The sequence below is a fragment of the Cebidichthys violaceus genome, unplaced genomic scaffold (genome assembly GCF_023349555.1).
Source record: "Cebidichthys violaceus isolate CVI_PGR_0920_01 unplaced genomic scaffold, fCebVio1.0.p SCAF_13, whole genome shotgun sequence".
NCBI classification, from domain to species: domain Eukaryota; kingdom Metazoa; phylum Chordata; class Actinopteri; order Perciformes; family Stichaeidae; genus Cebidichthys; species Cebidichthys violaceus.
The window spans coordinates 329062-450957 of NW_027176296.1; the positions used below are offsets into that span (position 1 = coordinate 329062).

Here is a 121896-nt window from a genome sequence, read left to right on the forward strand (position 1 = left end):
ATTAAATTGGAAGTGTTTTGGTTTTAAAAAATCCGACGTTTTGCGAGTTTGGAGCCACTGTTGTTGCCACTGGTGGTAACACGAGCAACTTACGTCACCTCAGGAGAAAACGTGAGTTATTTTCATGTGTATAATAGATGCAATCTGAAATGTACACCGTGAAAACTGCAAACCTATCTACGTCATATTTTTATGTTTGTTAAATTATCAGTAGCTATAACTAAATGATATGCTTAGTATGCATATTCCAAACAAAAACACTTTAAAAACACTTTTTTTTTTGCTTTTTGGGGTATTTTGGTTAGACACCCAGCCCGAGATCCACCAGAGATTCCTTAGATGGTATGGAATGTCACGGCCCTCCAGACCACAGAGGTGTAGGCCGGTGTGCTACACCCCTGTGGGTAGAGGATACCCTGCATTCCATCTCGTTGGTACGCTGGTGCTGTTGCTAGCACAGTCACCTTGCAGGAAGGCCCTTCTTTGTGGAGTTTACATGTTCTCCCCGTGTCAGCGCGTCAGTGGGTTCTATCCAGGCGATGGGGATTCCCCCACAATGTCAAAACATGTTAGGTTGTGTGAATGTGAGTTGTGTAAATGTGAGTTGGGTGAATATGAGTTGGGTCCACCAGATTCCTTAGATGGAATGGAGTGCCATGGGGTATCCTCCAGACCACAGAAGTGTAGGCCGGTGTGCTACACCTCTGTGGGTAGAGAATACCCTGCATTCCATCTCGTTGGCACGCTGGTGCTGTGGCTAGCACAGTCACCTCGCAGGATGGCCCTCCTGTGTGGAGTTTACATGTTCTTCCCGTGTCAGCGTCAGTGGGTTCTATCCAGGCGATGGGGATTCCCCCACAATGTCAAAACATGTTAGGTTGTGTGAATGTGAGTTGTGTAAATGTGAGTTGGGTGAATATGAGTTGGGTCCACCAGATTCCTTAGATGGAATGGAGTGCCACGGGGTATCCTCCAGACCACAGAAGTGTAGGCCGGTGTGCTACACCTCTGTGGGTAGAGAATACCCTGCATTCCATCTCGTTGGCACGCTGGTGCTGTGGCCAGCACAGTCACCTCGCAGGATGGCCCTCCTGTGTGGAGTTTACATGTTCTTCCCGTGTCAGCGTCAGTGGGTTCTATCCAGGCGATGGGGATTCCCCCACAATGTCAAAACATGTTAGGTTGTGTGAATGTGAGTTGCGTAAATGTGAGTTGGGTGAATATGAGTTGGGTCCACCAGATTCCTTAGATAGAATGGAGTGCCACGGGGTATCCTCCAGACCACAGAAGTGTAGGCCGGTGTGCTACACCTCTGTGTGTAGAGAATACCCTGCATTCCATCTCGTTGGCACGCTGGTGCTGTGGCTAGCACAGTCACCTCGCAGGATGGCCCTCCTGTGTGGAGTTTACATGTTCTTCCCGTGTCAGCGTCAGTGGGTTCTATCCAGGCGATGGGGATTCCCCCACAATGTCAAGACATGTCAGGTTGTGTGAATGTGAGTGTGAATGTCTGTCTCAGTCCTGCCAGAATCTGGATCCCTGTCCAGGGTGAACCTTGCCTTCGGCTCCGGTCCCCACCCAACCCAGAATAGGATAAGAGGTTAAAGATGACGGATGGAAAAATACTACTAGTAGCAGTGGACTGGTGGAGCAACGGATCATAGAAGTCACGGTTCAGATAAGCACGAAAGAAACAAGGGAGCAAATATAACTTTTAGATTTATTTACAATCTGATGGTTAACGTTAAAACGTTCTTTACACTTGCTACATTATGGTTATAACTTTATAACACAACAATTAATAACCCACAAGTAATCCTCTTTAACAGGAAAACACCACAGCACACAACAATTTGTGACACTAATAATTGTACATTTATAAAATTTCAGCCCCAAACAGCATGCTTGGTACAGCTCTGTAGCTAGCCGTTAGCACAACAGTCTGCTAACAGCTGGGAGAGGCTCCGTCGCGTTACTTAAAGAACAGAAAAGAGCGATGCAGGAGGAACAAAGACAGTCCGGAGATGCACCAATATAGTCTGTGCACAAGAGAGGAGCTGTGTCTGCTGTTTGGAAGTGTTTTGGTTTGAAAAAATCGGACGTTTTGCGAGTTTGGAGCCACTGTTGTTGTCGGATTTTTTTAAACCAAAACACTTCCAAACAGCAGACACAGCTCCTCTCTTGTGCAACAATATAGCCTGTTTACCTTCTTCCACCTCACAGATGATGTCACCGTTTCCATAGTAACAGCTTTTTCCGTGACAATACAGATAGTGTTTCTTCACATCAAAGCCAATGTCCTTTGATGTCAAAGATCAGAAAACAGAGTTTATAGATAGGACTAAGATTCACTGATCCATTAAATTGGAAGTGTTTTGGTTTTAAAAAATCCGACGTTTTGCGAGTTTGGAGCCACTGTTGTTGCCACTGGTGGTAACACGAGCAACTTACGTCACCTCAGGAGAAAACGTGAGTTATTTAGTTATTTTCATGTGTATAATAGATGCAATCTGAAATGTACACCGTGAAAACTGCAAACCTATCTACGTCATATTTTTATGTTTGTTAAATTATCAGTAGCTATAACTAAATGATATGCTTAGTATGCATATTACAAACAAAAACACTTTAAAAACACTTTTTTTTTTGCTTTTTGGGGTATTTTGGTTAGACACCCAGCCCGAGATCCACCAGAGATTCCTTAGATGGTATGGAATGTCACGGCCCTCCAGACCACAGAGGTGTAGGCCGGTGTGCTACACCCCTGTGGGTAGAGGATACCCTGCATTCCATCTCGTTGGCACGCTGGTGCTGTTGCTAGCACAGTCACCTTGCAGGAAGGCCCTTCTTTGTGGAGTTTACATGTTCTCCCCGTGTCAGCGCGTCAGTGGGTTCTATCCAGGCGATGGGGATTCCCCCACAATGTCAAAACATGTTAGGTTGTGTGAATGTGAGTTGTGTAAATGTGAGTTGGGTGAATATGAGTTGGGTCCACCAGATTCCTTAGATGGAATGGAGTGCCACGGGGTATCCTCCAGACCACAGAAGTGTAGGCCGGTGTGCTACACCTATGTGGGTAGAGAATACCCTGCATTCCATCTCGTTGGCACGCTGGTGCTGTGGCTAGCACAGTCACCTCGCAGGATGGCCCTCCTGTGTGGAGTTTACATGTTCTTCCCGTGTCAGCGTCAGTGGGTTCTATCCAGGCGATGGGGATTCCCCCACAATGTCAAAACATGTTAGGTTGTGTGAATGTGAGTTGCGTAAATGTGAGTTCGGTGAATATGAGTTGGGTCCACCAGATTCCTTAGATGGAATGGAGTGCCACGGGGTATCCTCCAGACCACAGAAGTGTAGGCCGGTGTGCTACACCTATGTGGGTAGAGAATACCCTGCATTCCATCTCGTTGGCACGCTGGTGCTGTGGCTAGCACAGTCACCTCGCAGGATGGCCCTCCTGTGTGGAGTTTACATGTTCTTCCCGTGTCAGCGTCAGTGGGTTCTATCCAGGCGATGGGGATTCCCCCACAATGTCAAGACATGTCAGGTTGTGTGAATGTGAGTGTGAATGTCTGTCTCAGTCCTGCCAGAATCTGGATCCCTGTCCAGGGTGAACCTTGCCTTCGGCTCCGGTCCCCACCCAACCCAGAATAGGATAAGAGGTTAAAGATGACGGATGGAAAAATACTACTAGTAGCAGTGGACTGGTGGAGCAACGGATCATAGAAGTCACGGTTCAGATAAGCACGAAAGAAACAAGGGAGCAAATATAACTTTTAGATTTATTTACAATCTGATGGTTAACGTTACAACGTTCTATACACTTGCTACATTATGGTTATAACTTTATAACACAACAATTAATAACCCACAACTAATCCTCTTTAACAGGAAAACACCACAGCACACAACAATTTGTGACACTAATAATTGTACATTTATAAAATTTCAGCGCCAAACAGCATGCTTGGTACAGCTCTGTAGCTAGCCGTTAGCACAACAGTCTGCTAACAGCTGGGAGAGGCTCCGTCGCGTTACTTAAAGAACAGAAAAGAGCGATGCAGGAGGAACAAAGACAGTCCGGAGATGCACCAATATAGTCTGTGCACAAGAGAGGAGCTGTGTCTGCTGTTTGGAAGTGTTTTGGTTTGAAAAAATCGGACGTTTTGCGAGTTTGGAGCCACTGTTGTTGTCGGATTTTTTCAAACCAAAACACTTCCAAACAGCAGACACAGCTCCTCTCTTGTGCAACAATATAGCCTGTTTACCTTCTTCCACCTCACAGATGATGTCACCGTTTCCATAGTAACAGCTTTTTCCGTGACAATACAGATAGTGTTTCTTCACATCAAAGCCAATGTCCTTTGATGTCAAAGATCAGAAAACAGAGTTTATAGATAGGACTAAGATTCACTGATCCATTAAATTGGAAGTGTTTTGGTTTTAAAAAATCCGACGTTTTGCGAGTTTGGAGCCACTGTTGTTGCCGCTGGTGGTAACACGAGCAACTTACGTCACCTCAGGAGAAAACGTGAGTTATTTTCATGTGTATAATAGATGCAATCTGAAATGTACACCGTGAAAACTGCAAACCTATCTACGTCATATTTTTATGTTTGTTAAATTATCAGTAGCTATAACTAAATGATATGCTTAGTATGCATATTACAAACAAAAACACTTTAAAAACACTTTTTTTTTTGCTTTTTGGGGTATTTTGGTTAGACACCCAGCCCGAGATCCACCAGAGATTCCTTAGATGGTATGGAATGTCACGGCCCTCCAGACCACAGAGGTGTAGGCCGGTGTGCTACACCCCTGTGGGTAGAGGATACCCTGCATTCCATCTCGTTGGCACGCTGGTGCTGTTGCTAGCACAGTCACCTTGCAGGAAGGCCCTTCTTTGTGGAGTTTACATGTTCTCCCCGTGTCAGCGCGTCAGTGGGTTCTATCCAGGCGATGGGGATTCCCCCACAATGTCAAAACATGTTAGGTTGTGTGAATGTGAGTTGTGTAAATGTGAGTTGGGTGAATATGAGTTGGGTCCACCAGATTCCTTAGATGGAATGGAGTGCCACGGGGTATCCTCCAGAACACAGAAGTGTAGGCCGGTGTGCTACACCCCTGTGGGTAGAGAATACCCTGCATTCCATCTCGTTGGCACGCTGGTGCTGTGGCTAGCACAGTCACCTCGCAGGATGGCCCTCCTGTGTGGAGTTTACATGTTCTTCCCGTGTCAGCGTCAGTGGGTTCTATCCAGGCGATGGGGATTCCCCCACAATGTCAAAACATGTTAGGTTGTGTGAATGTGAGTTGCGTAAATGTGAGTTGGGTGAATATGAGTTGGGTCCACCAGATTCCTTAGATGGAATGGAGTGCCACGGGGTATCCTCCAGACCACAGAAGTGTAGGCCGGTGTGCTACACCTATGTGGGTAGAGAATACCCTGCATTCCATCTCGTTGGCACGCTGGTGCTGTGGCTAGCACAGTCACCTCGCAGGATGGCCCTCCTGTGTGGAGTTTACATGTTCTTTCCGCGTCATCTCAGTGGGTTCTATCCAGGCGATGGGGATTCCCCCACAATGTCAAGACATGTCAGGTTGTGTGAATGTGAGTGTGAATGTCTGTCTCAGTCCTGCCAGAATCTGGATCCCTGTCCAAGGTGAACCTTGCCTTCGGCTCCGGTCCCGACACAACCCAGAATAGGATAAGAGGTTAAAGATGACGGATGGAAAAATACTACTAGTAGCAGTGGACTGGTGGAGCAACGGATCATAGAAGTCACGGTTCAGATAAGCACGAAAGAAACAAGGGAGGAAATATAACTTTTAGATTTATTTACAATCTGATGGTTAACGTTAAAACGTTCTTTACACTTGCTACATTATGGTTATAACTTTATAACACAACAATTAATAACCCACAACTAATCCTCTTTAACAGGAAAACACCACAGCACACAACAATTTGTGACACTAATAATTGTACATTTATAAAATTTCAGCGCCAAACAGCATGCTTGGTACAGCTCTGTAGCTAGCCGTTAGCACAACAGTCTGCTAACAGCTGGGAGAGGCTCCGTCGCGTTACTTAAAGAACAGAAAAGAGCGATGCAGGAGGAACAAAGACAGTCTGGAGATGCACCAATATAGTCTGTGCACAAGAGAGGAGCTGTGTCTGCTGTTTGGAAGTGTTTTGGTTTGAAAAAATCGGACGTTTTGCGAGTTTGGAGCCACTGTTGTTGTCGGATTTTTTCAAACCAAAACACTTCCAAACAGCAGACACAGCTCCTCTCTTGTGCACCAATATAGCCTGTTTACCTTCTTCCACCTCACAGATGATGTCACCGTTTCCATAGTAACAGCTTTTTCCGTGACAATACAGATAGTGTTTCTTCACATCAAAGCCAATGTCCTTTGATGTCAAAGATCAGAAAACAGAGTTTATAGGTAGGACTAAGATTCACTGATCCATTAAATTGGAAGTGTTTTGGTTTTAAAAAATCCGACGTTTTGCGAGTTTGGAGCCACTGTTGTTGCCGCTGGTGGTAACACGAGCAACTTACGTCACCTCAGGAGAAAACGTGAGTTATTTTCATGTGTATAATAGATGCAATCTGAAATGTACACCGTGAAAACTGCAAACCTATCTACGTCATATTTTTATGTTTGTTAAATTATCAGTAGCTATAACTAAATGATATGCTTAGTATGCATATTACAAACAAAAACACTTTAAAAACACTTTTGTTTTTGCTTTTTGGGGTATTTTGGTTAGACACCCAGCCCGAGATCCACCAGAGATTCCTTAGATGGTATGGAATGTCACGGCCCTCCAGACCACAGAGGTGTAGGCCGGTGTGCTACACCCCTGTGGGTAGAGGATACCCTGCATTCCATCTCGTTGGCACGCTGGTGCTGTTGCTAGCACAGTCACCTTGCAGGAAGGCCCTTCTTTGTGGAGTTTACATGTTCTCCCCGTGTCAGCGCGTCAGTGGGTTCTATCCAGGCCATGGGGATTCCCCCACAATGTCAAAACATGTTAGGTTGTGTGAATGTGAGTTGTGTAAATGTGAGTTGGGTGAATATGAGTTGGGTCCACCAGATTCCTTAGATGGAATGGAGTGCCACGGGGTATCCTCCAGACCACAGAAGTGTAGGCCGGTGTGCTACACCTCTGTGGGTAGAGAATACCCTGCATTCCATCTCGTTGGCACGCTGGTGCTGTGGCTAGCACAGTCACCTCGCAGGATGGCCCTCCTGTGTGGAGTTTACATGTTCTTCCCGTGTCAGCGTCAGTGGGTTCTATCCAGGCGATGGGGATTCCCCCACAATGTCAAAACATGTTAGGTTGTGTGAATGTGAGTTGCGTAAATGTGAGTTGGGTGAATATGAGTTGGGTCCACCAGATTCCTTAGATGGAATGGAGTGCCACGGGGTATCCTTCAGACCACAGAAGTGTAGGCCGGTGTGCTACACCTCTGTGGGTAGAGAATACCCTGCATTCCATCTCGTTGGCACGCTGGTGCTGTGGCTAGCACAGTCACCTCGCAGGATGGCCCTCCTGTGTGGAGTTTACATGTTCTTCCCGTGTCAGCGTCAGTGGGTTCTATCCAGGCGATGGGGATTCCCCCACAATGTCAAGACATGTCAGGTTGTGTGAATGTGAGTGTGAATGTCTGTCTCAGTCCTGCCAGAATCTGGATCCCTGTCCAGGGTGAACCTTGCCTTCGGTTCCGGTCCCCACACAACCCAGAATAGGATAAGAGGTTAAAGATGACGGATGGAAAAATACTACTAGTAGCAGTGGACTGGTGGAGCAACGGATCATAGAAGTCACGGTTCAGATAAGCACGAAAGAAACAAGGGAGCAAATATAACTTTTAGATTTATTTACAATCTGATGGTTAACGTTAAAACGTTCTTTACACTTGCTACATTATGGTTATAACTTTATAACACAACAATTAATAACCCACAACTAATCCTCTTTAACAGGAAAACACCACAGCACACAACAATTTGTGACACTAATAATTGTACATTTATAAAATTTCAGCGCCAAACAGCATGCTTGGTACAGCTCTGTAGCTAGCCGTTAGCACAACAGTCTGCTAACAGCTGGGAGAGGCTCCGTCGCGTTACTTAAAGAACAGAAAAGAGCGATGCAGGAGGAACAAAGACAGTCCGGAGATGCACCAATATAGTCTGTGCACAAGAGAGGAGCTGTGTCTGCTGTTTGGAAGTGTTTTGGTTTGAAAAAATCGGACGTTTTGCGAGTTTGGAGCCACTGTTGTTGTCGGATTTTTTCAAACCAAAACACTTCCAAACAGCAGACACAGCTCCTCTCTTGTGCACCAATATAGCCTGTTTACCTTCTTCCACCTCACAGATGATGTCACCGTTTCCATAGTAACAGCTTTTTCCGTGACAATACAGATAGTGTTTCTTCACATCAAAGCCAATGTCCTTTGATGTCAAAGATCAGAAAACAGAGTTTATAGATAGGACTAAGATTCACTGATCCATTAAATTGGAAGTGTTTTGGTTTTAAAAAATCCGACGTTTTGCGAGTTTGGAGCCACTGTTGTTGCCGCTGGTGGTAACACGAGCAACTTACGTCACCTCAGGAGAAAACGTGAGTTATTTTCATGTGTATAATAGATGCAATCTGAAATGTACACCGTGAAAACTGCAAACCTATCTACGTCATATTTTTATGTTTGTTAAATTATCAGTAGCTATAACTAAATGATATGCTTAGTATGCATATTACAAACAAAAACACTTTAAAAACACTTTTTTTTTTGCTTTTTGGGGTATTTTGGTTAGACACCCAGCCCGAGATCCACCAGAGATTCCTTAGATGGTATGGAATGTCACGGCCCTCCAGACCACAGAGGTGTAGGCCGGTGTGCTACACCCCTGTGGGTAGAGGATACCCTGCATTCCATCTCGTTGGCACGCTGGTGCTGTTGCTAGCACAGTCACCTTGCAGGAAGGCCCTTCTTTGTGGAGTTTACATGTTCTCCCCGTGTCAGCGCGCAAGTGGGTTCTATCCAGGCGATGGGGATTCCCCCACAATGTCAAAACATGTTAGGTTGTGTGAATGTGAGTTGTGTAAATGTGAGTTGGGTGAATATGAGTTGGGTCCACCAGATTCCTTAGATGGAATGGAGTGCCACGGGGTATCCTCCAGACCACAGAAGTGTAGGCCGGTGTGCTACACCTCTGTGGGTAGAGAATACCCTGCATTCCATCTCGTTGGCACGCTGGTGCTGTGGCTAGCACAGTCACCTCGCAGGATGGCCCTCCTGTGTGGAGTTTACATGTTCTTCCCGTGTCAGCGTCAGTGGGTTCTATCCAGGCGATGGGGATTCCCCCACAATGTCAAAACATGTTAGGTTGTGTGAATGTGAGTTGCGTAAATGTGAGTTGGGTGAATATGAGTTGGGTCCACCAGATTCCTTAGATGGAATGGAGTGCCACGGGGTATCCTCCAGACCACAGAAGTGTAGGCCGGTGTGCTACACCTCTGTGGGTAGAGGATACCCTGCATTCCATCTCGTTGGCACGCTGGTGCTGTGGCTAGCACAGTCACCTCGCAGGATGGCCCTCCTGTGTGGAGTTTACATGTTCTTCCCGTGTCAGCGTCAGTGGGTTCTATCCAGGCGATGGGGATTCCCCCACAATGTCAAAACATGTTAGGTTGTGTGAATGTGAGTTGCGTAAATGTGAGTTGGGTGAATATGAGTTGGGTCCACCAGATTCCTTAGATGGAATGGAGTGCCACGGGGTATCCTCCAGACCACAGAAGTGTAGGCCGGTGTGCTACACCTCTGTGGGTAGAGAATACCCTGCATTCCATCTCGTTGGCACGCTGGTGCTGTGGCTAGCACAGTCACCTCGCAGGATGGCCCTCCTGTGTGGAGTTTACATGTTCTTCCCGTGTCAGGGTCAGTGGGTTCTATCCAGGCGATGGGGATTCCCCCACAATGTCAAGACATGTCAGGTTGTGTGAATGTGAGTGTGAATATCTGTCTCAGTCCTGCCGGAATCTGGATCCCTGTCCAGGGTGAACCTTGCCTTCGGCTCCTGGTCCCCACACAATCCAGAATAGGATAAGAGGTTAAAGATGACGAATGGAAAAATACTACTAGTAGCAGTGGACTGGTGGAGCAACGGATCATAGAAGTCACGGTTCAGATAAGCACGAAAGAAACAAGGGAGCAAATATAACTTTTAGATTTATTTACAATCTGATGGTTAACGTTAAAACGTTCTTTACACTTGCTACATTATGGTTATAACTTTATAACACAACAATTAATAACCCACAACTAATCCTCTTTAACAGGAAAACACCACAGCACACAACAATTTGTGACACTAATAATTGTACATTTATAAAATTTCAGCGCCAAACAGCATGCTTGGTACAGCTCTGTAGCTAGCCGTTAGCAGAACAGTCTGCTAACAGCTGGGAGAGGCTCCGTCGCGTTACTTAAAGAACAGAAAAGAGCGATGCAGGAGGAACAAAGACAGTCCGGAGATGCACCAATATAGTCTGTGCACAAGAGAGGAGCTGTGTCTGCTGTTTGGAAGTGTTTTGGTTTGAAAAAATCGGACGTTTTGCGAGTTTGGAGCCACTGTTGTTGTCGGATTTTTTCAAACCAAAACACTTCCAAACAGCAGACACAGCTCCTCTCTTGTGCACCAATATAGCCTGTTTACCTTCTTCCACCTCACAGATGATGTCACCGTTTCCATAGTAACAGCTTTTTCCGTGACAATACAGATAGTGTTTCTTCACATCAAAGCCAATGTCCTTTGATGTCAAAGATCAGAAAACAGAGTTTATAGATAGGACTAAGATTCACTGATCCATTAAATTGGAAGTGTTTTGGTTTTAAAAAATCCGACGTTTTGCGAGTTTGGAGCCACTGTTGTTGCCACTGGTGGTAACACGAGCAACTTACGTCACCTCAGGAGAAAACGTGAGTTATTTTCATGTGTATAATAGATGCAATCTGAAATGTACACCGTGAAAACTGCAAACCTATCTACGTCATATTTTTATGTTTGTTAAATTATCAGTAGCTATAACTAAATGATATGCTTAGTATGCATATTACAAACAAAAACACTTTAAAAACACTTTTTTTTTTGCTTTTTGGGGTATTTTGGTTAGACACCCAGCCCGAGATCCACTAGAGATTCCTTAGATGGTATGGAATGTCACGGCCCTCCAGACCACAGAGGTGTAGGCCGGTGTGCTACACCCCTGTGGGTAGAGGATACCCTGCATTCCATCTCGTTGGCACGCTGGTGCTGTTGCTAGCACAGTCACCTTGCAGGAAGGCCCTTCTTTGTGGAGTTTACATGTTCTTCCCGTGTCAGCGTCAGTGGGTTCTATCCAGGCGATGGGGATTCCCCCACAATGTCAAAACATGTTAGGTTGTGTGAATGTGAGTTGTGTAAATGTGAGTTGGGTGAATATGAGTTGGGTCCACCAGATTCCTTAGATGGAATGGAGTGCCACGGGGTATCCTCCAGACCACAGAAGTGTAGGCCGGTGTGCTACACCTCTGTGGGTAGAGAATACCCTGCATTCCATCTCGTTGGCACGCTGGTGCTGTGGCTAGCACACCTTGCAGGAAGGCCCTTCTTTGTGGAGTTTACATGTTCTTCCCGTGTCAGCGTCAGTGGGTTCTATCCAGGCGATGGGGATTCCCCCACAATGTCAAAACATGTTAGGTTGTGTGAATGTGAGTTGTGTAAATGTGAGTTGGGTGAATATGAGTTGGGTCCACCAGATTCCTTAGATGGAATGGAGTGCCACGGGGTATCCTCCAGACCACAGAAGTGTAGGCCGGTGTGCTACACCTCTGTGGGTAGAGGATACCCTGCATTCCATCTCGTTGGCACGCTGGTGCTGTGGCTAGCACAGTCACCTCGCAGGATGGCCCTCCTGTGTGGAGTTGACATGTTCTTCCCGTGTCAGCGTCAGTGGGTTCTATCCAGGCGATGGGGATTCCCCCACAATGTCAAAACATGTTAGGTTGTGTGAATGTGAGTTGCGTAAATGTGAGTTGAGTGAATATGAGTTGGGTCCACCAGATTCCTTATATGGAATGGAGTGCCACGGGGTATCCTCCAGACCACAGAAGTGTAGGCCGGTGTGCTACACCTCTGTGGGTAGAGAATACCCTGCATTCCATCTCGTTGGCACGCTGGTGCTGTGGCTAGCACAGTCACCTCGCAGGATGGCCCTCCTGTGTGGAGTTTACATGTTCTTCCCGTGTCAGGGTCAGTGGGTTCTATCCAGGCGATGGGGATTCCCCCACAATGTCAAAACATGTTAGGTTGTGTGAATGTGAGTTGCGTAAATGTGAGTTGGGTGAATATGAGTTGGGTCCACCAGATTCCTTAGATGGAATGGAGTGCCACGGGGTATCCTCCAGACCACAGAAGTGTATGCCGGTGTGCTACACCTCTGTGGGTAGAGAATACCCTGCATTCCATCTCGTTGGCACGCTGGTGCTGTGGCTAGCACAGTCACCTCGCAGGATGGCCCTCCTGTGTGGAGTTTACATGTTCTTTCCGTGTCATCTCAGTGGGTTCTATCCAGGCGATGGGGATTCCCCCACAATGTCAAGACATGTCAGGTTGTGTGAATGTGAGTGTGAATGTCTGTCTCAGTCCTGCCAGAATCTGGATCCCTGTCCAGGGTGAACCTTGCCTTCGGCTCCGGTCCCCACACAACCCAGAATAGGATAAGAGGTTAAAGATGACGGATGGAAAAATACTACTAGTAGCAGTGGACTGGTGGAGCAACGGATCATAGAAGTCACGGTTCAGATAAGCACGAAAGAAACAAGGGAGCAAATATAACTTTTAGATTTATTTACAATCTGATGGTTAACGTTAAAACGTTCTTTACACTTGCTACATTATGGTTATAACTTTATAACACAACAATTAATAACCCACAACTAATCCTCTTTAACAGGAAAACACCACAGCACACAACAATTTGTGACACTAATAATTGTACATTTATAAAATTTCAGCGCCAAACAGCATGCTTGGTACAGCTCTGTAGCTAGCCGTTAGCACAACAGTCTGCTAACAGCTGGGAGAGGCTCCGTCGCGTTACTTAAAGAACAGAAAAGAGCGATGCAGGAGGAACAAAGACAGTCCGGAGATGCACCAATATAGTCTGTGCACAAGAGAGGAGCTGTGTCTGCTGTTTGGAAGTGTTTTGGTTTGAAAAAATCGGACGTTTTGCGAGTTTGGAGCCACTGTTGTTGTCGGATTTTTTCAAACCAAAACACTTCCAAACAGCAGACACAGCTCCTCTCTTGTGCACCAATATAGCCTGTTTACCTTCTTCCACCTCACAGATGATGTCACCGTTTCCATAGTAACAGCTTTTTCCGTGACAATACAGATAGTGTTTCTTCACATCAAAGCCAATGTCCTTTGATGTCAAAGATCAGAAAACAGAGTTTATAGATAGGACTAAGATTCACTGATCCATTAAATTGGAAGTGTTTTGGTTTTAAAAAATCCGACGTTTTGCGAGTTTGGAGCCACTGTTGTTGCCACTGGTGGTAACACGAGCAACTTACGTCACCTCAGGAGAAAACGTGAGTTATTTTCATGTGTATAATAGATGCAATCTGAAATGTACACCGTGAAAACTGCAAACCTATCTACGTCATATTTTTATGTTTGTTAAATTATCAGTAGCTATAACTAAATGATATGCTTAGTATGCATATTACAAACAAAAACACTTTAAAAACACTTTTTTTTTTGCTTTTTGGGGTATTTTGGTTAGACACCCAGCCCGAGATCCACTAGAGATTCCTTAGATGGTATGGAATGTCACGGCCCTCCAGACCACAGAGGTGTAGGCCGGTGTGCTACACCCCTGTGGGTAGAGGATACCCTGCATTCCATCTCGTTGGCACGCTGGTGCTGTTGCTAGCACAGTCACCTTGCAGGAAGGCCCTTCTTTGTGGAGTTTACATGTTCTCCCCGTGTCAGCGCGTCAGTGGGTTCTATCCAGGCGATGGGGATTCCCCCACAATGTCAAAACATGTTAGGTTGTGTGAATGTGAGTTGTGTAAATGTGAGTTGGGTGAATATGAGTTGGGTCCACCACATTCCTTAGATGGAATGGAGTGCCACGGGGTATCCTCCAGACCACAGAAGTGTAGGCCGGTGTGCTACACCTATGTGGGTAGAGAATACCCTGCATTCCATCTCGTTGGCACGCTGGTGCTGTGGCTAGCACAGTCACCTCGCAGGATGGCCCTCCTGTGTGGAGTTTACATGTTCTTCCCGTGTCAGCGTCAGTGGGTTCTATCCAGGCGATGGGGATTCCCCCACAATGTCAAAACATGTTAGGTTGTGTGAATGTGAGTTGCGTAAATGTGAGTTGGGTGAATATGAGTTGGGCCCACCAGATTCTTTAGATGGAATGGAGTGCCACGGGGTATCCTCCAGATCACAGAAGTGTATGCCGGTGTGCTACACCTCTGTGGGTAGAGAATACCCTGCATTCCATCTCGTTGGCACGCTGGTGCTGTGGCTAGCACAGTCACCTCGCAGGATAGCCTTCCTGTGTGGAGTTTACATGTTCTTTCCGTGTCATCTCAGTGGGTTCTATCCAGGCGATGGGGATTCCCCCACAATGTCAAGACATGTCAGGTTGTGTGAATGTGAGTGTGAATGTCTGTCTCAGTCCTGCCAGAATCTGGATCCCTGTCCAGGGTGAACCTTGCCTTCGGCTCCGGTCCCCACACAACCCAGAATAGGATAAGAGGTTAAAGATGACGGATGGAAAAATACTACTAGTAGCAGTGGACTGGTGGAGCAACGGATCATAGAAGTCACGGTTCAGATAAGCACGAAAGAAACAAGGGAGCAAATATAACTTTTAGATTTATTTACAATCTGATGGTTAACATTAAAACGTTCTTTACACTTGCTACATTATGGTTATAACTTTATAACACAACAATTAATAACCCACAACTAATCCTCTTTAACAGGAAAACACCACAGCACACAACAATTTGTGACACTAATAATTGTACATTTATAAAATTTCAGCGCCAAACAGCATGCTTGGTACAGCTCTGTAGCTAGCCGTTAGCACAACAGTCTGCTAACAGCTGGGAGAGGCTCCGTCGTGTTACTTAAAGAACAGAAAAGAGCGATGCAGGAGGAAGAAAGACAGTCCGGAGATGCACCAATATAGTCTGTGCACAAGAGAGGAGCTGTGTCTGCTGTTTGGAAGTGTTTTGGTTTGAAAAAATCGGACGTTTTGCGAGTTTGGAGCCACTGTTGTTGTCGGATTTTTTCAAACCAAAACACTTCCAAACAGCAGACACAGCTCCTCTCTTGTGCACCAATATAGCCAGTTTACCTTCTTCCACCTCACAGATGATGTCACCGTTTCCATAGTAACAGCTTTTTCCGTGACAATACAGATAGTATTTCTTCACATCAAAGCCAATGTCCTTTGATGTCAAAGATCAGAAAACAGAGTTTATAGATAGGACTAAGATTCACTGATCCATTAAATTGGAAGTGTTTTGGTTTTAAAAAATCCGACGTTTTGCGAGTTTGGAGCCACTGTTGTTGCCACTGGTGGTAACACGAGCAACTTACGTCACCTCAGGAGAAAACGTGAGTTATTTTCATGTGTATAATAGATGCAATCTGAAATGTACACCGTGAAAACTGCAAACCTATCTACGTCATATTTTTATGTTTGTTAAATTATCAGTAGCTATAACTAAATGATATGCTTAGTATGCATATTCCAAACAAAAACACTTTAAAAACACTTTTTTTTTTGCTTTTTGGGGTATTTTGGTTAGACACCCAGCCCGAGATCCACTAGAGATTCCTTAGATGGTATGGACTGTCACGGCCCTCCAGACCACAGAGGTGTAGGCCGGTGTGCTACACCCCTGTGGGTAGAGGATACCCTGCATTCCATCTCGTTGGCACGCTGGTGCTGTTGCTAGCACAGTCACCTTGCAGGAAGGCCCTTCTTTGTGGAGTTTACATGTTCTCTCCGTGTCAGCGCGTCAGTGGGTTCTATCCAGGCGATGGGGATTCCCCCACAATGTCAAAACATGTTAGGTTGTGTGAATGTGAGTTGTGTAAATGTGAGTTGGGTGAATATGAGTTGGGTCCACCACATTCCTTAGATGGAATGGAGTGCCACGGGGTATCCTCCAGACCACAGAAGTGTAGGCCGGTGTGCTACACCTATGTGGGTAGAGAATACCCTGCATTCCATCTCGTTGGCACGCTGGTGCTGTGGCTAGCACAGTCACCTCGCAGGATGGCCCTCCTGTGTGGAGTTTACATGTTCTTCCCGTGTCAGCGTCAGTGGGTTCTATCCAGGCGATGGGGATTCCCCCACAATGTCAAAACATGTTAGGTTGTGTGAATGTGAGTTGCGTAAATGTGAGTTGGGTGAATATGAGTTGGGCCCACCAGATTCTTTAGATGGAATGGAGTGCCACGGGGTATCCTCCAGATCACAGAAGTGTATGCCGGTGTGCTACACCTCTGTGTGTAGAGAATACCCTGCATTCCATCTCGTTGGCACGCTGGTGCTGTGGCTAGCACAGTCACCTCGCAGGATAGCCTTCCTGTGTGGAGTTTACATGTTCTTTCCGTGTCATCTCAGTGGGTTCTATCCAGGCGATGGGGATTCCCCCACAATGTCAAGACATGTCAGGTTGTGTGAATGTGAGTGTGAATGTCTGTCTCAGTCCTGCCAGAATCTGGATCCCTGTCCAGGGTGAACCTTGCCTTCGGCTCCGGTCCCCACACAACCCAGAATAGGATAAGAGGTTAAAGATGACGGATGGAAAAATACTACTAGTAGCAGTGGACTGGTGGAGCAACGGATCATAGAAGTCACGGTTCAGATAAGCACGAAAGAAACAAGGGAGCAAATATAACTTTTAGATTTATTTACAATCTGATGGTTAACATTAAAACGTTCTTTACACTTGCTACATTATGGTTATAACTTTATAACACAACAATTAATAACCCACAACTAATCCTCTTTAACAGGAAAACACCACAGCACACAACAATTTGTGACACTAATAATTGTACATTTATAAAATTTCAGCGCCAAACAGCATGCTTGGTACAGCTCTGTAGCTAGCCGTTAGCACAACAGTCTGCTAACAGCTGGGAGAGGCTCCGTCGTGTTACTTAAAGAACAGAAAAGAGCAATGCAGGAGGAACAAAGACAGACCGGAGATGCACCAATATAGTCTGTGCACAAGAGAGGAGCTGTGTCTGCTGTTTGGAAGTGTTTTGGTTTGAAAAAATCGGACGTTTTGCGAGTTTGGAGCCACTGTTGTTGTCGGATTTTTTCAAACCAAAACACTTCCAAACAGCAGACACAGCTCCTCTCTTGTGCACCAATATAGCCTGTTTACCTTCTTCCACCTCACAGATGATGTCACCGTTTCCATAGTAACAGCTTTTTCCGTGACAATACAGATAGTGTTTCTTCACATCAAAGCCAATGTCCTTTGATGTCAAAGATCAGAAAACAGAGTTTATAGATAGGACTAAGATTCACTGATCCATTAAATTGGAAGTGTTTTGGTTTTAAAAAATCTGACGTTTTGCGAGTTTGGAGCCACTGTTGTTGCCACTGGTGGTAACACGAGCAACTTACGTCACCTCAGGAGAAAACGTGAGTTATTTTCATGTGTATAATAGATGCAATCTGAAATGTACACCGTGAAAACTGCAAACCTATCTACGTCATATTTTTATGTTTGTTAAATTATCAGTAGCTATAACTAAATGATATGCTTAGTATGCATATTACAAACAAAAACACTTTAAAAACACTTTTTTTTTGCTTTTTGGGGTATTTTGGTTAGACACCCAGCCCGAGATCCACTAGAGATTCCTTAGATGGTATGGAATGTCACGGCCCTCCAGACCACAGAGGTGTAGGCCGGTGTGCTACACCCCTGTGGGTAGAGGATACCCTGCATTCCATCTCGTTGGCACGCTGGTGCTGTTGCTAGCACAGTCACCTTGCAGGAAGGCCCTTCTTTGTGGAGTTTACATGTTCTCCCCGTGTCAGCGCGTCAGTGGGTTCTATCCAGGCGATGGGGATTCCCCCACAATGTCAAAACATGTTAGGTTGTGTGAATGTGAGTTGTGTAAATGTGAGTTGGGTGAATATGAGTTGGGTCCACCACATTCCTTAGATGGAATGGAGTGCCACGGGGTATCCTCCAGACCACAGAAGTGTAGGCCGGTGTGCTACACCTCTGTGGGTAGAGAATACCCTGCATTCCATCTCGTTGGCACGCTGGTGCTGTGGCTAGCACAGTCACCTCGCAGGATGGCCCTCCTGTGTGGAGTTTACATGTTCTTCCCGTGTCAGCGTCAGTGGGTTCTATCCAGGCGATGGGGATTCCCCCACAATGTCAAAACATGTTAGGTTGTGTGAATGTGAGTTGCGTAAATGTGAGTTGGGTGAATATGAGTTGGGCCCACCAGATTCTTTAGATGGAATGGAGTGCCACGGGGTATCCTCCAGATCACAGAAGTGTATGCCGGTGTGCTACACCTCTGTGGGTAGAGAATACCCTGCATTCCATCTCGTTGGCACGCTGGTGCTGTGGCTAGCACAGTCACCTCGCAGGATAGCCTTCCTGTGTGGAGTTTACATGTTCTTTCCGTGTCATCTCAGTGGGTTCTATCCAGGCGATGGGGATTCCCCCACAATGTCAAGACATGTCAGGTTGTGTGAATGTGAGTGTGAATGTCTGTCTCAGTCCTGCCAGAATCTGGATCCCTGTCCAGGGTGAACCTTGCCTTCGGCTCCGGTCCCCACACAACCCAGAATAGGATAAGAGGTTAAAGATGACGGATGGAAAAATACTACTAGTAGCAGTGGACTGGTGGAGCAACGGATCATAGAAGTCACGGTTCAGATAAGCACGAAAGAAACAAGGGAGCAAATATAACTTTTAGATTTATTTACAATCTGATGGTTAACATTAAAACGTTCTTTACACTTGCTACATTATGGTTATAACTTTATAACACAACAATTAATAACCCACAACTAATCCTCTTTAACAGGAAAACACCACAGCACACAACAATTTGTGACACTAATAATTGTACATTTATAAAATTTCAGCGCCAAACAGCATGCTTGGTACAGCTCTGTAGCTAGCCGTTAGCACAACAGTCTGCTAACAGCTGGGAGAGGCTCCGTCGTGTTACTTAAAGAACAGAAAAGAGCGATGCAGGAGGAAGAAAGACAGTCCGGAGATGCACCAATATAGTCTGTGCACAAGAGAGGAGCTGTGTCTGCTGTTTGGAAGTGTTTTGGTTTGAAAAAATCGGACGTTTTGCGAGTTTGGAGCCACTGTTGTTGTCGGATTTTTTCAAACCAAAACACTTCCAAACAGCAGACACAGCTCCTCTCTTGTGCACCAATATAGCCAGTTTACCTTCTTCCACCTCACAGATGATGTCACCGTTTCCATAGTAACAGCTTTTTCCGTGACAATACAGATAGTATTTCTTCACATCAAAGCCAATGTCCTTTGATGTCAAAGATCAGAAAACAGAGTTTATAGATAGGACTAAGATTCACTGATCCATTAAATTGGAAGTGTTTTGGTTTTAAAAAATCCGACGTTTTGCGAGTTTGGAGCCACTGTTGTTGCCACTGGTGGTAACACGAGCAACTTACGTCACCTCAGGAGAAAACGTGAGTTATTTTCATGTGTATAATAGATGCAATCTGAAATGTACACCGTGAAAACTGCAAACCTATCTACGTCATATTTTTATGTTTGTTAAATTATCAGTAGCTATAACTAAATGATATGCTTAGTATGCATATTCCAAACAAAAACACTTTAAAAACACTTTTTTTTTTGCTTTTTGGGGTATTTTGGTTAGACACCCAGCCCGAGATCCACTAGAGATTCCTTAGATGGTATGGACTGTCACGGCCCTCCAGACCACAGAGGTGTAGGCCGGTGTGCTACACCCCTGTGGGTAGAGGATACCCTGCATTCCATCTCGTTGGCACGCTGGTGCTGTTGCTAGCACAGTCACCTTGCAGGAAGGCCCTTCTTTGTGGAGTTTACATGTTCTCTCCGTGTCAGCGCGTCAGTGGGTTCTATCCAGGCGATGGGGATTCCCCCACAATGTCAAAACATGTTAGGTTGTGTGAATGTGAGTTGTGTAAATGTGAGTTGGGTGAATATGAGTTGGGTCCACCACATTCCTTAGATGGAATGGAGTGCCACGGGGTATCCTCCAGACCACAGAAGTGTAGGCCGGTGTGCTACACCTATGTGGGTAGAGAATACCCTGCATTCCATCTCGTTGGCACGCTGGTGCTGTGGCTAGCACAGTCACCTCGCAGGATGGCCCTCCTGTGTGGAGTTTACATGTTCTTCCTGTGTCAGCGTCAGTGGGTTCTATCCAGGCGATGGGGATTCCCCCACAATGTCAAAACATGTTAGGTTGTGTGAATGTGAGTTGCGTAAATGTGAGTTGGGTGAATATGAGTTGGGCCCACCAGATTCTTTAGATGGAATGGAGTGCCACGGGGTATCCTCCAGATCACAGAAGTGTATGCCGGTGTGCTACACCTCTGTGGGTAGAGAATACCCTGCATTCCATCTCGTTGGCACGCTGGTGCTGTGGCTAGCACAGTCACCTCGCAGGATAGCCTTCCTGTGTGGAGTTTACATGTTCTTTCCGTGTCATCTCAGTGGGTTCTATCCAGGCGATGGGGATTCCCCCACAATGTCAAGACATGTCAGGTTGTGTGAATGTGAGTGTGAATGTCTGTCTCAGTCCTGCCAGAATCTGGATCCCTGTCCAGGGTGAACCTTGCCTTCGGCTCCGGTCCCCACACAACCCAGAATAGGATAAGAGGTTAAAGATGACGGATGGAAAAATACTACTAGTAGCAGTGGACTGGTGGAGCAACGGATCATAGAAGTCACGGTTCAGATAAGCACGAAAGAAACAAGGGAGCAAATATAACTTTTAGATTTATTTACAATCTGATGGTTAACATTAAAACGTTCTTTACACTTGCTACATTATGGTTATAACTTTATAACACAACAATTAATAACCCACAACTAATCCTCTTTAACAGGAAAACACCACAGCACACAACAATTTGTGACACTAATAATTGTACATTTATAAAATTTCAGCGCCAAACAGCATGCTTGGTACAGCTCTGTAGCTAGCCGTTAGCACAACAGTCTGCTAACAGCTGGGAGAGGCTCCGTCGTGTTACTTAAAGAACAGAAAAGAGCGATGCAGGAGGAAGAAAGACAGTCCGGAGATGCACCAATATAGTCTGTGCACAAGAGAGGAGCTGTGTCTGCTGTTTGGAAGTGTTTTGGTTTGAAAAAATCGGACGTTTTGCGAGTTTGGAGCCACTGTTGTTGTCGGATTTTTTCAAACCAAAACACTTCCAAACAGCAGACACAGCTCCTCTCTTGTGCACCAATATAGCCTGTTTACCTTCTTCCACCTCACAGATGATGTCACCGTTTCCATAGTAACAGCTTTTTCCGTGACAATACAGATAGTGTTTCTTCACATCAAAGCCAATGTCCTTTGATGTCAAAGATCAGAAAACAGAGTTTATAGATAGGACTAAGATTCACTGATCCATTAAATTGGAAGTGTTTTGGTTTTAAAAAATCCGACATTTTGTGAGTTTGGAGCCACTGTTGTTGCCACTGGTGGTAACACGAGCAACTTACGTCACCTCAGGAGAAAACGTGAGTTATTTTCATGTGTATAATAGATGCAATCTGAAATGTACACCGTGAAAACTGCAAACCTATCTACGTCATATTTTTATGTTTGTTAAATTATCAGTAGCTATAACTAAATGATATGCTTAGTATGCATATTACAAACAAAAACACTTTAAAAACACTTTTTTTTTTGCTTTTTGGGGTATTTTGGTTAGACACCCAGCCCGAGATCCACTAGAGATTCCTTAGATGGTATGGAATGTCACGGCCCTCCAGACCACAGAGGTGTAGGCCGGTGTGCTACACCCCTGTGGGTAGAGGATACCCTGCATTCCATCTCGTTGGCACGCTGGTGCTGTTGCTAGCACAGTCACCTTGCAGGAAGGCCCTTCTTTGTGGAGTTTACATGTTCTCCCCGTCTCAGCGCGTCAGTGGGTTCTATCCAGGCGATGGGGATTCCCCCACAATGTCAAAACATGTTAGGTTGTGTGAATGTGAGTTGTGTAAATGTGAGTTGGGTGAATATGAGTTGGGTCCACCAGATTCCTTAGATGGAATGGAGTGCCATGGGGTATCCTCCAGACCACAGAAGTGTAGGCCGGTGTGCTACACCTCTGTGGGTAGAGAATACCCTGCATTCCATCTCGTTGGCACGCTGGTGCTGTGGCTAGCACAGTCACCTCGCAGGATGGCCCTCCTGTGTGGAGTTTACATGTTCTTCCCGTGTCAGCGTCAGTCGGTTCTATCCAGGCGATGGGGATTCCCCCACAATGTCAAAACATGTTAGGTTGTGTGAATGTGAGTTGTGTAAATGTGAGTTGGGTGAATATGAGTTGGGTCCACCAGATTCCTTAGATGGAATGGAGTGCCACGGGGTATCCTCCAGACCACAGAAGTGTAGGCCGGTGTGCTACACCTCTGTGGGTAGAGAATACCCTGCATTCCATCTCGTTGGCACGCTGGTGCTGTGGCCAGCACAGTCACCTCGCAGGATGGCCCTCCTGTGTGGAGTTTACATGTTCTTCCCGTGTCAGCGTCAGTGGGTTCTATCCAGGCGATGGGGATTCCCCCACAATGTCAAAACATGTTAGGTTGTGTGAATGTGAGTTGCGTAAATGTGAGTTGGGTGAATATGAGTTGGGTCCACCAGATTCCTTAGATAGAATGGAGTGCCACGGGGTATCCTCCAGACCACAGAAGTGTAGGCCGGTGTGCTACACCTCTGTGTGTAGAGAATACCCTGCATTCCATCTCGTTGGCACGCTGGTGCTGTGGCTAGCACAGTCACCTCGCAGGATGGCCCTCCTGTGTGGAGTTTACATGTTCTTCCCGTGTCAGCGTCAGTGGGTTCTATCCAGGCGATGGGGATTCCCCCACAATGTCAAGACATGTCAGGTTGTGTGAATGTGAGTGTGAATGTCTGTCTCAGTCCTGCCAGAATCTGGATCCCTGTCCAGGGTGAACCTTGCCTTCGGCTCCGGTCCCCACCCAACCCAGAATAGGATAAGAGGTTAAAGATGACGGATGGAAAAATACTACTAGTAGCAGTGGACTGGTGGAGCAACGGATCATAGAAGTCACGGTTCAGATAAGCACGAAAGAAACAAGGGAGCAAATATAACTTTTAGATTTATTTACAATCTGATGGTTAACGTTAAAACGTTCTTTACACTTGCTACATTATGGTTATAACTTTATAACACAACAATTAATAACCCACAACTAATCCTCTTTAACAGGAAAACACCACAGCACACAACAATTTGTGACACTAATAATTGTACATTTATAAAATTTCAGCCCCAAACAGCATGCTTGGTACAGCTCTGTAGCTAGCCGTTAGCACAACAGTCTGCTAACAGCTGGGAGAGGCTCCGTCGCGTTACTTAAAGAACAGAAAAGAGCGATGCAGGAGGAACAAAGACAGTCCGGAGATGCACCAATATAGTCTGTGCACAAGAGAGGAGCTGTGTCTGCTGTTTGGAAGTGTTTTGGTTTGAAAAAATCGGACGTTTTGCGAGTTTGGAGCCACTGTTGTTGTCGGATTTTTTCAAACCAAAACACTTCCAAACAGCAGACACAGCTCCTCTCTTGTGCACCAATATAGCCTGTTTACCTTCTTCCACCTCACAGATGATGTCACCGTTTCCATAGTAACAGCTTTTTCCGTGACAATACAGATAGTGTTTCTTCACATCAAAGCCAATGTCCTTTGATGTCAAAGATCAGAAAACAGAGTTTATAGATAGGACTAAGATTCACTGATCCATTAAATTGGAAGTGTTTTGGTTTTAAAAAATCCGACGTTTTGCGAGTTTGGAGCCACTGTTGTTGCCACTGGTGGTAACACGAGCAACTTACGTCACCTCAGGAGAAAACGTGAGTTATTTAGTTATTTTCATGTGTATAATAGATGCAATCTGAAATGTACACCGTGAAAACTGCAAACCTATCTACGTCATATTTTTATGTTTGTTAAATTATCAGTAGCTATAACTAAATGATATGCTTAGTATGCATATTACAAACAAAAACACTTTAATAACACTTATTTTTTTGCTTTTTGGGGTATTTTGGTTAGACACCCAGCCCGAGATCCACCAGAGATTCCTTAGATGGTATGGAATGTCACGGCCCTCCAGACCACAGAGGTGTAGGCCGGTGTGCTACACCTATGTGGGTAGAGGATACCCTGCATTCCATCTCGTTGGCACGCTGGTGCTGTTGCTAGCACAGTCACCTTGCAGGAAGGCCGTTCTTTGTGGAGTTTACATGTTCTCCCCGTGTCAGCGCGTCAGTGGGTTCTATCCAGGCGATGGGGATTCCCCCACAATGTCAAAACATGTTAGGTTGTGTGAATGTGAGTTGTGTAAATGTGAGTTGGGTGAATATGAGTTGGGTCCACCAGATTCCTTAGATGGAATGGAGTGCCATGGGGTATCCTCCAGACCACAGAAGTGTAGGCCGGTGTGCTACACCTATGTGGGTAGAGAATACCCTGCATTCCATCTCGTTGGCACGCTGGTGCTGTGGCTAGCACAGTCACCTCGCAGGATGGCCCTCCTGTGTGGAGTTTACATGTTCTTCCCGTGTCAGCGTCAGTGGGTTCTATCCAGGCGATGGGGATTCCCCCACAATGTCAAGACATGTCAGGTTGTGTGAATGTGAGTGTGAATGTCTGTCTCAGTCCTGCCAGAATCTGGATCCCTGTCCAGGGTGAACCTTGCCTTCGGCTCCGGTCCCCACACAACCCAGAATAGGATAAGAGGTTAAAGATGACGGATGGAAGAATACTACTAGTAGCAGTGGACTGGTGGAGCAACGGATCATAGAAGTCACGGTTCAGATAAGCACGAAAGAAACAAGGGAGCAAATATAACTTTTAGATTTATTTACAATCTGATGGTTAACGTTAAAACGTTCTTTACACTTGCTACATTATGGTTATAACTTTATAACACAACAATTAATAACCCACAACTAATCCTCTTTAACAGGAAAACACCACAGCACACAACAATTTGTGACACTAATAATTGTACATTTATAAAATTTCAGCGCCAAACAGCATGCTTGGTACAGCTCTGTAGCTAGCCGTTAGCACAACAGTCTGCTAACAGCTGGGAGAGGCTCCGTCGCGTTACTTAAAGAACAGAAAAGAGCGATGCAGGAGGAACAAAGACAGTCCGGAGATGCACCAATATAGTCTGTGCACAAGAGAGGAGCTGTGTCTGCTGTTTGGAAGTGTTTTGGTTTGAAAAAATCGGACGTTTTGCGAGTTTGGAGCCACTGTTGTTGTCGGATTTTTTCAAACCAAAACACTTCCAAACAGCAGACACAGCTCCTCTCTTGTGCACCAATATAGCCTGTTTACCTTCTTCCACCTCACAGATGATGTCACCGTTTCCATAGTAACAGCTTTTTCCGTGACAATACAGATAGTGTTTCTTCACATCAAAGCCAATGTCCTTTGATGTCAAAGATCAGAAAACAGAGTTTATAGATAGGACTAAGATTCACTGATCCATTAAATTGGAAGTGTTTTGGTTTTAAAAAATCCGACGTTTTGCGAGTTTGGAGCCACTGTTGTTGCCGCTGGTGGTAACACGAGCAACTTACGTCACCTCAGGAGAAAACGTGAGTTATTTTCATGTGTATAATAGATGCAATCTGAAATGTACACCGTGAAAACTGCAAACCTATCTACGTCATATTTTTATGTTTGTTAAATTATCAGTAGCTATAACTAAATGATATGCTTAGTATGCATATTACAAACAAAAACACTTTAAAAACACTTTTTTTTTTGCTTTTTGGGGTATTTTGGTTAGACACCCAGCCCGAGATCCACCAGAGATTCCTTAGATGGTATGGAATGTCACGGCCCTCCAGACCACAGAGGTGTAGGCCGGTGTGCTACACCCCTGTGGGTAGAGGATACCCTGCATTCCATCTCGTTGGCACGCTGGTGCTGTTGCTAGCACAGTCACCTTGCAGGAAGGCCCTTCTTTGTGGAGTTTACATGTTCTCCCCGTGTCAGCGCGTCAGTGGGTTCTATCCAGGCGATGGGGATTCCCCCACAATGTCAAAACATGTTAGGTTGTGTGAATGTGAGTTGTGTAAATGTGAGTTGGGTGAATATGAGTTGGGTCCACCAGATTCCTTAGATGGAATGGAGTGCCACGGGGTATCCTCCAGACCACAGAAGTGTAGGCCGGTGTGCTACACCTATGTGGGTAGAGAATACCCTGCATTCCATCTCGTTGGCACGCTGGTGCTGTGGCTAGCACAGTCACCTCGCAGGATGGCCCTCCTGTGTGGAGTTTACATGTTCTTCCCGTGTCAGCGTCAGTGGGTTCTATCCAGGCGATGGGGATTCCCCCACAATGTCAAGACATGTCAGGTTGTGTGAATGTGAGTGTGAATGTCTGTCTCAGTCCTGCCAGAATCTGGATCCCTGTCCAGGGTGAACCTTGCCTTCGGCTCCGGTCCCCACCCAACCCAGAATAGGATAAGAGGTTAAAGATGACGGATGGAAAAATACTACTAGTAGCAGTGGACTGGTGGAGCAACGGATCATAGAAGTCACGGTTCAGATAAGCACGAAAGAAACAAGGGAGCAAATATAACTTTTAGATTTATTTACAATCTGATGGTTAACGTTAAAACGTTCTTTACACTTGCTACATTATGGTTATAACTTTATAACACAACAATTAATAACCCACAAGTAATCCTCTTTAACAGGAAAACACCACAGCACACAACAATTTGTGACACTAATAATTGTACATTTATAAAATTTCAGCCCCAAACAGCATGCTTGGTACAGCTCTGTAGCTAGCCGTTAGCACAACAGTCTGCTAACAGCTGGGAGAGGCTCCGTCGCGTTACTTAAAGAACAGAAAAGAGCGATGCAGGAGGAACAAAGACAGTCCGGAGATGCACCAATATAGTCTGTGCACAAGAGAGGAGCTGTGTCTGCTGTTTGGAAGTGTTTTGGTTTGAAAAAATCGGACGTTTTGCGAGTTTGGAGCCACTGTTGTTGTCGGATTTTTTCAAACCAAAACACTTCCAAACAGCAGACACAGCTCCTCTCTTGTGCACCAATATAGCCTGTTTACCTTCTTCCACCTCACAGATGATGTCACCGTTTCCATAGTAACAGCTTTTTCCGTGACAATACAGATAGTGTTTCTTCACATCAAAGCCAATGTCCTTTGATGTCAAAGATCAGAAAACAGAGTTTATAGATAGGACTAAGATTCACTGATCCATTAAATTGGAAGTGTTTTGGTTTTAAAAAATCCGACGTTTTGCGAGTTTGGAGCCACTGTTGTTGCCACTGGTGGTAACACGAGCAACTTACGTCACCTCAGGAGAAAACGTGAGTTATTTAGTTATTTTCATGTGTATAATAGATGCAATCTGAAATGTACACCGTGAAAACTGCAAACCTATCTACGTCATATTTTTATGTTTGTTAAATTATCAGTAGCTATAACTAAATGATATGCTTAGTATGCATATTACAAACAAAAACACTTTAATAACACTTATTTTTTTGCTTTTTGGGGTATTTTGGTTAGACACCCAGCCCGAGATCCACCAGAGATTCCTTAGATGGTATGGAATGTCACGGCCCTCCAGACCACAGAGGTGTAGGCCGGTGTGCTACACCTATGTGGGTAGAGGATACCCTGCATTCCATCTCGTTGGCACGCTGGTGCTGTTGCTAGCACAGTCACCTTGCAGGAAGGCCGTTCTTTGTGGAGTTTACATGTTCTCCCCGTGTCAGCGCGTCAGTGGGTTCTATCCAGGCGATGGGGATTCCCCCACAATGTCAAAACATGTTAGGTTGTGTGAATGTGAGTTGTGTAAATGTGAGTTGGGTGAATATGAGTTGGGTCCACCAGATTCCTTAGATGGAATGGAGTGCCATGGGGTATCCTCCAGACCACAGAAGTGTAGGCCGGTGTGCTACACCTATGTGGGTAGAGAATACCCTGCATTCCATCTCGTTGGCACGCTGGTGCTGTGGCTAGCACAGTCACCTCGCAGGATGGCCCTCCTGTGTGGAGTTTACATGTTCTTCCCGTGTCAGCGTCAGTGGGTTCTATCCAGGCGATGGGGATTCCCCCACAATGTCAAGACATGTCAGGTTGTGTGAATGTGAGTGTGAATGTCTGTCTCAGTCCTGCCAGAATCTGGATCCCTGTCCAGGGTGAACCTTGCCTTCGGCTCCGGTCCCCACACAACCCAGAATAGGATAAGAGGTTAAAGATGACGGATGGAAAAATACTACTAGTAGCAGTGGACTGGTGGAGCAACGGATCATAGAAGTCACGGTTCAGATAAGCACGAAAGAAACAAGGGAGCAAATATAACTTTTAGATTTATTTACAATCTGATGGTTAACGTTAAAACGTTCTTTACACTTGCTACATTATGGTTATAACTTTATAACACAACAATTAATAACCCACAACTAATCCTCTTTAACAGGAAAACACCACAGCACACAACAATTTGTGACACTAATAATTGTACATTTATAAAATTTCAGCGCCAAACAGCATGCTTGGTACAGCTCTGTAGCTAGCCGTTAGCACAACAGTCTGCTAACAGCTGGGAGAGGCTCCGTCGCGTTACTTAAAGAACAGAAAAGAGCGATGCAGGAGGAACAAAGACAGTCCGGAGATGCACCAATATAGTCTGTGCACAAGAGAGGAGCTGTGTCTGCTGTTTGGAAGTGTTTTGGTTTGAAAAAATCGGACGTTTTGCGAGTTTGGAGCCACTGTTGTTGTCGGATTTTTTCAAACCAAAACACTTCCAAACAGCAGACACAGCTCCTCTCTTGTGCACCAATATAGCCTGTTTACCTTCTTCCACCTCACAGATGATGTCACCGTTTCCATAGTAACAGCTTTTTCCGTGACAATACAGATAGTGTTTCTTCACATCAAAGCCAATGTCCTTTGATGTCAAAGATCAGAAAACAGAGTTTATAGATAGGACTAAGATTCACTGATCCATTAAATTGGAAGTGTTTTGGTTTTAAAAAATCCGACGTTTTGCGAGTTTGGAGCCACTGTTGTTGCCGCTGGTGGTAACACGAGCAACTTACGTCACCTCAGGAGAAAACGTGAGTTATTTTCATGTGTATAATAGATGCAATCTGAAATGTACACCGTGAAAACTGCAAACCTATCTACGTCATATTTTTATGTTTGTTAAATTATCAGTAGCTATAACTAAATGATATGCTTAGTATGCATATTACAAACAAAAACACTTTAAAAACACTTTTTTTTTTGCTTTTTGGGGTATTTTGGTTAGACACCCAGCCCGAGATCCACCAGAGATTCCTTAGATGGTATGGAATGTCACGGCCCTCCAGACCACAGAGGTGTAGGCCGGTGTGCTACACCCCTGTGGGTAGAGGATACCCTGCATTCCATCTCGTTGGCACGCTGGTGCTGTTGCTAGCACAGTCACCTTGCAGGAAGGCCCTTCTTTGTGGAGTTTACATGTTCTCCCCGTGTCAGCGCGTCAGTGGGTTCTATCCAGGCGATGGGGATTCCCCCACAATGTCAAAACATGTTAGGTTGTGTGAATGTGAGTTGTGTAAATGTGAGTTGGGTGAATATGAGTTGGGTCCACCAGATTCCTTAGATGGAATGGAGTGCCACGGGGTATCCTCCAGACCACAGAAGTGTAGGCCGGTGTGCTACACCTATGTGGGTAGAGAATACCCTGCATTCCATCTCGTTGGCACGCTGGTGCTGTGGCTAGCACAGTCACCTCGCAGGATGGCCCTCCTGTGTGGAGTTTACATGTTCTTCCCGTGTCAGCGTCAGTGGGTTCTATCCAGGCGATGGGGATTCCCCCACAATGTCAAGACATGTCAGGTTGTGTGAATGTGAGTGTGAATGTCTGTCTCAGTCCTGCCAGAATCTGGATCCCTGTCCAGGGTGAACCTTGCCTTCGGCTCCGGTCCCCACACAACCCAGAATAGGATAAGAGGTTAAAGATGACGGATGGAAAAATACTACTCGTAGCAGTGGACTGGTGGAGCAACGGATCATAGAAGTCACAGTTCAGATAAGCACGAAAGAAACAAGGGATCAAATATAACTTTTAGATTTATTTACAATCTGATGGTTAACGTTAAAACGTTCTTTACACTTGCTACATTATGGTTATAACTTTATAACACAACAATTAATAACCCACAACTAATGCTCTTTAACAGGAAAACACCACAGCACACAACAATTTGTGACACTAATAATTGTACATTTATAAAATTTCAGCGCCAAACAGCAAGCTTGGTACAGCTCTGTAGCTAGCCGTTAGCACAACAGTCTGCTAACAGCTGGGAGAGGCTCCGTCGCGTTACTTAAAGAACAGAAAAGAGCGATGCAGGAGGAACAAAGACAGTCCGGAGATGCACCAATATAGTCTGTGCACAAGAGAGGAGCTGTGTCTGCTGTTTGGAAGTGTTTTGGTTTGAAAAAATCGGACGTTTTGCGAGTTTGGAGCCACTGTTGTTGTTGGATTTTTTCAAACCAAAACACTTCCAAACAGCAGACACAGCTCCTCTCTTGTGCACCAATATAGCCTGTTTACCTTCTTCCACCTCACAGATGATGTCACCGTTTCCATAGTAACAGCTTTTTCCGTGACAATACAGATAGTGTTTCTTCACATCAAAGCCAATGTCCTTTGATGTCAAAGATCAGAAAACAGAGTTTATAGGTCGGACTAAGATTCACTGATCCATTAAATTGGAAGTGTTTTGGTTTTAAAAAATCCGACGTTTTGCGAGTTTGGAGCCACTGTTGTTGCCGCTGGTGGTAACACGAGCAACTTACGTCACCTCAGGAGAAAACGTGAGTTATTTTCATGTGTATAATAGATGCAATCTGAAATGTACACCGTGAAAACTGCAAACCTATCTACGTCATATTTTTATGTTTGTTAAATTATCAGTAGCTATAACTAAATGATATGCTTAGTATGCATATTACAAACAAAAACACTTTAAAAACACTTTTTTTTTTGCTTTTTGGGGTATTTTGGTTAGACACCCAGCCCGAGATCCACCAGAGATTCCTTAGATGGTATGGAATGTCACGGCCCTCCAGACCACAGAGGTGTAGGCCGGTGTGCTACACCCCTGTGGGTAGAGGATACCCTGCATTCCATCTCGTTGGTACGCTGGTGCTGTTGCTAGCACAGTCACCTTGCAGGAAGGCCCTTCTTTGTGGAGTTTGCATGTTCTCCCCGTGTCAGCGCGTCAGTGGGTTCTATCCAGGCGATGGGGATTCCCCCACAATGTCAAAACATGTTAGGTTGTGTGAATGTGAGTTGTGTAAATGTGAGTTGGGTGAATATGAGTTGGATCCACCAGATTCCTTAGATGGAATGGAGTGCCACGGGGTATCCTCCAGACCACAGAAGTGTAGGCCGGTGTGCTACACCTCTGTGGGTAGAGAATACCCTGCATTCCATCTCGTTGGCACGCTGGTGCTGTGGCCAGCACAGTCACCTCGCAGGATGGCCCTCCTGTGTGGAGTTTACATGTTCTTCCCGTGTCAGCGTCAGTGGGTTCTATCCAGGCGATGGGGATTCCCCCACAATGTCAAAACATGTTAGGTTGTGTGAATGTGAGTTGCGTAAATGTGAGTTGGGTGAATATGAGTTGGGTCCACCAGATTCCTTAGATAGAATGGAGTGCCACGGGGTATCCTCCAGACCACAGAAGTGTAGGCCGGTGTGCTACACCTCTGTGTGTAGAGAATACCCTGCATTCCATCTCGTTGGCACGCTGGTGCTGTGGCTAGCACAGTCACCTCGCAGGATGGCAATCCTGTGTGGAGTTTACATGTTCTTCCCGTGTCAGCGTCAGTGGGTTCTATCCAGGCGATGGGGATTCCCCCACAATGTCAAGACATGTCAGGTTGTGTGAATGTGAGTATGAATGTCTGTCTCAGTCCTGCCAGAATCTGGATCCCTGTCCAGGGTGAACCTTGCCTTCGGCTCCGGTCCCCACCCAACCCAGAATAGGATAAGAGGTTAAAGATGACGGATGGAAAAATACTACTAGTAGCAGTGGACTGGTGGAGCAACGGATCATAGAAGTCACGATTCAGATAAGCACGAAAGAAACAAGGGAGCAAATATAACTTTTAGATTTATTTACAATCTGATGGTTAACGTTAAAACGTTCTTTACACTTGCTACATTATGGTTATAACTTTATAACACAACAATTAATAACCCACAACTAATCCTCTTTAACAGGAAAACACCACAGCACACAACAATTTGTGACACTAATAATTGTACATTTATAAAATTTCAGCGCCAAACAGCATGCTTGGTACAGCTCTGTAGCTAGCCGTTAGCACAACAGTCTGCTAACAGCTGGGAGAGGCTCCGTCGCGTTACTTAAAGAACAGAAAAGAGCGATGCAGGAGGAACAAAGACAGTCCGGAGATGCACCAATATAGTCTGTGCACAAGAGAGGAGCTGTGTCTGCTGTTTGGAAGTGCTTTGGTTTGAAAAAATCGGACGTTTTGCGAGTTTGGAGCCACTGTTGTTGTCGGATTTTTTCAAACCAAAACACTTCCAAACAGCAGACACAGCTCCTCTCTTGTGCACCAATATAGCCTGTTTACCTTCTTCCACCTCACAGATGATGTCACCGTTTCCATAGTAACAGCTTTTTCCGTGACAATACAGATAGTGTTTCTTCACATCAAAGCCAATGTCCTTTGATGTCAAAGATCAGAAAACAGAGTTTATAGGTAGGACTAAGATTCACTGATCCATTAAATTGGAAGTGTTTTGGTTTTAAAAAATCCGACGTTTTGCGAGTTTGGAGCCACTGTTGTTGCCGCTGGTGGTAACACGAGCAACTTACGTCACCTCAGGAGAAAACGTGAGTTATTTTCATGTGTATAATAGATGCAATCTGAAATGTACACCGTGAAAACTGCAAACCTATCTACGTCATATTTTTATGTTTGTTAAATTATCAGTAGCTATAACTAAATGATATGCTTAGTATGCATATTACAAACAAAAACACTTTAAAAACACTTTTTTTTTTGCTTTTTGGGGTATTTTGGTTAGACACCCAGCCCGAGATCCACCAGAGATTCCTTAGATGGTATGGAATGTCACGGCCCTCCAGACCACAGAGGTGTAGGCCGGTGTGCTACACCCCTGTGGGTAGAGGATACCCTGCATTCCATCTCGTTGGTACGCTGGTGCTGTTGCTAGCACAGTCACCTTGCAGGAAGGCCCTTCTTTGTGGAGTTTACATGTTCTCCCCGTGTCAGCGCGTCAGTGGGTTCTATCCAGGCGATGGGGATTCCCCCACAATGTCAAAACATGTTAGGTTGTGTGAATGTGAGTTGTGTAAATGTGAGTTGGGTGAATATGAGTTGGGTCCACCAGATTCCTTAGATGGAATGGAGTGCCATGGGGTATCCTCCAGACCACAGAAGTGTAGGCCGGTGTGCTACACCTCTGTGGGTAGAGAATACCATGCATTCCATCTCGTTGGCACGCTGGTGCTGTGGCTAGCACAGTCACCTCGCAGGATGGCCCTCCTGTGTGGAGTTTACATGTTCTTCCCGTGTCAGCGTCAGTGGGTTCTATCCAGGCGATGGGGATTCCCCCACAATGTCAAAACATGTTAGGTTGTGTGAATGTGAGTTGCGTAAATGTGAGTTGGGTGAATATGAGTTGGGTCCACCAGATTCCTTAGATAGAATGGAGTGCCACGGGGTATCCTCCAGACCACAGAAGTGTAGGCCGGTATGCTACACCTCTGTGGGTAGAGAATACCCTGCATTTCATCTCGTTGGCACGCTGGTGCTGTGGCTAGCACAGTCACCTCGCAGGATGGCCCTCCTGTGTGGAGTTTACATGTTCTTCCCGTGTCAGCGTCAGTGGGTTCTATCCAGGCGATGGGGATTCCCCCACAATGTCAAGACATGTCAGGTTGTGTGAATGTGAGTGTGAATGTCTGTCTCAGTCCTGCCAGAATCTGGATCCCTGTCCAGGGTGAACCTTGCCTTCGGCTCCGGTCCCCACCCAACCCAGAATAGGATAAGAGGTTAAAGATGACGGATGGAAAAATACTACTAGTAGCAGTGGACTGGTGGAGCAACGGATCATAGAAGTCACGGTTCAGATAAGCACGAAAGAAACAAGGGAGCAAATATAACTTTTAGATTTATTTACAATCTGATGGTTAACGTTAAAACGTTCTTTACACTTGCTACATTATGGTTATAACTTTATAACACAACAATTAATAACCCACAACTAATCCTCTTTAACAGGAAAACACCACAGCACACAACAATTTGTGACACTAATAATTGTACATTTATAAAATTTCAGCGCCAAACAGCATGCTTGGTACAGCTCTGTAGCTAGCCGTTAGCACAACAGTCTGCTAACAGCTGGGAGAGGCTCCGTCGCGTTACTTAAAGAACAGAAAAGAGCGATGCAGGAGGAACAAAGACAGTCCGGAGATGCACCAATATAGTCTGTGCACAAAAGAGGAGCTGTGTCTGCTGTTTGGAAGTGCTTTGGTTTGAAAAAATCGGACGTTTTGCGAGTTTGGAGCCACTGTTGTTGTTGGATTTTTTCAAACCAAAACACTTCCAAACAGCAGACACAGCTCCTCTCTTGTGCACCAATATAGCCTGTTTACCTTCTTCCACCTCACAGATGATGTCACCGTTTCCATAGTAACAGCTTTTTCCGTGACAATACAGATAGTGTTTCTTCACATCAAAGCCAATGTCCTTTGATGTCAAAGATCAGAAAACAGAGTTTATAGATAGGACTAAGATTCACTGATCCATTAAATTGGAAGTGTTTTGGTTTTAAAAAATCCGACGTTTTGCGAGTTTGGAGCAACTGTTGTTGCCGCTGGTGGTAACACGAGCAACTTACGTCACCTCAGGAGAAAACGTGAGTTATTTTCATGTGTATAATAGATACAATCTGAAATGTACACCGTGAAAACTGCAAACCTATCTACGTCATATTTTTATGTTTGTTAAATTATCAGTAGCTATAACTAAATGATATGCTTAGTATGCATATTACAAACAAAAACACTTTAAAAACACTTTTTTTTTTGCTTTTTGGGGTATTTTGGTTAGACACTCAGCCCGAGATCCACCAGAGATTCCTTAGATGGTATGGAATGTCACGGCCCTCCAGACCACAGAGGTGTAGGCCGGTGTGCTACACCCCTGTGGGTAGAGGATACCCTGCATTCCATCTCGTTGGTACGCTGGTGCTGTTGCTAGCACAGTCACCTTGCAGGAAGGCCCTTCTTTGTGGAGTTTACATGTTCTCCCCGTGTCAGCGCGTCAGTGGGTTCTATCCAGGCGATGGGGATTCCCCCACAATGTCAAAACATGTTAGGTTGTGTGAATGTGAGTTGTGTAAATGTGAGTTGGGTGAATATGAGTTGGGTCCACCAGATTCCTTAGATGGAATGGAGTGCCACGGGGTATCCTCCAGACCACAGAGGTGTAGGCCGGTGTGCTACACCCCTGTGGGTAGAGGATACCCTGCATTCCATCTCGTTGGCACGCTGGTGCTGTTGCTAGCACAGTCACCTTGCAGGAAGGCCCTTCTTTGTGGAGTTTACATGTTCTCCCCGTGTCAGCGCGTCAGTGGGTTCTATCCAGGCGATGGGGATTCCCCCACAATGTCAAAACATGTTAGGTTGTGTGAATGTGAGTTGTGTAAATGTGAGTTGGGTGAATATGAGTTGGGTCCACCAGATTCCTTAGATGGAATGGAGTGCCACGGGGTATCCTCCAGACCACAGAAGTGTAGGCCGGTGTGCTACACCTCTGTGGGTAGAGAATACCCTGCATTCCATCTCGTTGGCACGCTGGTGCTGTGGCTAGCACAGTCACCTCGCAGGATGGCCGTCCTGTGTGGAGTTTACATGTTCTTCCCATGTCAGCGTCAGTGGGTTCTATCCAGGCGATGGGGATTCCCCCACAATGTCAAAACATGTTAGGTTGTGTAAATGTGAGTTGCGTAAATGTGAGTTGGGTGAATATGAGTTGGGTCCACCAGATTCCTTAGATGGAATGGAGTGCCACGGGGTATCCTCCAGACCACAGAAGTGTAGGCCGGTGTGCTACACCTCTGTGGGTAGAGAATACCCTGCATTCCATCTCGTTGGCACGCTGGTGCTGTGGCTAGCACACCTTGCAGGAAGGCCCTTCTTTGTGGAGTTTACATGTTCTTCCCGTGTCAGCGTCAGTGGGTTCTATCCAGGCGATGGGGATTCCCCCACAATGTCAAAACATGTTAGGTTGTGTGAATGTGAGTTGTGTAAATGTGAGTTGGGTGAATATGAGTTGGGTCCACCAGATTCCTTAGATGGAATGGAGTGCCACGGGGTATCCTCCAGACCACAGAAGTGTAGGCCGGTGTGCTACACCTCTGTGGGTAGAGAATACCCTGCATTCCATCTCGTTGGCACGCTGGTGCTGTGGCTAGCACAGTCACCTCGCAGGATGGCCCTCCTGTGTGGAGTTTACATGTTCTTCCCGTGTCAGCGTCAGTGGGTTCTATCCAGGCGATGGGGATTCCCCCACAATGTCAAAACATGTTAGGTTGTGTGAATGTGAGTTGTGTAAATGTGAGTTGGGTGAATATGAGTTGGGTCCACCAGATTCCTTAGATGGAATGGAGTGCCATGGGGTATCCTCCAGACCACAGAAGTGTAGGCCGGTGTGCTACACCTCTGTGGGTAGAGAATACCCTGCATTCCATCTCGTTGGCACGCTGGTGCTGTGGCTAGCACAGTCACCTCGCAGGATGGCCCTCCTGTGTGGAGTTTACATGTTCTTCCCGTGTCAGCGTCAGTGGGTTCTATCCAGGCGATGGGGATTCCCCCACAATGTCAAAACATGTTAGGTTGTGTGAATGTGAGTTGTGTAAATGTGAGTTGGGTGAATATGAGTTGGGTCCACCAGATTCCTTAGATGGAATGGAGTGCCACGGGGTATCCTCCAGACCACAGAAGTGTAGGCCGGTGTGCTACACCTCTGTGGGTAGAGAATACCCTGCATTCCATCTCGTTGGCACGCTGGTGCTGTGGCTAGCACAGTCACCTCGCAGGATGGCCCTCCTGTGTGGAGTTTACATGTTCTTCCCGTGTCAGCGTCAGTGGGTTCTATCCAGGCGATGGGGATTCCCCCACAATGTCAAAACATGTTAGGTTGTGTGAATGTGAGTTGCGTAAATGTGAGTTGGGTGAATATGAGTTGGGTCCACCAGATTCCTTAGATAGAATGGAGTGCCACGGGGTATCCTCCAGACCACAGAAGTGTAGGCTGGTGTGCTACACCTCTGTGGGTAGAGAATACCCTGCATTCCATCTCGTTGGCACGCTGGTGCTGTGGCTAGCACAGTCACCTCGCAGGATGGCCCTCCTGTGTGGAGTTTACATGTTCTTCCCGTGTCAGCGTCAGTGGGTTCTATCCAGGCGATGGGGATTCCCCCACAATGTCAAGACATGTCAGGTTGTGTGAATGTGAGTGTGAATGTCTGTCTCAGTCCTGCCAGAATCTGGATCGCTGTCCAGGGTGAACCTTGCCTTCGGCTCCGGTCCCCACCCAACCCAGAATAGGATAAGAGGTTAAAGATGACGGATGGAAAAATACTACTAGTAGCAGTGGACTGGTGGAGCAACGGATCATAGAAGTCACGGTTCAGATAAGCACGAAAGAAACAAGGGAGCAAATATAACTTTTAGATTTATTTACAATCTGATGGTTAACGTTAAAACGTTCTTTACACTTGCTACATTATGGTTATAACTTTATAACACAACAATTAATAACCCACAACTAATCCTCTTTAACAGGAAAACACCACAGCACACAACAATTTGTGACACTAATAATTGTACATTTATAAAATTTCGGCGCCAAACAGCATGCTTGGTACAGCTCTGTAGCTAGCCGTTAGCACAACAGTCTGCTAACAGCTGGGAGAGGCTCCGTCGCGTTACTTAAAGAACAGAAAAGAGCGATGCAGGAGGAACAAAGACAGTCCGGAGATGCACCAATATAGTCTGTGCACAAGAGAGGAGCTGTGTCTGCTGTTTGGAAGTGCTTTGGTTTGAAAAAATCGGACGTTTTGCGAGTTTGGAGCCACTGTTGTTATCGGATTTTTTCAAACCAAAACACTTCCAAAGAGCAGACACAGCTCCTCTCTTGTGCACCAATATAGCCTGTTCACCTTCTTCCACCTCACAGATGATGTCACCGTTTCCATAGTAACAGCTTTTTCCGTGACAATACAGATAGTGTTTCTTCACATCAAAGCCAATGTCCTTTGATGTCAAAGATCAGAAAACAGAGTTTATAGATAGGACTAAGATTCACTGATCCATTAAATTGGAAGTGTTTTGGTTTTAAAAAATCCGACGTTTTGCGAGTTTGGAGCCACTGTTGTTGCCACTGGTGGTAACACGAGCAACTTACGTCACCTCAGGAGAAAACGTGAGTTATTTTCATGTGTATAATAGATGCAATCTGAAATGTACACCGTGAAAACTGCAAACCTATCTACGTCATATTTTTATGTTTGTTAAATTATCAGTAGCTATAACTAAATGATATGCTTAGTATGCATATTCCAAACAAAAACACTTTAAAAACACTTTTTTTTTTGCTTTTTGGGGTATTTTGGTGAGACACCCAGCCCGAGATCCACCAGAGATTCCTTAGATGGTATGGAATGTCACGGCCCTCCAGACCACAGAGGTGTAGGCCGGTGTGCTACACCCCTGTGGGTAGAGGATACCCTGCATTCCATCTCGTTGGCACGCTGGTGCTGTGGCTAGCACAGTCACCTTGCAGGAAGGCCCTCCTGTGTGGAGTTTACATGTTCTCCCCGTGTCAGCGTCAGTGGGTTCTATCCAGGCGATGGGGATTCCCCCACAATGTCAAAACATGTTAGGTTGTGTGAATGTGAGTTGCGTAAATGTGAGTTGGGTGAATATGAGTTGGGTCCACCAGATTCCTTAGATGGAATGGAGTGCCACGGGGTATCCTCCAGACCACAGAGGTGTAGGCCGGTGTGCTACACCCCTGTGGGTAGAGGATACCCTGCATTCCATCTCGTTGGCACGCTGGTGCTGTTGCTAGCACAGTCACCTTGCAGGAAGGCCCTTCTTTGTGGAGTTTACATGTTCTCCCCGTGTCAGCGCGTCAGTGGGTTCTATCCAGGCGATGGGGATTCCCCCACAATGTCAAAACATGTTAGGTTGTGTGAATGTGAGTTGTGTAAATGTGAGTTGGGTGAATATGAGTTGGGTCCACCAGATTCCTTAGATGGAATGGAGTGCCACGGGGTATCCTCCAGACCACAGAAGTGTAGGCCGGTGTGCTACACCTCTGTGGGTAGAGAATACCCTGCATTCCATCTCGTTGGCACGCTGGTGCTGTGGCTAGCACAGTCACCTCGCAGGATGGCCGTCCTGTGTGGAGTTTACATGTTCTTCCCATGTCAGCGTCAGTGGGTTCTATCCAGGCGATGGGGATTCCCCCACAATGTCAAAACATGTTAGGTTGTGTAAATGTGAGTTGCGTAAATGTGAGTTGGGTGAATATGAGTTGGGTCCACCAGATTCCTTAGATGGAATGGAGTGCCACGGGGTATCCTCCAGACCACAGAAGTGTAGGCCGGTGTGCTACACCTCTGTGGGTAGAGAATACCCTGCATTCCATCTCGTTGGCACGCTGGTGCTGTGGCTAGCACACCTTGCAGGAAGGCCCTTCTTTGTGGAGTTTACATGTTCTTCCCGTGTCAGCGTCAGTGGGTTCTATCCAGGCGATGGGGATTCCCCCACAATGTCAAAACATGTTAGGTTGTGTGAATGTGAGTTGTGTAAATGTGAGTTGGGTGAATATGAGTTGGGTCCACCAGATTCCTTAGATGGAATGGAGTGCCACGTGGTATCCTCCAGACCACAGAAGTGTAGGCCGGTGTGCTACACCTCTGTGGGTAGAGAATACCCTGCATTCCATCTCGTTGGCACGCTGGTGCTGTGGCTAGCACAGTCACCTCGCAGGATGGCCCTCCTGTGTGGAGTTTACATGTTCTTCTCGTGTCAGCGTCAGTGGGTTCTATCCAGGCGATGGGGATTCCCCCACAATGTCAAAACATGTTAGGTTGTGTGAATGTGAGTTGCGTAAATGTGAGTTGGGTGAATATGAGTTGGGTCCACCAGATTCCTTAGATGGAATGGAGTGCCACGGGGTATCCTCCAGACCACAGAAGTGTAGGCCGGTGTGCTACACCTCTGTGGGTAGAGAATACCCTGCATTCCATCTCGTTGGCACGCTGGTGCTGTGGCTAGCACAGTCACCTCGCAGGATGGCCCTCCTGTGTGGAGTTTACATGTTCTTCCCGTGTCAGCGTCAGTGGGTTCTATCCAGGCGATGGGGATTCCCCCACAATGTCAAAACATGTTAGGTTGTGTGAATGTGAGTTGCGTAAATGTGAGTTGGGTGAATATGAGTTGGGTCCACCAGATTCCTTAGATGGAATGGAGTGCCACGGGGTATCCTCCAGACCACAGAAGTGTAGGCCGGTGTGCTACACCTCTGTGGGTAGAGAATACCTTGCATTCCATCTCGTTGGCACGCTGGTGCTGTGGCTAGCACACCTTGCAGGAAGGCCCTTCTTCGTGGAGTTTACATGTTCTTCCCGTGTCAGCGTCAGTGGGTTCTATCCAGGCGATGGGGATTCCCCCACAATGTCAAAACATGTTAGGTTGTGTGAATGTGAGTTGTGTAAATGTGAGTTGGGTGAATATGAGTTGGGTCCACCAGATTCCTTAGATGGAATGGAGTGCCACGGGGTATCCTCCAGACCACAGAAGTGTAGGCCGGTGTGCTACACCTCTGTGGGTAGAGAATACCCTGCATTCCATCTCGTTGGCACGCTGGTGCTGTGGCTAGCACACCTTGCAGGAAGGCCCTTCTTTGTGGAGTTTACATGTTCTTCCCGTGTCAGCGTCAGTGGGTTCTATCCAGGCGATGGGGATTCCCCCACAATGTCAAAACATGTTAGGTTGTGTGAATGTGAGTTGTGTAAATGTGAGTTGGGTGAATATGAGTTGGGTCCACCAGATTCCTTAGATGGAATGGAGTGCCACGGGGTATCCTCCAGACCACAGAAGTGTAGGCCGGTGTGCTACACCTCTGTGGGTAGAGAATACCCTGCATTCCATCTCGTTGGCACGCTGGTGCTGTGGCTAGCACACCTTGCAGGAAGGCCCTTCTTTGTGGAGTTTACATGTTCTTCCCGTGTCAGCGTCAGTGGGTTCTATCCAGGCGATGGGGATTCCCCCACAATGTCAAAACATGTTAGGTTGTGTGAATGTGAGTTGTGTAAATGTGAGTTGGGTGAATATGAGTTGGGTCCACCAGATTCCTTAGATGGAATGGAGTGCCACGTGGTATCCTCCAGACCACAGAAGTGTAGGCCGGTGTGCTACACCTCTGTGGGTAGAGAATACCCTGCATTCCATCTCGTTGGCACGCTGGTGCTGTGGCTAGCACAGTCACCTCGCAGGATGGCCCTCCTGTGTGGAGTTTACATGTTCTTCCCGTGTCAGCGTCAGTGGGTTCTATCCAGGCGATGGGGATTCCCCCACAATGTCAAAACATGTCAGGTTGTGTGAATGTGAGTGTGAATGTCTGTCTCAGTCCTGCCAGAATCTGGATCCCTGTCCAGGGTGAACCTTGCCTTCGGCTCCGGTCCCCACGCAACCCAGAATAGGATAAGAGGTTAAAGATGACGGATGGAAAAATACTACTAGTAGCAGTGGACTGGTGGAGCAACGGATCATAGAAGTCACGGTTCAGATAAGCACGAAAGAAACAAGGGAGCAAATATAACTTTTAGATTTATTTACAATCTGATGGTTAACGTTAAAACGTTCTTTACACTTGCTACATTATGGTTATAACTTTATAACACAACAATTAATAACCCACAACTAATCCTCTTTAACAGGAAAACACCACAGCACACAACAATTTGTGACACTAATAATTGTACATTTATAAATTTTAAGCGCCGAACAGCATGCTTGGTACAGCTCGGTAGCTAGCCGTTAGCACAACAGTCTGCTAACAGCTGGGAGAGGCTCCGTCGCGTTACTGAAAGAACAGAAAAGAGCGATGCAGGAGGAACAAAGACAGACCGGAGATGCACCAATATAGTCTGTGCACAAGAGAGGAGCTGTGCTGCTGTTTGGAAGTGTTTTGGTTTGAAAAAATCGGACGTTTTGTGAGTTTGGAGCCACTGTTGTTGTCGGATTTTTTCAAACCAAAACACTTCCAAACAGCAGACACAGCTCCTCTCTTGTGCACCAATATAGCCTGTTTACCTTCTTCCACCTCACAGATGATGTCACCGTTTCCATAGTAACAGCTTTTTCCGTGACAATACAGATAGTGTTTCTTCACATCAAAGCCAATGTCCTTTGATGTCAAAGATCAGAAAACAGAGTTTATAGGTAGGACTAAGATTCACTGATCCATTAAATTGGAAGTGTTTTGGTTTTAAAAAATCCGACGTTTTGCGAGTTTGGAGCCACTGTTGTTGCCGCTGGTGGTAACACGAGCAACTTACGTCACCTCAGGAGAAAACGTGAGTTATTTTCATGTGTATAATAGATGCAATCTGAAATGTACACCGTGAAAACTGCAAACCTATCTACGTCATATTTTTATGTTTGTTAAATTATCAGTAGCTATAACTAAATGATATGCTTAGTATGCATATTCCAAACAAAAACACTTTAAAAACACTTTTTTTTTTGCTTTTTGGGGTATTTTGGTGAGACACCCAGCCCGAGATCCACCAGAGATTCCTTAGATGGTATGGAATGTCACGGCCCTCCAGACCACAGAGGTGTAGGCCGGTGTGCTACACCCCTGTGGGTAGAGGATACCCTGCATTCCATCTCGTTGGCACGCTGGTGCTGTGGCTAGCACAGTCACCTTGCAGGAAGGCCCTCCTGTGTGGAGTTTACATGTTCTCCCCGTGTCAGCGTCAGTGGGTTCTATCCAGGCGATGGGGATTCCCCCACAATGTAAAAACATGTTAGGTTGTGTGAATGTGAGTTGCGTAAATGTGAGTTGGGTGAATATGAGTTGGGTCCACCAGATTCCTTAGATGGAATGGAGTGCCACGGGGTATCCTCCAGACCACAGAGGTGTAGGCCGGTGTGCTACACCCCTGTGGGTAGAGGATACCCTGCATTCCATCTCGTTGGCACGCTGGTGCTGTTGCTAGCACAGTCACCTTGCAGGAAGGCCCTTCTTTGTGGAGTTTACATGTTCTCCCCGTGTCAGCGCGTCAGTGGGTTCTATCCAGGCGATGGGGATTCCCCCACAATGTCAAAACATGTTAGGTTGTGTGAATGTGAGTTGTGTAAATGTGAGTTGGGTGAATATGAGTTGGGTCCACCAGATTCCTTAGATGGAATGGAGTGCCACGGGGTATCTTCCAGACCACAGAAGTGTAGGCCGGTGTGCTACACCTCTGTGGGTAGAGAATACCCTGCATTCCATCTCGTTGGCACGCTGGTGCTGTGGCTAGCACAGTCACCTCGCAGGATGGCCGTCCTGTGTGGAGTTTACATGTTCTTCCCATGTCAGCGTCAGTGGGTTCTATCCAGGCGATGGGGATTCCCCCACAATGTCAAAACATGTTAGGTTGTGTAAATGTGAGTTGCGTAAATGTGAGTTGGGTGAATATGAGTTGGGTCCACCAGATTCCTTAGATGGAATGGAGTGCCACGGGGTATCCTCCAGACCACAGAAGTGTAGGCCGGTGTGCTACACCTCTGTGGGTAGAGAATACCCTGCATTCCATCTCGTTGGCACGCTGGTGCTGTGGCTAGCACACCTTGCAGGAAGGCCCTTCTTTGTGGAGTTTACATGTTCTTCCCGTGTCAGCGTCAGTGGGTTCTATCCAGGCGATGGGGATTCCCCCACAATGTCAAAACATGTTAGGTTGTGTGAATGTGAGTTGTGTAAATGTGAGTTGGGTGAATATGAGTTGGGTCCACCAGATTCCTTAGATGGAATGGAGTGCCACGGGGTATCCTCCAGACCACAGAAGTGTAGGCCGGTGTGCTACACCTCTGTGGGTAGAGAATACCCTGCATTCCATCTCGTTGGCACGCTGGTGCTGTGGCTAGCACAGTCACCTCGCAGGATGGCCCTCCTGTGTGGAGTTTACATGTTCTTCCCGTGTCAGCGTCAGTGGGTTCTATCCAGGCGATGGGGATTCCCCCACAATGTCAAAACATGTTAGGTTGTGTGAATGTGAGTTGCGTAAATGTGAGTTGGGTGAATATGAGTTGGGTCCACCAGATTCCTTAGATGGAATGGAGTGCCACGTGGTATCCTCCAGACCACAGAAGTGTAGGCCGGTGTGCTACACCTCTGTGGGTAGAGAATACCCTGCATTCCATCTCGTTGGCACGCTGGTGCTGTGGCTAGCACAGTCACCTCGCAGGATGGCCCTCCTGTGTGGAGTTTACATGTTCTTCCCGTGTCAGCGTCAGTGGGTTCTATCCAGGCGATGGGGATTCCCCCACAATGTCAAAACATGTTAGGTTGTGTGAATGTGAGTTGCGTAAATGTGAGTTGGGTGAATATGAGTTGGGTCCACCAGATTCCTTAGATGGAATGGAGTGCCACGGGGTATCCTCCAGACCACAGAAGTGTAGGCCGGTGTGCTACACCTCTGTGGGTAGAGAATACCCTGCATTCCATCTCGTTGGCACGCTGGTGCTGTGGCTAGCACAGTCACCTCGCAGGATGGCCCTCCTGTGTGGAGTTTACATGTTCTTCCCGTGTCAGCGTCAGTGGGTTCTATCCAGGCGATGGGGATTCCCCCACAATGTCAAAACATGTTAGGTTGTGTGAATGTGAGTTGCGTAAATGTGAGTTGGGTGAATATGAGTTGGGTCCACCAGATTCCTTAGATGGAATGGAGTGCCACGGGGTATCCTCCAGACCACAGAAGTGTAGGCCGGTGTGCTACACCTCTGTGGGTAGAGAATACCTTGCATTCCATCTCGTTGGCACGCTGGTGCTGTGGCTAGCACACCTTGCAGGAAGGCCCTTCTTTGTGGAGTTTACATGTTCTTCCCGTGTCAGCGTCAGTGGGTTCTATCCAGGCGATGGGGATTCCCCCACAATGTCAAAACATGTTAGGTTGTGTGAATGTGAGTTGTGTAAATGTGAGTTGGGTGAATATGAGTTGGGTCCACCAGATTCCTTAGATGGAATGGAGTGCCACGGGGTATCCTCCAGACCACAGAAGTGTAGGCCGGTGTGCTACACCTCTGTGGGTAGAGAATACCCTGCATTCCATCTCGTTGGCACGCTGGTGCTGTGGCTAGCACAGTCACCTCGCAGGATGGCCCTCCTGTGTGGAGTTTACATGTTCTTCCCGTGTCAGCGTCAGTGGGTTCTATCCAGGCGATGGGGATTCCCCCACAATGTCAAAACATGTCAGGTTGTGTGAATGTGAGTGTGAATGTCTGTCTCAGTCCTGCCAGAATCTGGATCCCTGTCCAGGGTGAACCTTGCCTTCGGCTCCGGTCCCCACGCAACCCAGAATAGGATAAGAGGTTAAAGATGACGGATGGAAAAATACTACTAGTAGCAGTGGACTGGTGGAGCAACGGATCATAGAAGTCACGGTTCAGATAAGCACGAAAGAAACAAGGGAGCAAATATAACTTTTAGATTTATTTACAATCTGATGGTTAACGTTAAAACGTTCTTTACACTTGCTACATTATGGTTATAACTTTATAACACAACAATTAATAACCCACAACTAATCCTCTTTAACAGGAAAACACCACAGCACACAACAATTTGTGACACTAATAATTGTACATTTATAAATTTTAAGCGCCGAACAGCATGCTTGGTACAGCTCGGTAGCTAGCCGTTAGCACAACAGTCTGCTAACAGCTGGGAGAGGCTCCGTCGCGTTACTGAAAGAACAGAAAAGAGCGATGCAGGAGGAACAAAGACAGACCGGAGATGCACCAATATAGTCTGTGCACAAGAGAGGAGCTGTGCTGCTGTTTGGAAGTGTTTTGGTTTGAAAAAATCGGACGTTTTGTGAGTTTGGAGCCACTGTTGTTGTCGGATTTTTTCAAACCAAAACACTTCCAAACAGCAGACACAGCTCCTCTCTTGTGCACCAATATAGCCTGTTTACCTTCTTCCACCTCACAGATGATGTCACCGTTTCCATAGTAACAGCTTTTTCCGTGACAATACAGATAGTGTTTCTTCACATCAAAGCCAATGTCCTTTGATGTCAAAGATCAGAAAACAGAGTTTATAGGTAGGACTAAGATTCACTGATCCATTAAATTGGAAGTGTTTTGGTTTTAAAAAATCCGACGTTTTGCGAGTTTGGAGCCACTGTTGTTGCCGCTGGTGGTAACACGAGCAACTTACGTCACCTCAGGAGAAAACGTGAGTTATTTTCATGTGTATAATAGATGCAATCTGAAATGTACACCGTGAAAACTGCAAACCTATCTACGTCATATTTTTATGTTTGTTAAATTATCAGTAGCTATAACTAAATGATATGCTTAGTATGCATATTCCAAACAAAAACACTTTAAAAACACTTTTTTTTTTGCTTTTTGGGGTATTTTGGTGAGACACCCAGCCCGAGATCCACCAGAGATTCCTTAGATGGTATGGAATGTCACGGCCCTCCAGACCACAGAGGTGTAGGCCGGTGTGCTACACCCCTGTGGGTAGAGGATACCCTGCATTCCATCTCGTTGGCACGCTGGTGCTGTGGCTAGCACAGTCACCTTGCAGGAAGGCCCTCCTGTGTGGAGTTTACATGTTCTCCCCGTGTCAGCGTCAGTGGGTTCTATCCAGGCGATGGGGATTCCCCCACAATGTAAAAACATGTTAGGTTGTGTGAATGTGAGTTGCGTAAATGTGAGTTGGGTGAATATGAGTTGGGTCCACCAGATTCCTTAGATGGAATGGAGTGCCACGGGGTATCCTCCAGACCACAGAGGTGTAGGCCGGTGTGCTACACCCCTGTGGGTAGAGGATACCCTGCATTCCATCTCGTTGGCACGCTGGTGCTGTTGCTAGCACAGTCACCTTGCAGGAAGGCCCTTCTTTGTGGAGTTTACATGTTCTCCCCGTGTCAGCGCGTCAGTGGGTTCTATCCAGGCGATGGGGATTCCCCCACAATGTCAAAACATGTTAGGTTGTGTGAATGTGAGTTGTGTAAATGTGAGTTGGGTGAATATGAGTTGGGTCCACCAGATTCCTTAGATGGAATGGAGTGCCACGGGGTATCTTCCAGACCACAGAAGTGTAGGCCGGTGTGCTACACCTCTGTGGGTAGAGAATACCCTGCATTCCATCTCGTTGGCACGCTGGTGCTGTGGCTAGCACAGTCACCTCGCAGGATGGCCGTCCTGTGTGGAGTTTACATGTTCTTCCCATGTCAGCGTCAGTGGGTTCTATCCAGGCGATGGGGATTCCCCCACAATGTCAAAACATGTTAGGTTGTGTAAATGTGAGTTGCGTAAATGTGAGTTGGGTGAATATGAGTTGGGTCCACCAGATTCCTTAGATGGAATGGAGTGCCACGGGGTATCCTCCAGACCACAGAAGTGTAGGCCGGTGTGCTACACCTCTGTGGGTAGAGAATACCCTGCATTCCATCTCGTTGGCACGCTGGTGCTGTGGCTAGCACACCTTGCAGGAAGGCCCTTCTTTGTGGAGTTTACATGTTCTTCCCGTGTCAGCGTCAGTGGGTTCTATCCAGGCGATGGGGATTCCCCCACAATGTCAAAACATGTTAGGTTGTGTGAATGTGAGTTGTGTAAATGTGAGTTGGGTGAATATGAGTTGGGTCCACCAGATTCCTTAGATGGAATGGAGTGCCACGGGGTATCCTCCAGACCACAGAAGTGTAGGCCGGTGTGCTACACCTCTGTGGGTAGAGAATACCCTGCATTCCATCTCGTTGGCACGCTGGTGCTGTGGCTAGCACAGTCACCTCGCAGGATGGCCCTCCTGTGTGGAGTTTACATGTTCTTCCCGTGTCAGCGTCAGTGGGTTCTATCCAGGCGATGGGGATTCCCCCACAATGTCAAAACATGTTAGGTTGTGTGAATGTGAGTTGCGTAAATGTGAGTTGGGTGAATATGAGTTGGGTCCACCAGATTCCTTAGATGGAATGGAGTGCCACGTGGTATCCTCCAGACCACAGAAGTGTAGGCCGGTGTGCTACACCTCTGTGGGTAGAGAATACCCTGCATTCCATCTCGTTGGCACGCTGGTGCTGTGGCTAGCACAGTCACCTCGCAGGATGGCCCTCCTGTGTGGAGTTTACATGTTCTTCCCGTGTCAGCGTCAGTGGGTTCTATCCAGGCGATGGGGATTCCCCCACAATGTCAAAACATGTTAGGTTGTGTGAATGTGAGTTGCGTAAATGTGAGTTGGGTGAATATGAGTTGGGTCCACCAGATTCCTTAGATGGAATGGAGTGCCACGGGGTATCCTCCAGACCACAGAAGTGTAGGCCGGTGTGCTACACCTCTGTGGGTAGAGAATACCTTGCATTCCATCTCGTTGGCACGCTGGTGCTGTGGCTAGCACACCTTGCAGGAAGGCCCTTCTTTGTGGAGTTTACATGTTCTTCCCGTGTCAGCGTCAGTGGGTTCTATCCAGGCGATGGGGATTCCCCCACAATGTCAAAACATGTTAGGTTGTGTGAATGTGAGTTGTGTAAATGTGAGTTGGGTGAATATGAGTTGGGTCCACCAGATTCCTTAGATGGAATGGAGTGCCACGGGGTATCCTCCAGACCACAGAAGTGTAGGCCGGTGTGCTACACCTCTGTGGGTAGAGAATACCCTGCATTCCATCTCGTTGGCACGCTGGTGCTGTGGCTAGCACAGTCACCTCGCAGGATGGCCCTCCTGTGTGGAGTTTACATGTTCTTCCCGTGTCAGCGTCAGTGGGTTCTATCCAGGCGATGGGGATTCCCCCACAATGTCAAAACATGTCAGGTTGTGTGAATGTGAGTGTGAATGTCTGTCTCAGTCCTGCCAGAATCTGGATCCCTGTCCAGGGTGAACCTTGCCTTCGGCTCCGGTCCCCACGCAACCCAGAATAGGATAAGAGGTTAAAGATGACGGATGGAAAAATACTACTAGTAGCAGTGGACTGGTGGAGCAACGGATCATAGAAGTCACGGTTCAGATAAGCACGAAAGAAACAAGGGAGCAAATATAACTTTTAGATTTATTTACAATCTGATGGTTAACGTTAAAACGTTCTTTACACTTGCTACATTATGGTTATAACTTTATAACACAACAATTAATAACCCACAACTAATCCTCTTTAACAGGAAAACACCACAGCACACAACAATTTGTGACACTAATAATTGTACATTTATAAATTTTAAGCGCCGAACAGCATGCTTGGTACAGCTCGGTAGCTAGCCGTTAGCACAACAGTCTGCTAACAGCTGGGAGAGGCTCCGTCGCGTTACTGAAAGAACAGAAAAGAGCGATGCAGGAGGAACAAAGACAGACCGGAGATGCACCAATATAGTCTGTGCACAAGAGAGGAGCTGTGTCTGCTGTTTGGAAGTGTTTTGGTTTGAAAAAATCGGACGTTTTGCGAGTTTGGAGCCACTGTTGTTGTCGGATTTTTTCAAACCAAAACACTTCCAAACAGCAGACACAGCTCCTCTCTTGTGCACCAATATAGCCTGTTTACCTTCTTCCACCTCACAGATGATGTCACCGTTTCCATAGTAACAGCTTTTTCCGTGACAATACAGATAGTGTTTCTTCACATCAAAGCCAATGTCCTTTGATGTCAAAGATCAGAAAACAGAGTTTATAGGTAGGACTAAGATTCACTGATCCATTAAATTGGAAGTGTTTTGGTTTTAAAAAATCCGACGTTTTGCGAGTTTGGAGCCACTGTTGTTGCCACTGGTGGTAACACGAGCAACTTACGTCACCTCAGGAGAAAACGTGAGTTATTTAGTTATTTTCATGTGTATAATAGATGCAATCTGAAATGTACACCGTGAAAACTGCAAACCTATCTACGTCATATTTTTATGTTTGTTAAATTATCAGTAGCTATAACTAAATGATATGCTTAGTATGCATATTACAAACAAAAACACTTTAAAAACACTTTTTTTTTTGCTTTTTGGGGTATTTTGGTTAGACACCCAGCCCGAGATCCACCAGAGATTCCTTAGATGGTATGGAATGTCACGGCCCTCCAGACCACAGAGGTGTAGGCCGGTGTGCTACACCCCTGTGGGTAGAGGATACCCTGCATTCCATCTCGTTGGCACGCTGGTGCTGTTGCTAGCACAGTCACCTTGCAGGAAGGCCCTTCTTTGTGGAGTTTACATGTTCTCCCCGTGTCAGCGCGTCAGTGGGTTCTATCCAGGCGATGGGGATTCCCCCACAATGTCAAAACATGTTAGGTTGTGTGAATGTGAGTTGTGTAAATGTGAGTTGGGTGAATATGAGTTGGGTCCACCAGATTCCTTAGATGGAATGGAGTGCCACGGGGTATCCTCCAGACCACAGAAGTGTAGGCCGGTGTGCTACACCTATGTGGGTAGAGAATACCCTGCATTCCATCTCGTTGGCACGCTGGTGCTGTGGCTAGCACAGTCACCTCGCAGGATGGCCCTCCTGTGTGGAGTTTACATGTTCTTCCCGTGTCAGCGTCAGTGGGTTCTATCCAGGCGATGGGGATTCCCCCACAATGTCAAGACATGTCAGGTTGTGTGAATGTGAGTGTGAATGTCTGTCTCAGTCCTGCCAGAATCTGGATCCCTGTCCAGGGTGAACCTTGCCTTCGGCTCCGGTCCCCACACAACCCAGAATAGGATAAGAGGTTAAAGATGACGGATGGAAAAATACTACTCGTAGCAGTGGACTGGTGGAGCAACGGATCATAGAAGTCACAGTTCAGATAAGCACGAAAGAAACAAGGGATCAAATATAACTTTTAGATTTATTTACAATCTGATGGTTAACGTTAAAACGTTCTTTACACTTGCTACATTATGGTTATAACTTTATAACACAACAATTAATAACCCACAACTAATGCTCTTTAACAGGAAAACACCACAGCACACAACAATTTGTGACACTAATAATTGTACATTTATAAAATTTCAGCGCCAAACAGCAAGCTTGGTACAGCTCTGTAGCTAGCCGTTAGCACAACAGTCTGCTAACAGCTGGGAGAGGCTCCGTCGCGTTACTTAAAGAACAGAAAAGAGCGATGCAGGAGGAACAAAGACAGTCCGGAGATGCACCAATATAGTCTGTGCACAAGAGAGGAGCTGTGTCTGCTGTTTGGAAGTGTTTTGGTTTGAAAAAATCGGACGTTTTGCGAGTTTGGAGCCACTGTTGTTGTTGGATTTTTTCAAACCAAAACACTTCCAAACAGCAGACACAGCTCCTCTCTTGTGCACCAATATAGCCTGTTTACCTTCTTCCACCTCACAGATGATGTCACCGTTTCCATAGTAACAGCTTTTTCCGTGACAATACAGATAGTGTTTCTTCACATCAAAGCCAATGTCCTTTGATGTCAAAGATCAGAAAACAGAGTTTATAGGTCGGACTAAGATTCACTGATCCATTAAATTGGAAGTGTTTTGGTTTTAAAAAATCCGACGTTTTGCGAGTTTGGAGCCACTGTTGTTGCCGCTGGTGGTAACACGAGCAACTTACGTCACCTCAGGAGAAAACGTGAGTTATTTTCATGTGTATAATAGATGCAATCTGAAATGTACACCGTGAAAACTGCAAACCTATCTACGTCATATTTTTATGTTTGTTAAATTATCAGTAGCTATAACTAAATGATATGCTTAGTATGCATATTACAAACAAAAACACTTTAAAAACACTTTTTTTTTTGCTTTTTGGGGTATTTTGGTTAGACACCCAGCCCGAGATCCACCAGAGATTCCTTAGATGGTATGGAATGTCACGGCCCTCCAGACCACAGAGGTGTAGGCCGGTGTGCTACACCCCTGTGGGTAGAGGATACCCTGCATTCCATCTCGTTGGTACGCTGGTGCTGTTGCTAGCACAGTCACCTTGCAGGAAGGCCCTTCTTTGTGGAGTTTGCATGTTCTCCCCGTGTCAGCGCGTCAGTGGGTTCTATCCAGGCGATGGGGATTCCCCCACAATGTCAAAACATGTTAGGTTGTGTGAATGTGAGTTGTGTAAATGTGAGTTGGGTGAATATGAGTTGGATCCACCAGATTCCTTAGATGGAATGGAGTGCCACGGGGTATCCTCCAGACCACAGAAGTGTAGGCCGGTGTGCTACACCTCTGTGGGTAGAGAATACCCTGCATTCCATCTCGTTGGCACGCTGGTGCTGTGGCCAGCACAGTCACCTCGCAGGATGGCCCTCCTGTGTGGAGTTTACATGTTCTTCCCGTGTCAGCGTCAGTGGGTTCTATCCAGGCGATGGGGATTCCCCCACAATGTCAAAACATGTTAGGTTGTGTGAATGTGAGTTGCGTAAATGTGAGTTGGGTGAATATGAGTTGGGTCCACCAGATTCCTTAGATAGAATGGAGTGCCACGGGGTATCCTCCAGACCACAGAAGTGTAGGCCGGTGTGCTACACCTCTGTGTGTAGAGAATACCCTGCATTCCATCTCGTTGGCACGCTGGTGCTGTGGCTAGCACAGTCACCTCGCAGGATGGCCCTCCTGTGTGGAGTTTACATGTTCTTCCCGTGTCAGCGTCAGTGGGTTCTATCCAGGCGATGGGGATTCCCCCACAATGTCAAAACATGTTAGGTTGTGTGAATGTGAGTTGTGTAAATGTGAGTTGGGTGAATATGAGTTTATGTCCACCAGATTCCTTAGATGGAATGGAGTGCCACGGGGTATCCTCCAGACCACAGAAGTGTAGGCCGGTGTGCTACACCTCTGTGGGTAGAGAATACCCTGCATTCCATCTCGTTGGCACGCTGGTGCTGTGGCTAGCACAGTCACCTCGCAGGATGGCCCTCCTGTGTGGAGTTTACATGTTCTTCCCGTGTCAGCGTCAGTGGGTTCTATCCAGGCGATGGGGATTCCCCCACAATGTCAAAACATGTTAGGTTGTGTGAATGTGAGTTGCGTAAATGTGAGTTGGGTGAATATGAGTTGGGTCCACCAGATTCCTTAGATAGAATGGAGTGCCACGGGGTATCCTCCAGACCACAGAAGTGTAGGCCGGTATGCTACACCTCTGTGGGTAGAGAATACCCTGCATTTCATCTCGTTGGCACGCTGGTGCTGTGGCTAGCACAGTCACCTCGCAGGATGGCCCTCCTGTGTGGAGTTTACATGTTCTTCCCGTGTCAGCGTCAGTGGGTTCTATCCAGGCGATGGGGATTCCCCCACAATGTCAAGACATGTCAGGTTGTGTGAATGTGAGTGTGAATGTCTGTCTCAGTCCTGCCAGAATCTGGATCCCTGTCCAGGGTGAACCTTGCCTTCGGCTCCGGTCCCCACCCAACCCAGAATAGGATAAGAGGTTAAAGATGACGGATGGAAAAATACTACTAGTAGCAGTGGACTGGTGGAGCAACGGATCATAGAAGTCACGGTTCAGATAAGCACGAAAGAAACAAGGGAGCAAATATAACTTTTAGATTTATTTACAATCTGATGGTTAACGTTAAAACGTTCTTTACACTTGCTACATTATGGTTATAACTTTATAACACAACAATTAATAACCCACAACTAATCCTCTTTAACAGGAAAACACCACAGCACACAACAATTTGTGACACTAATAATTGTACATTTATAAAATTTCAGCGCCAAACAGCATGCTTGGTACAGCTCTGTAGCTAGCCGTTAGCACAACAGTCTGCTAACAGCTGGGAGAGGCTCCGTCGCGTTACTTAAAGAACAGAAAAGAGCGATGCAGGAGGAACAAAGACAGTCCGGAGATGCACCAATATAGTCTGTGCACAAAAGAGGAGCTGTGTCTGCTGTTTGGAAGTGCTTTGGTTTGAAAAAATCGGACGTTTTGCGAGTTTGGAGCCACTGTTGTTGTTGGATTTTTTCAAACCAAAACACTTCCAAACAGCAGACACAGCTCCTCTCTTGTGCACCAATATAGCCTGTTTACCTTCTTCCACCTCACAGATGATGTCACCGTTTCCATAGTAACAGCTTTTTCCGTGACAATACAGATAGTGTTTCTTCACATCAAAGCCAATGTCCTTTGATGTCAAAGATCAGAAAACAGAGTTTATAGATAGGACTAAGATTCACTGATCCATTAAATTGGAAGTGTTTTGGTTTTAAAAAATCCGACGTTTTGCGAGTTTGGAGCAACTGTTGTTGCCGCTGGTGGTAACACGAGCAACTTACGTCACCTCAGGAGAAAACGTGAGTTATTTTCATGTGTATAATAGATGCAATCTGAAATGTACACCGTGAAAACTGCAAACCTATCTACGTCATATTTTTATGTTTGTTAAATTATCAGTAGCTATAACTAAATGATATGCTTAGTATGCATATTACAAACAAAAACACTTTAAAAACACTTTTTTTTTTGCTTTTTGGGGTATTTTGGTTAGACACTCAGCCCGAGATCCACCAGAGATTCCTTAGATGGTATGGAATGTCACGGCCCTCCAGACCACAGAGGTGTAGGCCGGTGTGCTACACCCCTGTGGGTAGAGGATACCCTGCATTCCATCTCGTTGGTACGCTGGTGCTGTTGCTAGCACAGTCACCTTGCAGGAAGGCCCTTCTTTGTGGAGTTTACATGTTCTCCCCGTGTCAGCGCGTCAGTGGGTTCTATCCAGGCGATGGGGATTCCCCCACAATGTCAAAACATGTTAGGTTGTGTGAATGTGAGTTGTGTAAATGTGAGTTGGGTGAATATGAGTTGGGTCCACCAGATTCCTTAGATGGAATGGAGTGCCATGGGGTATCCTCCAGACCACAGAAGTGTAGGCCGGTGTGCTACACCTCTGTGGGTAGAGAATACCATGCATTCCATCTCGTTGGCACGCTGGTGCTGTGGCTAGCACAGTCACCTCGCAGGATGGCCCTCCTGTGTGGAGTTTACATGTTCTTCCCGTGTCAGCGTCAGTGGGTTCTATCCAGGCGATGGGGATTCCCCCACAATGTCAAAACATGTTAGGTTGTGTGAATGTGAGTTGTGTAAATGTGAGTTGGATGAATATGAGTTTATGTCCACCAGATTCCTTAGATGGAATGGAGTGCCACGGGGTATCCTCCAGACCACAGAAGTGTAGGCCGGTGTGCTACACCTCTGTGGGTAGAGAATACCCTGCATTCCATCTCGTTGGCACGCTGGTGCTGTGGCTAGCACAGTCACCTCGCAGGATGGCCCTCCTGTGTGGAGTTTACATGTTCTTCCCGTGTCAGCGTCAGTGGGTTCTATCCAGGCGATGGGGATTCCCCCACAATGTCAAAACATGTTAGGTTGTGTGAATGTGAGTTGCGTAAATGTGAGTTGGGTGAATATGAGTTGGGTCCACCAGATTCCTTAGATAGAATGGAGTGCCACGGGGTATCCTCCAGACCACAGAAGTGTAGGCCGGTGTGCTACACCTCTGTGGGTAGAGAATACCCTGCATTCCATCTCGTTGGCACGCTGGTGCTGTGGCTAGCACAGTCACCTCGCAGGATGGCCCTCCTGTGTGGAGTTTACATGTTCTTCCCGTGTCAGCGTCAGTGGGTTCTATCCAGGCGATGGGGATTCCCCCACAATGTCAAGACATGTCAGGTTGTGTGAATGTGAGTGTGAATGTCTGTCTCAGTCCTGCCAGAATCTGGATCCCTGTCCAGGGTGAACCTTGACTTCGGCTCCGGTCCCCACCCAACCCAGAATAGGATAAGAGGTTAAAGATGACGGATGGAAAAATACTACTAGTAGCAGTGGACTGGTGGAGCAACGGATCATAGAAGTCACGGTTCAGATAAGCACGAAAGAAACAAGGGAGCAAATATAACTTTTAGATTTATTTACAATCTGATGGTTAACGTTAAAACGTTCTTTACACTTGCTACATTATGGTTATAACTTTATAACACAACAATTAATAACCCACAACTAATCCTCTTTAACAGGAAAACACCACAGCACACAACAATTTGTGACACTAATAATTGTACATTTATAAAATTTCAGCGCCAAACAGCATGCTTGGTACAGCTCTGTAGCTAGCCGTTAGCACAACAGTCTGCTAACAGCTGGGAGAGGCTCCGTCGCGTTACTTAAAGAACAGAAAAGAGCGATGCAGGAGGAACAAAGACAGTCCGGAGATGCACCAATATAGTCTGTGCACAAAAGAGGAGCTGTGTCTGCTGTTTGGAAGTGCTTTGGTTTGAAAAAATCGGACGTTTTGCGAGTTTGGAGCCACTGTTGTTGTTGGATTTTTTCAAACCAAAACACTTCCAAACAGCAGACACAGCTCCTCTCTTGTGCACCAATATAGCCTGTTTACCTTCTTCCACCTCACAGATGATGTCACCGTTTCCATAGTAACAGCTTTTTCCGTGACAATACAGATAGTGTTTCTTCACATCAAAGCCAATGTCCTTTGATGTCAAAGATCAGAAAACAGAGTTTATAGATAGGACTAAGATTCACTGATCCATTAAATTGGAAGTGTTTTGGTTTTAAAAAATCCGACGTTTTGCGAGTTTGGAGCAACTGTTGTTGCCGCTGGTGGTAACACGAGCAACTTACGTCACCTCAGGAGAAAACGTGAGTTATTTTCATGTGTATAATAGATGCAATCTGAAATGTACACCGTGAAAACTGCAAACCTATCTACGTCATATTTTTATGTTTGTTAAATTATCAGTAGCTATAACTAAATGATATGCTTAGTATGCATATTACAAACAAAAACACTTTAAAAACACTTTTTTTTTTGCTTTTTGGGGTATTTTGGTTAGACACTCAGCCCGAGATCCACCAGAGATTCCTTAGATGGTATGGAATGTCACGGCCCTCCAGACCACAGAGGTGTAGGCCTGTGTGCTACACCCCTGTGGGTAGAGGATACCCTGCATTCCATCTCGTTGGTACGCTGGTGCTGTTGCTAGCACAGTCACCTTGCAGGAAGGCCCTTCTTTGTGGAGTTTACATGTTCTCCCCGTGTCAGCGCGTCAGTGGGTTCTATCCAGGCGATGGGGATTCCCCCACAATGTCAAAACATGTTAGGTTGTGTGAATGTGAGTTGTGTAAATGTGAGTTGGGTGAATATGAGTTGGGTCCACCAGATTCCTTAGATGGAATGGAGTGCCATGGGGTATCCTCCAGACCACAGAAGTGTAGGCCGGTGTGCTACACCTCTGTGGGTAGAGAATACCCTGCATTCCATCTCGTTGGCACGCTGGTGCTGTGGCTAGCACAGTCACCTCGCAGGATGGCCCTCCTGTGTGGAGTTTACATGTTCTTCCCGTGTCAGCGTCAGTGGGTTCTATCCAGGCGATGGGGATTCCCCCACAATGTCAAGACATGTCAGGTTGTGTGAATGTGAGTGTGAATGTCTGTCTCAGTCCTGCCAGAATCTGGATCCCTGTCCAGGGTGAACCTTGCCTTCGGCTCCGGTCCCCACCCAACCCAGAATAGGATAAGAGGTTAAAGATGACGGATGGAAAAATACTACTAGTAGCAGTGGACTGGTGGAGCAACGGATCATAGAAGTCACGGTTCAGATAAGCACGAAAGAAACAAGGGAGCAAATATAACTTTTAGATTTATTTACAATCTGATGGTTAACGTTAAAACGTTCTTTACACTTGCTACATTATGGTTATAACTTTATAACACAACAATTAATAACCCACAACTAATCCTCTTTAACAGGAAAACACCACAGCACACAACAATTTGTGACACTAATAATTGTACATTTATAAAATTTCGGCGCCAAACAGCATGCTTGGTACAGCTCTGTAGCTAGCCGTTAGCACAACAGTCTGCTAACAGCTGGGAGAGGCTCCGTCGCGTTACTTAAAGAACAGAAAAGAGCGATGCAGGAGGAACAAAGACAGTCCGGAGATGCACCAATATAGTCTGTGCACAAGAGAGGAGCTGTGTCTGCTGTTTGGAAGTGCTTTGGTTTGAAAAAATCGGACGTTTTGCGAGTTTGGAGCCACTGTTGTTATCGGATTTTTTCAAACCAAAACACTTCCAAAGAGCAGACACAGCTCCTCTCTTGTGCACCAATATAGCCTATTCACCTTCTTCCACCTCACAGATGATGTCACCGTTTCCATAGTAACAGCTTTTTCCGTGACAATACAGATAGTGTTTCTTCACATCAAAGCCAATGTCCTTTGATGTCAAAGATCAGAAAACAGAGTTTATAGATAGGACTAAGATTCACTGATCCATTAAATTGGAAGTGTTTTGGTTTTAAAAAATCCGACGTTTTGCGAGTTTGGAGCCACTGTTGTTGCCACTGGTGGTAACACGAGCAACTTACGTCACCTCAGGAGAAAACGTGAGTTATTTTCATGTGTATAATAGATGCAATCTGAAATGTACACCGTGAAAACTGCAAACCTATCTACGTCATATTTTTATGTTTGTTAAATTATCAGTAGCTATAACTAAATGATATGCTTAGTATGCATATTCCAAACAAAAACACTTTAAAAACACTTTTTTTTTTGCTTTTTGGGGTATTTTGGTGAGACACCCAGCCCGAGATCCACCAGAGATTCCTTAGATGGTATGGAATGTCACGGCCCTCCAGACCACAGAGGTGTAGGCCGGTGTGCTACACCCCTGTGGGTAGAGGATACCCTGCATTCCATCTCGTTGGCACGCTGGTGCTGTTGCTAGCACAGTCACCTTGCAGGAAGGCCCTTCTTTGTGGAGTTTAAATGTTCTCCCCGTGTCAGTGGGTTCTATCCAGGCGATGGGGATTCCCCCACAATGTCAAAACATGTGAGGTTGTGTGAATGTGAGTTGTGTAAATGTGAGTTGGGTGAATATGAGTTGGGTCCACCAGATTCCTTAGATGGAATGGAGTGCCACGGGGTATCCTCCAGACCACAGAAGTGTAGGCCGGTGTGCTACACCTCTGTGGGTAGAGAATACCCTGCATTCCATCTCGTTGGCACGCTGGTGCTGTGGCTAGCACAGTCACCTCGCAGGATGGCCCTCCTGTGTGGAGTTTACATGTTCTTCCCGTGTCAGCGTCAGTGGGTTCTATCCAGGCGATGGGGATTCCCCCACAATGTCAAAACATGTTAGGTTGTGTGAATGTGAGTTGCGTAAATGTGAGTTGGGTGAATATGAGTTGGGTCCACCAGATTCCTTAGATGGAATGGAGTGCCACGGGGTATCCTCCAGACCACAGAAGTGTAGGCCGGTGTGCTACACCTCTGTGGGTAGAGAATACCCTGCATTCCATCTCGTTGGCACGCTGGTGCTGTGGCTAGCACAGTCACCTCGCAGGATGGCCCTCCTGTGTGGAGTTTACATGTTCTTCCCGTGTCAGCGTCAGTGGGTTCTATCCAGGCGATGGGGATTCCCCCACAATGTCAAGACATGTCAGGTTGTGTGAATGTGAGTGTGAATGTCTGTCTCAGTCCTGCCAGAATCTGGATCCCTGTCCAGGGTGAACCTTGCCTTCGGCTCCGGTCCCCACGCAACCCAGAATAGGATAAGAGGTTAAAGATGACGGATGGAAAAATACTACTAGTAGCAGTGGACTGGTGGAGCAACGGATCATAGAAGTCACGGTTCAGATAAGCACGAAAGAAACAAGGGAGCAAATATAACTTTTAGATTTACTTACAATCTGATGGTTAACGTTAAAACGTTCTTTACACTTGCTACATTATGGTTATAACTTTATAACACAACAATTAATAACCCACAACTAATGCTCTTTAACAGGAAAACACCACAGCACACAACAATTTGTGACACTAATAATTGTACATTTATAAATTTTAAGCGCCGAACAGCATGCTTGGTACAGCTCGGTAGCTAGCCGTTAGCACAACAGTCTGCTAACAGCTGGGAGAGGCTCCGTCGCGTTACTGAAAGAACAGAAAAGAGCGATGCAGGAGGAACAAAGACAGACCGGAGATGCACCAATATAGTCTGTGCACAAGAGAGGAGCTGTGTCTGCTGTTTGGAAGTGTTTTGGTTTGAAAAAATCGGACGTTTTGCGAGTTTGGAGCCACTGTTGTTGTCGGATTTTTTCAAACCAAAACACTTCCAAACAGCAGACACAGCTCCTCTCTTGTGCACCAATATAGCCTGTTTACCTTCTTCCACCTCACAGATGATGTCACCGTTTCCATAGTAACAGCTTTTTCCGTGACAATACAGATAGTGTTTCTTCACATCAAAGCCAATGTCCTTTGATGTCAAAGATCAGAAAACAGAGTTTATAGGTAGGACTAAGATTCACTGATCCATTAAATTGGAAGTGTTTTGGTTTTAAAAAATCCGACGTTTTGCGAGTTTGGAGCCACTGTTGTTGCCGCTGGTGGTAACACGAGCAACTTACGTCACCTCAGGAGAAAACGTGAGTTATTTTCATGTGTATAATAGATGCAATCTGAAATGTACACCGTGAAAACTGCAAACCTATCTACGTCATATTTTTATGTTTGTTAAATTATCAGTAGCTATAACTAAATGATATGCTTAGTATGCATATTACAAACAAAAACACTTTAAAAACACTTTTTTTTTTGCTTTTTGGGGTATTTTGGTTAGCCACCCAGCCCTAGGTCCACTAGAGATTCCTTAGATGGTATGGAATGTCACGGCCCTCCAGACCACAGAGGTGTAGGCCGGTGTGCTACACCCCTGTGGGTCGAGGATACCCTGCATTCCATCTCGTTGGCACGCTGGTGCTGTGGCTAGCACAGTCACCTCGCAGGATGGCCCTTCTGTGTGGAGTTTACATGTCTTCCCGTGTCAGCGTCAGTGGGTTCTATCCAGGCGATGGGGATTCCCCCACAATGTCAAAACATGTTAGGTTGTGTGAATGTGAGTTGTGTAAATGTGAGTTGGGTGATTTTGAGTTGGGTCCACCAGATTCCTTAGATGGAATGGAGTGCCACGGGGTGTCCTCCAGACCACAGAAGTGTAGGCCGGTGTGCTACACCTCTGTGGGTAGAGAATACCCTGCATTCCATCTCGTTGGCACGCTGGTGCTGTGGCTAGCACAGTCACCTCGCAGGATGGCCCTCCTGTGTGGAGTTTACATGTTCTTCCCGTGTCAGCGTCAGTGGGTTCTATCCAGGCGATGGGGATTCCCCCACAATGTCAAGACATGTCAGGTTGTGTGAATGTGAGTGTGAATGTCTGTCTCAGTCCTGCCAGAATCTGGATCCCTGTCCAGGGTGAACCTTGCCTTCGGCTCCGGTCCCCTGCAACCCAGAATAGGATAAGAGGTTAAAGATGACGGATGGAAAAATACTACTAGTAGCAGTGGACTGGTGGAGCAACGGATCATAGAAGTCACGGTTCAGATAAGCACGAAAGAAACAAGGGAGCAAATATAACTTTTAGATTTATTTACAATCTGATGGTTAACGTTAAAACGTTCTTTACACTTGCTACATTATGGTTATAACTTTATAACACAACAATTAATAACCCACAACTAATGCTCTTTAACAGGAAAACACCACAGCACACAACAGTTTGTGACACATAAACAATTTGTGTCCCGTGGATCGACACCGGAGGGCAGGCAGATCGACGGCGTGATGTCCCGTGGATCGACAACGAAGGGCAGAAGGGCTCCTCCAGACACCGATGCTCCGGCGGACGACCAAACTTGCTCCGGACACAGGTGCTCAGGTGGGCCAGACTCGGACTCTCGGAGTTGGGGCTCCGGGGAACAGGATGCTGGCCTGGCGGCGGGAACTGGAGGTCGCTGCGGCTCGACTTATCAAATCAATATCAAATCAAAGTTACGTCATAAGTTCCAAACGGTATTTGAGTTTAAAAACAAAGATATTATTCTATAGTAAAAACATGTGACCTTCATCTCTGAGGGGTTTATGGATATTTTGAATATTAGCATTATTTACCGGTATTATAATTGAATTAACAGAGTTGTAAACTACTTCAACATGTTTTCTTTGTGAATGTGAATCACTGGTTCATGTGTTGAATACATGAAGCTTGGTAGAATCTACGTTTCGACACTTTTAAGATGCAAAGTGTCTCTGAATAACTGCAGGTAGTCGCTGATAATAGTTCTCGTATCAATACTAGTACTATCATTACTCTTATCGGTTATTTTTGATTACTTTGTGAAAAAAAAGATAATTAATTTAAAAAAGAATCAACATTGCTTTATTATACACATGTTAACAAATAGTGTTAAACAGCAAAAGCAGAAATATTTAAATAACTCACTATTGTTGACTCTACTGTTTCTATGGCAACAACAAATGTAACTCTGAGAACATTCCTACAGGGAGTATATTATTATTATTATTATTATTTATTAAGATATATTTGGAGTTGAGAGCTACTATTATTGAACTATTAAACTATTTAAACTTAAGGTGTGTTGGGTGGAGTGGTAGAGGGACTAGCAGCTTCAAAATAACTTATAACACTAACTTATAATAACACAGCTGCTCCCCTTATTAATAACTATGTATGTAACAAATCAATATACACTGACAGACTTATTAGTTGTTACCTTAATCCCTTAGACTTTACTGTTGGGAAGGGGTGCAGTCTTTAACAGTACACAGGAACACTCTGAAGGGCTGCTCTCCGGTTGTAATCGTCTGGCTTCCGTGAGATAAGGGAGTAACACAATGTAAACAAGAACTACTTTGATGTGTATCTCAAAGCCAAACATCACAGACTCTACAAAAAGTTCCCCAATCCTTAAAATCATTCTCAGCTAATCACTGGTCTAAGTGATTATTTTTCATTGATGACCCTGTTCTTCTGATCAAACTCTGTATGACATCACTAACTTTACCTGACGGCTGCTCCACAAACACATTGATGTTCTGCTTGTTTGTTACATGTTGTGATAAACTGCTGCTGCTTCCTCTCTTGCTTGTGAGGGTTTTATTGTGAAAACAGATTCATGAAAAACATTCAGACCTTATAACATGCCCTGTGATGTGAAGGGATAATTTTTATTCTACTTATTGACACCTTCATCTGTCAGCTTCTAGTAAAATAAATATCTTTAAAAACACAAATATATGGTTTCATTATTTTAAAAAAAGTTCAGTAGTTGCTTTAAAAAAGCTGGTGGATTTAGTTTTTATCAAACACACTTTATGTTTCATACTGATGAGTTTCATACAGATCCAAACGTTAAAGTGCTTCAACATTGTCTATGAGATCCTGTAGCTGCCGACTCGTACATGTAACCACAGGTGTCCTCAGTGATAGCCAATTCATAAACAAACAAACCAAAACACCACATAAACAGCAACATCATTACACTAAACAAATAACAGAAAAAAGAGATCTAGGTGTATCATAAATCTAAAGTGTAGCCAGGAAGCCTTGTTCTCTCATACTGACTGATGGGCCAGTCAGTACATATATACTTATGCTGAGCATCATCTCCTGAGACACTAACTAGACAGCCTTCAGTCAGATGTGGTCCAACAATGTAGATTACAGTTGGAGGTTGCCGATGACAAGAGATAGCGCTGCCAAAATAAAAATTTGAAAGCCTGTGCACACCCAGAAAACACTCACACAGGTGATTTAAATGACTTAAAATCCCTGGATCAGCCTTTTCTCAGGCTTGTGTCTTCTGTCCCTATGGTCCCCTGTAATTTGAACTTTACCCAAAATGTGCCATTTAACTTGGTGTACCTCATGTCAAACATGACCTTTTGAGTTCATTATCCACAAGCGTAAGTTTTATTTTGACGGCAAGTCCTTAAAGATTTATAGTGTAGCAGCAAGTGAGTGCAGGTGCACTATAAACATATATCCCTTAATGTGAAAGGTTTGCGACTTCCCTGTTTAATTGAATTGACAGGTATGGCCAATTTTTGTATCTAGGCCTCTGTAATTACCCTAATGTATTTAAAATAATTGAAGAAAAAAAAATGTATATCATCAAAGGTAACTTGACTGAGGACTTGAATTTGAAACAAATATGGGCAACAGGAGGACAACATTCTCCAACAGGCATGTTGACTCTTCATACTTCAGCTTTTATTTGGTTACACAAACAATCATAACGTCATCAAAGCCGTTACCTGGGAAGAAAAAAAAATGGATCATGCCTCGTACATACTTCAAAATGTATTTGAAGCGTGCACGCAGCATGATCCATTTTTGTTACCCAGGCAAAGTATACCAAAGTCATACATCTCACTCACACACACACACACACACACACACACACACACACACACACACACACACACAACTGAATGACTAAACCACAAGGTAAGTTTTACCTCAGTGGAAAGTTAATTTCCAATGCCTTTCCTGTGGTAAGTTCCAGCACAACAGCTGCCAATATATACGTATGAAGTTTAAAGGAACAGTGTGTAAGTTTTAGTGCCACTAGTGGTAGTGGCAGGTTTAATACCAGGTTTTGGAACGCATCACTACTGTAGGAGCCAGGTATAGCCTGTGCCATTTTGTACACCCTTTTTGATCACTTATGGTAATTGAGTTACGTGGTCTTGGGGATAGCAACGGCGGTATATGCTGTTCCGTAGTTTAGTTTGATGAATGGAAGGAGAGGGAGTCTTATTTTTTATTATCGCAATTATTACCACTAATATAATTGGTTGACGCTGTTGATCACTGTCAATTACCTTTGTATATCAATGAGAAAGTATTTTGAATGTTTTTGAATGTGTGTTATCCAGCACAAGAGTTTGTTTGTTTCCTGCAAATACAACTACATGAGGATGTTAAAGTGTGGTTTACAAAACATCCAAGCAGGTCTCTATCACAGCTACCTCATTACATGGAATGGCCCCAGGAAGCTCTGCCAGGGAAAGAAAATGGTGGTCTATCTGGTCAACATGATTTTCTGGATGAAATGTTGCCATGTGACAGTATATCAAACCACAGCAGCAGGAAACACACTTCAAAGTCAAATGTTTCCACAACACCGTCTGACGCTGAAATGGCTGCTTTGCTTGCCCGTCAAAGGTTGCTTAAGGAAAAGGATGCTCTCGAGGAACAGGAAGAGCAAATAGGAAAACGTAAAGAACATCTACAGCTTGAAGCAGACATTTCTGCATCCGTGGTGAAAGTCAATGTTAATGCCATACATCTCCACCAGGAGACACCAGAGCTCATAAGACAGAGCACAGTTCCAATCACCACAGCTCATCCAGTAGCTTATCATGGAGATCTCAATACACCCTCTTTCATGAACAGAAGTAATAATCAGAATCACATATTGTCTATAATGGAAAAACTAAATTAAATGCTGGTGCATCAACAATGTCTGTCATCGCTGCCTAAGAGAGACATACAAATGTTTAATGGAGATCCTCTGCAGTATGGTTTTATGCAATCCTTTGAATAAATAATTGAGGGAAGGACTGACAATGCTGAAGATTGCCTGCACTTTCTAGAACAGTACACCAGGGGGCAACCAAAGGAGCTTGTCAGAAGCTGTAAGCACATGACTGATGGCACTGGATATGCAAAGGAAAAGGCTTTACTGCATGAACACTTTGGAAACAAGTTTATGACATTTATTATTATTACCATTATTATTATTATTGTTTGACGCTGTTGATCACTGTTGATTACCTTTGTACATCAATGAGAATGTATTTTGAACGTTTTTGAATGTGTGTTATCCAGCACAAGAGTTTGTTTGTTGCTGCAAATAAAACTACAAAACTCCTTTAAACTGGATCCTTGAATCATTGACGGCCAGCGCGTCCTCAGGTTACTCTCCCCTACTCAGCCTCTCGGTGACTAATTTTAAGTTGCCGATAGTCACCTACAACCACCTTCAAATAACGTAAAAACTAGTGCTAGGCAACGATTACAATTTTTAATCGCGATTAATTGCATGATTATCGGCGATTAATTGCGATTAATCGCATTGTTATGCGGAACATTTTAAAATGAATTCAAAAGTAGTGTATTGTGCACTTTTATTTTAAAAGTACTGCTATATGAACAAAAGTGCAATAACATTTGTGCACGTTGTAACGACGTCGCTTTTATAGTCCTCTCCTTTTCATACAACTCGTGTATTCTTCTTGTGATGGTGCGTCTTGAGGGAGGCTCATACGTGCCGTCATTCATTGCGATCCTAAGAACGTTCCTCAGACCGACATCTTCCACAATACTAATCGACCTGCAGTTTGTAGCTATCCTCTTTGCTGTAGCATTTGTTAGCTTGTCTTGCTTTTGTTTATCTATACTTCTCCCACACGCTGCATCAACGTAGTCTGCCGAAGCCTCCCTCCACCGTTGCCAGTGAGCAACGGACTTTCAAAATAATAATTTCAAAAAATTGCGTTAATGCATGATAAAATAATTGTCGGCGTTAATTAATGAATGTGTTAACGCGTTAACCCAGCACTAGTAAAAAGCAAATGGCTCTGGCGAGCCAGTGTCCATTCTGGGCTGCTGTAGATTCATGGAGGTGCAAGATGGTCGGGAAGGACTCAGCCAGACATTTCTCAATTCTCGGCTGAGATGGACAACATAGCACTGCAACACGTGTCTTTCAGTTTAATCAAAAGCATTAAATTTTTGAGGATTCTGTTATTTTACAGTATTGTAGTTTGCAGTCAAATATTTGGGTCCAGCCCTTCACGAGTTTGAGTTGACAGCCTTAACGTTAGAGCAAGGAAAACGACAATACATACGCCGACAAAACCACTCACCGGCAGGCACAATTGCGTGTCTTCCCGGCCGATCTGCTCAGACAGAGACAACCAAAACAAGCTTCTGCTCCATTTCTACAGTGACGTCACCAACGCTTTTCTAAAAAGGTTCAGAAATGTTCAATTTCTGAACGGACCCACAAAAAGACGGAGCGCTCAGAAAGAAGACAATGGATGCAGCGCTTTTTCTCTAGGTGGCCTCATATGCCCTCTCCTCATTGGGAACAATTAAACGACACTGGTGTCCCTGTGACAGCGAGTCATTAGCTACCTCATGTTTTGGGCAGTATCATAAATTACAATGTAATTGTTCATGGTTATTTGAGTGCCCTGTTTTGTCAAATGTGATGTGAAGCCCTTGCTTTTTTATTGTACTACATCTTGGAGAGATTAATGCACATGGGTAATAGGACAGATTCTACATTTTTCCTCTAATAATAATTCCAGTGGACCATGTACCCAGCATCAGTAGTTTAACTCAACAGTTGTTTAGTGTAAATTTTAAATGACACTAACACATGTTAACATCAAGTGTTACCTGATCACCGATGCAGTGTTGACCAGTTATTATATGAACACGATAAACATTTTTCGTGTTTCGTGTTCAAGTTTTCATTTTAATGTTGTCTGTCTCTTTGTTTTATATATGATGAGAGTACACTTGCCTTAGTCACAACATAAAACACACTGCAAAATCAGAGCAATTGTTAAGGTCACTGATTAACAGTGTTTAAAACCTTTACTAAGTATTTAGAGGGCAGAGTCCAGTGCAGCCAGTAGGCTTTTGATATGTTGCCAAGAGCAAACAGTGAGCCTCTCCTATACCTGGAGAAGATAGGTTGTATTACTGACTCCTGGCAACACACCAGTCTTTTATGTGACAAGAGAAGCAAGGAAAACACAGGCTTTCTTTAGACACGCTTGAGTCCTTGATTGCAGAATGGATTCAATCTTTTCTGTATTTGGATCCTATGTTAACTGGGATGTCAAAAGTTTGCTGCTCTTCACTGTAGTCTTCATCATCACTGCAGATTATATTAAGAACCGTCGGCTGGGAAGCTTCCCTCCAGGGCCCCGGGCATTTCCTATCGTGGGCAATATATTTACTGTGGATTACAAAAGGACCCATGAGAGTCTGACACAGGTAACAGATGTCAAAAAATTGACCTTTAAAAATGTTCCAGGTTTTCCTAATGGGACTGTTTTTGTTATCTGCCATATCTCAGTTAGCTGGGAGATATGGAGATGTGTACAGCCTTCGAATGGGTCAGAAATGGATGGTGGTGTTAAACGGGTTCGAGGTGCTGAAAGAAGCTCTGGTTAATCAAGGAGACAGCCTGGTAGACCGCCCAGAGCTCCCTCTGCTGCAGGACATAGCCCATGGACGAGGTGAGCAGACCTAACACACACACATACAGAAAGTCTGTATTCAAATCACTGCTATTGTGATGTCTGGTACAGGAAAGCATTAGGTGTGATGAATTGCCCCCCACAATCAGCATAATAGTTTTATTTTTCATAATTTCTGTCATTTGAATATTGATGCACTTTTGTTTTTTAGCAGCTACAAACATAAAGACCAACTCCCAAATATTTTGACCATTCATAATAATATAACATCACTGTAAAAATAAAGAATTAAAAGTGCATCAAAAGCTAAATTCGACCAATAAAAGTTGGGTATTACATGGACTGTTAATATAAAATATTTAATGTGTAAAAGAATATTCATTAATTTCCCTGATTTCTATCTAATTAATTTAAATTCCTTTTTGTCCACTCTCAGGTGTCATTTTCAGTAATGGGAATATATGGAAGCAGCAGAGGCGTTTTGCACTTTCAACCCTGAGACATTTTGGATTTGGCAAGAAGTCACTTGAACCCATCATCTTGGATGAATTTACACATTGTGCAAAAGACTTCAATAGCCATAAAGGTAAGTAGTAAATGCACAGCAACACATTAAGAGTAATACACAACAAATACACAATTTAAATTGGATTTTTTTTGTTTAATTGTGGAGGCAAGCCCTTCGATCCACACCTTGTCATCAACAACGCTGTCTCCAACATCATCTGCTCCCTGGTTTTTGGACATCGCTTTGAATATGGTGATGAGAAGTTCATGAAACTGATGAAGTGGTTTGGCAAAGGTCTTGAAATCGAAGCCTCCATTTGGGCAACGGTACAGCATTTTACAGCTTTTGATGAAATCTTAATGCTGTTTGCCTTTGTTCTGAAATACATGTCTCATTATATATCTGAAAGTTTATCATTCATGCTTGTGGCTCTATTTATATGCAATATGTTGTACACACACAAGGTGGAATAAATGGATTTTAATATGTGGTTTTGGTTGTAATAGTAAATCTTCCTCTGAAATGCCTTTTCAAAATGCTATTGTTCCAATCTGCTCTGCTCTGCAGCTTTACAACTCCTTCCCTCTGCTGATGAGACGTTTACCAGGGCCTCATCAGACAGTCCAGCACATCTGGGACAATGTAAAGGACTTCATAAGGGTAGAGCTTAAGGAGCACAAACAGAACTGGGATCCCTCTGACGAAAGAGACTTTATCGACTGCTACCTGAATGAGATTCAGATGGTGATTGGCACTAGATGTTGCTTTGTTTTTCTTATGCTGTGTTTCTCATGAAGTTCCTGTGAACATCATAACTGCTTGTTTTGCATCTACATCAGAACTATCAGCTGTTAATGTGTTGTACTGACATAACGTTTAATTGTGGCATCACTCCAGGCTGCTATGTGTTGAAATGTGCAAAGACCTAATAAGCCCTTTTGCCATGGCCTCTGCCTTATATGTCTTATCTCCAAAAGCATTCACTCCTTTTAATCTATTCAGCTAGAGATGTTACCTGGTCACTACCTTTTTTTATAAAGTTATTTATGGGGGCTACACACCCGCTGCCCAAAGGCTGACGACCAGGAACGTACATTATGGGTCCACATTGTTTTTTGGGAATTTTCAGCATAATATACCTTTAAGTAACCACCATAAATTACTATAACCGCTGCTGTGATAGCTGTAACATGCACTTGTTCCAAATTATTATGTATTTGTATATATTCTCAGAGTAAGGGGCAGGCTGACAGTACCTTTGATGAGGAAAACCTGGTCTTATCTGTCTGGGATCTGTTCTTGGCTGGATCTGAGACCACATCCACCACCCTGCGCTGGGCTTTCCTCTACATGGTAAAGTACCCCGAGATCCAGGGTAAGAGCACAGACCAAACCAGTGAAGCTCTTTGTTATGACTCAATAATGTGCAAATGGGTGATACTTAAACACATTTTGTTTGAGTGAAAATTAGACATACTTTTACTCCCAACGTTACAATTAATGTGCAATCACTTGAGACCTTCACATTTATGACTAATTCTGTGCAACGGACATCTTCCTGTAAAACATATAACCTCTATTGACTGGTGCAAGTTTGCAAATCAACAGGAACATGAATCATTCTATTCACTAATGTGGCAGTGCTGCATTGTGCTTTATCTCTCCATGAGCATTTTGCTGCCTGTTGATGAAATTCTGTTACAACTTCTGTCTGTTTCCCCTCCTGTTTCACAGCAAAGGTCCAGGCCGAGATAGAGAGAGTGATTGGACAGTTCAGACAGCCGTCCATGGAAGATCGTGCCAACCTGCCCTACACGGACGCTGTCATACATGAGGTCCAGAGGATGGGAAACATAGTTCCTCTCAGTCTGCCTCATGCTACCAACAGGGACATCCAGCTGGGAGGCTACACAATCCCAAAGGTCTGTTCTCATACATAGTTTTAATGTCTCATATACGACCATGTTGCATCTTTATGAGTTGCCTTTACAATTCCAATCACCAGGGAGTTACAATAATTCCCAATCTGACCTCGGTGCTGTTTGACAAGAATGAGTGGGAGACGCCTGACACCTTTAACCCAGGACACTTTCTGAACGATGAGGGCAAGTTTGTGAAGCCAGCTGCTTTCATCCCTTTCTCTGCAGGTGAGGAGCAACACAATCACTTGTATTATTAGTGTCTTTACGTGTTTATACTGGAGCTCATAGACTGTCCCAGCATACACTGGGACCCTACGGTGTTCCTCACATAATGATAGCTGATCGGTCCAGGGGTAAACTGTCATAATCAAGCAGAGGACACAGACAAGATGGAGGCCTGGGATCATAACCACGTCCTTCTTGTGGTTAATGTCAGTCACTGATCACTGCACTTCCATACCAGTAATAATTAAATTTCTTATGGAAGACGTCAGACATGTTTAGGCCACGCTGGCGAATTTTTTGGTGGTTTGCAGAGACGGTAATCTTTTTTTCCACATAAAGTAATTTAATGTATACCAGGAATGAGGAATTAATAAGATTAAGAGTGGGAAATGTTTTTTACTTTAGCGCAACTAGAGAGCACCAGCAGAGTGGATGGTTAAGAATTTTGGTGAACCTCTGACCTTTTGACTAGACCTAAAATCAGGAACAAATTTCAAATGGTTACCAGAACAGCTAATAGTTATACTCCCAATAAAAGCCCTATGAGAATGACTATTGTTGTCTTATATTAGTTTCACCTCTGGGCCAAAACCATGTGTCAAAGAAATGTCCAATTTGTTTCAGTTTGTTTTCCTCTCACAGGTAAGCGGTTGTGTCTCGGGGAGAGCCTGGCCAAGATGGAGCTTTTCCTCTTTTTCACCTCCTTCATGCAGCACTTCACCTTCTCAATGCCTGATGGGGTGAAACCTGTGATGGACTTTTGCTTTGGCGTCACTCTGTCACCATGTCTATATGAAGTCTGCGTAACCTCCCGCTGAGTGTGGCTCTAAAATTAAAAACAATTAAAAAAGCAGATTTTCTGTGGCCAGCACTTATGATCATGTCACTGTGACAAAGTTAATGAATATGTCAAACTGATATTTGGCTTTAAAATAGATGAGTGTTTTTTAGGCTAGTTTAGCATAGCCTGGCTCAACTGTGTTAAGCCCGAGCGTCCCCCATTTGGACGCAAGTGTACAGACACGTACAGAGTTTAATGTACAAAGTTAATACCAATGAACCCATGAAGAATGAATATGTTATAGTTCTGGAAAAACCTCAGAAAAGGGACTACAGCATGATCAAACCGCTTTATCAAATTCTTTGCTGATTTCCAGCGAAAAATTAAATATTTCCATACTTCCACCTCTCTATGTGTTCAGCCCAAATGTCCTCTGTCTGATTCGGGAGGTCTCGTTTTTCTCCAACTGTTGTCGGGTCGTGGGTAGGCCTCTAAGTTTCAGCAAATCGGATTTTAGATCTGACGTCAGATGGCACATTTTTTATTCTGATTGGCTAATAGTGCTGTAAATCATCAAACTTTCAATGCCATCTAATTCTATTGGCTCCAATGACTACAAGGAGGGGTGAATGAGCCAGATCGGGCCAAGGGGGCCGGATTTACAGCCATGAACAGAGAGGGAGACCTGAATCTGAAAAAAATGTGAATGAACACAGAGACTTAGAAAGGGCTTAGAAAGGATCCTGGCCTTCAATTAAAGCCCAAACTGCTCTATTTAGATGTATTGAACACCATTAGTGATATATACAAGTGAACTATATAGTTTGGTACATGGGAAAATTAAAATATTACACATTGTGCAAAATGTGTAAATGTTGAAATTTTGGAATTCTCGTCTGAACTCTCTGTACTAAAACCTCTCTAACTTTTGAATGCTTCACTTTATTAAAGTAAAAGTTTGCAGAGAGACTCTAAACATATTGTGCTATGATCTGGTAGAGGTTTAAAGCTTGCAGCTACATCATTCCTGAAAATAAATATCCTGAAATTGCTTTTTTTTTAGGCGAAAATTAAAATTTTCAATTTGTGCTGTGTGCCATTTTAATTTACTCTTAACCAGTAAGATATATACTGATATTTATGCATCTGAACAAATCTCACAAGTGTTCCCTTTATTTCAATACCAAAACTATTAAAATAGCCCTTGCAGTTGTAAAACTATACTCATTTTAGTATGGGTATGCTATTTTTGAGCGGAAGCCTAAAAATAGGCCTAGGGTTTAACAGGATTTGTAAATCACTCTTTATTTACAAATGTGACATCAGTCACTTTCTGTTGCTTTCTTTCATTAAAGTCTAAAATGTGTGATACATCTAAAAAATGTGTGTTCAATTTTGGATTTCCAACCTATGAATTTTGAATAATGCAATATCTGGAAACCCAGATCTGGCTCCACAGTCAGTGCTATCTCAGTCAACTGCAGGACATTTAAGGCAACTGCAGTCCAACGTAAACCAATGTCATACATCACAGACAATACACACACACACACACACACACACACACACACACACACACACACACACACACACACACACAACACAACACAACACTGACTAAACTACAAAGTTGGTTTGACATTTGTGGGATGTCAATTTCCAATGCCTTTCCTTCGGTAAGTTCCAGCACAACAGCTGCCGATATAGATGCATAAAGCTTAAAGGAACAGTGTGTAAGTTTTAGTGCCATCTAGTGGAAGTGGCAGGTTGCAATCAACTAAATACCCCACAGCTCAGCCCCTCCCTTTCCGAGCGCTTTGGAGAACTACGGTGGCCTACAGGTACTGATAGGCATCTTTAGAATTTTAGTACAACTAAGAGTTATTTTTACAATACTCTGTTTTCCTACATGACTAAATAATTGTTTTTTTAAAAGTTATATAAAATTCTGGAAACAAATAAATTCAGAAGTAAAGTTAGAAGTTATTTTTAGTCCAACAGAGCAGAGCAAATGATAATAAATGATTTCAAAATATTACAAAGTACTAATAAAAAAGCACCATTAACGTCAGGGTTTATCAATACTACGATCTGTAATTATTTAGCACCGGAGCTGGTTTAATACAGGGTTGCTAAACCTAGAACACTACCTTCAGACAATGTAAAACGCGAATGGCCACTGTCAAATCGTTGAGTGTTTGAGGGCTCTCTGGCAGACATTTTGAGCTCTTTATGAACCCTTTCTGTAAGTCAGCATTAGATGCAGACTTTTCCGAAGGGAATTACCCACAAATCATTGCAATGTGACGTTAAACACGGGGCATCCAGTGGATGCATGGAGATGTATAAAAAAGGTAAAGAAAGAGGACGGCTCCCGTGTGTTCAGCCTGGAATATTAAATTTACTCAGAAACATTAAGGGTTAAATATGGAACAAAAAAAACATGAATTCAGAGGATATTTTTAGTAAATTTTTTTATTCATCAAATATTTGATTTTGTCATTGAAGCTGTTTTGACAAAAACAAGTACATAGATTAGATGAAATTACCTCTCATCTTGTGAGGAAAGAGCCAGGAAGACGTTCAAATCAGGGAGTACAAAGTATAAAATAAATTCCCACAATTATACATCATATTTTTTGTCATTTTCATGGTAACGTGATATGTTTTAGCAAAGTGCTGTCTCATTCGTCTTTACCCCATTTCAAGCCCTCGCAGTCTCATATTCAACCACTTACCAGGTGACGTCAGTAAGTCCTTGAGGATTCAGGGTTTGAGGCTTGAGGGGGGACATTGGGATTGGGCCCATGCTTCCACTGGTTACCCCGTGTCACATTGCAATGATTTTTGGGTAATTCCCTTCGGCAAAGTCGGCATCTAATGCTGATTTACGGAAAGGGTTCATAAAGGGTTAAAAATGTCTGGCAGAGAGCCCTCAAACACTCGACAATTTGACAGTGGGACAGAACTAAACCCTCACGGACTTTGCGGGAGCGCGCCTCAAAATCCTTGAGTCCGTAAGGGTGGAGATTGGGATTGGGCCATGTACTTGTTAGTGAGAGAGGCAGAGGGCGGAGTTTAAATCGAGCGGGAAAGCTGAGCTGGCGACATTACTAGGCCAGAAGTCTAATAAAGAGGGCAGAGTCCAGTGCAAGCAGTAGGACGTTGTTGTGCTGCTAAGAGCAAATATCATCAAGCGTCACCCTCATAGAAGAGAGAAGTCACTTTTTGTACCAACACCAGTCTTTTATGTGACAAGAGAAGCAAGGAAAACACAGGCTTTCTTTAGACACGCTTGATTCCTTGATTGCAGAATGGATTCAATCTTTTCTGTATTTGGATCCTATGTTAACTGGGATGTCAAAAGTCTGCTGCTCTTCACTGTAGTCTTCATCCTCACTGCAGATTATATTAAGAACCGTCGGCTGGGAAGCTTCCCTCCAGGGCCCCGGGCATTTCCTATCGTGGGCAACATATTCACTGTGGATCACAACAGGACCCATGAGAGTCTGACACAGGTAACACGTAAAAAAATAGACCTTTAAAAATGTTACAGGATTCCTAATGGGACTGCTTGTGTTATCTGTCATGTTAAGCATCATGCTCTTCCTTCTCTCACAGTTAGCTGGGAGATATGGAGATGTGTACAGCCTTCGAATGGGTCAGAAATGGATGGTGGTGTTAAACGGGTTCGAGGTTCTGAAAGAAGCTCTGGTTAATCAGGGAGACTGCCTGGCAGACCGCCCAGAGCTCCTGCTGGTGAAGGACATAAATCACGGACGAGGTGAGCAGACCTAACACACACACAGACACATACATACACAGATGCAAAGCCTTTGTATCTGACTGCTATTTTACTCTTGTCATACTCATAGAGGAAAGCATGGTTGAGTGAATACACTGTGTGATACATTGATTTCCCCCCAATCAGTGTTATAGTTGTGATTGTTCATAGGTTCAAAGTTTGTTGTACCCTTTTTACCTTGTTTTGTGACATAGTGGATACAAGTTATTGGGAATAAAAGTTATTGATAAACACATTTGTTAATACATAACGAATGAACAAAAGATAGAGGTGTTTTTGCTACTGAGAATCTCAGTTTTGTTGACCCTTCAGCATCATTCTTGCATGCTTCTCCTGTGCGGTTGTTACAGAAATCATTAGAAACCTATTCACTTTTCTGTTAGTGTGCTTCACATGTAACAAATGTATTTTTATATAGCAGTTTTTTAGCACTTACAAAAATGTACATTATTATTATTATTATTATTTAATATTTGTGTAAAAGTATATTCCTGAATTTTCCTGATTTCTATTTAGTTCATTTTAATTCCTTTTTATCTACTATCAGGTGTCATTTTCAGTAATGGAAATATATGGAAGCAGCAGAGGCGTTTTGCACTTTTAACCCTCAAATATTTTGGATTTGGCAAGAAGTCACTGGAACCCATCATCTTGGATGAATTTACATATTGTGCAAAAGACTTCAATAGCCATAAAGGTAAATAGTAAATGCACAGCAACACAATAAGAATTATACGCAATAACAAATACACAATTTAAATTGGATTTTTTTTTGTTTAATTGTGGAGGTAAGCCCTTCGATCCACACCTTGTCATCAACAACGCTGTCTCCAACATCATCTGCTCCCTGGTTTTTGGGCATCGCTTTGAATATGGTGATGAGAAGTTCATGAAACTGATGAAGTTGTTTGGCAAAGGTCTTGAAATCGAAGCCTCCATTTGGGCACAGGTACAGCATTTTACAGCTGTTGATGGAATCTTAATGCAATATATCATACGTTCCTCTCTGTGAATCAGTTAATCATTCATGCTAGTAGTTGTAATATGCGGTACATATATAGTAAGATGCACAAAAGCCGATTTGTAAATGGGATTTCAATATTTGTTCTTGATTGTTCGAGAAAAAAAAATGTGTTTTCAATATGCTATTGTTCCAATCTGCTCTGCTCTGCAGCTTTACAACTCCTTCCCTCTGCTGATGAGATGTTTACCAGGGCCTCATCAGACAGTCCACCACATCTGGAACAGTGTAAAGGACTTCATAAGGGTAGAGCTTAAGGAGCACAAACAGAACTGGGATCCCTCTGACAAAAGAGACTATATCGACTGCTACCTGAATGAGATTCAGATGGTGATTGGCACTATATGTTGCTTTGTTTTTCTTATGCTGTGTTTCTCATGAAGTTCCTGTGAACATCATTGTTTTGCATCTACATCAGAACTATCAGCTGTTAATGTGTTGTACTGACATAATGTTTAATAGTGGCATCACTCCAGGCTGCTACAGTATGTGTTGAAATGTGCAAAGACCTGCTAAGCCCTTTTGCCATGGCCTCTGCCTTAGATGTCTTATCTCCAACAGCATTCACTCCTTAATCTAACAAAGCCAAGCCTTGTTCAAGAAACAAAGTCCAGTACACATTAAGGCTTTTAGTTTACCATAATAAAATACTGTAACCCTGGATGTAAAAGTTCTGACAACAACATAAATAATTTAACAGTATGTTTGAACATATTTATTTGTATATATTTTCAGAGTAAGGGGCAGACTGACAATAGTTTTGACGAGGAAAACCTGATTGCGTGTGTCATGGATCTGTTTGTGGCTGGATCTGAGACCACATCCACCACCCTGCGCTGGGCTTTGCTCTACATGGTAAAGTACCCCGAGATCCAGGGTAAGAGCACAGACCAAACCAGTGAAGCTCTTTGTTATGACTCAATAGTGTGCAAATGGTTGATACTTAAACACATTTATTGGTAGGTGTAGAAATTAGATTCATAATTTGACTACTTTTATTTCCAAGGTGACATATATGGTCACATCACCAGTGCCCTACAAATTCATGTCTAATTCTGTGCAACAAACTTGTAAAACATATATCCACTCATGGCTGGTTCAAGGTTCAACAGGAACACAAATCATTCTATATTCACTGATGTGGTGGTGCTTCATCTTTCCATGAGTTTGCAGCCTGTTGATAAAATATTTACTGCTATTAAATACTGTAACTTTTTTCTTTTCCCCTCCTGTTTCACAGCAAAGGTCCAGGCCGAGATAAAGAGAGTGATTGGACAGTTCAGACAGCCGTCCATGGAAGATCGTGCCAACCTGCCCTACACGGACGCTGTCATACACGAGGCCCAGAGGATGGGCAACATAGTTCCTCTCAACCTGCCTCATGCTACCAACAGGGACATCCAGTTGGGAGGCTACACAATCCCAAAGGTCTGTTCTCATACATAGTTTTAATGTCTCAAACACGACCATGTCATCTTTATGAGTTGCCTTTACAATTCCAATCACCAGGGAGTTACAATAATCCCCAATCTGACCTCGGTGCTGTTTGACAAGAATGAGTGGGAGACGCCTGACACCTTTAACCCAGGACACTTTCTGAACGAGGGGGGCAAGTTTGTGAAGCCAGCTGCTTTCATCCCTTTCTCTGCTGGTGAGGAGCAACACAATCACTTGTTTTATTGAATTTATTGAATGTAAGTCACTAGTATTGGAATGTGAATATTTCAGTACTGCACTTAAGTACAACCTTTTGGTACTTGTACTTTACTTGATTATTTTCTTTTTTATACCACTTTATACTTATACTCCACTACATCTTAGAGGCAAATATCATTAAAAATTCTTTCAAAACATTAAGGCCTGATAAAAAATGATGCTTCGTTATGAAGCAAACTACTGCACGTAATAATATATAAAAGTAAGTGAAGCGATTAGTTGATCATGCAACAAAAGCACTGTAAAGGTGTCACTGTGGACATTTTTCTGCATAGAGTACTTTTACTTTTAATATTTAAAGTACATTTCCCTGATTATAATTACTTAAACTTGTTATAATTGTGGAAATTCTGTTTATATCGCGACATAATTTTTTGTGAACCACTAGACCTAAAATTAGGACCAAAGTTATGACAGTTACCAGAACGGTTAAAAGTTATACTTCCTATAAAGGCCCTATGAGAATGACTGCTACTGTTGACATAAATTAGTTTGATGAAGTGGCCAAAACTCTGTGTCACAGAACTTTTCAGTTTGTTTCAGTTTGTTTTCCTGTCTCAGGTAAGCGGTTGTGTCTCGGGGAGAACTTGGCCAGAATGGAGCTTTTCCTCTTCTTCACCTCTCTGATGCAGCACTTCAACTTCTCCATGCCTGCTGGGGTGAAGCCTGTGATGGACTTTCGCTTTGGCATCACTATGGCACCACTTCCATATGAAATCTGCGTAACCTCCCGCTGAATGTAGATGTGACATAATAAAGCAATATCTTTTTTTTCTGTCTTCACCACTCATGAATACAGTCACTGTGACCGGGTTTGTTGAATATAGCAAACTGATATTTGGCTTTAATTATAGATGGCATGTCATGGGGTCCACTGCAGGTATCTCTTTCGGTCTACGAAACTCTGATATAGAAAGTTACGTTGCACTTTGTTTTGTTTAATTGCATATTTTCTTTCCAGTTTGCTCCAAACCATGGCTGCATCACCTCTAATTTAGAAACCTAGTTTAATTAATAAAGTCTCTTTTGAATTTCAGAATACTAGCTGCAGTTTAATAGGCACACATTATTCAAATATTTCTATTGCTTCTTTCATTTGAATTTCATTTGAATTTGTAATGTGATACATCTTAAAAACATTTTGGATTTCCAACACCTGCCCAAGAGGATATGGAGGTCAATATCTACAGAACATACCATTTTATTTTACATTGAGACTCATGTAATTATGTAAGGCAGCTATCCCTATATGTTTGTAAAAGCTAAGGTGTTGGAGGAAGAGTTTTTAGCTTTGAGATGGCAACTTAATCAGCAGCATGCATCAAATATTTTGCATGTATGTGTGCTAATAAATAACTTTACATTAAATGTTTTGGTATTGAGACAATTATAGAATACAATTCTAAGGGTAGAGCTTAAGAATACCACTGTAACCTTGTAAATCATCTGGGTAAACAGACTATGAAATATATATATATATATACAGTTGTGGTCAAAAGTTTACATACACTTGTAAAGAACATAATGTCATGGCTCTCTTGAGTTTCCAGTTATTTCTACAACTCTGATTTTTCTCTGATAGAGTGATTGGAACAGACACTTCTTTGTCACAAAAAACATTCATGAAGTTTGGTTCTTTCATGACTTTATTATGGGTTAACAGAAAAAGTGACAAAATCTGCTGGGTCAAAAATATACATACAGCAACATGAATTAGCAATTTTGGTGACTTAGAAAGTTGTGTCAATGAAATGAGCTTCATAGCATGGCCTCTTAACTTCTTGTGAGTGATTATGAGTGACTACAGCTGGTGACTTCTCTGAGGCCATTTAAATAGGGCTCATTGGATACAAACACCCACAAACGCTACAATGGGAAAGTCAAAGGAGCTCAGCATGGATCTGAAAAAGCGAATCATTGACTTGAACAAGTCAGGAAAGTCACTTGGAGCCATTTCAAAGCAGCTGCAGGTCCCAAGAGCAACAGTGCAAACTATTGTTTGTAAGTATAAAGTGCATGGCACTGTTTTGTCACTGCCACGATCAGGAAGAAAACGCAAGCTATCACCTGCTGCTGAGAGAAAATTGGTCAGGAGGGTGAAGAGTCAACCAAGAACCACCAAAAAGCAGATCTGCCAAGAATTAGAAGCTGCTGGAACACAGGTGTCAGTGTCCACAGTCAAGCGTGTTTTGCATCTCCATGGACTGAGAGGCTGCCGTGCAAGAAGGAAGCCCTCGCTCCAAAAGCGGCACCTTAAGGCTCGACTGAAGTTTGCTGCTGATCACGTGGACAAAGATAAGACCTTCTGGAGGAAAGTTCTGTGGTCAGACGAAACAAAAATCGAGCTGTTTGGCCACAATGCCCAGCAATATGTTTGGAGAAGAAAAGGAGAGGCCTTTAACCCCAAGAACACCATGCCTACCGTCAAGCACGGTGGTGGTAGTATTATGCTGTGGGGCTGTTTTGCTGCCAATGGAACTGGTGCTTTACAGAGAGTAAATGGGATAATGAAGAAGGAGGATTACCTTCAAATTCTTCAAGATAACCTAAAATCATCAGCCCGAAGGTTGGGTCTTGGGCGCAGTTGGGTGTTCCAACAGGACAATGACCCCAAACACACATCAAAAGTGGTAATGGAATGGCTAAATCAGGCTAGAATTAGGGTTTTAGAATGGCCTTCCCAAAGTCCTGACTTAAATCCCATTGAGAACATGTGGACAATGCTGAAGAAACAAGTCCATGTCAGAAAGCCATCAAATTTAACTGAACTGCACCAATTCTGTCAAGAGGAGTGGTCAAAGATTCAACGAGAAGCTTGCCAGAAGCTTGTGGATGGCTACCAAAAGCGCCTAATTGAAGTGAAAATGGCCAAGGGACATGTAACCAAATATTAGCACTGCTGTATGTATATTTTTGACCCAGCAGATTTGATCACTTTTTCTGTTAACCCATAATAAAGTCATGAGAGAACCAAACTTCATGAATGTTTTTTGTGACAAAGAAGTATCTGTTCCAATCACTCTATCAGAGAAAAATCAGAGTTGTAGAAATAACGGGGAAACTCAAGAGAGCCATGACATTATGTTCTTTACAAGTGTATGTAAACTTTTGACCACAACTGTATGTGTATATATATATATATATATATATATATATATATATATATATATATATATATATATATATATATATATATATATATATATATATATATATATATATATATAATAACTGTTATAAGCTAACACAACTAGTAGCCTACTCGATAAAGGCCACCTGCGGTGTTCTTAAGAGAAACTTAGCTTAAATTGATGACTTCCTTGTTCCGTGTTTGTTTTGGAGATACAAGTGTTTCACTGGTGACTTGGTGACTTAAGTCCGTTCCAGGAAACAACCAATCACAGCCCAGTCGTACACCCTGCTGTACTGTTTACCACAATGTTTAGATAAGAGGTGTAGTCCACTCCCTGCCTCTGTGATATTCTTGGAAGCGAACACAAAACCGCAACCAGTGTATCCTGAGGCAGCCGGTTGCAATGGATCAACTCTCTGGTGTTTCCTCTGCGTGGCTGTGGCTGGACGGCCGCAGCCTGCTCCTCTTCACCCTGGTGCTGCTGTTGACCGCAGAGTATTTAAGGGTCCGTCGGCCCAGCAGCTTTCCTCCAGGACCCTGGGCTTTTCCTCTCATGGGCAACATGTTCTCCTTCGACCAGAGCAATGTCCATGGAGACATGACTAAGGTGGGACTGAGATAATGTATCCATTTGTCGTCAGATTGAGGGAAATTAATTACCTTATAAAATAAATAAGTAATATAGTATATAAACTAAAATAATTAAGCTCTTAAAACTAGAGTTTGACACTCAACATACTTTATGATATTCTATATTAAACTACACAAATAGTAGCCTATCTAAACTTGTTAAAATTAGCTCCACCTTGACTAAAACAGTAAAACTATTTAGATAATGTACCAGTAATAATTTTATTTTATATAACGCTCACAGGGAGGCATTTCTGCTTCATGAAAACTTTTTTTTTTGACACCTTATGTATATGTTGCTAATAAAACTTTTACATGAGTGACATTGCGGGACAAAGCAGGACTTTTACTTGTAAAGGACTATCTTAATATCGCAGTATTGCTGTTTTTAAGAATTTGAATAGGATAGAAGATGTGGGCATTATCTCAAGAAACAGTCACACTAAAATAATTGGGTTGGATACAACTTAATAAACATGAAACTGAAAAAAAATGGGAGAGCTGTGAAGGACACAAGAACAGTCCACACAAAGATCGTTTTGTTTCTGCAGCCTTCCCGGCTTTGAGATCTAAAGTTGTCAAATCCAATTTGCCTGATTTTCAAATCAATTCTTAAACAACACTGGATATTATGCAATGTGGTTGTTGAGAAAAGAAGTATACATATCTAATATATTTTGCAACTTTCTTCTGCTTTTTGGAGCATTTACTCACAACTCAAGGTAAAGGTGGCATGTTTGCTTTTTATCTCACTCACTTGTGTTGTCTTTGTGGCAGTTAGCCGAGAAGTATGGGAACGTGTACAGCCTGAAAATGGGCCGCTCATGGACGGTGGTGTTGAATGGCCTCAGCGCACTTCAAGAGGGTCTCAATAAAGGAGAAATGTCTGATCGACCGGACTTTCCACTCCATTCTGATGTGTTGCCCGAGATGGGTAAAGACTTATTTATGACCACATTGACTTAAGATTTTCTACTCCACCACTGATGGCTGCAGCGATTTGTGGATGGCTTTTGCTCATTGAGTATGAAGAACAGTGTTATACAATATTTTTGCTCAAGCTGCTGAAATTTGTAAAATAGGACATTTCATCCGTTTTGAGGATTCAGATGCATTTTAGTTCTTTGAGATAGTCTTTGTTACGTTCACTGATGTGATCTAAATCCATAAATGTCAAAGACACAGAAACGTGTAATTTTTCATTGGTGAGGTTGAATCAGAATTGACTGACTTTATGAATTTGATGTTCTAGTGTTGCTAATGAACCAGAGTTTAACCTGTCACTATTTTCAAGTATAAGTGCATGTTCATGACGATGAAGTTTAGTTAATCAAGTTATCAAGTATTTCTCTAGAGTTTGATCAAATTTAAGATAAGTTTTCCACTTTACATACAGACTGTTTTGTACTCACTGTGAACTCCTTTATATCCCAGTCTGTTGTTATTAATCTAAATTACATTTTTCTCATCAGGTATTGTTTTTTCTAATGGACATAAGTGGAAACAGCAGAGGCGATTTGCCCTCTTCACTCTCAAATACTTTGGCGTTGGCAAGAAATCCCTCGAATCCTCCATACTGGATGAATTTATTTATTTATCCAAAGAAATCGCTACTCATAAAGGTAAAGAATCTGATGCACAAATATCTAAAACAGGCTGTAACTGCTGTAATCTGAAGTCAAATACATAAGGCTTCTTACTCATCTGACAACTCATTTTTCATTTTGATATGTTTGCCATGTGACCAACTGTCCAGGGAAATCCTTCACTCTACATTTAATAATGAACAACGCTGTCTCCAACGTCATCTGCTCCCTGGTTTTTGGTCATCGCTTTGAGTATGGTAATGAGAAGTTTCTGAAAATGTTGATGTTGTTGGACAAAGGGACCCAAATTGAAGCCTCCATTTGGGCACAGGTACTGCATTTCAAAGTTATTGATGAAAGCTTCCTGCTTTGTACTGTACCTGATCAATGTATCTGAATACTATCTTATCCTGATCAGTATTCATTGATCTTTTAATGTCACAGATGAAATTGTTGCGAGGTATTACGCGTTGACTTAAATGTGGTCTTAGTCTTATTTACAGTCTTCTTATTTATATTAACAGCTGTACAACGCATTTCCTGTGCTGATGAGGCGTTTGCCGGGGCCACACCACACACTTCAAAATATTTATGGTGAAACAATGGACTTGATGAAAACAGAAATCAATAAGCACAAGGAAGACTGGAACCCCTCTGAGCCCAGAGACTTCATTGACTGTTACCTGAATGAGATTCAGAAGGTGGGTGGACAAACGATAAGAAATATCCACTGGCCACTGTTTTGATTAGCCATTCATCTTTCAAAGTCCTTTTTCAAGCAAAACTACCAGCCATTCCTCAGTCCCAGCTTCTCAATTTAAACATTTGTTACTTTTCTTTGTCTTACATGATAGTAAAATGAACATCAGACAAAGTATAAAAGACTGTAAATTGGCTTTAATATCACTCAAATGGAAGAAACATTACTTTTATGACTCAGATCCATGTTCCCTGACTAACCATTGTGGTGGAAAAAACTATTTAATAGTAACGAAATTAAGAAACATTAAGAAAACAACCTTGTTAACCTTGTTTATAACTGGGGGTCCTAAAACCTTGAAGTTTTATCTCACAAGACAAAAAGGGCCAAAACACTGAGTGGTCTGACAATAGTCACAGTGGAAATTTGCCATCACACCTTTTGAATGTGAAAATTTTAATGGCCCCTTCAACTTGCTCCCTTTACAACCCCTGGCCCAATTTGGTGTTGCGGATGGTGTGATCTTGTAATAAATACATTTTTGATAATCAATTTCCACCCATGCCGATAGGTTCCACTATTCAAATATTCAAACAACAAGGCCAGTTGTTTGGTAATCATGTGTTGCATGTAAAGTTGACTTTAAAATGTATATCAATAGCAATAGGCCCTTTTCACAGCAGCCATCTTGACATGTATTTGGGTAAACACATAATTGATCAAATAGATTATGGTCCCGTTGTATTTAGTGTCACAGCTGTTCCAGTGAGCCAGCATGCAAAATACCTCAATGGAACAGGGCCATACTGCCTTTGATCAATTACACCTGCGTTAACTCTTCTATGACTTGTAGAAATGGCTGCTGTGAAAAGGGCCAATATATATATTTTTGAAATGTTCAGCATCAGGACAAGAAGGACGATGAAGCAGATGCTGGTTTTAATGAGGACAATCTGGTAATGTGTGCCTTTGATCTGTTTGGGGCTGGCACTGAGACCACATCTACCACCCTGCGCTGGGCTTTGCTCTACATGGCAAAGTACCCTGAGATCCAGGGTAAGAGCACACAGATGTGGACAAGAAGTCATTGGGAGTTTGCTTGGCAGAAATAAGTGCAAACCTGAATTGCACTCATTAAGTCCCAGACTAATTTATTGTTCCCTCATCTGCTGTCCTGTTGCACAGCAAAGGTTCAGGCCGAGATAGACGGAGTGATTGGACAGACTAGACAGCCGTCCATGGAAGATCGTGCCAACCTGCCCTACACGGACGCTGTCATACACGAGGTCCAGAGGATGGGCAACGTAGTTCCTCTCAGTCTGCCTCATATTACCAACAACGACATCCAGCTGGGAGGCTACACAATCCCAAAGGTCTGTTCTCATGTACAATTTGTATGTCTCAAACACGACCATGTTGCATCTTTATGAGTTGCCTTTACAATTCCAATCACCAGGGAGTTACAATAATCCCCAATCTGACCTCGGTGCTGTTTGACAAGAATGAGTGGGAGACGCCCGACACCTTTAACCCAGGACACTTTCTGAACGAGGAGGGCAAGTTTGTGAAGCCAGCTGCTTTCATCCCTTTCTCTTCCGGTAAGTACCAATTCATAAAAAAAAATTCTGTTAAGATTATTTTTGGGGGTTTTGAATTGCTTTTATTAGATACAGCTGAAGATAGGGGGGCGACATGCAGCAAAGGGGTCGCTGCGGTAAAGACTCTGTTGTCCCCGATTTTCTGATGAATTGTTGTTGTGTAATTTTGATGCAGGCAAGCGACTGTGTCTCGGGGAGAACCTGGCCAGGATGGAGCTCTTCCTCTTCTTCACCTCCTTTATGCAGTGCTTCAGCTTCTCCATGCCTCCGGGTGTGGAGCCTGTGATGAAGGGCCGTTTTGGCATCACCCTTTCACCCAACCCCTATGAAATCTGTGCCACTTCACGCAAAGAGTGATACACCTCCTCAAGCGTTTGCACATTTTCCAAATATATTTCAGATTGTTCATTTTGAAATATGTTTGGCCACTTGGGGGCAGAAAAAGTCGACAACAACGCAGTGTCCCCTTAAAATGTTATGGTTAATGTTTTGAGCAAACTGTTGCCTATTTACAGTCTAATGTACATGGAGCAATTTTAGCATTTATTTAGAGTAGTGTCTCTGCCAATCGTACATCCAATATAGTCTTTCTTTAGGTCTGCTTTGGTCTGCAAGAACTCCTAATAGACCATCTGGATCTTTAGCGTGACAAATGTTCTGCTTTTTTCTTCACAATCTAGTTGTTAAGTTAACTATGTCTGTCTGCACTCTGATTGAACAGGGAGCTTAAGTGGAGCTTTAAGGTAACAAGAAATGTCACTTGAAGGGTTGGGCTAAAAGATCTGTATTGAGATATGGTCTATCCATTTTCTAAAACATCTGTGAAATCCTGAAGGAGGACATCTTTGTCAACATCTGGAGCTCCTGAATCAAAGTATGCCACATCAAAGCCTTTTACCTGCTTACACATTCAAGTTTAACAGGAATGCAGTTCAAACAAGGTCCTCAACCTGTGTGCAGGGTAAGAGGGCAGATGTCAGCACTACACAGCGATAAGAATATATACACTGCAGTTCAGTGACGTAAGTAGTAAAAGTAGACGCAGAACTGCTTCGTCCTGTCATTCACACAGTCATTCTAGTTTAAAATCAGAGATATTAACCTCAAAAACGTGTGTTTGTGTGACACTTTATCTGTATTAATAATATTCCCTAAAGTGAACTCTTGAGTACTGTAGGATCTTATGCTGACAGCCATTATTATCAGACAATCAAGAGTTAACAGACTGTAATAAAAATGTAGTTTACAAGTTTTTTATAAAAAGACAAAAAAAGTAATGTTTAATAATTTTAATTAGACATATACAAACATGACAAATAATGAAACCATTGCACATTTATATACTGAGGAATATTTCTCATTTAATGTAAACATGATTGTGTACGAACTGATTTAAAGATAATTGTCAACTTATATCAGATCTAATAAGTTGAGGCTTGCCCTCAGAGAAGCCACAAAAAGCCTCCTCACTAATTCAGTTAGATTTTACAGTTCACAGCTCGTCTCGTTTCAGTTGGTTGTCCGTTGGGTGATGTTTCCTCATGACGTGGAGCGTTTAAACAACATGAATCATCTGCCCTTCCTCTCAGGACACTGGATTTTGTAGCCCACCCTGTAGGCCTGCAGGTACACACGTGCCTGGTTTGTCCTGGAACAAAACATTTATCATCATTTTACTTATGCTCTGATCCAACTTGATTTTTACATATGCTAAAAAAAACAAATGCTACTGTAACACACCTCTCACATTTGCTTATGCAATAAGGCTTTATCCTGAACTTAAATAGCAATTACAAATCTAATCTAATCTATTCAAATAGGTACATATAGAAGAGTAGATGACAGGAAAGTTATTGTAACATGACTGAACAGCCCTGTAATAAAACTCCACTCCTCTGCTACTTGAAACAAATAACCTCACAAACTACTTAATACATATCAATCGAATGTGATAAGAAAACAGGTGACCTGTATTTAGTGCAAAGTTGAACTCCCAGAGGTCCACAGCGGTCAACGTAACTCTCCCTAAATGCCTTTCGTACGGCTCGAGCCATACTGACCACCGTGGTGACCACAGGACACGTCCTACGACACACACAAACACAAACACACATCCATGAAAAATAAGTAATAATAATAATTTCAATCACATGGCTTTCCCAAACCTACACACAGTCAATCAACAATTCATCATTATTTCTCTGGTATTGCAAGTTCCATTTCGCTTTGCCAATTGTAACAGCAAAATTATAGAACAGCACCAGCCTTTAACTGTAGCTACTGTTAACAGTAGACAGACCACAGATTAAAGAAACGCTGGTGTTATTTGTGACCCTCTTATTGTTGTTGGTATCGTTCATACTTACAGTCTCTCGCAGCGCAGGCCAGCAGTGCCCTCTGGACAGGTGCAGGTGTTGTGAGGACTGCATGTGGCCCCGTGTTGGCAGGGTGGAACACAGGGGGTGGTCACTGCTGTAGACACACCACACAGCGAGAGTCTTAATGCAAAGTGACGGCACAGAAAGGTCTTTTAAACACACACACACACACACACACACACACACACAGACACACACACACACACACACACACACACACACACACACACACACACACACACATACACACAGACTAACCCGTTTCACAGAGACTTCCAGTAAATCCTTTGGCGCAGCGGCACCTGTTGAGGCCCACACACACTCCACCATTCTTACAAGGTTTCTGACACTGAACAGGCTCTGAGGGAGACAGAAAAGACAACATGCAGTCAAGTTTAAGGCAGAAATTCACAGAACATCTATTACTGTACTATTACATAGTGGTAGGGAAAATTGAGAAATTGAATACCTGAAAATTGAAATCTAAGTATAAGGAATATAAGACAGATAGTCTGCAATGTAAGCCGGTTCCAAACCATTAAAAACAACCTATAAGCTAAAACCTATTACCTAGTACTTAGAGCAAACAGTGAGCTGGAACAGTGGCCAAGACAAGCTGGACTGTGTTTGTTTTATATGTAACTAACATTCTGTTTAAATGTATCTACACCTAGCATGACACTAAGGAGGGGAGCAATTTTCTCTGGCTATTGAGTATTCCACATTTAATTTTGAATTCTAAGCTATGCTGTTAAAAACGTATTAGAGGTAAAGACTGTATATCCAGCAGCCTTCAGAAAGAGCAAACAGTGACTTCAGCCTTTAGAGATGGGAGGTGCTCAAGAATCAGTGCACAGCTTCACCGACTGGCTGCCTGGAGAACTGCACACCCAACATTATTGGCTTTTGGCAATTTAAAATAGAGCCATGTTTTCCTAGAGCTTAGGCTGCACCTAACTATGTTCATAACCAATTAATCATTAATCGTGCTTGTCAAAAAATAGTTAAAAGTTAAAAGTCAAAGCTGACTTCATCAAAGTGCTTGTTTTGTCTGGACAGCAATTTTCTTCCCTCTCAGATTGTTTCAATTGAAGGATTTTTAGAGGACTGAAGACATATAAGTATTTCACACAAAAAAAGTGGAGGGGAAAAAAGATTCTTAGATTTTTGTTAGGACCTCTTGTTTGGGTCCCAAGGCTTAGGTTGGAATTAGATTCCAACCTAAGCCTATGATATGATTATATACACATATTATATACATATACAGTATATACTCAATTATACATTTTGTATTTTCCAATACATTTTCTATTGTGGGTCCAAAAAGCCATTTTTAGCTCACAATTTGTTATTTTGAAATCTCAACCCACAAGTAGAAAATAGAAAAGCTTTTATGTCCTTAAGAGGGAATTTGGCATACAGACCACAGTCAATGATAATAAATATAGAAAAGTACAGCAATAGAAAAAAGAAAAAAAGTACACAGGTTAATGCAAACATCAGTATTGTAATAGTCAGCCAAAGAAATGTACAGAAGCCAGAACAGGGAAAACTGTGCTGCATCCACAGCTGGTAACAAACCAAATCTCATTTTGTTTAAAAAGCCCAATAGCTGATGGAATAATGGAACCTCATATCAGTTAGTGACTCCTCTGGAGAGGGAAAACCTGCGTCCTGATGGAAGCAAATTAAACTTGGTGTGAAAAAGGTGCTGGGAGTGAAAAGGGTGCAGAGGGGCCAACAACAAATTCAGCATCTCACCAGAGAAAAAGCCATTAAAAATAATGTGTTCGCATAAATTAGAACAAGTGGGGAACAATTCTCATGACTTTTGCTACATTTTACTATATTGTTTACTCTGTATCTTGTGTGCACTGTCAACTTTGCGGCTGTGATCCTGTGAATTTCCCCACTGCGGGACTAATAAAGGATTATCTTAGTTTATCTTATTTTACGGGTTAAACATGGTTTCTCTATGTAAAATGCATGCTGATAATATTACAATTGTGTAGCAAGGGATAGATGAAAATAGTGAGTGTAATGTCACCTATCTGGCAACGAGCTCCTTGCCATCCGCCAACACAAGTGCATTTGTTGACATCCACACATGTTCCCCCGTTTCGGCAAGCAGGAGTGCAGAGGGCTGCAAAACACACACACACACACACACACACACACACACACACACACACATACACACACACACACACACACACACACACACACACACACACACACACACACACACACACACACACGCACACACACACACACACACACACACACAGATAGAAGTAGGTCTCTGTTGAAAAATTAAACTTGGGGGTATATTATGTAATCTAAACATGACGTTTCTTAAATTACCCGATGCTTTTTTGTTTTTCCATCATGGTATAAGACATATTTTACCAGTGCTGCTAACAAGCATGGAGGCCCCCAGAAGTACCTGCATGCCTGGTGTAACTGAAGCCAGATGTGTTGGTGGTTTTGTTACTCACGCAAGAGGCACTGGAGGCCGGTGTAGTCCGAGGGACACTGGCAGGTATCAGGCCCCACACAGCGACCACCGTTAGCACAGGGCAGCTCACAAACCGCTGAGAGCGAGAGAGAGAGAGAGAGAGAGAGAGAATGTAACTATCTCATAACTGCTAATGTTTTTCTTTTAGCACAGTCTGCTTTGTTTACTCAATTGAACTTCTATCCTGCCAGTGTTTACAGACAGTCTCTACAGCATGATGTACCTGTGTGGCAGCCTGCTCCGGTCCAGCCAGGAGGACACAGACACTTGTTCCAGCGCATACAGGTACCTCCGTGGGCACAGGGTGGGGAGCACATGGCTGAAATACACAATCAACATGGATCCATTTCTCACAGCAACAGCAAATAACTGTGCTATTACAACGACATATGTGGTGTCCATGTACAACAGTCATGGTTTGTACCTGAGCAGCCTAGTCCAGGGTAGCCTGGAGGACATTCACAGCTGCTTGGGGCCACACACACTCCATAGTTGTGACAGTGAGGGTTACACACAGCTGGAAGGGCAGAGAAGTTTAGATGCATAATTTCAAGTTAAAATTTAAGCCCTCACAAAAACAAGAATAAAGTGATCCCTTTTGCTACTACTGCTGTAGTAAGATTCATCAGGATCTTCGTTTCTTGATGTTTGGTGTTTGACTCACGCTGGCACTTGCTGAGGTCATCAGTTCGCACTTCATACCCAACCCTGCAGGTGCAGTTAAACCCACCCGGATGGTTCAAACAGAGCTGCTCACAACCTCCGTTTGTGAAGTCCGCGCACTCATTCACATCTTATGACAAAAGACAGTGGGACAGTTACACAGTTGCACATTTTAAAACTGCAAAACAATCTGTATTTTGCAGTCTGTTTATGCTTTTGGGCTAAAAGAGCAGGGAAGCTCAGCTGTGTGCACACAAGCTTATCATCCCAGAAAATGTGGCCACAGCTGAACCAGTCATCCGATTTCCACCCTGCCTTTTAACCCAGCCGGCATGATTGCTTTTAATGAACACCTCCCACCTGGCAAGTGCAAAATGGATGAGAAGTTGATTGTAGCCATTTAAACCTCTCCATCTCTTTACTGTTTTTTTCTGAAGGACTGCAGCAATAAATGGTTGTTTCAATAGATCGCCAAGTCTGAGAGGAGTCAACTAAGTTTGTTTTTTACAGTATATGTACTTAAAATAAATACATTTAAAAAAACCATTAAACTTCTTCTGCATAGATATGGCCTTAAACATAATTAGATGTTCCCAAAAAAACTGGCACTGATGACAGAAAATCAAGTCTCACCCACGCAGCTCCTCTGGTTCTCGCCCACCTTCCAGCCTGCCCGACAGCTACACTGGACCTGGCCCTCAGCCCTCACCGAGCATATGTGGTCACAACCTCCATTTCTCAGATTGCAGGATGTAACATCTGTTCAATTTGAAAAAAATATTTTAACAATGAATATTTACAAATTATAAAAATGTTTTTGGCAGAGCTAAACCATTTTTTTAAGCTTATTTTATGGCATTTTTCTTTATTTTCTTCCACTTCTTAGACAATAGGATTCATTGAGAGTTTTATCTGCAGATTCATTTATAGTAAAATAGTCATTAGTTGCAGCTGTAATTATAGGCAACAGTCAAATTATTGGTTTTAAAGTGACAGACGATATCAAAAGACATCAAATAAAAAGTATTCTTCAATGAAAAATGCAATAGCTATAAGTAATTAGTCAAAGCTGTTGTTTAAGAGTTAGAATATATATTTTATGCTAAAGTTCGGTGTGTGGACCATTCTTTAAAACTGCGATATCTTCAGCTACAATGAGATCACGAATAATACAAATCTAAGTAATAAGAATAACAGTTTGATTTGCCATTTGTGAAGTGTTCCAATTTTCCAGAGTTGCAAATCATATTTTTTTTTTTTAAACTCAAAATAATGTGATGTCCACACTGTAATGAGAAACATACTGCTGCAGGTGAGGTTGTCTGTGTCGAGCAGAAGAGGAGGAGGGCAGTGGCAAATGTGTCCTCCCGGAGAGTTGGTGCAGATGTGAGAGCAGCCGCCACTCTGGAGTTTACATTCATCAATATCTGAGCACACGCAAACACACACACAAACACGTAGACAATAATTATGCACAACACAAACACACACACAAAATGAGAACGTGAGATGACATATTCATGGCAGTTTGTGTAAATCAGCCTGTTTAAACGACTCAAATGAGTAGGTAAAAGTAAAGTGAAAGAGTGTCGGTGAGTGACTGACCCACACAGGTGTGGCCATCAATGTGCAGCTGGTAGCCGGGCCTGCAGGAGCACTGGAAAGATCCCTGAGTGTTGATGCAAATATGCTTGCAGGTCCCATTCAGTGCCAGACACTCATCAACATCTGGGAGATCAGAGACATTTAGTTAATGTTTCTGTAATGGCACAACAGGGCTCCACGTATTGTAAAGGCTCATTGAGACTTAAGTCAAACACTATATTTGCAATTAATTTTAGCAATAGCAAGCTTGGAGGGCCAGGTGAGTGGGGGTTTTTCAAAAGAGGACCAGTTAATAAGAGGCAGGTTTTTTGGATCAAGGTATCAAAACTGGCATTGACTTTTGTAGATGATAATCTGGAGAGAGACGATCCTTTTAATGATGGAACTCCCTTCCACTTTGCTGCAAATTAGGGATTACAGCTCATTTTGTATGCAAAATGCTAATTCTTTCACAGGCTTAAAAATGAATGTCATGGGTGTGTCAGTTAGTGTGAATGGGAGAATGAGAGGCAATTGTATATTGTTTGTCTTGTGTAATAATTATATTTGGATTGAGCCAGACAAGCTGATTCCAGTCTTTCTGCTAAACTAAGCTAAGTCTCCTGGTTCTAGTGACATATTAAGCAAAAGTGATATAGATCTTCTCCTCTAATGCTGCGTTCCAGACAAACCAGAGGTTGGACTTTTCCCAGTTGAAATGTCAAACTTCCGACCTTGACGCGTTTGAGGTGCACGACGCCAAGCGTTAATACAACCGTGACAAACTGATGTTTCTTTGGCAAGTGTTCACACCATTGTACGCCCAGCAGTGCAGCTTTTAATGTTTACCCGAATAACTTGTTTACACTGAGGATAACTTTTCAGAGATTGGTTACCGTAACCAGCTAATTAATATAATTTGTGTGTTGTCTGGCATAACTCCCGGAAAGAAAGCTAATGCGTGCATTTCTCAAAATGTTTAACTATTCCCTTCATCACACAAAAGTTGGTGTAATTGATCGACACCCCACTCCTGACCTGTGTTTTTACCTATGGACTATATATATCCGATATTAGATTATTATTATTAGATATTGTATATACAGCCTATGGTTTTACCGGTGCAGTTGAGTCCATCCTTGTCCAGCTGGTAGCCTGAGTCACACTGGCAGCTGTACCCTCCTGGTTCGTTGGAGCAGTTGTGTTGACAGTGGCCGTTGTTTAGAGCACACTCATCAATGTCTGTAAACAAGGACAATCCTGAAGGTGTCTGGTGAGTGCTGTATGCCCAAGGGCTGCTGGCACAAATAAGTAATTGTTTGCATGACATAAGTATCACTGGTGGACACTTAGTGATACTGAGCACCACTAATGTGGAAAACACACCACACACACACGCTTACCCACCAAAACAAGAGTGTCCGTCTCCATTGAAGCCCTGGTAGCATTGGCAGAAATAAGAGCCAATGACGTTACCACAACGAGCGTTGGTGTCACACCTGTGACCACCTAATGCACACTCGTTCTCATCTGGAAAGAGAGCGCACACACAGATTAAAGAAGAAAAAAAAAAAACCAGATCCAAAACTCAGTTCATTTCCATTCAATAATCATCCTTCTGCCATTTGGGATCATTTTAATGAAAGGCATAACAGCAAGCATTAAAACACGCGCACACACGTAAGCTGACCCCGTCGACAGGAAACAGGAGTTTTCCATGGAGGGACGTCAGCTCTAATTGCTTACCTTCGCAGTGTGTGCCGTTTCCCTGGTAACCTGGTCGACAAACACACTTGTAGCTCCCAAGCGTATTCTCACACACACCCTGACCGTCACACACCGCAAGACTCTCCGTACATTCGTCCACATCTGGGACAGAGACGAGGGACGGAGACAGAGAACACTGCATAAAGTATACCACTGTTTCATTCACTTGCTGTGACATCATTTGCAATAAAACGTTTTATTGCTGAGTAAAAAGCAACTGTTGTCTGTGCAATGCACCCTTGAGTTACTAAATCATGTTTATGTCTCCAAACCCCCATCAAGTCTTTATTAGGGAGAAGTCATTCATTTCAAAATGTTGTCCCTGCAACACTATGGGGAGCTGTTGTATTAATGTAAGAAGACAATATCTAATTTTCCCTTTGTCCAACACCACATGTATTACTTTCCCAAATCAATTTAAAGAAATTGTAATTGTTGAAATAGTGCTAAAACATGGGTAAAAAAAAGAGTAGATATTACATCTTAAAGATGATCTTTTCCAAACACTCCAGACTTTGCTTGTGATTTGGTTGTTACCTTGACAATTTAACCCTTTAAAAAGCAAGCAGCATGTGTTAAGCAAGGAAAGAAGCACATCATACCTTGACACACGGTGTAGTCTGGACACACAGGACCTGAGACCAGAAGTGCAGAAGAGTCACACAAAAAAAAAAGAAAGCTAATTCTATTGGAGAGCTTATAGAGGACAAGAGAGGAAATTAATCATTAAAGAAAAGGTGAAAGAGCGGAAACAAAAACAAAGAGTAACAACGCAGGCAAGCAGCAAAGCAGCAGATTAAAGCGCTCTATCCCTGCAAAGCCTTCCTTCCTGTCAGCGGGAGTCATTAAGTCTGGAGGAACTCTAGTGAATGATGAGAAACACACAACACCAGATCAAATCTGGACATCGGTCTCATCCAGCTGTGGTGGAGCTTAATGTCAGACTTACCAACGCAGGCTGGAGCCTCTGCTCTGAAGCCTGGCTGACACTGGCACACAAAGCTGCCGGGAGTGTTCACGCACACGTTTCCCAGCTCACGGCGACACAGCTCCTCGAAGCTGCACTCATCCACATCTACAGAGAAGAGAAACCAGGAACTATAAATAGGAAACTTTCAAAGCTGTGTATGGATACGGCGATGTTACGGTGGGATAACAACACCCAGACATCCTGTCTAAGAGTGCTTGGGGAAGGCATTACCTCTGAATGCTACAATGCTTCTGAACATACATTTTTTTGATGTGTAGACCCACATTCCCCAATCTTGCGCACCAGATGTTAACATCAGCCTCACCTGCACAGCTTTTTCCATTAAGAGCCATTACGTATCCTGAAGGGCACGAGCAGGTGAAGGACCCAGGGGTGTTTCTGCATTCAGCATCACCCTGACAGGCCTGCAGGCCCGTCACTGCAGCCAGAGCACACTCGTCTATATCTGTAACACCCATACGGTACACATGCATTATGATCATACTACACAGGGCTAGAATGGTACAGATAATCAACTCTTCTTCTGGCACACTCTCCCACAAATACGGTACATCTTCTCTACCTCTCTCTCTCTCTCTCTCGCTCTCTCTCTCTCACTCTCTCACACACACACAGATGCTGACGAACCCTTGCACCCTCCAGCACCCATCAGGTAACCACGGAGACAGCTACATGAGTAAGAGCCGGGGCTATTAGTGCAGCTGGCATGGAGACCACATGGTCCTGGCCCCTCTACTTCACACTCATCAACGTCTGTCGAGTACAGAGAGAAGATAATATGTTGCATCAAACTGGCATCACCATGTGCAACCACTAAGCACATAACACAGCTGCTTCATTTCCTGCTACACCGATGGAAAACATTTAGTATGGCATTGAAATATCAAATGCAAAATTGTTGTAAAGAAAGCGGATTAAGGCCTTCTTCTGAAGACTGATCCTGCTACATTAAGGACATCTTCTGTCACTGATTTGACTATTGTGTTTTTGTTTTGTCAGTAATAACGCTTGAAATTGAATACAGTACTGATTTATTGATGTTCCAACGTTATACACAGCACCTTCACTTAAACACTTGTTCTGTCGCTGACTCTGCCCCTTCTCACCTTCGCACCCTGCTGCCCCCTCCAGAGTGAAGCCCACAGGGCAGGCACAGTTGTCACCATTCTTCACCATTCCAGATGGACAACCGCAGCCTGCGCTGTTCTCCAGCATCACCTGGTTTCCCGGACACTGAGGAGCAAGAACGGGGCTCGGGAAAACTGTGGTAGTCGAAGGAGCTGCTCATGTGAAAGAAAAATATAGCAACTTAAGGAGAAACGGTAAAAAGAGACGCAGAAAAAAATCTATAAAAAAAAAATCACCTGTAGTAGGTATGGGGCTCGGTGTAGTCTCACTGAGATTTCCGATGGCATTTTCAGTCGCCTGATTAAAAAAACAGGAGAGACCAACATATTGATTTATGCACATCACATGATCCAGCAAGGACATATCTCTCTATTCTTATATATCTCTTTAACAGCGTGAAGGGTTTCCTAGGTCACTGGCCTGGCTCTTAGTGAGCTCCGTCTCTGTGTGTTTCAGGACTTCATTTTCCTCAGGGCTGATCAGAGGCTCCGACACAGACAGAGCCAGAACCAAAACCAGCAGCAGGGCTGAGAGGAGAATCCCGAGGTGAGTCATCATCACCCGAATCTGTGTGGAGATGAGGAGGTGTGTTTACTGAGCCACAAGCCGGCCAAAGAAAAAACAACTCAAATGTGTTTAATAATGCAGAAATTAACAGTACAGAGCATGTGATCATTACTATAAAGGTGAATGAGTTTGTGAAATTTTAGGCCTACTTATGAGTTGTGTGCAGCAGTGGCACACAGCAGCCATGCAGTGCATGTCCAGGCAGGCAAAACAACATAGGGGTAAGAGAACCCTGTTATTAGGTTAACATCAACCCCCCTGGGCTGTCTACACAGAACAAAAGAAACGTACAGCAGCTGGTATACAACTGCATGTTTTACATTGAGTCAGTTCAATTTGAAAATATGAAAAGCAGCGGTGTTTATATAAAACTTTTGCAACAATAGACTCTGAAAACCTATAAATGCGTCCGTGGGACTAACTTATAGGGTAATTATGCGAAACACAAGCTGAGTAAAAGTGTAACAAACTTACCGGGCTTAGATCTATTCGCACTTATGAACGGGTTTGAGATAGACGACAAGACAGCGAGTTATCCAGATGTCAAAATTATCTTTCTTATCTTCTCCAGATGCTGAATCGTGCAGACGCAAGCCAGCTCTCTGTCAGTATGGGGGGCTGTACGCTGCGGCTGTGAATCCACATCCTGTCCAGGAACTCTGCACTTCCCATTCCACGAATCCCAAATCGCCGCTAAAGAGCAGCAGCAGTCAGGCCCCGCAGGCTGCAGGATATGGCCGTGCTTTGAACCCTGACATAGAGGTCATAAAGCAGTCAGGAGGCTCGGTCAGCCGGGGAACGTGGGAGGTCGAAGAGTCAACGGTAGTAAACGCGTTAAGTTCCAGCTAGTTGTGTACCACTTGAGAGACATCCGTAGCCTACTAATGGAAATATTTTAGCCTCAGCAGTCAAGGTGGTAGTGAAATCATAGACTGTATGAAAGCAGCAATAGGAAAAGCGGTAGTGTGGGCTATAATACTAATTAAATAAACGTTTTAATCTTGGTTTAGCCATTTGACGAGCGCTTCAAAAATAAAGTTGATTATTATTAGTGTTATATATAGAAGCAGCGACAATGTTACAAGTAAAACAGCATTAGTAAAAAAATAATGCGAGATTTGTACTTTTAGTTGTTAGAATCCAGTTTGTGATGACAGAAGCTGTAGGTAAGGATGGGCCAGGACTGGCTTCACTTCAGATTTTCCTAAACTGTTTACATCAAAAGAACAAAACCACCACCACATTAATGACCATCTTAATAAAGGTTTCACACGATTCACTTGTCTGAATTAAATTGCTGAAATATGTGACCAGATATACTGAGTTGCCAGTTCCAGTTGCATCTGCTAAATCAAATGCAAAACATCATGAAAATATCACAGTTTGCCAGAAAATGTCATATTATAGTATATCATAACAATTGTCTTAGTAGTATAAGTATAAAGTATACAAATTCATTAAACTGTCATTATATGTTATAAAATGGTACCGAATATCATAGCATAGTCGGCCATTAAAAAATAATATTGTAGTATGTCATGAAAACCGTCTTAGTATAGTATGAACATATAAAAAAATAAAAAATAAAAAGCCATGGTATGGTTTGCCATAAAATGTCAGTATATTATGCCATACATGTATTGATATAGTATTTTATTTTTAAAAAGTCATAGTGTAGTATGCCATAAAAGTGTTGTTAAAAATGTTGTAAAATTGTCATAGTATAATATGTCAATAAAATGTAATAGAAAATGTCATAAATATAGTATGTCATAAAAAAGTTACAGAGTTGTTAGTCATAAAAAGCCATCGTGTGTTATGTCAAGTCATATTGAATTATGCTATGAAAATTATTTAGTATGTCTTTAAAAATGCCATAGTATTGTATGTCATAATAAAGTCATCAAAATGTCATAGTATAGTATGTCACGAAAAAGCCATAAAAAAATAATAAAATGTTATAGTATAGTATTGCTTAAAAATAATTAAATAGTAATTATACAGTATGTCGTAAATATAATTATATATTAACTATGACTTTTTAATGCATTTTTTATGGCATATTGTACTGTGACTTGGAATTACTTAATATATCATGAATTTATTTTTTGGCATTCTATACTATGACTTTTTAACGAAATTTGCATGGCTCTGTTCCTGCCAGATACAGTGGTGGAATAATTTAATTAATCAGCCGATAATCTATAAAGAATCAGTTCTGAACTATGTTGTCCTAGCAGTCCTAGACAATCTCATTGGAGAGGAGTGGGTGTGTCTTTTTTTGTTTTTGTTCTTTGATTTTGGCATACACTCAGACCTCTCAAATATGTGTAATTTGTGCACAGCTGGCACATCATCAGTACATTCACTTATTATTCATGTCTACCATGGTTGCGCGAAACTAGACTGTAATTATAATGATTTACAGATGGGTTATAGAAATAATTTTGAAAATTTAGAATTTGCATTATTTTACCTGCTCTGTGCCCTAGATTATAACCAACCCAGTCCATTTAACCAGTTTAAATATCTTTGGATCTGTAGATTGAAAAGAATGGAGTTCAAATTGTATTTTTGACATATCTCCAAAAGTATAAATTTGTTTATTTTTGCCTACTTTGTTACAGATTACCATGGATGATGCATTTCAATCCCCACTTTACACAAGTTGCTTTACTGCACCACCTCCATCAACACCATCTCAAGAGTGATTTTATTCTGCATGTTTTTTCGCCCATGGAGTCAATATGTTAATCAATTTCATCACTTTTTGCTGTATTTTAAAGTATAAAATATGTTTTGTTACAACCATCAAATTATGAAAAAACATCATTGTCATGTTTCATTTGACCTCATCTAGGGGTATCTGACATTCTAAAGCCCTGTTGATCATTTTTGCCTGTACTAATAACTGTGTCTCCCACCTTTGAAATCAAAACACGGAACAGTGATGGAAGCTTCATTAAAATCAAAGCAAACAAAAGCCAAGTATACAGAAAGATGGATTTATTATACGTATGCTAGAACAGTGGTTTGTGTGCCTGTAGGTGATTTTTAAACGTCTGTAATTGTTTTTATGCAGATGTCAATAAAGACTATAATGTCAAGGATCTAGTGGGTTATAATAGTTTTATTTGCTTTTCCCCATTGGAAACCATTACAAATCTTCTAATATATTTTAATGTTTCTCCTCTTCTACCAGGATCATGCACATACTACTCCAGTTTAACAGCTATCCAAATAAACTTAACAATACAATTTTGAACATAACATATAAACTATAAAACTATTAATATTGTTAAATGTCTTTTACATGCAGCCATAATGACTTTGATGAATTTAACTTTTATCACAGATTTAACATGTTGTAGCTGCCAGCTGATGATATCTTCATTTTGTGAAAGAGGTTGCAGAGAGCCACATTGAAGCGGAGTAAACATGTTTATCTATTAACTTGCAGTAACCTGTTTTTTTTCACAAGGCATCAAAACATCACAGGAAGAGGCACAAGAAAAGCAGTAACATCCAAACAGAGAAAGGTGACTATGAAACAACAGTGACTTGATTTATACATTCAGTTTTAAGTTAATGTTGTGTTTACATAAAATAAACTATTCTAACAAGAGGGTTGTGGATGGTGTCAAAGTGGGCAGTGATGAAATATTTTTGCATTACTTGTTATCTGGACAAAAAAAAAGTTCAGCTTATAACACAAAGAATACAAACAATCACAATTTCTCACAAAAAGAGATCTAACGCAAATGTAGTGGTCATGGGAATGATATATCCTGATTTATCATTCTTTATAACCATGTAGTTCATAACTCTGTAAAATACAGTAGGTTAGCATCATATATATTGATATTTAGGACATTGATATTTTAGAGTCCGTAACTGATTCTCAGATGGCAGTGGAGATCTCTTTCGCCTACATGACATGTGGCACTGAAGTTCCAAAAAAACACTAGCAGCTAATGTCACTGCTTACTATCACGAGTAGTCTTTAATATGTTCATTCATTAAGCTTCAATTAAGTAATTACACTTTTACATTGAGCCTTACTCTGAATGAATAAATAAATAAACAAACATAAATACTACATAAAAACATATGAAGTGCAAAGACCAACAGAAAGCAATTCATTACAATCCATTGGTGCTTCCCACAGTATAAGATAATATGAATTATATTATATGAATTATGTAATACAATGTCATAATATCAGTTTTGTTACTAATAATGCTTTTTAATGGACCTGTGAGCTGTCAGCTAGTGATGAATCATTTGTATGTCACTTGGCGGTAGGCTACAGCTTCATAAGAAAATGTCTAGATATCGCATGTTCAACAGGCTTCACTACAGCGTCGATAATAAATGGAATCAAATTGCAATATACCGTATATTACTTTAGCATCTGCAGTATATAGTGAGTACATTCAAATGTACACTCAATAAAAAAGCGTATTTGTTGGTCGATTAAAACCTATATCTGGTTAAACTATTTACTTGCTAAGTGATGGTTCTTTCATCTTGAGGCTAAACTCTCAGCTCAGAAAAAATTGCATTCTTTACTTTGACCAGTGAGTGAAGCTGATCTTCCTAAAATTGTTGTCACAGTGTCTTATGGGAAATGCATATGAAATTTCGCAGGATTTGTATGGAAATGTGCAAAATGTCATGAGATCTCAGAATCATTCACCACTGGAAAGTTCACACCGGTTCCTCTATTCTGGCAGAAGGAGCACAGCCAGTAAAAAAAAGTCTATCATCGAGTTTGGAATGAAAACTTACAGACATGGCCGACAATCACTGGTATTGTGTGTACTGTGCATCCCTTTGCAGACAATGACATGCTCAGAAGCAGCCCTCAGTGAAAGTCCAGTTAGCAGAAGACCTATAGGATGAGGGTGAAGGCTACCACTAGAAGGGAGTGTCCATCTGGCTGCATTTTGCAGCGGGTGACACCACACCATAGCTCCGCTCCTGCCACCTCAGCCACTGCATGTGGACCTCTTTTTGGACCTGTCAAACACACACAAACACATATAGAAAATGCAGTATTAGGCTGTTTTCAAACTAGTAAGATGATGCTGTTGCAATTTACATGCCACATTTTCTTTTACCAATTCAATACGTTTATGCAACACTGCAATATACTTAGCAATAGTTAAACATTCCGTTACATATAAGGCTACAACCAGCAGCTAGTTAGCTTAGCTTATGAATACAAAACGTCAAATTAAAATGCATAATTTCACTGACCAGTTACGTTTGAATATCACCACGGCAATCACGACACATCATTAGATAGAGACAAATGTGTTTTGTCATGCAGTGAAACAAAATGTTTTTTAAAAGAAAAGATGATGTGGGAGACAACCCCACGCCTGTAAAAGCTCCACAGTGTGTCGTGATGCAATATGAATACATTACATTTGAATTCATAAAGGCAAGCAGTGAAGGGTGATGGGAAGCAGGATATTTATTTTGGTCATTACAACTGACAAAGGCACAGCACATTTACAGCTCGGTGTAGTTTTTATTCCCCTTTTTTAGTCATGTTATGTATTTTTTTACTCATTTATTTGGAAAGTTGGTCCTCAGAATTTATTCAGGACAGTTTCTTGGTCAGGAGCGGTGCTTCTTGGGAGTCAACACTCGTTACCTGGCAAAGAAATAGTCCATTACTTAACACCCCTGCAAAACAGCGAATTGTTGATTTTACACTTTGGTGTTTGTATGGATTTTAAGGCATTTATTTGTCACCATTGGACAGAACCAGGCTGATTTTCCTCTTGTTTGAAAGGCTTTACACTAAACTAAGCTAACTGGATGCTAACTGAGCCTTAATTTAAATGGACAGACATCCCCAAACTATGTCTTTATACTTGAAAAAGAGGACAAAAACACTTTGATAAAACTTGAACATTAAATTCAATATTTAGTTCCCTTTCCATCACAGAAGTCATTTTATTGGATATTAAGCAATCTAATGTATGTATTTGACATGTTATTGGAGTATTGTTCAATTTATAAAGCATTAGATATAAATTTCCTGTGGCATCAAGATATTAATCATGGACAATCCACTGCTGTATTTTAGTTCTTAATCTACAAGAGGATATAGCTGTAAATTAAATTAGCTAATCCATTAGTCTATTTGAGGAGTGAGTGACTTCCAAGTACTACCCATGAGGCCCTAAAGCACAAAACAGATGAACATGGCTTTAGAGTTATTGTGTGCTGAATATTAAACACAGACTGTGTGGGGTTGGAAAGGCCTCATATTAATCTTGGTGGTTACATGAGGGCTCGAGGTCCTTCCCTTATGCAATGAGGGTAAGAGAGGTGCTAATTATTTTGCTTTTTAAGCCCTGACAACTGTGAACCACTCAACTCTCACTGGTATGTGATCTGGGAACACAGGCTTATTATGCAACAGCTGTAAATTATCTGAGTGCTTTGTTGAATATGTTATAGTAAATGCTTGAGAGTGCTGTGGCTTGTACTGACCTCTTGATTGAGGAAGCAATAGAGAATCGATACAAGAAGCCCCTGTAAAAGAGATGGTTTAATCATTAACATTTAAGACAGCTTAAATATCAGATGACAATTGAGGCTGACAAGCTAAAGAATCAAAATATAGGTCAGGAAAATCTATTATATTTCTCTTACACAGTCAGCAAACAAGAGTGGAATACTGAATTGTTTAGATTTATATCTCAATAATACATATCTGAATGATCTAAAAGGAGAAAGCTGTAAACTCTGCTGCCTGTCTTCTTTTCGTTATACTAAAACATTCCGAATAAAATTGCACATACTTGTTTCATCTATTTTACAAACAAAGCCTGGGTTACAGCAATTTGGGCAAGTATATTTCAAGTATATTCCATAGTTATATGACACTTCTGTGCCTAATTCATTTGAATCCAGGAAGGGGGGCAGGGGCAAAATCCATTTGGAGAGCTGGCTAGCAAACCAGCCTGTGTGCCATGAAGTGGAGAAAGCCATTTGACTTTTCTGTGATTGCAATTCATCTTCAACAGATGCAACACGGCCCTGCTAAGTCCTTTTCCACTAATTTACTTACGGCTTTTCAAGCATATAACTAGGGCCCTTCAAAAGCATTTTATATTCAATCTGGTGTTGAAATTGGAATGTCTATGATAATCTTTTTAGCCATGTTGGTCTAGATTTAATATCTCAACAACAATTAGGCACACTCATTCATGTCCCATTCAGGATGAATTGCTATCGCTTTGGTGATCCAAGAATTGACAAAATGAAGCTCAAGCGCAAGTTCAGTCAGGAAGACAAACGCTCATAATCTCTCTCTCCTCTCTTTGTAATTAGTCTATCAGCTGATTGGGGGAGTGCACTTTTAAGTAACCAACCAGATTCTGCACACGGTTTCCTTAAGCCAATCACATCGTTGCTGTCAAACTTTAAACAGTGTTCTCCTCTCTGCTGCTGTCAGTTGTCATTTCAGCGTTAAGCAGATGCGACCCTCCTCCACCCCAGTCACCTCCAGGCAGCATCACAGTCATGCTCCTGATTCAGCATCAAGTTGCAGCAACTCCTTTCACCACCACCAGTGTCTGGACTCCAGGGGGATTAGGCCTATTGGACCTCAGTATCCCTCCCCTCGGTGATATTACTTCAGGATGGAGTCCAATTGCCAAAGAGTTTGCACTTTTCATATTTGATGCATGTATAATAAATCATTGTTAAACTATAAAACAAGTCTCTCCTGATTGAAATGCAATTGTAGCCCTTTTGCTACACAACAAAAACATGACAAAAACAGCTGTCCATTCCTGTAGTGCATGTTTTAGCATTTGTATCAGGAGGAATGTAAACAACAGCAACAAAACAATTCTCTTGGCAATATGGTAAAAATCTTAACATTAAAAAATTGACATTGGGGAAACATTGTCCATCAACTTTGACTATTGTTGAGCACCAAGCATCATTGATGTGAACACAGAGTCCACCGCCTCTCATCCCACCGAATCAAAATGATTAGTCTCTCGCCATTCACTACAAAACATATTTTTAACGAAATAAGGTCCCGTGGTGGTCAACCGGAAGGGGCGGGACGACACTCTCTATGCACAAAGAAGAAAAAAGGACCTGAGCGGTTCAAGGGCTACTCATAACGGAGGACATTTCAACATCTTACCAAATTATATATTCCTCCATAATAATGCAACAGTTATTACACACCAGCAATAATTGAACCAAATTTGATAACGTAAATACATATCAAAGAAAAAACAGGGTCGGCTACTACAATGGTATTTGAGCATGTACACTGTGTCAATGGTGTGTGTGTGTGTACCTGGAAGGATCCAATGCACAGCTCGATACAGAGGCGCAGGTTTACATTGAAGTAGTCAGGCAGAAAATTGAAGACCATGTAATGAGTACCAAACAAAGGGATGAGGAGGAGAGTGGACTTAGTCAGGCGTCTGTTGCACAGAAGGAAAGAAACAAGATGCAGGAGCTGAAGCTACCCCAGGGAGTCATTTAGTGCACGGCTAATCTAAATACTGCTCCGGATAGCATCATGCATGCAGGCACGCTAATCATCAGATGGCAATCAAGAGGATGCTTGTGTGTGCGCATCAGTCTTTACGCAAAATTTCTTTAATGAGTGGAAAGGTAGTAGCAGGTGCATGATTCAAAGTGAGGACAACAAAATATGAGTGCAGAGGTGCATGTTTTTCTTTTTTATGTGCAGGGGAACAAATCATGTTACCTGGTGCAATCAAGTCAAGCATCACTCAACTTACATGCCTTTGGTATATCTGTTATGAGATCCGGATATGCATTATGTTCCTAAACACTTTCAGACAATTTATTTCAAATAGAAATTCTAATTCTGGGTAGTGGAACGCTAGACGTGGCTAGACTGACTAGTTTGAGGTTCAGTAGTGACTGAATGAATTACACATTGCCGACTGTCGAGCATCAAAAGTTTTCAAACGACTTGCGTCTTTCCCGACATCAAAGTGTCTACTTATCAGAGATAAATAAAGTCACACGGACGCAACTTCGAAAATTCAAGACTGTGAGAGAAAAAGATGAAAGCAAAATCTGATAAAAGCAATACATGCTGTTCAGCCACTCATTCTGTGTCTACATGTGTAGCCATGCATTACCTGTACTGAGAGGAGTTATTGAAGTGGATCAGCCGAGGATTGAGCTTCTGTATCAGGATTCTGAGGATGTTCATGAAGAGAATGAAATTGACCTGTCGATTGAAAAATCAAGAAATGTTAAGCTTTAATGAGATAAAATGTCAGATGTCATTATTGAATGTCATGGCAACAATATGGGCAGCCCAGTGAGTAATTGACTAGGACAGGTGTGAGGGCAGTCTTTGACAGTCTATTCAAACATGCACAAAAGACGTCTTTTTTTTTTTTACAATTTCTCCGAAACCATCTCAAGTAAACAAAACATCTGCATAACAATCTGCTAGCTGCATAACTAACAGTTTTGTTTGTTTCGGCACAATGGGAGTATTTACCGCAATAGACACAACAATTGGTCCCTTGATGATCCACCAATAGGGCGAGTCCTCGTTGATGTCCCAACATCTATATAGGAAGACAACTTTGAAATGTGCTCATTAGTCGGTCTGCAGAAGTTCTTTAAGGGTTTGATGTACAATGACTTCAACTGACCGTATAATAAAAGTCAACTCATAACCAGCAAATACTAACAAGTACAAAGAGAGTGCAGATTAAATTAAAGGTGTAAAAGGTTAAGTACCTCACCTTCTCTCCTCACCGTGTGTTTTTTCATCAAAAAGCTATACTGTACATCATTACATTTTAGGAACATTCTATACACTGTGGCTCTGCTGGTCATTACGTCTGTTGTAGTGTGCTGTAAATATATATATATATATATATGTGTGGAGATAGAAGTGGTACTGGAAGTTTATACAAACTCTGTGTCCTCAAAATACACCCTGGATCCAATCCACAGGACGATGAAGAGCACAGGTACACCTGTGGGAAAAAGCAAAACTAATGTCAGTGAAATGCAATTAATACACACTGAGTTGGTTGAGTCTTAATTAGAAAGTTATCAATGTGTGATCCTATTGAATGAAAACTTTTCTAATATCTATATTGATCTGTAAATTGAATATTTTAGAGGCTTTATGCACTACATGTCTACAGTAACAATGTCCTGCCTTGCCACCGCTGGGACAAATTCCTGTATATTTATTGTACTTGTGGCAAGTTAAGAGGCAGAAACACCCAACCCACAATCAAATACATTAGAAGGGACTTCCACAGGGACGTTAACTTTTATTGAGTTTGTTCGGTAATTACAGCTGATGACATCGAGCCTGGAGAGTTTCTGGCTGTTTTAAAATATGAAGTTGGGGAAATCGGCCGATGGCAGTCTGTCTGCTTCTTGGTGTCCCTAAAGGCAGCTGTGAATCTCTTTTGAATCACAGAACTGCAATAAAAACTTGTTGAGCTCAATAGGATTGAAGTTAGTCATCTGATTTTGGAGAATGAAGCATAATTCATAAGTCATCTTAGGCCCACTTGGAATGATGTTGATGAGAGTGGTAGGTGTAATATATTGCTACACTATGTTTGGTATTTAACAATAAATGTTATTTGGAAGTAATTAAAGGTAAAAACTTCAAATTCTCCAGTGAGTGACCCTGTGGAGACCTAAAGTAAATGTAAATGTATTTTTCAATTTGAAACTACGAAGCTGCTGATGTGACTTTTATAAAACAGAGGCATGACGGCCCTAATTTAATTCAGTGTGCTACACTCATTTGTAGATTGAAAAATAAAGGAATCTGGTCAGTGAATTGAAAAACAAATTGCAACACAAGGAGACTAGTTTCCAAAATAGTGTTCAGTTCCAAACCTCTGCAAGTCATGGACTGAAGACAAAACCACACAGTGAGAGAATTTCTGCATTCCAAGAAGAATAACAGTCTGGAGCATCAAACCATGATGATACTGATAAAAATCACATTTATTTTCTAAGATCAGAAAGGCAGAAACTCATTATGCACATAATGTATTACCTCAGCAGAATAGACAGCAGTGCCATAGCTCACACAAACCAATGTGGACTTGCGTGCACTTGCAAATTTTTTAGGCAATTTGCATTAATAACAGTTTGCTAATTTCCTTTTCCTCTTTCACTAATTTATGTGTGACTCACCTTAAATCAACATAAATTAGATAAAAAAACTCTGTAAAATATCAATCATCCAGTCTTTTAAAGTTATTTTTGTTATCTTTGCATCGTTTCATACAGGATACTGTATTTTGGGACATCTCATATTGGAAAAAAGTCTGAAGCTCAGCATAACAAATGTCGCGGAAATCGCATGTCAAGATCTCTCACCCCATCCCAGCAGGCTGAAGCCCCAGAGGCATCGAAGGCTGTGATAAAAGGACGAAAGCAGCAGGGAATTGAGGTAAAGCGCCTCCACCAGGAGCCAGAAAAAATTGGACATTACACAGTAGTGACAGAAGACCACAGAGGCCTTACAGGCAAACTGGACAGAAAAAGACAGGAAGGAAAACAAGGACAAAGGGTGAATTGTAAGGGGGGATTAGTAAGAGAGAGGTGCGCAGTTATAGTATGATGAGAGCCATGAGGAGACATTTCTTAACACAACCAAGTTCTTACTGTGGAAAGGGTGCAGTGGTTGGTGTCATCACTTGAGAACAGAGTTGCATCCTTTATGAACACAGCCACAGCTTTCAGGATAAATGTTATGAAAAGCTGGATGTGGATGAAGTTCCTGGCACAACGCAGCCTCCTGTTGAAAGATCAGGCAAGTAATAAATGTACCGTATTTTTCGGACTATAAGGCGCACTTAAAATCCTTAAATTTTCTCAAAAATTGACAGTGCGCCTTATAACCCAGCGCGCCTTATGTACGGTTACTTGTTGTGCTTATTGATCGATTTTATGTGGTACAATGCGCTCAAAAATCTGTCGAAATGTGTAAGTACGACTTTGGCGAGCAACGAAGCCGCTCCGCTCAATGGATATTCGGCGCATTACGGTACGCACGGGAGGCAACGCCGGGATAGTTACGCCACTATCTGCCACTGGATTGCTGACGCGTGGGCTGGGGTGTCGGTCGCAACCGTCGTCCGAGCTTTCACGAAAGCTGGAATCATCACTGAACAGCCAAGTACCGATAACGGCAACAAGACTGACTCGGAAAATGACGAGAGGGATTCGGGCATTCTTGATGCCGAAATCGCACAGCTGTTTCACTCAGACACTGAAGATGAAGAATTCGATGGATTTGTGGAAGAGGAATGAATCGATAAGTGAGCGTATTTTTCTGTACCGGTATTTGTTGTTACAACTGAGTTGAATAAAGTTTGATTTACCGGACTGTGTTGTTTTGCTTAATGCGCCTTATAATCCGGTGCGGTTTATGTGTGAACATAGACACGTTAATTCACAGTGCGCCTTATAATCCGGTGCGCCTTATAGTCCGAAAAATACGGTACTGTAGTGTTGTCTAATGCACAAAAATGGCCTATCAACGCGAGATGAGTGCAAGTCGGCCAGACGTTTAAAATATGTTCTGCTACGAATACCTACAATGCCTTGGTGTGCATGAATTTTTGCGCGTCAGTTTTTTCGCAGAATTTAATGAGGGGAAAGGTAGTAGCAGGTGCATGATTCAAAGTGAGGACAACAAAATATGAGTGCAGAGGTGCATGTTTTCTTTTTTATGTGCAGGGGAACAAATCATGTTGGTGCCATCAAGTCAAGCATCACTCAACTTTATAAGATCCGGATATGCATTATGTTCCTAAACACTTTCAGACAATTTAGGAGTAGGTAGTGGAACGCTAGACGTGGCTAGACTGACCGGTTTGAGGTTCAGCAGTGACGGAATGAATTACACATTGCCGACTGTCGAGCATCAAACGTTTTCAAACGACTTGCATCTTTGGCAGGAATTTTTGACAGGCAGCTGACACAGTATGATGTCAGTTTAGGGCCACAGAGTGAGACAGAAAAATTAAAAAGCAAACTAGTTAGCAACAAAATAAAACAATATAAATGTACAGTATGAGGAACAAAAACAATAAATACAAATGTAAAAAGAGATAGAAGTTATGGAAGGGATTTCAAAGAGATTGCTGCACAGAGAAAAAAAATTAACCATTGATTAAGAGGTTTTATTGTTCTACACACTTCTTTTAATCCAGTGAACCACAGAGCTGAGTGATGCGGGAGATGATAAGGAGATCATTGATATTGTGACAATCAATAAATTATTAAGTGGACTTATAGCACCTGTTGAACCATGTCAATGAGGGTCCAAATCCAAGACAGAAAAAAATGGAAAGGAGAGGGACTACACAGATAAAGGAGAAGCACGTAAAGGATTATGAGAGAGAACATTATGGTCATTTTCTTGCATCATAACACATGACAATTTATTTCTTTACAGTAATGTTTGGTTTTTACTTTGGGTTTCAAGGTTAGTGGCTCTACAATGACTTCTTAGAACAACATCGCTGCTCTGCCTTAAAAGAGAAGTACAACATTTTAGGATATATGATCATTTTCTTTCTTGGCAAGAGTTAGATGAGAAGACTCTTTTTCTGTGTGTACGCTATATGAATAATTTATGAAATGCAAATACAACTTAGAGTTTTTATATTTTCATTTGGGTACAAATTAAACAAACAAGATATATTGTTTATAATAAGTAATATTTAGAGGTGTTGGCTGGTGGACTTTTTGTACTTTTGGCAGGTTCAGGCTAGATGCTTCCTCCAGTTAAAAGTCTTTATGCTAAGCTAATCACCTGTGGTGTCAAAAGTGCAGGAGTATTTCCCAAAATGTCAAACTATTCCTTTAATAAACTACACTAGGACATCACTTTAAATGTATCAAAGCTAAAAGCCCAAACAAAACACCCTCAAAACTGAGTGAGTGTCAGACATTATTAAAGGTGTTTTATTAGATCCAGGACTAAAGCTGCCTTGGAATAAACCTTTTTGTTTACAGTACAACAATATTGTTGTGATTGCTATTGCTTGTCTCTCTGTGGTAAATGGAATGGCTTTAAGCTTACCAAAATGCACTGGTTACTGATGAAAAATTAAATAAAAGTCTGTCTGTCTTCTCTCTGGACAACCACGACTTATTTTAATGTCATCTATTCTTACCTGAAGAGCAACAGGATCAACACAGCAACAGCCAGCACCACTAGAGAGATGCTGTAGCCGACGGTATATATCAGCTTCACTGTGGCAAAGTATGACTGCTCTGTCTGAAAGCAAGAACAGAAGAAAGATTTTGTATAAAAGGACGCTGTACTCCAGTGTTGAGGCTTTTAGAAATGCTGTGAGGCCTTAAATAAATTGAAATGACACCAAATTGCAGACAATGACTCAGCTGTACTTAAGAGATGAAGGTGGCATTAGAGCAAAAAAGCTTTCTCTATATTTTGAAGCTGAGTCAAATGGCAGTATGACTGGACTAAGCAGACAACTGAATCGACTCACAAAAGCACATAAAAAGCTTCTTAATTACATCAGAACTTGTAATTCATGACTTTTCACCTTGCTATTGGAAGACTTAAAAGGTCTTTTTTTAACTCAAGACAAGAGATCTGTAGTAGTAGTAGTCCTGTATTGCACCAAAAGTGAATTAGGAGAGGAGCATTATCCTCCAAAAACACTGTTCAGTACGATTAAGCACCATTCTCTCTTTGTGAAACAAGATAATTTCAGCTATTACCTGATATGGGTAGATATTTTCATATGAGGCACATTTATGCTTGAGAGGCAACGAGCCAGGAAGCATTTATATTCAAATTTAAACTACCCCAAAAAGAAACAAAAGGTATATGGGCAGCAGTTTCTTTTCATAGTCTGACAGGCTGCACTAAAATTTTGACAAGAACCTCTTGTAACATGATACAAGATGGTTGTACCATGAAAAACCATCTTACAAGATGGTTGTAAGATGTTTTTTCTTTTCTAATTTAGCTTGGTTGGTTGGTAAATTTCTGGAGTCCCTGCTTCTATTTCTTCTTTTCCCGGTGGTTGTGTCCTTGCTCCTGTTGCATCTCCTCTTGTCCTGACCTCTGTGCTCTCCATTTCCCATTCTCCAGTTGGACCTCTTCATCTGCCTGCACACAGAAGAAGCTCTCACCTCGGGTATGTCATCATCCACACTGCAGGCGATGTGGTACGGTGGGAAAGGTCTGGACCAACCTTCTCTGGTGCAGTTACGGCTCACTGAACCTGAGGTGAAAGGTCAGGATATCAAAAAGATCATCTTCAGAATAGAGTCACAAACTTGTCAAGAGATAGAAATTGAATGTTTAGTGATTTTAGCCATGCTGGTATTGTAATTAAACCCAAATGTAAAATGTAAATATTGTAGTTCTGTCCCTCACATAACCAGCTCTGTGATCATACAACCTCATTGAATTCTCAGATAGTCGTGAGCGCTCGCTTGTTAACGTGAGAATCTTGACTTTTGCATTTAGCTCAAAGCACCACTGTGCCTACATACAGCCTCACAAGGCCAATAGTGTGGATAGTCTTATTTCGACACTTTTGTATATTCTTACCGACACATAACACATGTCAAGGTACTTTGTCTAATTTAGTTTAACATTTGTATGGTTTTCAATATCTGCATACACTCCCAAATCTGCTAATTTACCTGTTAAGACAAACTACTTTGATCTCAGATTCCTGTGACAACGTAGCAAAACTTGTCACTAAGAGCCGTCATGAAGCTAAGAAAACATATCAGTGAATGAATGCCTGAACAAGTAAATAAACAGACATACTTTATGAGCTAAAATTAGACATTAGAGCAACAATTAAACTTTTTGACTCACTGTTGAAAACGCTGCTCTCGTCATTATCTCAGCCCGAACACCCTACTCACCCCCTCTTTCACCATGTGACCCTTTAGTCACCTGTGTTGTTTTTGAAGAGGGAAAAGACGGCAGGACAAGCTCTTTGGACAGGTTCCCCAACGGCTGCATGAGGCCAGCAGGCGACTGCATCCCAGAACGGACGACAACCTTTTTTGTAGAAGAAGGTTAAAAACGGGTAGGTGTGTGTCTGTCCGGGTAGTTAATCAGAAAAGAGATTACATGAACACACCTTTATACGCAATGTCATACACCGCCCCTCGAAATGCACACAGTTTAAATATATGCTCATGGAGATACAATGGAGGTAAATAGGGTGTATCATGCATAATACCCCCAACGACATACCTCAATGCCATAACATCCGCCTCTGTGTAAATTGTATTACGACAGCAATGAGGAAGCACTGTAGATCTCCAACCCAGACCTTTATCTTGAGATAGATTACATACATAAATTCTTATGTAACTATCCTTAATGGTTTTCTCTAGCGATGCATCACAGTGACAGACAACCCAGTGCGTTTTCACGACCTGACAACTCATGATTCTCTGTGAAGCATTTATTCAAGCTTAGACTCTTGTACTTAATGTGAACATTTGCAATATATTTCATATCACAAGTTCAGCCACGCCCGGATTTATATGAGCTACTGTTGCAGAGTGATTTTGAAAATGTAAAACATACCTTCTGTGCTTCTGTTGCCCTGCTCTGCAATGTACTGAAGGCAGTGGCGCTCCTCCTTCTCCAGCTGAAATATGAACTCGCATTCAGGGTGCAGGCTTGACAAAGCCTAGAGGTAGGAAGGAAGGAAGAAAGGAAGGAAGGGATGCTTGAAACAGACATTTAAGCTGAGGACACAGTGGCCACTCACTCTGCAATTCCACAAAAAAGGCATTCCATGTCATGTGTATGTCAGTCTCTAAAGGGCTGTGAGTCATTTTGCCTTCAGCAGAAAAATGCTTTCTCAATAAAACAGTAACCTTTCGGTCTATTTCCGTCAGCGGCATTAAGCAAAATGGTCTTTCACTAAAGCATACAGAGAGGGGAAGCTCAGAAGAATTAATTAAATTAGTTTTTCCCAAGGACACAGACACAGCCTTGGCCTCCAACAACTGTGCGCTCCATCCATTTAGTGCTGCTCAGAGGTCCTTCTGTTATTCTGCCCCTGTTCATCCCTTCCTGATGCCAAATACAAACAGAATAATGCATTTGCATTTGACCATTGACCATTTGTCCATTTATCTGAGACGAAGACAAATAAGAACACCTTGTTGCTGGGAGAGAAAAGGACTGGTGTAAGGTGGATGTGTTGAAGTGTAACGCAGGGAGGATGAAGTATGCACCGAAAGATGCCAGGATTGTCATGACTCGAGAGCTGCTCATAAACAACTTCACAATCAACACTGCGCCGCATGCTGAGCTGTACTCAGCATGCCGCTCGGCGGTGCAGCAGTTAATATTGTAGTGAGAAACGGAGAGTGAGCGGTACCCAGTATGATGTTTGGCAGTGCAACAGTTAATAGGGATCCCCTCTCAATACACTACAATGTTTACACAATACTAATAAATATATCCTGTAGATCTCAGGAGCTCACACTCTAGACTGCACCTTCTTAGCAATGAACCCGCTAAGTGTGAACTAGATCGGATGAACGATTGTCGAGAAGACACTCCTTCCATTTTAGTTAGATATGAATTTGCTATTACGTCAGATGTTGTAGAGAGACGACGGCTGTGCTTTGATCGTTGTCTAGAGGGAAGCATTACTTACTAAGGTTTTGAAGCACAGTATGGATATACATATAGAACGCTTGTGTTAGTCAGAATGGGTCATTTTCATTTGTGATGACAGGTTACCAGATGATTGGTATGCCAAAGAAAAGAAAGGCCAGAATGTGAGTCCACATAACCTATAATCTAAAATGTTAATTTTGTTGTAAACATTCTATAAAACAGATCATTTCGCTGTGCTCACCGAGAAAGCTGGTGGTCATACTGTAAGTGGAGTATCTTGTGTAAATGGGATCAACTTCACTGGGTTAAATTAAAGCATCAATTCATTTGATCTCATGCTGCTGGTGAACTTAGGTGGTCTTGAATGTAAAGGTCAGAGCAGCAGGCAGGTGAGCTTTGACAGCCTAACAATGTGTGTTTCCTGATAAAAGTCTTCCATGGTATTGCTACTGACAGAATCTCTTTCCTTACTTTTAATTCACCTCCACATTTTGGCATCATAAAATATCTGCTTTCTTTCTGCACCCTGATTTTTGGTCTTTAATATTTAGGCAAGGCAAACACAAGAGATTTGCTCGCACACTATAAAATATTAATTTATGTTAATTTCTGCTTGCCGATTATAGTTAGACTTTAGTCATTGACTTGGAAAGAAACAACAATTTGAGTTCAATTACTCAGCCATTCTGAATTTATAACGAAAAAGAAAATGATCTCAAAAAGATATCACAGAGTTTTACTTTTCCAGTCTCTGCGTGGGCCTTGAAGAAATCTTCATCTAAGGTAGTTTTGCTGTATGTGTAAGGCACAATGTGAGAATTGATTTGCTTTCCTTATGGGGACAAAATGCACAACACCATAACGCAAACCAACACATTTTAGGGTGACTTAGTTTAAGGTTAGGTTAAGGTTAGGCAGCTAGTAGCGGTTATGGTTAGGCTCCAGGAAATTCATGTAAGTCAATGGAATGTCCCCAAAAGTCATGAAAACACAACTGTGGGTGTGTGTGTGTGTGTGTGTTAAAAAGAAGAGAAAAACAAATGCAGACAAAGGCGAGACACCAATAGAAAAAAGGAGGTACTTATAGGCAGATAAGTAATCACGATGCCCCTCCATTTCCAAAATGACTCGACATTTTGAACATGCTTAGCATTTAGTTTTTCCCATGCTGAGTAACTTTGAGGCTGCTATTTCAATATAATAGAAAAAGATGAATAAAACACAGAGGACAACACAGCAGGTTGCAGACACAGCCGTAATGAAGTCATCTCTGTTATTGAAAGGCACATTGCACAGACGTTTGTGCTGGATTCCGCTTTGCTCCATCGCTTTTTGAAACACTTGAGGGAACTCATAATGAAAGGAGCTTCAGAGACTACATTCCTCTGGGGCCACAAACTCTCTGGAGAGTTTCCCCCACTCAACAGCCATCTGAGTGCCATCCAATATACGATGTGCCCGTTGTGCGTTATAAACATTTCCATTAAAAATATGTATGAGTTTCTCTGAGGGTGATACAGCAACATCTGCAAACCCTCCTGGAGCCAGTTCATGAAATTACATGACTGAATATGCCTTGCATAGATATAGCTTTTTTAATATCATAATGTGGTGCATATGATTTGAACTGAGTGAGGGCATGTTGTTACTGCAAAAAACAAAACCGCTTGGGAAATTGAGAACAAAATGCCGAACGTGTAATGGCAGCGCACGAACAGGATGTTTGTCCAAAATGTACACATTTTTAACAAATTAAGTAAAAGAAGTTGATTTGTGAGGTTCAAAACGGTATACAGATTTAGATTGAAACATATTAATTTCTTTTACACATTGATTCCTATTTACATAAAGTGTCATATCCAATCTTCTAATTCAATGAAGCTATTGTTGAACTGGTGCCTCTTACAAGAAACCAGAGCATTGGAAGGATTTAAACCAAAGATACTGGATATTCAATAAAGAACGATGCTGTGAAAATAGATAACCAGATTTGGACCGAAACACTTTGTTTCTGTTTCTACACCGCAATCAATCACCTCAGCCGTTTCTTCTCATTTTGTCTTGTCTTAAGTGTGAACTCGTGCACCATCTCTCACACACACACACACACACACACACACACACACACACACACACACACACACACACACACACACACACACATAATTGGACCCTTAGAAAAAAGGTTGTGTTTGTGCAGAATAACAAACCACTTTGGCAACTGTGTCAAAACCACCTAAAAACCAATACAAAAAACTAGTAGGAATTGAACACAATCCTCCCAACAGTTTTAGACGGGAAAAATGTTTTCCCCTATTTTCTTTAAAGCTACTGTGAGGAACTTTTCATTGTGTATTGACTTGGTCCGCAGCGGGGTAGTCGCTGCCTGCAGTTTCTGGTGAACAGGATGCTTTTGTCTGATCTGGCGCAAAATCTGACCCAGTGGCACCGATGACAAGCATTAAGAACAACTGTATAGAAAAGGCCAATCTTCTCGCTGATGGTGTTTACTTATTTAAGTCATATAGAGTCATCAGTATTAAATGAAGACTGTTTCATTAACAGTTAAAAGTTCCTCACAATAACTTTAAATAAGTAGTAACGAACATACAACCTCTCAGCACCATCTCTCCCTGCATCAATGAGGAACAGACGTGTCGGAAGAAACCTGAGCAAATTGCAGCCAATCCTCCTTGTTCTTAACGCAATGCCAATAATTTAATGAGAGGTGTCATTTCGCAATTTACGAAGCAATTACTGCTCCGCCTGTTCAAAGGAAGGCGAGGGACCCGTGAAAAAAGGGTTTATCTTGCCTCCTGCTGAGATGCCAGATCTTGCAGCGATTGTGCTTCCAGCAGGGACATGTATACAGATGTAAAGGTATATTGTTCTCTGCTAAACTGTGGCTGTGTCATTATAATTCATTGTTTGAGCAAGCATGAGATGAACAGCACTACAGTTATGGCATTTACATTCAAAGCAGAAACACTTTGTTCCCATAAAGCGCACAAAAGCATCTGCTAAACGGCACACTGTGTGTGAGATGGGGCTCATATATGTGCTACACATACTTTCCCTATTTATATGTAAGAGGATACTGTGAAGACATTTTATTCTAAGAATGGTGTGCAGTTGAGAGCACAGCTTTGAGTAGCAGGGGATGTGGAACAAAGCAAGAGACTGGGTGGCTGGTGACGTGCTCATGCATTTTAAGGAAGGAAGACACGAGCATGAATTTAAGAAACAGAAAGAGACACAAGGAGAGAGGTGTGGGGCTGTCTGGGTACTATGAGCCATGAAACTAAATGCAAACCCAATGGCCCCTTCACACTGGAAGGTTAGTGTGCAGTCTGCTGTAAAAATGCTCTCCGAGAGGTGAAGCCCATTATCCACTAACCAAAAAGTGTCCATCAAACTGGGCTCACTTTGCAGATGTTGCCTTATTTTTGACAGCAAATAAGGTGCACTTTTATGCTGCTGCCATGGTACTGTGGCACGGGATGAAAATATGAAACAATCGGATATCAGAAAGAGATCACAGACACGAATCACTTTGGAAAATGTGATTATTAGGTTTCTTGCTAGATGAGAATATTGATAGTATAGTTGTATCTGTATGCTAAATATTAATCTTGAACTAGCAACTAGTTAGCTTAGCCTAGCGTAAAGACTGGAAACAGGGAAGCAGCTAGCCTGGATCTGTCCAAAGCTAACGAAATATGCTAACCAGTACTTCAGTAGAAGCGTACAGTGGGGTTTCGTGCCAAACTATTTCTTGGCCAAACCATAACTTGTCAATTAGCGAGCAGTTTCCGTCAGTCTTTATGCTAGGCTACGCTAACCAGCTACTGAATGTAACATTAGCACCATGTTCAGTCATACAAACATGGCACTGGTGTTGATCTAACGTTAACTCTTGAAAATAAATGATTGCATTTCTCAAAATGTCAAATTTTTTTAACTGACAACTGTGTAAAACTGTGCTGGCTGTTGGTGAGACAATTCAGGTTTACTTCATAACAATATGTATATTTAAAACATTTTCACCATGCAGCCAAAAGGATGACCAGACAACTTTCATCTTCTCTATTTTTTTTTGTCTTTCTCTTGTGCTTATTTAGATGCAAAAATTCTGTCATATCTGAACATTCAAAAGAGACAATGTACTAGTTTCCTTGTTTGTAGTGACTGCTCCCGTAGCTGCGTCTACGGTGTGTAGATAGATACTGAATTGTAAGTCGCTTTGGATAAAAGCGTCTGCTAAATGATCGTAATGTAATGTAATGTAACTGTGTTTTCTTTTGAAATGTGTGATTGTGTGTGTGTTTGTGGACTCAGTTCATTATAATTATCTCCATTCCTGAGCATTGAAAGTGAATAGACTGAAGTGGAACATAGTGATGAGTGTCTGCCCTGTTCCCATTCTCTCTCTGTCACGCTGATCATCATACCACCTGTTTGCCTGCTTCTCATATTTCTGTTCCATTATGGAAATTAGCGATGTGGCGGAGTAATAATAGCCTTATAAAGCTGTTGATAAAAAAAAGGCTGCCGGCATGTGGATGTGCAGAGCCTTCGTGTGTGTGGTTTGTTGCTTGTCTTGCTTCTTCACGGTTCATTTGCCAAGACAAATTGTACACACACTGCAGATAGTAAATAAAGTGGCAACACCAGCAAACAAAAGTCATACAGCGCTTTTCACTTTATGATTTCAATAAAGTGAATTCAGGTAACATATTCCAATTTGTGTGTGTGTGTGTGTGTGTGTGTGTGTGTGTGTGTGTGTGTGTGTGTGTGTGTGTGTGGTGGTCTAATGGGAAATTAAATCAATCTAAAATTCCCATTAATATCCCATCCCACAAGCATACATTTTCTGATAGGCCTTTCAGACAATTTACACACAATATCTAAACATACTCACATATCTCACCTGTACTACCACTCTTTGTATCAAACTCCATAAATATACAAACCAAAATGTAAATTACTGAGTACAAAGTAATGATAAAACAATACCAGGTCACATATATGCATTAAGATTGCAAAGAATTACTTTTTTATTTTTTACTGATTAATCTGTTGACTATTTTGATTACATGTCATACATTGCATGATGCTTGCCCTACTCCTCTACGATTTTGATCCTGTTCAGCCTTTTAGATTTCTTTGGTTCTAATTTGACATGTGGTGTGTTTTATTGTTGTTTCATTGGCTAATTCAACAGCTGGCTGAGGGAGAAAAGTTGGAAATTACCATTTTGGCTAACACTTAAACATTTACAGTGGTCAATGTGCATTGTCCCTGAAAATATATAATTACAAAAATCCATTGTCTATAAAATGTCTAAAAAAATAAATAAAGTGTCCATCACAGTTACCCAGAGCCCAAGGTGACTAAATTCAAAGCTCTTGCCTTGCCAGACAAATAGTCCAAAACTAAAAGATATTCAGTTTATTGCATTAGGAGATTCATACAACCAGTAAATCATCATATTATATGGCAGGACCCATTCTAGGTCGTTTGCCACATATATTAATATATTTAGGATATAAAAACTGATTTTAATTCAATATGATAAAAGATCAAGTTAAAGATCATTAATTTACATAGAACAATTGGTGTTTGGGGCTGCACCAAACATTTTACACACACTTACTTTGTTGTTATTCACATTCATATATTTGTCTTCCATTCACAAAGGTAAAATTAAAGTAAATCACTCACAGTTGAAGCCAAACACATGGAGAGAAAAACCCCTCTGAGGTGGAGACAGGACATGTCGTCGGTTCTCATGTTCAGTCCAGCGTGGCGCTTTCATCAATGAGACTGCAACACACACACCCCTGTAGGACGGGATGCTGAGACTCTCTCTGCCCAGGTGTAAAATACAACATGTGTCAAGCACACAACAATCAAAATGTAGCAAGTCCTGTGTGTATTTTCAAAATAAAAAACTATCGGTCAGAAATGGCTCTGAAATTATCATTTTTTTCATTGATTTCTAAAGCCTTGCAAAGAACTGCCTCTAATACTATGATGAAGGATACAAGTCGAATTAACCAAGGTTGCTAGATCGTGAAGAGACACGTTTCTCTTTTATTTTGAAGGCAGAGGGTAGCTATAGCTCCTAGTTTGGCCATAGAGCTTCAGAGCTGCTGCTGAGCTGCTGTTCGTTAGATACTCAAAACTCATCCCTCTGCTTTCCTGAGCCTGAAAGTGTCGCCAAACACACACACACACACACA

General features: G+C 42.9%; 5 protein-coding genes across 7 annotated transcripts; 3 read left to right on the top strand and 2 right to left on the bottom strand.

The window, feature by feature from the left end:
* The first annotated feature begins 68227 nt into the window (after positions 1-68227).
* LOC137870192 (cytochrome P450 2J2-like) lies at positions 68228-73274 on the top strand. Its single transcript, XM_068707208.1, has 9 exons — positions 68228-68544; positions 68627-68789; positions 69187-69336; positions 69424-69584; positions 69826-70002; positions 70492-70633; positions 70993-71180; positions 71264-71405; positions 72048-73274. Exons 1-9 carry the CDS (start codon positions 68341-68343, stop codon positions 72221-72223), a joined length of 1503 nt encoding a protein of 500 aa, XP_068563309.1. The 5' UTR covers positions 68228-68340; the 3' UTR covers positions 72224-73274.
* Positions 73275-75323: 2049 nt separating this feature from the next.
* On the top strand, positions 75324-79514 carry LOC137870191 (cytochrome P450 2J6-like). Its single transcript, XM_068707207.1, has 9 exons — positions 75324-75704; positions 75808-75970; positions 76539-76688; positions 76780-76940; positions 77166-77342; positions 77748-77889; positions 78253-78440; positions 78522-78663; positions 79290-79514. Exons 1-9 carry the CDS (start codon positions 75501-75503, stop codon positions 79463-79465), a joined length of 1503 nt encoding a protein of 500 aa, XP_068563308.1. The 5' UTR covers positions 75324-75500; the 3' UTR covers positions 79466-79514.
* Positions 79515-82225: 2711 nt separating this feature from the next.
* Positions 82226-86976, top strand: LOC137870190 (cytochrome P450 2J4-like). The gene is made up of 9 exons (XM_068707205.1): positions 82226-82468; positions 83269-83425; positions 83964-84113; positions 84248-84408; positions 84602-84778; positions 85680-85833; positions 85963-86150; positions 86234-86375; positions 86551-86976. The coding sequence occupies exons 1-9, from the start codon at positions 82265-82267 to the stop codon at positions 86730-86732; spliced, it is 1515 nt and encodes a 504-aa protein (XP_068563306.1). The 5' UTR covers positions 82226-82264; the 3' UTR covers positions 86733-86976.
* Positions 86977-87649: 673 nt separating this feature from the next.
* On the bottom strand, positions 87650-98565 carry si:ch211-221n20.8 (uncharacterized protein LOC100034409 homolog). 2 transcript variants are annotated; one of them, XM_068707203.1, is made up of 23 exons: positions 98446-98565; positions 97825-97971; positions 97641-97701; positions 97383-97556; positions 96904-97029; positions 96581-96721; positions 96235-96360; positions 95888-95920; positions 95265-95387; positions 94926-95048; positions 94638-94760; positions 93540-93662; positions 93239-93361; positions 92568-92693; positions 91936-92064; positions 91696-91788; positions 91495-91590; positions 91252-91347; positions 90801-90896; positions 89012-89113; positions 88742-88847; positions 88344-88460; positions 87650-88023 (listed from the first exon to the last, which is right to left on the bottom strand). In XM_068707203.1, exons 2-23 carry the CDS (start codon positions 97960-97962, stop codon positions 87945-87947), a joined length of 2454 nt encoding a protein of 817 aa, XP_068563304.1. In that variant the 5' UTR covers positions 97963-97971; positions 98446-98565; the 3' UTR covers positions 87650-87944. The 2 variants fall into 2 exon arrangements, with proteins under 2 accessions (XP_068563304.1, XP_068563305.1); XM_068707204.1 differs by lacking the exon at positions 95888-95920.
* A 2397-nt stretch (positions 98566-100962) lies between these two features.
* On the bottom strand, positions 100963-121429 carry ghrhrl (growth hormone releasing hormone receptor, like). Of its 2 annotated transcripts, XM_068707210.1 has the most exons (14): positions 121376-121429; positions 114602-114707; positions 113957-114064; positions 113176-113267; positions 112185-112288; positions 109663-109795; positions 109375-109528; positions 107936-107996; positions 107510-107579; positions 107139-107230; positions 106316-106445; positions 104485-104526; positions 103549-103636; positions 102941-102993 (listed from the first exon to the last, which is right to left on the bottom strand). In XM_068707210.1, the coding sequence occupies exons 1-13, from the start codon at positions 121427-121429 to the stop codon at positions 103583-103585; spliced, it is 1200 nt and encodes a 399-aa protein (XP_068563311.1). In that variant the 3' UTR covers positions 102941-102993; positions 103549-103582. The 2 variants fall into 2 exon arrangements, with proteins under 2 accessions (XP_068563310.1, XP_068563311.1); XM_068707209.1 differs by lacking the exon at positions 103549-103636 and having other exon boundaries at positions 100963-102993.
* Between the last annotated feature and the right edge of the window lie 467 nt (positions 121430-121896).

Bases quoted from the DNA above. Each gene is read 5' to 3' on its own strand.
- LOC137870192 (XM_068707208.1), top strand. From the start codon at position 68,341: ATGGATTCAATCTTTTCTGTATTTGGATCCTATGTTAACTGGGATGTC. The intron at 69,337-69,423 runs GTAAGTAGTAAA...TTAATTGTGGAG, and splicing joins AGACTTCAATAGCCATAAAG to GCAAGCCCTTCGATCCACAC. The intron at 71,406-72,047 runs GTGAGGAGCAAC...TTCCTCTCACAG, and splicing joins TTTCATCCCTTTCTCTGCAG to GTAAGCGGTTGTGTCTCGGG.
- LOC137870191 (XM_068707207.1), top strand. From the start codon at position 75,501: ATGGATTCAATCTTTTCTGTATTTGGATCCTATGTTAACTGGGATGTC. The intron at 76,689-76,779 runs GTAAATAGTAAA...TTAATTGTGGAG, and splicing joins AGACTTCAATAGCCATAAAG to GTAAGCCCTTCGATCCACAC. The intron at 76,941-77,165 runs GTACAGCATTTT...TCTGCTCTGCAG, and splicing joins AAGCCTCCATTTGGGCACAG to CTTTACAACTCCTTCCCTCT.
- LOC137870190 (XM_068707205.1), top strand. From the start codon at position 82,265: ATGGATCAACTCTCTGGTGTTTCCTCTGCGTGGCTGTGGCTGGACGGC. The intron at 83,426-83,963 runs GTAAAGACTTAT...TTTTCTCATCAG, and splicing joins TGATGTGTTGCCCGAGATGG to GTATTGTTTTTTCTAATGGA. The intron at 84,114-84,247 runs GTAAAGAATCTG...CCAACTGTCCAG, and splicing joins AGAAATCGCTACTCATAAAG to GGAAATCCTTCACTCTACAT.
- si:ch211-221n20.8 (XM_068707203.1), bottom strand. From the start codon at position 97,962: ATGATGACTCACCTCGGGATTCTCCTCTCAGCCCTGCTGCTGGTTTTG. The intron at 89,114-90,800 runs GTGACATTACAC...TGTCTCCCTCAG, and splicing joins AGGAGCTCGTTGCCAGATAG to AGCCTGTTCAGTGTCAGAAA. The intron at 88,848-89,011 runs GTTAGTCTGTGT...GTGTGTCTACAG, and splicing joins TGGAAGTCTCTGTGAAACGG to CAGTGACCACCCCCTGTGTT.
- ghrhrl (XM_068707209.1), bottom strand. From the start codon at position 121,429: ATGTCCTGTCTCCACCTCAGAGGGGTTTTTCTCTCCATGTGTTTGGCT. The intron at 107,231-107,509 runs GTAAATACTCCC...TTCAATCGACAG, and splicing joins CAATTGTTGTGTCTATTGCG to GTCAATTTCATTCTCTTCAT. The intron at 104,527-106,315 runs GTACACACACAC...TCTCTTTTACAG, and splicing joins TGTGCATTGGATCCTTCCAG to GGGCTTCTTGTATCGATTCT.